The 144,179-nt window shown below is 42.3% G+C and overlaps 1 long non-coding RNA gene and 1 pseudogene across 1 annotated transcript; one reads left to right on the top strand and one right to left on the bottom strand.

Annotated features, from left to right (window-relative positions):
* The first annotated feature begins 71,834 nt into the window (after nt 1-71,834).
* On the top strand, nt 71,835-124,117 carry LOC147366380 (uncharacterized). The gene is made up of 3 exons (XR_015133347.1): nt 71,835-71,974; nt 110,419-110,527; nt 124,000-124,117. It is a non-coding gene; the product is annotated as an uncharacterized LOC147366380 (long non-coding RNA).
* An 8,382-nt stretch (nt 124,118-132,499) lies between these two features.
* On the bottom strand, nt 132,500-133,443 carry LOC147366379 (hydroxyacyl-coenzyme A dehydrogenase, mitochondrial pseudogene; annotated as a pseudogene).
* Between the last annotated feature and the right edge of the window lie 10,736 nt (nt 133,444-144,179).

Genomic DNA, 144,179 nt, shown 5'->3' with positions numbered 1-144,179 from the left:
AATATTATGTATATTTTAAAAAATGTGTTGCATAAATGTTAAATTCATTATATTCCTGTTAAGGTAAAATGATTAAACAGATAAGTTAAAATGATGGTAAGTTTTCTTGAGTATGGAAAACAGAAAAAAGCAATATCATTATCATATCAATATTTATTATAGCTATTCTCTCAATTTTAACATATTTTATATTCTATAAATAAATCTATTTCATATATAGAAAACCAATTATTTTTAAAATTATAATTTATATGAATAGAGTAATTATAAGTACTTTATTATATATTTGTGCCTTATTATTCTAAAACATTTTATTTTTCAGTGTTGGAATTCATTAATAATTATGTCTTGTCACTGAGAGAAGATAGTTTTTTGATTATTCATTATAGTTTACTACATATATCTAGCTAGCTTATTTAAAGGTAGTTACTTCATGAAAGTAGGTTAAGCTCTTGAGAAGTAAATATCTTTTCCTTCAGGATATTTATTAAATCACTATTATGCAGTGTATTATTAAGGTCATAAGCATTAATTATTAGCTTCCAAATGATCACGTTAGGCAATCGTTATGTAATATAAAATAATCCTGCTTTCCTTTTGCTGTGTTCGTAACTCTGTTAGTCCTGGGCAGTAGCATAGATAGAAGAGACACTTGAGGAGGCAGAGTTTCTAGATAAACAGCAAACTACATTTAAAAGATGACCTACTTAAAAATGTAAAAGCCACAAGACAGGTAACTGTTAAAGGAACCACCCAACAGCCTTTTAAGAAAAGCACAAAATCTTTTCTCTCGAGTTGAGCCCTGTTACAACCTGGGTCCTGGGGCAGCTTGAGGGATGCCAAAGGCCAGCTTGTGTTCCCCACATATCACCTTACATAGGGCGTAAGGCGGTCACCCTCTGGATCTCGGGTTTCCAGAGTGGCTCAGACAGTAAAGAATCTACCTGCAATGCCGGAGACCTGGGTTTGACCCTTGGGTCAAGAAGATCCCCTGGAGGAGGGAATGGCCACCCACTCCAGTATTCTTGCCTGGAGTATTCCACGGACAGAGGCTACAGTCCATGGAGTCGCAAAGAGTCAGATACGACTGAGTGACTAACACTTTCACTTTTTCCTCTGGGTCTCACCTCTCCTGTAGGTCCTGCTCTGGGTACAGTGTTTTGTGCTGCGTGTACTCGTAAGTGCTGCAGCCACTGCCCAGATCCTCGGTGCATTTCTCTTACGGTCTGGCATACACATTCATTTCCTGGTGTGGAAGCAGCACTCCATCTTCAGCCTGGGCTGTGTGATTTGCAGTGTGTTCAGTATTAATTGCTCACTATTCTGGGAACTTCACATATCAATATGACTGTGCCATACAGTGTGATCATTCACTACAAATGTGTTTGAAATATTTCCTTGCAGCGGCAAGTGCTAAAATGAACAGATATTCCTGTTTATCATAAAGTGAATTATACCCTAGACCTTCAAGCTTGAAAGGCGCCGTGTGGAGTCAGTCCCCCATGCAAATAACAAGGGAAAGAGGGATCTTCATTTATAAGAAGTTCAGGTGTAACATCCAGCAAGTGTCCATGTGAATGCAGGAAACAGATTCTTGGCTTCTTCTGGGATGGAGATGAGCAAGTCCTTCAGAAACACTGTTTTGTCACCGTTGTTCACAAGTGTAGTCAAGGCAGTGTGGTCTCATCCACCCCCCCATCCCCCGACCCCAAGAGGCCCTAGGATAGTGAGGAGAGATTCCTGAGACTTCAATCACAGTCACATTATAATAAACGGCAAAGAGAAACAGTTTCCATCATTTTTTTCTTCCCCTTTACACTCCATTTTGCAACAACTTTCCAGAACTTCGGTCAGTACACAGATCCCCTGAATCAGTTTTGGGGCTTCTCTTCTGCTGACCTCTGAACCCAGGGACCTCCTCATTCTAGGGCCTGCACAGAAGGACACACTATCTCCTACTCTTAACTATTCAGACTTCCCAGTCTGGGATATGTAAAAGTTGTTTTGCTAATAACTACCTGGAGAGAAAGAAAGTGTTAATCACTTAGTAGTGTCTGACTCTTTGCAACCTCATTGACTGTAGCCTGCCAGGCTCTTCTCTCCATGGAATCTCCACACAAGAGTACTGGAGTGGGTTGCCATTCCCTTCTCCAGGGGATCTTCCCGACCCAGGGATCGAACCCGGGTCGCCTACATTGCACGCAGATTCTTTTACCATCTGAGCCACTAGGAAAGCCCCCACCCGGAGAGAGGTAGGTGTAATGCAAAATGACAAAGAGGGACCTCATAAGAAATCTAAGAAAGGTAGAGCTATGGTCACCCTTGTCTCCTGTCTGCACAGAAATGACTTGAAAGAGTGAGGCAGGATATTTCTTAGCTTGTGTCTTTTGCTTTATGATGTGTTTCTCTTTCGAGTTATTTCTGTCCATACCCTTCTCTTTTTCTTTTAGGACTACTGAATCCTGAATTTGAGTTTACCAAACCACCCAATTATAGGAATCACCTGAAGTTCTTTGAAAAAATGGATCAAACGACCCTATCTATGATATAAAAAGTAAAAGTCTCCAGAGGAGAGACCCTGACTGTCTGTGTTTTAAATCATTGCTCAGGTAATTTACATTATCAGACAAACCTGGGAAACACCATACAGACTTGTCTATGGTGGCGATGGTTTAATTGCTAAGTCATGTCCTACTCTTGTGACCCCCATGAACTGTAGCCTGCCAGGCTTCTCTGTCCCTGGGATTTCCCAGACAAGTGACTTGACTATAGTGCCAAGTAAAAGTCCATCTCCAATTTTCCGTGTCCTGCTGGGATCTTTGGAGAGTGGGATAAAGGTGAGTTTGCCCAGGAATTCAAACAAGTTTTTTTTTCTTCCTAGTTCAGAAGAAACATTAGAAAATAATTTTTTACTGAAAAGTATAATGATATAATAGAGATAAAATCATAAAATGTAATGTAATAGAGAATTACTATTGCTCACTTATTTGCTCACAGACTTTACCCTTACTCGAAAGTTCTGGAAGCCATTGAGAAAAGGGCAGAATACTACGCCTGGCATATTCTTCTCTCGCATGTGTGAAAATTCTAGAAAGCTCTGTGGGAAACAACCAGCTCTTAGCGGAAGAGGATGGATGTGGTTTTCAGTCTAGATATTTCTATCTTGACTGATTTGTATTGCTGTTTTGCAAAAAATATTATCTTTACTTTTTAAAACTAATAAGAATGAAAAAAATTGCCTTTCTCAGTATGATGGGTTAAAGTTTCTCCACCTGAACATAGACATGTGTGACTGATAATGGAGGCTGCCCCTCCATGAGTCTGATGGATGTTTTCATTCGTGCATCTGTTTCCTTCTGGCCATACAGGTGTGATTAGGTTTCTTGGGTTTCTTCTTTCCTGTGGCCTTTTTACGGAGCTCTGCAGAGCCCTGGCTTCTCAGGAGAGCCATCCAGGAAGACTGGATGTGGGCTGGAGCAGGGCTGCATTACCGGCCTGCTCTGGGATTTGTTGTTGTTGTTTAGTCGCTAAGTTGTGTCCAACTCTTTGTGACTCCTTGGGACTGTAGCCCACCAGGCTCCTCTGTTCATGGGACTTCTAGGCGAGAATACTGGAGTGGGTTGCCATTTCCTTCTCTAGGAAGGCAACCTAGCTTTAAAACAAAACAAAACAAAACACCCAGAAGGTTCATAGCAATATAGGCATACCTCAATAAACAAGAAAAAAGTCAGATAAATAACCTAACTCTACATCTAAAGCAACTAGAAAAGGAAGAAATGAAGAACCCCAGGGTTAGTAGAAGGAAAGAAATCTTAAAAATTAAGGCAGAAATAAATGCAAAAGAAACAAAAGAGACCATAGCAAAAATCAACAAAGCCAAAAGCTTGTTCTTTGAAAGCATAAATAAAATTGACAAACCATTAGCCAGACTCATCAAGAAACAAAGGGAGAAAAATCAAATCAATAAAACTAGAAATGAAAATGGAGAGATCACAACAGACAACGCAGAAATACAAAGGGTCATAAGAGACTACTACCAGCAATTATATGCTAATAAAATGGACAACGTGGAAGAAATGGACAAATTCTTAGAAAAGTACAACTTTCCAAAACTGAACCAGGAAGAAACAGAAAATCTTAACAGACCCATCACAAGCACAGAAATTGAAACTGTAATCAGAAATCTTCCAGCAAACAAAAGCCCAGGTCCAGATGGCTTCACAGCTGAGTTCTACCAAAAATTTAGAGAAGAGCTAACACCTATCCTACTCAAACTCTTCCAGAAAATTGCAGAGGAAGGTAAACTTCCAAACTCATTCTATGAGGCCACCATCACCCTAATACCAAAACCTGACAAAGATGCCACAAAAAAAGAAAACTACAGGCCAATATCACTGATGAACATAGATGCAAAAATCCTTAACAAAATTCTAGCAATCAGAATCCAACAACACATTAAAAAGATCATACACCATGACCAAGTGGGCTTTATCCCAGGGATGCAAGGATTCTTCAATATCCACAAATCAATCAATGTAATACACCACATTAACAAATTGAAAAATAAATATGAAAAATAAAATACGATTACCTCAATAGATGCAGAGAAAGCCTTTGACAAAATCCAACATCCATTTATGATAAAAACTCTCCAGAAAGCAGGAATAGAAGGAACATACCTCAACATAATAAAAGCTTTATATGACAAACCCACAGCAAACATTATCCTCAATGGTGAAAAATGGAAAGCATTTCCCCTAAAGTCAGGAACAAGACAAGGGTGCCCACTTTCACCACTACTATTCAATATAGTTTTGGAAGTTTTGGCCACACCAATCAGAGCAGAAAAAGAAATATAAGGAATCCAAATTGGAAAACAAGAAGTAAAACTCTCACTGTTTGCAGATGACATGATCCTCTACATCGAAAACCCTAAAGATTCCACCAGAAAATTACTAGAACTAATCAATGAATATAGTAAAGTTGCAGGATATAAAATCAACACACAGAAATCCCTTGCATTCCTATACACTAATAATGAGAAAATAGAGAAATTAAGGAAACAATTCCATTCACCATTGTGATGAAAAGAATAAAATACTTAGGAATATATCTACCTAAAGAAACTGAGACTTATATATAGAAAACTATAAAACGCTGGTGAAAGAAATCAAAGAGGACACTAATAGATGGAGAAATATACCATGTTCATGGATCAGAAGAATCATATAGTGAAAATGAGTATACTACCCAAAGCAATCTATAGATTCAATGCAATCCCTATCAAGCTACCAATGGTATTTTTCACAGAGCTAGAACAAATCATTTCACAATTTGTATGGAAATACAAAAAACCTTGAATACCCAAAGCAATCTTGAGAAAGAAGAATGGAACTGGAGGAATCACCCTGCCTGACTTCAGGCTCTACTACAAAGCCACAGTCATCAAGACAGTATGATACTGGCACAAAGACAGAAATATAGATCAATGGAACAAAACAGAAAGCCGAGAGATAAACCCACACACCTATGGACACCTTATCTTTGACAAAGGAGGCAAGAATATACTATGGAGAAAAGACAATCTCTTTAACAAGTGGTGCTGGGAAAACTGGTCAACCACTTGTAAAAGAATGAAACTAGAACACTTTCTAACACCATACACAAAAATAAACTCAAAATGGATTAAAGATCTAAACATAAGACCAGAAACGATAAAACTCCTAGAGGAGAACATAGGCAAAACACTCTCCAACATACATCACAGCAGGATCCTCTATGACCCACCTCCCAGAATATTGGAAATAAAAGGAAAAAAAAGACAAATGGGACCTAATTAAAATTAAAAGCCTCTGCACAACAAAGGAAACTATAAGCAAGGTGAAAAGACAGCCTTCAGAATGGGAGAAAATAATAGCAAATGAAGCAACTGACGAAGAACTAATCTCAAAAATATACAAGCAACTCCTGCAGCACAATTCCAGAAAAATAAATGACCGAATCAAAAAATGGGCCAAAGACCTAAACTGACATGTCTCCAAAGAAGACATACAGATGGCTAACAAACACATGAAAAGATGCTCAACATCAGTCATTATCAGAGAAATGCAAATCAAAACCACAATGTGGTACCATTTCACACCAGTCAGAATGGCTGCGATCCAAAAGTCTACAAGCAATAAATGCTGGAGAGGGTGTGGAGAAAAGGGAACCCTCTTACACTGTTGGTGGGAATGCAAACTAGTACAGCCACTATGGAGAACAGTGTGGAGATTCCTTAAAAAACTGGAAATAGAACTGCCTTATGACCTAGCAATCCCACTGCTGGGCATACACATTGAGGAAACCAGAATTGAAAGAGGCACTGTACCCCAATGTTCATCACAGCACTGTTTATAATAGCCAGGACATGGAAGCAACCTAGATGTCCATCAGCAGATGAATGGATAAGAAAGCTGTGGTACATATACACAATGGAGTATTACTCAGCCATTAAAAAGAATACATTTGAATCAGTTCTAATGAGGTGGATGAAACCGGAGCCTATTATACAGGTGAAGTAAGCCAGAAAGAAAAACACCAATACAGTATACTAATGCATATATATCGGAGAAGGTGATGGCACCCCACTCCAGTACTCTTGCCTGGAAAATCCCATGGATGGAGGAGCCTGGAAGGCTGCAGTCCATGGGGTCACGAAGAGTCGGACATGACTGAGCAACTTCACTTTCACTTTTCACTTTCATGCATTGGAGAAGGAAATGGTAACCCACTCCAGTGTTCTTGCCTTGAGAATCCCAGGGATGGGGGAGCCTGGTGGGCTGCCGTCTATGGGGTCGCACAGAGTCGGATACGACTGAAGCAACTTAGCAGCAGCAGCAGCAATGCATATATATGGAATTTAGAAAGATGGTAACGATAACCCTGTATGCGAAACAACAAAAGAGACACAGATGTACAGAACAGTCTTTTGGACTCTGTGAGAGAGGGAGAGGGTGGGGTGATTTGGGAGAATGGCATTGAAACATGTATAATATCATATGTGAAACAAATCACCAGTCCAGGTTCGATGCATGATACAGGATGCTTGGGGCTGGTGCACTGGGATGACCCAGAGGGATGGTATGGGGAGAGAGGTGGGAGGGGGGTCCAGGATGGGGAACACGGGTACATCCGTGGCAGATTCATGTCGGTGTATGGCAAAACCAATACGATATTGTAAAGTAATTAGCCTCCAATTAAAATAAATAAATTTATATTAAAAAATAAAATAAAAGTTATTCTAAAAAAAAAAAACCCAAACCCAAACCACCAAACAGCATGCAAAAACAAACTTCCTGTTATCCAGCAAGTAGCAAAGTGCTCTTTTAATTGTAGCTGTTACTATAATTTAAATGGAAAGTGTTTTACATCCATTTTTCTCAAACTGCTCTAATCACAGTAGTTTTCATTTTGCCTTAATGTAGCAAATACATCTGATGACTTAATTTTGCTCCTTTTTATAATATAGCATTTTACATTTAAGTATCCCAGGCTGCTGTTGTGTATTTCCAAAGTAGAAATGATAAAAACTCCCTTAGTTATGCTATGACTTGAAAAAATTAAACTGTACTTTCAAATGACTTACTTCATTCAACTCCAAATGAAATAATGGCTTTAGATGTCTCTTGTATTTTAAATTTAGATGGAAATTAAATCCAACACAAACCACATTGGGTATATAATAGTCAAATATCATTTTAAGAGATTATTATTTGAATGGATCATTTTCTCGGGGGCTACTATCTGTAGCTAAGTGAGTTAACAGTGGGTTCTCCCTATCCTTATTAATGCATGGATAAGAATTTCTTGTTTTCAATCCCACAGAAAAAACCTTTTTCCAAAGATAGAGAGAGAAAAAAATTCCCACTGGGATATTGTAATTGTCTCCTGTGACAAAAATTTCTCCATACATTTGTCTTGACATGTTGGCTTAGCCATTGTCCATGTGGTGATTCTTGACTGAATATATGCTAAAGGTATTTTAAGTGTATCTGTACCTTTTTTTTTCTGGAAACTTTTTGTTTCAGTTTTATGAGTGTTGTTGGTGGGTTCTTAAATGATGACAGAGTTCATCCTCAGTGAGGAGTAGGTAGGGAAAAGATGATCTAAGAAATCATATTTGCCTGAACTTTATAACATTATCAATCTCTGAAACTTTATGCAGGCCTGTTCAGATTGGTTTTTTGTACACCCTTCCTGCAAAGTCCAGACTAAGATATTTAATAAGTTTGGGGGGTAAAGTTGTTGAAAATCAGAGTACTTACCTTTAAAATGCCAGTCGTTTCATTTTGTGCCTTTTGTGATACTCTTAAGCTGCTTAACATATAATAGCTTAATAGTCTATTGTCATTGTTTTCATTTAATTAAAGTATATGAAATGCATAGAGAATATAATAAGAGAACTTTTTTGATGCAAATGTCGGCCAAATGCCAAAGAAAGACGTCTATAGGAAGGCAGAAAGTCTGGACTGCATTTTTTCTGTGCTCATCATGAACTTGGAAGTCACTTAACATTTTCAGGACTGTGTCGTCCTTGTTCGAAAAGTGGAGATGATAATACTTGCCTGTTATGAACTTTGTTTCTTTACCTATGAATTGAGCTAGACTATTTGCCCAACTTTTCTTCCCCTTGTGTTCTACAATAAAGGATTATTTTAAAGATATGAAACAACTATAAAAGTATCATCAAAATATCTAGAGACTGCGCATATCTATTGGAGAAGGAAATGGCAACCCACTCCAGTGTTCTTGCCTGTAGAATCCCAGGGACGGGGGAGCCTGGTGGGCTGCTGTCTATGTGGTCATATAGAGTTGGACAGGACTGAAGTGACTTAGCAGCTTAGAAGCAGCACATATCTATGAAATACAAATACATTTGACATAGATTGTTACCACCTTTTATTATGGTAGGTTTCGGACATGAAGAGTGGAGAAGCCGCTATTTTTGGAAGTCCTGAAAAGTAAGCCCCATCTTTCCTGAGGAGGGGGAAATAACTTCTTAAAATTTTTTAGGACATGGATATTAAAAAAAAAAATTCCTCATTTTTTGGTTAAGTGGGCCTCAGATGTGCTAGGGCTGTTTAGAAGTTTGTGACAGAGGTTATAGTCTGTAGTTTGCCTTAACTTTTTCTGAATTACATAAAAAATATTGCTAAAGCAGGTAACAAATTTCCTTAGCTGTTTGAAAGCAGATTTTGCCTGTATTTAGGGTGTGAGGTGCCTATTTTTAAAAAGCAGGGCATAAATAAAAGATATAAATAAAATATCATTCCACTAGGGTTTGTTTTTCTTTTTTATCCTCTCTAGCTCTTTCAAGGGTGTTGAAATCTGCTGAGATTTATTTTGATGAAGGTAAGTGTCTTCTTGTTATCAGGCAGTAAAGATGTTCTGTTACTGTTTACTGTCTCAGCAGCTCTGAAAGGTGCCATCTGAACACTTGTGGTTATAATAGGCAGAAATAATGAAAAGCCATTTTTTTTGCTAGTGATGTCCAAAGGTTTGATTTACCCTCTTCAGAAAGTGAAAGATTTATTACTGACACATAAGGTGGTTTTGAAAGATAACAGGCCACAGAGCCCTACCTGTGAGAGACTTTTGAGGTTTGATTCCTGGAAGCAGTGGGTTAGTAGGTGGAGAAGGATTTTCAGAGATGTGGATCTTGGTGGCAGCGGCTGCAAGGCACATACAGAGAAGGGAATCACCAGGTGTGGAGGTCCTGGTCAATCACAGGATGTGAGGTTTTAAATCATCACCTTGAGTTGCTCTTCTAAAAACGCTATGTGTTAGATGTAGCACATGCATTGCGGGGGCAGTAATGTGGCCTGATTTTGTCTTTATATAGCAGAGTCCTGGACGAGGAACAAAGGGACCTGCCTGGGTTGGATGCTGGCCACATAGGGAATCCTGAGAAAGTAGTCTGTACTTTCTAAAACCCAAACAGTGCTGAATCAATGGGTGTTGAGGTATGTGTGTGCGTGTGCGTGTGTGCGTGTTAGTCGCTCAGTTGTGTCTGACTCTTCACCACTCCATGGACTGTAGCCTGCCAGGCTTCTCTGTCTGTGGAATTCTCTAGGCAATAATACTGGAGTGGGTTGCCATTTCCTTCTCCAGGGGATCTTCCCAACCCAGAGATTGAACCTGGATCTCCTGCATTACAAGCAGATTCTTTACCATCTGAGCCACCTGGGAAGCTGACCATTGAGATGAACTTCCCCAAATGAATTCATCTTATTTGTGCATTTGTTGAAATGTCTGGACATTAGGTATCTAAACGTGAATAAAGCTGAGTTCTTGTGGTGGTGGTGGGTTAAATATGAAAGTGAATGTTTATAAAGCAGTGTGGTAAGAGACATATTGAAGAATGGGTATGGCATGATGGACACACAAGTTAGGAAGCTATCTCTTTTGAGGGTAGAAGGGCTAATGAGAGGGAGTTAAAGGAGATTGCTTTTGAACTTATTCTTGCATGATGGTCCAGGAAAAAAAGGCCAATGGGAAAAGGTGTACTACATAAAGGGCCAGATAGTAAATATTTGCAGACCATATGGTTTCTGTGGTAACTACTTTGACACTGCAGCACACAACCACCAACAGGGAATGAAGGGGCATGGCTGTGTTCCAATAAAACTTTATTTGCTAAACAGGCCACATTTGGCTGGTAGTGTTGTTTGTTGACTCCTGCTATACAAAGGCCATATGCAAAGATGGATGCTTTTTCCATCTTGGAGTTTTAATAAACATGACTTCACAGATTAATATATGTGTGTGTAGGTATAAACCTGGGGATGTTTATCAGAAAGGTGCTCACATCCCAGTAGCACTACAATCTCCAAGCAAACTGGCCCAGCTTCTAGCTCCTACACTGATGACTAGATGTCTAAAGGTTTTCTCTGGCTACCAGAGCTGGTAGGCCAGGCATGTGGAGCAGGGCAGGTTGCTGGGGAATTAATATGGCTCTCCCCTTCTCAAAGTCCTCAGTCAACTATTGACTGAAGTTGGTGGACAAGTATCCCAATCACTGCCCCCTGGAGAGGGTTCTCAGAATGGGATCAATGGACAGTCTCGGAGTTGCCCACGGGACTGAGTCCAATGGCCCGAAGTTTCAATTTTCATCCCAACACACTCTTATTGACATCTTACCTGGCCTTCACCTGCAAGTCCATGGTCACCTCCCAGATCCCCTATGTGTACTCAAATCTGTGTATTAACATTTGTTTCTGGAAGCATGCCAACTAAAACAGTGTCAGGGGCCTGGAGGACATAAATTGAACTCACTATGTGATTACTTGGAAACCCCTGGTTAAGAAATGCTCCTGAGAAACGTTCTCAAAGTAGGGCAGCCCTCCTCTGCAGACCTGATTTGGGTGCAGAGACCTAATAACAAAAACCAGTTTTCTTTAACTATGGGCTTTGCTGTAGCTCAAATGGTAAAGAATCCTTCTGCAATGCAAGAGACCTGGATTTGATCCCTGGGTTGGGACAATCCCCTGGAGAAGGGAATGGCAATCCACTCCAGTATTCTTGCTTGAAGAATCCCATGGACAGAGGAGCCTGGTGGGCTGCAGTCCATGGGATCGCAAAGGGTTGGCCATGACTGAGAGACTAACGTTAACTATGGACAGATCTGCCTACTGTTGGATCAGGGCCTGTGGATTCCATCTTTGATCCCCCTTGACATCCTCTGTGGCTGCTGACATTGTCCCTGCCTCTACCTCAAGCTCCCGCATCCATCTCTTTTCCTCCCATTTCTGGAGCTGTTGACCCGGGCACAGGTGCATCTGAGACATGTGTGATCAAAGCTGGAGGAGGTTTGGAGAGGTGGATTCACTGGAATAAGTTTGAAGGGGAAGGTTGAACAGATGGGAGAGGGGGTGGGGCCCGAGCTTGATGGGCCAGGAATGACTGGATAAAGCACTTGGATGCAGAGTTGAATCACTGACAGTCTTGGAGGAGGCAGTGGCAAGAGTGTTCACTGATCATTCCTAAGTACTTGCTGATAGTCTACACTATGCCTTAGGGCTTCCCTGATAGCTCGGCTGGTAAAGAATCCGCCTGCAATGCAGGAGACCCTGGTTCGATTCCTGGGTCGGGAAGATCTGCTGGAGAAGGAACAGGCTACCCACTCCAGTATTCTTGGGCTTCCCTGGTGGCTCAGTTGGTAAAGAATCCCCCCACAATGTAGGAGACCTGGGTTCGATCCCTGGGTTGGTAAGATCCCCCGGAGAAGGGAAAGGCTCCCCACTTCAGTATTCTGGCCTGGAGAATTCCATGGACTGTATAGTTCATGGAGTCGCAAAGAGTCTAACACGACTGAGTGACTTTCACTTCACTTCACTTCACTTCTGTACTATGCCAGGGATTGAGGACAGGTGCAGCCACATGGACAGGGAGGTGCTGAAAAGTTACTTCCTTTATGAAACACTTTCTGGTTCTCCAGGTACCAGGGCCCCTCTGCATGCCACTATTCCTTCTAATAAGTCATCTCAGCACTTCAGGGACTTATTAAGCACACAGGGATCAAACCTGTGTATCATGTCCCCTGTACTGGCAGGTGGGTTCTTTACCACTAGAGCCACCTGGGAAGTTCCCAGGTAGCTCAGTGGTAAAGAATCTGCCTACAATGCAGGGGCCACAGGAGATGCAGGTTTGATCCCTGGGTCAGGAACATCCTCTGGAGGAGGGCAGGGCAACCCACTCTTGTAGTCTTGCCTGGAGAATTCCATGGACTGAGGAGCCTGGTGAGCTATAGTCCATAGGGTCGCACAGAGTCAGACACGACTGAAGCAACTTAGCATGCATACTCCAAAGTCCTCAAACATCCTCTCCTTCACTCCGAGTCAATAGTTAATTAGAATTTCCCCATTCTTGTTTCCTCTATTCATGTCTTTACTTTTTCTCTTAAGTGTTGTAAAGTAAACCCCAGCCATCATCTCCCTTCACACCTGTCCATGTGTGAGTATACATCTCTTAAAAATATGGCCATTTTCTTACATAATCAAAATGCACAACTGATCGTAATTTCTTAGTATCATCAGTCTATATTTAAAACTTGGGGGCTGCTTCAGATAACCTCTTGTTACTGTTTGTTGGGACAAGAAATCGAACAAGAACCACATGTGTCCTTGGTTTGGTCTGTCTCCTGTTTCCCTGCTGGAAACTCAGTGTTGCTTGGGTTCTGACCACACTGTGACTGGGGCCTTGTGAGAACCCGTCTGCTTTGACAGTTCCCATCTCTCCTTTTACTCTCACCCTCTTCCTCTTCCTCCTTCTTTCCTTTTTTTTTTTTTTGTTTTAATGGCAGAAAAGTATGTTACATGCAGATAGTTTTGGTGGGGACACTGAATTTGAACCTGTATTCTTATCTTAGAGGACTGGTTCTAATCTTTGAAGATTTAGCCTGAAGGTTAAAGCATCATGAAAAATAAAACTACAGGTATAAACCTGCAGTCTTTTTACCCCTTACAGCTTTGGCCTTATTACCCCAAGCAATAAGTCTAACCCCTTTTCCTCAGTGTATTGAAACTAAAGAGTAAGTAGTTGATTCCCACTGTTCTTCCCACAAATTTTCAGCAGGGTAGGGCCAATTCACTGCTTGTTTTAGGCTTGAAACTCCTCCTGAAGTGCCGGATGAAAGCTGGTGTGTAATTGAAGTCGCTGGATATTGTGCGCTTGAGATGAGAGAGTGAGTTGAATTTCATGGGCTTTTCTGCAGCTTTCTCTCTTAACTAAAAATGTTGGCATTTTCTAGGAAGTTTGCTATATGTTTATTGAGAAAGATACTTCTCTTCAGTACAGTGTGACATTTCTACAAAAATCAGTGATTTAGAAACAGGTATCTGAAATGAAATGTGCAACTTCAGTTTCCATCTGTTGAAAAGCCTGCTGGGCTGGTTTTGAAATCTTCATACATGTTTGGTACACCTTCAGGGAGTAAAAATTATATTGACTCTGCACTCTGGAACACGTAAAAATATCTTTTGGAATGTGGCAAAAAATATAACCACCACCTAGTCCTGTGTTTTCCAAATTGACTGTGGGATATTTACTTAATTTTTTTTTTGACTTTTAGTACTAGTGTTTACTATTTTCCTTTTATCTTGGGAGATTTTCATTTTTATTACACATGATTACCTAATCCAGTGAAAGGAGTGGCAGTGAATGCGGCTCAGGAGTGCCATATCCCTGTGTCAAGTTGAAACTTGTTCTTTGATTATTAGAGGTAGTGAAGCTTATAGGAGCATGATGATGTTTTAATTTGGATTTCGAAAATTAAAAAAAGCCAGGCACTAACTATGGACACAGTGAAGAGGGAGAGGCTGAATCCATTTTGAAATCCAGCTCCTCCCCCCTAGATACTCAAGAATTTTTACATCTGCTTTCAAGCCCTTAAATATAAAAGGATTAACTTCTAAAGTTACTGATAAAGGGGGGAAGAGAAAAAGAGCAAAGAGTATAGAACGACTCTAATGAAAACTCGGCACAGGGCTAACACTTAATTCCGTCTCACAATAACAAGAAGAGAGCATAATGGAGAGTGAGGAGCAGAGCCATTTACTTAATAACTTCCTAGCAACCGCTGTAATGAACACATACGGGCAGATGAGTCAATTCTCTAAGATACTACCTCACATCAGGGCTTAGAAAAAAGGGGAAGAGGAAGCAACAGCTAAACACCTGAGATTCCTGAATTTGGGTTATGTTCTATGCAGTTTCACACTAGACCACTTGATCTTTGTGACTGTGGTTTAAAACTGATTTGGCAAAAGAAAAATAACGTGGTGAGATGAATATCATCTCCATCTAAGCATAAGTGGGAGTGAAGCGTGGAAGGTCTACCTTGTCTGGGAACAGATGGTTAGGACTGATGCCTGTGAATTTTCTGGCTTAACTTGAACGTCATTAACACCGAAATCCTCCTCACCCTCATCACTGCTATCCCTTTTTGAGTGGCTCCTTTATCTCAGATACTGTGTTAGGCACTTTACATATGTTTCTTACAAACCTCACAGCACTCATGGATAAGTCGATATGATGATCTGCATCTTTTTTTAAAAATTTATTTATTTTAATTGGAGGCTAATTACTTTACAATATTGTATTGGTTTTGCCACACATCAACATGAATCTGCCACGGGTGTACACGTGTTCCCCATCCTGAACCCCCCTCCCACCTCCCTCCCTGTACAATCCCTCTGGGTCATCCCGGTGCACCAGCCCCAAGCATCCTGTATCCTGCATCGAACTTGGACTGGCAATTCATTTCTTATATGATATTATACATGTTTCAATGCCATTCTCCCAAACCATCCCACCCTCTCCCTCTCCCACAGAGTCCAAAAGACTGTTCTATACATCTGATTATCTGCATCTTACAGATAAGGAATCTGAGGCTTAAAGAAGGAAAATCACTTGGCTAAAATCTCGATCAATAATAAGAAAAAGTAAATATAGTTCATCTTGACTGAGGATGTACTGTTCCAGGTGCCTGGCGCTGTGTTGAGGGCTTTGTGTGGACTTTTTAATGGGATTGTACTCAGATTACAGATGAGGAAGAAGAGCCACAGGGGTGGCATATGGTTTGCCTGAGGTCATATAGCTGCTCAGAGGGAAAGCTGAAACTCAAATTCAGCCCGTTGTGGCAGAAGGATGGGAGAATTAGAATTCAAACCAACCATGCAGGCTTAGTTGCTCAGTCATGTCTGACTCTTTGTGACCCCATGCACTATGGGGTCCTCAGGCTCCTCTGTCTGTGGGATTCTCCAGGCAAGAATTCTGGAGTGGGTTGCCATTTCCTCTTCCCAGGGATCTTCCTGACCCAGGGATTGAACCCGCATCTCCTGCACTGACAGGCAGATTCTTTTACCACTTAGCCACCTGGGGAGCCACAAACCAAATGTGCTCGATGCTAAAGCTCAGGCCGTACAGCTGCAGCTCACCATGTCCATGGACACTTGGAGGGTGGAGGCAACCATACTGTTCAACAATCATGTGAGTTTGGGTCTTTATAATCACTCCAGTGGATGTAACAAAATTACCAGCAGCTACATTGGGCTTCTGGAAAGTGACTAAAGCCAGTTTAAAATCACAGAGAACTTGTGTGTCCAAAAGCATGTGAATGTTCACACCTGGATGGTGCTTCTTCCTCTGTGGACTCCTCCTGGGCAGTGTGTCTTGCTCCAGAACTTTCTCTCAATATTCACTCAATTTAGGTTCTTTTGTTGGTGTTGGAGAAGACTCTTGAGAGTCCCTTGGATTGCAAGGAGATAAAACCAGTCCATCCTAAAAGAAATCAGTCCTGAATATTCTTTGGAAGGACTGATGCTGAAGCTGAAACTCCAATACTCTGGCCACCTGATTTGAAGAACTGACTCATTGGAAAAGTCCCTGATGCCAGGAAAGATTGAAGGCAGGAGGAGAAGGGGATGACAAAGGATGAGATGGTTGGATGGCATCACTGACATGATGGACATGAGTTTGAGTAAGCTCTGGGAGTTGGTGATGGACAGGGAAGCATGGCGTGCTGCAGTCCATGGGGTCGCAAAGAGTCGGACACGACTGAGGGACTGAACTGAACTACTTTCTTCTACCTCAGTCTGGTTGTTGACTGGATACTCGTTAAGAAAACACTTTGTCTACTAAGAATGGATTAAAGGATTCTCTTTCTAGAATAGCACACTTACCTTTTTTAAGGTGCAGATGTTTTCAGTGCTTCACACAAGATAAATGATTAGCTGTAGAATTTCAGGTCCTTGACAGGGAGCTGGAGGAGCATACTTGAGGTACCTGTCTATGGAAGTGGGAGTGAGGGCTGGCTCTGAGGGGATTTTCTGGGCAAAGAGAGGACTTTTGCCCCTCTAAAGATGTCAAACAGGCCCATGTTGCTTATTCCACCCACATTATAATCCAGGGGGGTTCTTTTCCCCCCCTGTTGGCTTCCTATAGGAAGATGCAAGGGGGCGGGCGGGGATCTGGGGGAGATGTAGCCCAAGGAAAGTGGGTCAGTAGGCTGAGAGACGGGACAAATCTCTATTCAGTTGCCTAGACTGTGCCCTTTGTCAAGTTGCCTACAGATACAGCACCTGTATGCTCCCATTTTGCAGAATTACCTTCCCGGATTAGTACCCAGAGCCCAACCCCAGTGAAAGTGAAAGTCATTCAGTCATGTCTGACTCTTTGCGACCCCATCGACTATACAGTCCATGGAATTCTCCAGGCCAGTCTGGAGTGGGTAGCCTTTCCCTTCTCCAGGGCATCTTCCCAACCCAGGAATCGAACCCAGGTCTCCCACATTGCAGGCGGATTCTTTACCAGCTGAGCCACAAGGGAAGCCGGATCTGTATAAATACTTGCTGACCAACATCCTGTTCCCTTCCTCTCTTTCTCAGCTGTTCGGCTTCCTCCCACTCTGCTGGGATTCGGGGCCATCTGATGAGTGAACCGTTTTTTCCAGCAGGTCTTATCTTTGCTTAAACACAGGCGAATGTCTGGACCCCGTTTTGAGCTGGCTCCTCTCCCTGGACATCTTTGAGTCAGCCTGCGTCTTTTAAGAGCTTCCCTTGTAGCTCAGTTGGTAAAAAATCTGCCTGCAATGCAGGAGACCCAGCCCGATTCATGAATCGGGAAGAACCCCTGGAGAAGGAAATGGCAACCCACTCCAGTATTCTTGCCTGGAGAATCCCATGGACAGAGGAGCCTGGCAGGCTACAGTCCATGGGGCCGCAAGAGTCGGACACGACTTAGCGAGCATCTTTTAAAGGGAAAAACTCCTCGGAGGGGCCCTCTTTCCCGTCTCCCTGTAGGAGTTGGGGTAGGGGTAGCAGTGGGGATGGGGAGCAATCCTGGCCTCCCGGGATCTCTCTAGGCTGGTGTTACTCCATGGGTCTCTTCGCTGTTCACACTTTGAGGGCATTTTAAAAAATGCCTAAGGCTTAACTAGCTGCCGTGGTGAAGGAGACAGTACCTAGGGGTGGGGGGTGGCAGCGCCATCTTGGAGCAACTCACCTGGTGCGCGAGGACCACCTCCTGCCCGACCTCCCTGGCATCCCAGGCAGGGAGGTGGGGGTGGGGGTAGTGAGCTTGGAGGCACCTCACCTGCAGCTCTAGAGTGCATGGCTGGCGGCCACCTCCTTTCTCCAGAGCTGGTGTCTGAAGGTCACTAAGACGGGAATCTTTGTAAAATTTTATTTCTTAGTTTCCTTCCCCACATTTTCTTTCTCTGTCCCTCACTAATGACAGGATTTGAGAAATTCATTGATTCCCAAGCTTGAAATGGCCAGCGAGAATCACTGACATCATGCTTGTCTTGCCAGCTTTTGTTTGGGGTCCACTTGAAAGTCTTTGCATCTGAGATAGTTTAAGATTGTTGTTGTGGTTTGGTGGCTAGGTTGTGGTGTCTGACTCTGTGCGACCCTATGGACCGCAGCCCCGCAAGGCTCCTCTGTCCATGGGGTTCTCCAGGCAAGAGTACTGGAGTGGGTTGCCATTTCCTTCTCCAGCAGATCTTCAGTTTCTTAATTTTGTTCTTTCCTAGTGGGGAAAAAAATACAACTTACCTTTGCAGTAAGAATTTCCCCCACCTTCCTTTTAGAGAAAGCACTGGACAGCACCACCATCCTAGGTTAATAGACTAATAATTGCTACATTTCATACCATGTAGGGTTCCCTCTGAAACCTCAATCACATTCAGATACTGTGGTGGGGGTTTAAATGCAGCAGTTAATGTGCATTCCCCACCTCTAATCTTCTTTTTTTTATTGAACCTTTAAATGGAATTTGTGCTCCTGTGGGTCGAAGCAGGGCTTTGAGATAGAGTTCCATGGTTTGGTTTGGTTCTTCAGTGAAAATCCTAAGAGTGTGAATTGCACCAGGAGATGCATTTATTGTTGTGGGTTTCAGAGGAAAGCATGAAATCTCACTGACTTGCTGAACATTGTGGTTTTGAATCAGAGCTTTGGAGACGAAGCTGCTAAACCTCTCTGACCAAACTCTGAAGGGAAATCACCAGCTTAATTTGCATATTGGTTTTGCCACAGTTTTAGCTCCACCCCTTTTCAATGGCTCTCCTTTTCAGTGGCTACAAAGTCTTACAGGTAGGAGTATTTTCTGATGTTTAACCTAAAGCCCTCTTGCTCTTTCCAAAAATCCGTTGCCTCAGACAACCGAGGCACCTGTGCTATGGTTTGGACAGTATTACTTCGTGTATTTAAGGGCTGACTTTCCCTCCAGACTAAATAAATCTGGTGTCACCGTCTATTAAGATGAAAAAACACAACCCTTTGCTGACTGACATACAAAATGGAAATGCAAGAGGCTCGGGCTTTCCTTTTATTTTTCATTCTCTCTTTTTAACCCTTGTAAAGGTGTTGCCACAGATTTCAGTATGCTGCCAGTGAGGTTATATTTTTGATTAATGATGGCTCTGCTTGGCATCACAGACTTGAATTGACCATTTACTGTGGGGCTGCCTGACCTGGTCATGGCCAGACCAAAGGAAGCCACGCAGACCACTGACCACAGCTGTTGCCATCTTTCTCCTCCCTTATAACTGCTTCCAGCATGGAAGTCAAAGCATTTTGTTTAACAGCAAGTAGAGAAAAACTTGTTTCTTGCTTGTTTTCAAATGGTGAAAATTAAGTCAGTTGGCAACAGGTGCTTATTTCCCTGTGGGTGGAGGAGGTGCCAGATGATGTGGCTCTGTGCCTGTGGATCTGGGCAAGCCCGAATTGTAACCATACCACCCCAGAGCAGAGTCCATTTAGTTCCAGCAGTTGGATAATTTGGCAAATCTTTGAATCACTACCCAGGGTTTCACAGATGGCATCTCCACTGCAGAGACCCTTCTCTTACTCACAAGAAGAAAGGGAAAGGGGAGACAGTCGAGCAGATGCACTGATTATTGCCCAGGGGTGAACACCTGGAGGACTGGCCATGCGGGTATTTGTGGAATGATGGCTTTTCCTTCATAACTAGAACAGGTAAAGAACTGTCAGGTAATGCTGAAGCTAAAAAATAGGCTGGTATCTTTGGAATTGTAAGTAAGAGTTTGGTGCTCACAGTGATAAATGTGACCCAGATAGTCTCCAACCCCTTTAGAAATTGAAATTTAAATGTGGGATAAGAGAGCCTTAATTACTTATAGTGAAGACATCTCTTCCACTGCTGGTTGGAATGTATGTAAACAGATCAGACATTCCACAAGTTTTTGATCTTGAACACCGCTGTAATTGAGTATCCCACACAGAATGTTACGGTGAGGGGTCATTCTTATTGAAACATGTTTTAAAATCTCTGATGCAGAAGCCTTTATCTGCTTATCATTAAAGATGTTGGTCATGAAGAAAGTTGTTATCTTGGAGACTTTGATACCTGTGATAGATCTTGTAAACACTATTTTCTTACACTGTTTTTGTCAAATCAGATTTCATCTGGAGTAATAATGCTCCATCCTGATCCCGTGCTTCTCAAGGTACCTCTGATTCTTTCATTTGGTACTGAAAAAGTTTTCATTTTTAAAACCTTTTACAGATCTTTCTAATATAACACTGTATTTAAAAAAAAAAAATCTCATCACCTTTGATGGCTCATCAACTTTTGATGGCTCTCCATTGCCCTTTGAGTCTTGAAGTGGAAAGGGATCATACAAATCCAGTCTCTTGCTGGATAAAGAAATTATCTCCCCAATAATCTTCTTTGGTTTCCTGCTTATCGCTCTAGCCATAGGGACTTCACTGCCTCACGAAGTGATGGGTTTCATTATTCGCCAGTCTGAGGTATTAACAGGATTGTTTTTGTATCGATTGAGGTGAAATCAGTTCCTTGAAGCAAGCACCTATTGGACCCAATTTTGCCCATGAGAACAATCACAACCAAATAACCTGCTCTCTTTGTGCTCAGTCGTGTCCAACTCCTTGTGACCCCATGGACTGTAGCCCACCAGGCTTCTTTGTCCATGGGATTTTCCAGGCAAGAATACTGAGTGGGTTTCCATTTTCTCTCCTCTCTTTGGGCATGGTGTTTGAAGACATTACTTTGTCATGGTTTCCTTCACCAGTTCAAGCTTTAGATGTGACCTCTGAGTGCGTTTTAGTTGGTCATTGCTCCTATCAAGTTGTAAAGGTCAAGCCCAGACTTATCATCTGGGTTTTCAAGAGCTACCCTGCCAACCTGTCTACTGTATCTACCATATTTGCTTCCAGGACTTCACCATACAAATATCCAGTTTCAGCTATCTCTTCAATGCCATTTAAATAAAGCAATGATAATTCTTCTTTCTTTGGTTTGTCTGAAAGATACAACAGCAGTGTAAGTTATGATAATACCTTTAATGATGTGATTTCAGGAACCTGCTGTGTGCACAGTGCTGGAGTTAGGTGAATGACTCTACTCTGCCATCTTGGAGCTAACAGTAGGCTTCTAGAGGGACAGTAAAAAAGTTAACAAAGAAATCGGTGATTGCAAATTTCAATAACTGCCGTCAAACGCTGAGCCAGAGAATTAGGACCACATAGGTTTGCATGTAGAAAGCCTGTTTTTTAGGTTTGTCACAAAGGCCTCTCTGGGGAGGCAATACTGAAGTGACACCTGAAGGATTGGGACTTCCCAGGTGGCACAGTTTGCCTGCCAATGCAGGAGACACAGGAGACCTGGGTTTGATCCCTGGGTTAGGAAGATCCCCTGGAGAAAGAAATGGCAACCCACTCTGATAGTCTTGCCTGGGAAATCCCACGGACAGAGGAGCCTGGAGGGCTATAGTTCATGGGGTCGCAAACAGTCGGACATGACTTAGCGACTGAGCACGCACCTGAGGGATGGTAAGAAGTGGACTCTGCTCGGAGTGGAGGAAGAGGAGGGGGAGAGACCCAGTCTGCTGGCATCTGAGGAGAAAAGAGCTTCGTTGCTCAAGGGACCCAAAGAAGCGCCAAGGGGCTGGGGTGTGGAGAGTGTTAAGGGCAGAGGTCAAATCCAAAGGGCTTTGCAAGCCATTTAAAGCTTTGAACTTTTCCCTGAAAGCAAAGAGGAGTTCTACTCTGAAGACATTTAAAGCAAAGTGTGTGTGTGTGCGTGTGTGTCTGAGAGAGGTTTAATTTTAGAGAGACTCCCAGACAACTGTGTGAAGAAGGAAGAGTTGTGGTCCAGCTCTGTGATGGGCGTGTGGTGTGGTTGGTGGGGGAGCCTGCCTGGTCCGAGTCCGTCCTGTGCTCCCATCAGGGACCTCCGGTGTCAAGGAAGAGCCCTGCGGTGGAGCTCAGGGCGTGGCCATCCTCTGGGTAGGGCTTGTCCAGAAGAAGCTCAGGCAAGAATGAAGAACCACCTCGGTCAGGAGCCAGCACCTCAGATCTGGGGCTGTTGGCCAGGTCCTTTCAGCGTCTTCCTCTCTCCCCTGGGGACCTGGAAAGCCACCTGATCCTAGAGTCCCAGTGACTCCCGGAGCCTGAAAAGAAAACCCGAGTCTTCCTGAGTTATAGGCTGGAGACACAAGGGGAGAGATGAACGAAATGATCTGTGCCCATAAACCTGGCCTACTGGCTGTCTTAAAAGTTAGATGAGGGTCAAACGTAGTGAAGAAGTAGATGGGTCTGCTCCCCAGTGGCCCCTCTCTCCCCTCCCGCTCCATCTCCCCCACTCTTCAAACCATGGTCCAGATCGCAACCCAGGGAGACAAAGGACTCAGCCTTTCCTCTAAACTTGACCTCTGCAGGTAGGGCCTCACAAGCAGTTACTGGAGGGAGGAACTCTTGCTTTGTCACCTAACTTCTGCGGTTGAGAAAAGCCCACTGCTCTGGGCCAAAGAGGAGGGGGAGTGGGGAGAGGCGAACTTAATGGTTGGAAAGGGGAGACATTTAAGTGGAGAACAGAAAGTCCACTGAAGACTTTTATCCGTTTCCGCTGTGTGAATTCTATAATGAAACTCTTCCTTATCTCTCCAAGAAACTAGCAGTAGAATGTGAATTTCTCCTCCAAAGAATTGCAATTTTGTAGGGAGCTGTCATTTAATTGACAGCTTCCCAGGTGGCCCTAGTGGTAAAGAACCCGCTTGCCCATGCAGGAGAAGTAAGAGACATGGATTTGATCCCTGGGTTGGGAAGATTACCTGGAGGAGGCAACCCACTCCAGTATTCTTGCCTAGAGAATCACATGGGCAGAGGAAACTGGAGGGCTTCAGCCCATAAGGGTTGCAAATAGCAACTTAGCATGTCAATTGAAGTAATCTTTCTGTCTTGATGGGCAATGTAGGCTGTGTCCAGTTATGAACTGTTGTGAAATTGGTTTACACAAACATAAAAGAAAGGGTGTGAGACACACACACACACACACGTTTCAATTGGTTTGGTCTTGACTTTTCCTTTGTTTGGCCACTCATGACTCCTGTGAGTGCCAAAATTCTAGGTTATCCCTGACTTTTTTTTTTCCGTTTTACAAACCCTTGTATTGAAGGCTGACTTTCAATAGATCACGGCAAGGGAGCTGCTCTGCTACATACGAAACCCCGACCCAGAAGCAGGTCTATCACTGACTCTTAAAAGGGGAGAGTCTGGGTACTGCCAGGATCCTGGCACAGGGTTCTGTAATTGCATTATGGTTCATAATTGTTTGGAGCTGGATTATTTGTCCAATTCCATCACACATGATTATTTCCTTCTCTTGCCTTATAAATTGGATAAAGCTCTTATCAGCGTTCGCTCAGCCATAGGAAACGGCCTGAGTTTTTCAGGCCCTCACACTGTGCTTAAACAGAATTTTAATGTATCTAAGAGTACCAGGCCTAGTGTTGTTTGTTTAACACTGGTATTGCAGAGCCCTCTTTTTGACCAAACCGGTCCCAGCTGCAGCAAGCAAGGAATGCAATGAATAAATATCCACAAAACAGGAGCACTGCTCACTGGCCATCTCACGTGGAGAAAGCTGGGTGTTCGCTGCCTGGGTTCAGCAGACTGGGTCTTCAACAGCCACTCACGCAGGTTTGCAGCCAGGAAAGCTGCCTCCTCGGAGTTCCGTGTAGATGGTCTCGGGCCCCTTGGGCAGGGACAGAGGCTCTTGTGTGGCAGGCAAGCCTCTGGACCAGTGCCGACCTGGTGTCTTGTCTCCCTTTATCTCTCCCTCATTTGACTGGTGGGCACGGTCCCTGGGACTTTAAGGTGGATTTGTTTTCCACCAGCTCGATGGATAACCTGGAGCTAACGTGGACAGGGGAGAGATTATGGCTCAGAGAGGCTTCTCATCACAAATGCAAGTCAGAGACTTCATTGTGTCTTGAACCTTTGCCTTTTGACTCTACACCCGGTGCTCTTTTTGTGACACTGCTGGCATAATAGAATCCAAATGCTTCTTAGTTGTGAAAGAAAAGCTTTGAGTCAGAGAAAGGCTGAGATGGTTGGGTTTGAACTTTCTTGGATGTTAGTGGAGATTTAAGCAGAAGGGGAAGAGAAGGAGGTCTTAGGCCTCCATCCAAGGGATTGACTCAATGTTTCGTGGAGATTATGCAGACCAGGGGACATTCAGTAACTCAGCCTCGAATCCTTGTAGGTAGCTGAGACCCACAGCTGGGCTTGAGCTGACATCTTTTGCCCAAGATTCCGTGGGATTTGGGTATTCCTGGCCATTGCAGCAGCAGCCCTGGGTATGGTGAAGTAACAAAGGATTTAAAAATACCCGACTTGTGTATGTTAATGAGCAAGGGCAGCAGTCTTTTAACTGAAAGAACCATTAGCACTTCCCCTGTTAGAGGGATTTTATATAATTTAGAAGAAAACACTCATTATTTTAATTTTCGTTGTTAGCTGTAATATTCTTTACAATCATAATGTATCCCTAAGCAGTTTTTTTTTTTTCAGAGTTCAGTAGTCTAGTTAAAAAGAGGAATGTCAAAAAAAATCAAAATTTCTAAAAATGGTTCCTGGGTAGGATTTATTTAAAATCTACTTACATATTAATATATACAAATAACAAATATAAACAATGTCAAAAAGCAAGAAACACAACCAAGTATTTAAAATTCTCCCTATTATTATTCAACTAAGACAAAGCTGTTCTATTTTTCTTTTTAAAGAAAGCCTTTCTTTAGTGAGCAGTCACTAAAATTACTGGTAATATGGCATAATGCATTTTGCAGTTTTACAAGTGCATCTTAATTTCTCTTATGTTTCTTTCCTTCTGTTTCTCACCTTTGTTTGCATCTCATCGCATTGGAGACGTTTTCTGTTCTGTCCTGGATGGGGCCATCTCTCTCTGCCTTTGTCCTAGCTCCTTGTCTACCTTGGGCCTGGCTACTTCAGTGCAAAGGTCTTGGTTTGTGTGTGACACCTCAGTCCTTGTTTCAGCGCAGTGGCTGGTCCTCCTGTAGCCTTGTCCTCCTTTGATGACAGTGCCTTGGTCCCCAGCACCTTACAGGCTGCTCTTGAGCCCTGTGTCCCCCCATCCAGAGTTTGGCCAGATCTATCTGAGCAACATGGTGGATGATGCCACCATTTCCTTTGCTCTCCATAACCTTCTTCTCTGTAGAATTAAAAAGGACACCTAAAGAGAACTCAGATCTGTTACAAGGCATCTGGAGGAGGCCACTGGAAGGGGTTGCCTCTGTTCTTGCTAACAGCAGACAGGAAGAGCTTTATATTAAGGTACAACCGGTGGTTCCAGCCAATGGTCCAGACCAACCAAAGGTCTAGTTCCTGGTTAAGACATGCACCTGAAGATTTATATGAGACCAAGGTTCCTTAACTGGGGGCCTAGTGTTCGACATGAATATCACATGGGAAAGTGTTTTGAAATAGTCTGACCTAGGCCCTGGTCTGTATCCATTGAGTCAGTCTCCATGGGGGCCTCATCTTTGGAAAAAGTCATCAGGGGATGCTGACACACATCTTAGTTAAAAGCCAATGGTTCAGAAAAAATGCCTGGTTCTTTGGAGGCCATCTGACAGCCAAGCTGTGATGTGTTTCCTTCAGGCCTTTCATCTGCAGTGAGCACTGTTTTATAGGGCACTGAGGTATCACTCAGAATGCACGTCTGGGGGAGGCTGAGATTTTGGGGGCTCAGGAGAACGATTGCATAGCATGTTCTGTCATCTTCACTGTGCAAAAGAGTGTAGTGAGCTGCCTTCATGAGGGAGGGCAATGCCAGGGCCCACAGGCAGCAGTGAGCCAACTCCACTCCTCGCTCTGTTTGTTAAATTAAAAAGAATTAAAAAAAAAAAAAAAAGAGAAACTGCTAAGTCATGACTGACTCTTTGTGACTCCTTGTGAGGACTGTAGCCTTCCAGTCTCCACTGTCCATGGGATTCTCCAGGCAGGATTACTGGAGCGGGTTGCCATTTCCTTCTCCAAGGGATCTTCCCGATCCAGGGATCGAACCTGCATCTCCTACACTGTCAGGTGGATTCTTTTCCACTGAACCACTTGGGAAACCTGTTTGTTAAATTAGCTCACTTGATTTCTCTGGGCTTCGGTCTTCTTGCTGTTAAGATTAGATTAGGTGATGTGTAAGTTCCTCTGAAGTTCTAAGGCTACTTTGACTTCAACTTAAAATAACACAAAACTTACAGTATAATTAATACAAGTGATTTATTGTACAAAACCATGAAACTTGGGAGTAAGTAAAAAGAAAAGGAAAAGTTCATTATCCTATGACCCCACCACCCTGAGATGACCTTTAGGTATAAATTCTTTTCATCTTTGTGCAAAGATGAACACAGGTGTGCATGTGTGCACATAAATATGCAAATACATATATTTTAGTATAGTTTGCATTTTATTAATACAGAAAGGTGATCATATTGGGTACTGTTCTGTAATCTGTCTTTTTAGTTAATATAGCAAGAACAGAGGAATGCCTTTCCATGCCACTAAATGTACACCTGGTGCTTATAACTTGGGGGTGGAGAGCTTAGTGATCAAGAGCCGGGCCTTGGAGCCTGACTCTGGCTGTGGTCCGTACTCTCTGTGTCACCTTGAGCAGATTACCTCACCTCTCTAAATCTCAATTTCCTCCCACGGAAAATGGCCATGGCAGTAATGTCCACTTCATAAAGCATTCTGAGGATGAAAATCAGACAGTGCGTGTTAAGTGCTCAGGGCAGTGCCTGGTAAGTGCCCACAGTAAGGGCCCAGGAAATGGTAACTGAGAATGCTGCATATCGTTTCATTTTACTAATGTGCGTAATTTCACCAGTCCTCTATTACTGCTTATTTAGATTTTTGTTCGCTACTATACACAGCGCTACACTGATTGTTTTATAGGTAAATATTTGTACATATCTGTATATAGTTTTTGGACATACTCCCAAAAGCAGAATTGCTGAGCTAAATAAAGGGCACGTATATTTTAAAGATGTCAATACATAGAGCTCAAGTTTCCTGCAGAAAAATTGCAGTGACCTTCCCCGCATCCAAAGGATGTAGGTTTTTTTTTTTGAATTTAAAGGAGAGGGGAAATGAATGTAAATGGTGTCATCATTTTATTTTGCATTTATTTTTATAAACCTACTCATTTTGCCTGCTTCTCTGCTGCACTGTTTGCCTCTTTATCAATGATTTGTAGAAATATTCATACATTCAGAGCAGCAGCCTCTGTTTTCCTTTATTAATTCATGAGAGCCAGCTCCATAGCCCAGAGCTGGGGTAAGTGCTAGTGGTGAACAGATAGTCCCAGTCCTTGCCCTCATGTTTGCAAGATTCAGGGAGGAAAATGGAGATTCATAAAAAATGATTTTAACCTGCAATAAAGAAGGATCACAGGGTTATCCTGGAAGACTTTCCAGAGGCAGCGATGAGTGAAGAGAAATTGGGGAAAGAGGGCTCAGCCAGGTTCAGATGGAGTTCCAGGTGTGTAGGAACATTTTTCTTAGTTGGTTCTTTGCCTTTAAAAAACAAAACAAAACAGAACAAAACAAACCTTGTCTCGTGGTTTATGCTGACATCTCAAGATTTTTCAATTAGTAAAATCTATAAATATTTATATTCATGTATATTTTCTGCCTTTGATGATTTACTTGGAAAATCTGCCCTATGAGGTTTTTACTTAAAAAGTTTTGTTGCTGTTAGAATACTTCATCCTAAGTGAGCAATTGTGGGTTTCTAAAACTACCTTGTGGGTCTGAGCTCATGGACAATAAGACTAACTTTTACAATGGTCTTTTGAAACCTATGCTCGGTGATAAAAGGAGGGAAAATGTCTTAATTCACAGAAGAATAGTGAAAGGGTAGAGTTTGTATTCAGCACTCTCTTCTGAGCTGTTTGATTTGTAGCACGTCATGCTTTGAACAAATCTGTATGGGCCCAGATTGATCTACTGGTATAAGAAAGTTTTCTTTCAAATTAATTCATGCTAAGATGTGAATGACTGAATAAACTGTCCCTCATCTATTTACATCTGAACAGAACACCATAAAAAAGAATAATGCTTGTAAAAAATTGCAGAATTTCAGACATCCAAGTCAGGCTGAATGTAGGAGATGTTAAAGTTTTGGTTAAATGAGTTTCTATAAGCATTCTTCTATGTACTCACATTCCTCAGCCTAATCCCATTCTTAGTTGTCATCTTTTCTCCCACTCCTCTCTCCCTGGTCCACTTATGACCTCTTTGAGTGGTTTCTCAAATTCATATCACCACCCTATCAGTGTGTACATGCTCTTGGATATTTTGTCAGTTGACAACTGTGCATGTGTGTACATGTGCATATTTGCTGTAATGATAGAAAACACAATTTAAACAGGCTTAAACGATAGGGAAGTTCATTGTTTGAAAAATCCAGAATATGTGGGTTCAGGTATGGTTTGATCCAGGGACTCCTATGGTAGACTGAGGCCCTGGATTTTCTCATTTTTTGTTTTCCTTGGGATTGGACCCATCCTCTGAGAGTCAGGACCTTAGTGAGAATCTACAAAGTACTCATGTTTCTTGTTTTCCCATCATGCCACTGATAGGGAAGAGAGAGCCTCTCTCTACAGCTTTAGAGGAGCATCAGTTCTACCACACTTGGTAGCTTACAATCAGGGCACTGCTTCATGAAAATAAGTATGAATGAATGCTGATAGGCAAAACCCAGCAGCTCTTCTCTACAAATGCACTGCTTTCCCTCAGATTCATCAACACACAACCAAGATGGTACTTGATGCTTTGGTTCTGACTTTACTAATTCTGCTGGAACAGTTACCACTCTCCCATTTTCTGAGTTCATAATCTCAGCATTCAAATTTGTTGTTTTGCATTCCAGCTACTAGGTCCTACAGTACACTCCATCCATGTTGATGCTTCACTCACTGGTCCAGCTCAGGGCAAGCCCCACCTGCTCTGTGTAGCCTTCTGTAGACACTGGGGTCTATACTGAATTCTGCTCAATTCCTATAACAAGGATGCCCAGCTTATTATATGCTGCTTTATACTGCTACTTATCTCTGCCTTACTTCCTCCCACTTTTACTGCCTAACTGGATTTAGCATGTGGGCCTCTGGGCACTCTGGTGTTTCCCTGAATCTTCCCACACCACCCACCACAAGCTGTCTGAGCTGCAGGGACACAGTTGAATCTTCCATTGACTGAGGGAGCCCCCAGGCCCCATGGAGGTGTGCTGGGGTGGGATTTTCTGCAGTCAGCATGGAACTTTGGGCAAGCCTTGGGCTTGACAGCTGCCCGGTGGTATGCCCTGTGGAAATGAGGGAAATTATCTCCCACAATTGCAGGAATGCTACCTCAGACAAGGTTATTTTCTCTACTGCATGAAGTTTCAGCACCTTGAAGTTTCTGGGTCTGCACAAAAGGGGCTACAAGCTGAATTGTGTTGGATGGAATCTACATGCTCCCTCCCTCCCAAAATGTGACTGCATTTGGAGAAAGCATCTTTAAAGCGGCAGTTAAGTTCAAACAGGGTCATATCCTGGCTCCAATTCAAAAGGACTAATGTCCTTATAAGAAGGGGGAGTAGGACACAGACACAGAGAAGAAAGAACCACGTGAGGACAGCCATCTGCAAACCAAGGAGGGAGGCCTCAGGAGAACCAGCCCCACCTGCGCCTTGATCTCCAATTGCTAGTCTCCGAACTGTGAGAAAATCAGTTTCCAGTGTTGAGGCTCCCCAGTCTGTGATACCTTGTCGGAAACGAATATGGGGGAGGGGGTGTAGTTTTGTAAATGAATTTGAGGCACAATCTCTCTTTTACCAACAGAATTTCATTCCTTGGGCTACCGTGCTGTCAACTCTGTTGGGCACAGCAGATGCCTCCTGGGGACACTCTGGTAGTGCTGGATGCTCAGCCATTTACACACATTTGTGCACGTGTGAGCTCCACCACTCTCTGCCCTGTCTCCTAGCCACGTTCATATACTAATGAGCTGGAGCGTATGATGAGTCCTGCTCATAAGTTGTCAAAGACTCTGATTTCTATTTCATACAGCAGCACAATCTTAGCTGGGATTGTCTGGAAGTCAGAGATGGTATTTGATTTGTAGGATAGAAGGTGGACACAATACTTGGTACCTGGCTGAAATTAAGAGGAAGACTTAGATATGCATGCAGTAGGCATCTCTCTCAGAAAAGATCTGGTTTGTCTTCATTGCTTTGAGTAGAAGTGTCTGAAGTCTCTTTTCCTTGAAGAATGTGTTGTCCTTCAGAAGGATTCTATCTCCTTTTTAACCAAAGGACCTGTGTCACATGATGTAAGACCAGGATTTGGTAATAAGGATGCATTTAGCTCTCTTCATTCCTTGTACACATTTTCTTTTCTCAAAGGTTTCTCCTTTTTTTTTTTTTTTTGGTTATAGAGCTTGCTGTTTGGCCACAAGAACTGTAGCTTTGTAGCATGAGAAGATGCTACTTATTTATCAGAACGTATAAGCGGACGCTTGAGAGTGGGGGCTAATGTCAAGTATAGACCATAAGTAGTTTTTATAAGGCTTTCACAGAGGGGTGGAGAGACTCTTTTAAAGATGAAATGATTTTTGCAGTGGCAAGGGGGGAAAAGAAGAGACAAGGCTCTGGTGTTTCCCTGGTAAATGCAGCACTCATTCAGAGAGTCAGACTAGCATCTCTGGAAAAGTCACAGCACAGGTTCATCCTGAGAAGAGAGTCAGGTGAGCACTTCTATTATATGTTATAAGTGTGTGTGTGCATATGTGTATATGGAAAATAGCACCTCAAGTAAGCGTGGCTGTGGTGGAGAGTGGGAACTAGGAGGGGCTGTGGATGTCTGGGTCTTAGAGGCATCAGCCCCTCCTAAACTGAACCTGGCATCAACCTTGGTCACCATGACTGACCAAACACAGCCAGAGAGCTGTGATACCAGGGACACAAGGAAACTAAGATGGAAGTCAAGTTATCACTCTTTTGAGGGTCAAACTCCAGTGTGCTCGTGAATTATCTTTGAATGCTTGTTAAAATACAGATTCCAGGAATTCTTCTCCCCCAGCTTTGGATTCAGGACTTCTGGGGTGGGGACCTGGCATCTGTGTTTTTAGCAGGTGCCCAGGCAATTCTGGGCTTCCTGGGTGGCTCAGTGGCAGAGAATCCACCTGCTAAGGCAAGGAGACAGGAGAGATGCAGGTTGACTCCTTGGGTTGAGAAGATCCCCGGGAGGAGGAAATGGTAAACCTTTCCAGTATTCTTGCCTGGAAAATTCCATGGGCAGAGGAGCCTGGTGGGCGGCAGTGCATGGGGTTGCAAAGAGTCGGACACGACTGAACAACTGAGCATGCACGTAGGCGATTCTAATGTAGCGAATCTGGCTTGGGAACTGCTGACCTAGAAGGCTGTTTTTTCTGGGCAGTGGATGGACCTGCCTGTCTCCTTGCTGATAAAACCTGCCAGTAAGCCACGCAGCCTGGCTGTGTTACGGAGATAATACCATGAACGGAACCCAGATGACTCATATGTAAACTTATTAAGTTCCAATGTTTTCATAAGCAACTTATCCTTTCCAAAAATCAGGTTATAATAGATTTTGGAAGGAATCTTTGGGCTTGCTTGTCAGAAACAATGGCACAGGTAGATGGTAGATTTAGGGACGTTGCCACACCTCAACAGTGGATGCTGTCATCTCGGGGGGCACAGATCTTGGCTGACGATCAGATGACTAATTGCACCGGATTTCTCTGCAAGGGTCCTGTGAGGGTCACGCACATGCCTGGCCTCTTATTTGGACCACAGTAAACCAACTGCCTGTTAATAGCCCTTTGCTCCCTTTAAAAATGTCCCAGGAGGCTTTTTCTTTCTGTCCTGCAGAGTTTAGAGCCTCTGCTGAGAAATGGGCCTCAGTCTTGGCTAAATTAACTCTTCAGGTGTTATTTCCATCAGGATAGACTCAAAAAGGGGGGGCTCTAGATCCCTTACAAACCACAGAGGCAGCACTCTGTGGGACATTTATGTAATCTGTGGCCCTGTGTTTAACCTAATCCTAAAACAATTTAGATTTTTTTGTAAAATTAGTTTAGTATTGGTCGTTGCTCTTTCTGGACACCGATGAAATGATGTAAGAAAAACACGAAAGATTTCCCAAAGTTCATGTCTGTTTCATTGGCCTTTAACATGTAGACAGGAATATTTTATGGGCCAATCTATAAAACCTCATTGTGTATCTTCAGGCCATTAGTGTTTCTCAAAGTCTAGTTTCTCAAAGATAGTTTCACAATACTATCGTCAAACTCTAAGAGGCAAAGAAATGTTCTTTTTTTGTCAAGTCAAAATCCAATTTACATGGTGGGAAACACTGCTGTTTTTCTATTAAATGTGTTTTTAAGTCATACTACAGCAGTTAGATAATTTGGGTGCTTCTCTGCCTGTCATCAGAGAAGGCAGTGGCACCCCACTCTAGTACTCCTGCCTGGAAAATCCCATGGATGGAGGAGCCTGTTGGGCTGCAGTCCATGGGGTCGCAAAGAGTCAGACGCGACTGAGAGGCTTCACTTTCACTTTTCACTTTCATGCATTGGAGAAGGAAATGGTAACCCACTCCAGTGTTCTTGCCTGGAGAATCCCAGGGACAGGGGAACCTGGTGGGCTGCCATCTGTGGGGTCACACAGAGTCAGACACGACTGAAGCGACTTAGCAGCAGCAGCAGCAGCAGCAGCAGCAGCATCTGCCTGTCATGGGAACTCGGAAGACACACATCCACTTCTGTGTTTCTGACAAAATCCTTTTTTTCTTTTCCATTGTGGTTTATTACAAGATACTGAGTATAGTTCTCTATGCTGTACAGTAGGACCTTTTTTATCCATTCTACATATAATAGTTTGCATTTGCTCATTCAGGCTCCCACTCTGTCTCCTGCCCACCCGTTTCCCCCATGGCATAATCTTAATATTACATATTGGAATGACCATAAGACACTGATGAATCCCCTGCCTGATTATTATCAGAAAGGATCATATCAACTAAAATTACTCCAGTTGGCTAAGATTTCTCAGAGTTGAGTTGGATTTTGTCCTAGCTGGACGGTTCTAAAGGAAAAACTCATTCACAGTTAAAGAAAATAATGAACGTTTTGGGTAAAATGTGAAGCTTTAGTCATGTTAAAAAGACCGTTTTTGTGTGCTTGGGGCTACCTATGGCAGCTAACATCTTGGTGAGCTCATCAGAATTTAGAGCTATTGAAAATCAGAAATTCACTTGGGGCCATATTGGGATTTAAAAATTGTTGAGCTAGCCAACCAGTAAGACTTAACTTTAAAAAATTTTGAAATTCTTTCTTTCCTTTTTGGACCTAGAAATCTGGGAGTTGCAACCCCAAATCTGTCTGAGCACTTGGCAGATTTAAAGTCCAATTTTTGTGAAAGCCTTTGGCCCTACGTCTGGGCCACCGGTGCTCAGCTGGGTCTGTTCTCCCCCTGCCTCCTGTGCTGCATGACATTATGCTTGCCATACCTGGGCCGAGGTACTGCTGACGTGTAGGGGCCATTTAGCAGGATGCTGAATACCCTATTGTGTGTTCTATAGCCTCTCCCCTCCCCCACAGGAAAGCATTTAGCCCTCTTTTTTTCTCTTTGTAAGTTATGAAAGCATGATAATACATTTACTGGAGACTTGGAAAATACATAACAAAGTTACATACAGTTCCACGATATGTTACAATTATTTTTCTACTATATATTACAATTATTTTTAAGTAGATAAATTAAGATTTTTAGTTGGAGTTTCAATATCAAACTCTCAAAAATTAATAGAATGAATATATAGAAAAGTAGAAAGATATAGTAGACCTGAAAAACACCATGAACCAATCAAACATAATTAAGATTTATGCAATTTTCATGTAGCAGTAGGATACAAATTCTATTCAAGTTCCCAATATAGACTATAAGCTAGGTGACACTGGAACATACCCAGGGACCATTTATCCCTCTTATGTGTCAATAGTGCTGAGGTTGAGAATCCCTGTTCTAGGCCTTGCTGGGACCATCCCGGTGTGGTACTGGGCTGACATCCCATGAAGGTGAGAACCAGGCTTCTCTGTCTTCTCAGAGGACTTCAGTTCTGCATTTGACATCAGTTCAGTTCAGTCACTCAGTCGTGTCCGACTCTGTGACCCCGTGAACTGCAGCATGCCAGGCCTCCCCATCCATCATCAACTCCTGGAGTTTACCCAAACTCATGTTCATTGAGACAGTGATGCCATCCAACCGTCTCATCCTCTGTGGTCCCCTTCTCCTCCTGCCCTCAATCTTTCCCAGCTTCAGGGTCTTTTCCAATGAGTCAGCTCTTCACATCAGGTGGCCAAAGTATTGGTATTTCAGCTTCAACATCAGTCCGTCCAGTGAGTACTCAGGATTGATTTTCTTTAGGATTGACTGGTTGGATGTCCTTGCAGTCCAAGGGACTCTCAAGAGTCTTCTCCAACACCACAGTTCAAAAGCATCAATTCTTCAGCGCTCAGCTTTCTTTATAATCCAACTCTCACATCCATACATGACTACTGGAAAAACCATAGCATTTTACATCAAAGACTCAGAAATTCCTCTTTAGTAGACTCTAAGACTTACTAATTACTGAGGCCCTTTTGGGGATGTCCACTCTAAAAACAACCCGTAAGTCATTGAAAGGTCAACTGAGTTTTGATTTGAGGGAGACAATTCAAGGGAAATTTTGCCCTTTCATTCATCTATAGTCTCTAAAATCATTCCCTGCATTGAGTAGACTAGACGCTGAGAAAAATAAAAACAAGCAAACAAACTCAATGCGTATGCATTTTGTTATCTTAGTTTCTCAGGTATTTCCTAATGGAAGTGATGCGATGATAAGCTCCTGGGATGGGTTGAGTTCACGAAAGAACACTGTGGTGTGTCATGTAAGTGTGCTGCTGCTGCTGATTTGACATTTTTCTTGTAGCTTTTTTGGGTGGTGTTATTTAGAAATCATTCACATGACGAGTATTTCTGTGACTTTATCCATCCCACGTATACATCCTACAACCTAACAGTGTTAAGTTCCTGAGACATACGGCACAAGGAGACCAGGCCTGAGTTCCAGCATGCTTTCCTCTTATTGAATCTCCCCAGGTGACACAGGAGCCTCAGTTGGGTTCATAAACTGGACCAGAGCCGGCCTGAAGCTCAGTTCCTCTTTTCCCCCACTCCCTCACTTCCAGGAGCTGGCCTGGCTTAGCGTCCAGACCCAGAGCTCCTCTTATGAGTCTGGTTCCCCAATCTCAACTTTCACCTTCCAGAGCGATGGCAAAGGAAGATGAAAGTTTCTTTAACCTGGAACTCCTGTCTGAAGAAATTCTGCAGGATGGAATAGGTGCACATCAGGCCATGCTCCCCCTGAGAGGCCTTCACGTTGAAGTTTGGGCCGAAGGGGTGATGAAGGTATGGGGGAATACTATATCAGAGATGAAGACTTTCCTAACCTGTCACTTCTTATATAAACAGGCTAGCAACATAGTCTTCTTGGAATGTAGAACCTGGAAGCTAAAGTAATCTCTTTTTGATGACTTGATTCTTCCCTTCATTAGGAAGCCAGGGTGGGCTAACAGAAAGCCTGTTGGAGTGCACAGTCGCAGTGACTAATTAAACCCAGATGCCTGCCTCTGAATTGGTTTTGATCTATCTTTTACTTCGAATTTTTCTATATGATTTAATAATGTAATACAACTCACCCTCCTTAGGATGTAAGCAGGGTAGAAATGATAAATAACAGGTAAAAAAAATAGATAAGAAATTTTCATGTTAATGCCTTTTTAATATCACTGTACTCACAAAGTACCTTTGCTGACTGTGGGATGAGTCGTTTGGGTGTTTTGTTTAGGGTGTGGTGGTTGCCTTGGATGTGGATGGTTTCCCCAGTATTACTTGCTTTCTTTGTTTGTTCATCCTTCGTGGACTTGGCATCCTCCACTGTCCTTCCTGTTGGTGCCTCTTTTCCCTTCTCCAATTCTGCATTTACACTTGTCTGAGTCTCTTGACAATCTTAAAAAACAAACCAAAAAACTTCAAAAAAGTTTATTTCTTTGCAAAGAAAAGTTAAAGTTGCTCAGTCATGTCCCACATTTTGTGACCCCATGGACTGTATGTAGCCCACCGGGCTCCTCTGTCCATGGAATTCTCCAGGCAAGAATATTGGAGTGGGTAGCCATTCCGTTCTCCAGGGGATCTTCCTGACCCAGGGATGGAAACCAGGTCTTCTGCCCTGCAGGCGAATTCTTTACCATCTGAGTCAGCAGGGAAGCCCTTTGCAAAGAAGTCTGCCTGTTGGCTGTCCCTATGCTGACTTCCCAGGTAGCGCCAGTGGTAAAGAATCTGCCTGCCAGTGCAGGAGATGCAAGAGATATGGGTTTGGTCCCTGGGTGGGGAAGGTTCCCTGGAGTAGGAAATGGCAACCCACTTCAGTATTCTTGCCTGGAAAATTCCACAGACAGAGGAACCTGGTGGGCTATAGTCCATGGAGTTGCAAAGAGTTGGACACAACTGAGCATATGTGCATGTGACATGCTGTTACAAGCTGGCCCAGCATTATACGAGGGCAGAAATCTGGTGTTCAGTTCCTTGACTTCTGAGATGATTGGTTTGAAAGATGCAACACTGACTGGCCCTTCCCTTTCTGTCCTTAGCATCTACCGCTGCTGAATCTTCTCTTTCTATTGATTCTGGTTCTCCCTGCCACAAGGAACCTTAGGGATTACCCCTCCTACTCAGTTGGATAACAAAACATGCATGAGGACTAGAGTAAATTCTCTCTTTAGTCTAGTGCTTTTCCTATAATATTTCATGGGCCTGGCCTCAAAACACTTTGAAGCTGTGTTCTTGCTGTTATTACTTAACAGGACGAAGTCATACTAACGTAGATGTCCTAGAGCTGAAATTTATGGTTTTTCTCCTTTGGCTCTTGTGCCAGATCTACATAAAGAGTCTCCTAATTCAGCTTTTCCTAGAGTGTGCTTTTCTGGACACTGATCCTAGTAAATGCTAGAAAAGACAGTTTTATCATCAAATAAACAATGTTTGGAAAATACTACGTATTGTGCCTGACTCTAAAGAATTCAGAATGTACATTATTGGTGCATTATAGTCTCAGAGAACTCTTGCAGAGCTCAAATTTATTTCACTCTGTTTAACTCAGTGTTTCCTAAATATGCTTAACCATAACTTCCCCTATCCCTTCCTCTTTTTTCTTCCCCAGCCCCTGCCTATAAGCATCAACTAATAATATCTCCATGAATTAAAATTGCTTGGAATGCACTTTGGGAAATGATGTTCTAAGCAAAGATACAGGAGGGCTCTCAGAGCTCCTCTCACCATGAGGTTACCTGGGAAACCGTGCTTTTGGCACACTGCACAGTACCAGCCCCCTTTTCATGTCCCTCTACACGTGACACCACATCTATCCGCCTCCATCTCATCCATGCATTTCGAAGGCTCAGTATTTTTCTGGTCCATATTGTCTCCGATTGCACCAAATTGTAAACATATGACAGAACAAAATATTTCAACTACAAAGTGGAACTGAATTCTTGCAAAGGAGCCAGGATTTCGTGAACTTCATGAAAATGATGTTGGAGAACAGTTCAAAGCTTATCTGATGCCACTTACAAATGAGGTTCTGGGAGAGTTAACCTACTTAAGAGCAGAAGAGAACCTCAGTGGGGATAAAGGCTATATGGATTCTCCCGACAAGGAAGTTCTGAATCTCCAAAGAATAAGCGCTGACACTGGGAAAATTAATGATGTGTGTGTGTATGTGTGTGTGTGTGTGTGTGTATATATATATACACACACACACATGTATATACCTATATATACGTGTGTGTGTGTTTATTTATATTATCATGTATGTGTGTGCTCAGTTGTTCAGTTGTGTCCAACTCTTTGTGACCCCATGGACTGCAGCATGCCAGGCTGGTCTGTCTTCCACTCTTGGTGTTGAACATGCTGTGGGTTTCAGTTCAGTTCAGTCTCTCAGTCGTGTCTGACTCTTTGCGACCCCATGAATCACAGCACTCCAGGCCTCCCTGTCCATCACCAACTCCCGGAGTTCACTCAGACTCATGTCCATCGAGTCAGTGATGCCATCCAGCCATCTCATCCTCTGTCGTCCCCTTCTCCTCCTGCCCCCAATCCCTCCCAGTATCAGATTCTTTTCCAATGAGGCAACTCTTCACATGAGGTGGCCAAAGTACTGGAGTTTCAGCTTTAGCATCATTCCTTCCAAAGAAATCCCAGGGCTGATCTCCTTCAGAATGGACTGGTTGGATCTCCTTGCAGTCCAAGGGACTCTCAAGAGTCTTCTCCAACACCACACAGTTCAAAAGCATCAATTCTTCGGCACTCAGCCTTCTTCACAGTCCAACTCTCACATCCATACATGACCACTGGAAAAACCATAGCCTTGACTAGATGGACCTTTGTTGACAAAGTAATGTCCCTGCTTTTTAATATGCTATCTAGATTGGTCATAACTTTTCTTCCAAGGAGTAAGTGGCTTTTAATTTCATGGTTGCAGTCACCATCTGCAGTGATTTTGGAGCCCAAAAAATAAAGTCTGACACTGTTTCCACTGTTTCCCCATCTATTTCCCATGAAGTGATGGGACCAGATGCCATGATCTTTGTTTTCTGAATGTTGAGCTTTAAGCCAACTTTTTCACTCTCCTCTTTCACCTTCATCAAGAGGCTTTTTAGTTCCTCTTCACTTTCTGCCATAAGGGTGGTGTCATCTGCATATCTGAGGTTATTGATATTTATCCTGGCACTCTTGATTCCAGCTTGTGCTTCTTCCAGCCCAGCGTTTCTCATGATGTACTCTGCATATAAGTTAAATAAGCAGGGTGACAATATACAACCTTGACGTACTCCTTTTCCTATTTGGAACCAGTCTGTTGTTCCATGTCCAGTTCTAACTGTTGCTTCCTGACGTACATATAGGTTTCTCAAGAGGCAGGTCAGGTGGTCTGGTATTCCCATCTCTTTCAGAATTTTCCACAGTTTATTGTGATCCACACAGTCAAAGGCTTTGGCATAGTCAAGAAAGCAGAAATAGATGTTTTTCTGGAACTCTCTTGCTTTTTCCTTGATCCAGCGGATGTTGGCAATTTGATGTCTGGTTCCTCTGCCTTTTCTAAAACCAGCTTGAACATCTGGAAGTTCACAGTTCATGTATTGCTGAAGCCTGGCTTGGAGAATTTTGAGCATTACTTTACTAGTGTGTGAGATGAGTGCAATTGTGCGGTAGTTTGAGCATTCTTTGGCATTGCCTTTCTTTGGGATTGGAATGAAAACTGACCTTTTCCAGTCGTGTGGCCACTGCTGAGTTTTCCAAATTTGCTGGCATATTGAGTGCAGCACTTTCACAGCATCATCTTTCAGGATTTGAAATAGCTCAACTGGAATTCCATCACCTCCACTAGCTTTGTTCGTAGTGATGCTTTCTAAGGCCCACTTGACTTCACATTCCAGGATGTCTGGCTCTAGGTCAGTGATCACACCATCGTGATTATCTGGTTCATGAGGATAGTTTTTTTGTACAGTTCTGTGTATTCCTGCCACCTCTTCTTAATATCTTCTGCTTCTGTTAGGTCCATACCATTTCTGTCCTTTATTGAGCCCATCTTTGCATGAAATGTTTCTTTGGTATCTCTAATTTTTTGGAGATCTCTAGTCTTTCCCATTCTGTTGTTTTCCTCTATTTCTTTGCATTGATCGCTGAGGAAGGCTTTCTTATCTCTCCTTGCTATTCTTTGGAACTCTGCATTCAGATGCTTATATTTTCCTTTTCTCCTTTGCTTTTCACTTCTCTTCTTTTCACAGCTATTTGTAAGGCCTCCCCAGACAGCCATTTTGCTTTTTTGCATTTCTTTTCCATGGGGATGGTCTTGATCCCTGTCTCCTGTACAATGCCATGAACCTCCAACCATAGTTCATCTGTGGGTTTAGACAAATGTATAATGATGTGTATCCACCATTGCAGTTTCATACAAAATAACTTCACTGCTGTAAAAGTCCTCTGTGGTCCACTTTTCCCCTCCCTTCTTCCATCCCTGACAATCACTGATTTTTTAAATTGTCTTCATAGTTTTGCCTTTTCCAGAATATCATGTAGCTGGAATCATAGACTATTTAGCTTTTTCAAATTGGCTTCTTTCACTTAGTAATATGCATTTAAGATTCCTCCCTGTCTTTTATGGCTTGAGAGCTCATTTAATTTTTTTATGCTGAACCATATTTCATTGTTTGGATGTATCATAGTTTGTTTATCCAGTCACCTACTGAGAGACCTACTGAGAGCATCTTGGTTGCTTTCATGTTTTGGCAATTATAGAGAAAGCTGCTGTCAAGCCCTGGACAATTTTGAGATAACTCAGGAAAGGCGAGACAGGAGTACATTTACCTTGGGTCTAGTGGGATGCATGTCTGTGATTCGTAGTCACTTCCGTGTCTTGTCCGGCATCACTAGTTATCCCAGTGCAGAAATAGTTCCAGGAATGCTTCTCACTGCACCGCCCCCCAGCGTCGTGGCTCAGAGGTGCTGAGTCAGACGCCAGCCTGCAGTTGGCGCGCTTCATCAGCTGATCCCCGAAATGCGTTGGCGGTGGAGGAGAAGCAAGGGTTGAAATGTATGGAGCCAGAGGCCAATGTGTGAAAATGTCATCAGTTACATGACATTGTAAGTTAAAGATTTGGTTCTCATCAACACCTAGCTGAGTGGAAGTTCTCTCTTTGTCAGGAATATAATTGTTAATGCAGCATCTTTCTGTCAACTGTGCAAGAGGACAGGCTGAGCTATCTTTTGGTTCTCTGTGTAGAACATACACAACACTTTTTTTTTCCTGATGAAGAGATGCTCAAATAACATCCAGCCAAAAATGAAGAAAAAAGTATTATAGAGCTTTGTTAATTATTCAGTTAGTAAAAATATTATGGCATTGTTGCATTTTATGCTCTATGTGTGTTTTTTTTGGTCAGTTTTAACTATAATTTTTTGAGATTCCCTTTCTCAAGTATATATGAAATATGCTTCTGTACTTCAATAGCAACTCCATACTTATAATTTCACATTCTTTTTTATTAAAGAGGAAGCATAAGAGTGTAGAGTCTTTTGGCACTAACCCTAGATCCTTCTGTAACCCTTGGCTTCTTTATGTTAAGATCTGGTTGCTTTTTGTGGCATCTGACCAATTCTCTTTGTCACATCTAGGTCATTTTAATACCCAACAATAAAGCAAATGTTGTTTTAATAGGTTCTTGACTCAGAGAAATTAAGGAGGGCAGAGTGTTTAAAGGAAGAAGTAGTGTGAATGCTGCCTACCTCCTAGCCTCACCCATCTGAGCACATCTGTGCAGTGTCTTTCCTGTGCTTGCAAACCTCGTAGTATTAAAGGAGGGATTCCTAAATTTGTCTTTTAGAGAGTCTTTCATCATGTAATTAAAAATAGCACTATTATGGAACAGTTAAACAGTGTTTTAAAATTCTGCAAAACTCCTATGTGTTCTTAATGTTAAGATCACTTATTAATCTTTTATTGCAACATAAGTGAGTTCTACTTCTATTTTAACTAGGGGACATTTGATTATTGTTAACTGTATTTTTTATTTAACAAAAATTTTCTATATGTGTTTTTTAACTTATTCATAGAACATTGAAAAAGTCAAATAATGATACTGTTTATCGATAGAATATGCTATGAGGACTGGACTGAAATTTAACAGTGAGTAGAGAACTGATATAAATTTCTAAGCAGCTTTGTTCCCCAAACTCCACTTTCATTGTCCTTTATTTGTTATTTCAGATTAAATTCAGTTATGTTACTTGAGCTGAACACATTTCAACCTCATTTAGGTGGGCAGTTTTAGCTTCAGAAAGATGAGAATTTGCATATTTTGGTTTTTAAAAGAGCTATAATAAAGGATTCTAAATCTTTAGTTGGCCAGTTTAGATAAGATATAGCTAGAGGAAGGCTGGGCTCCCTTTAATTTTGTGTTTCCTGATTATTGCTGAGGGCAGGAAAAGGAACAGCCGGTGCTTTGTTCTGCATCTGGACATGAAACACTGGCCCCAGTCCCTCTTCCTAGAGTGGACTGCATGTTGTGTGGGCATCCTGTCTCACACCTTCACCACAAGGCACATCACCATTACGTGGAACTGGCGAGCTCTGCAAATCCTGAGACTATAGAGATACATTTTCTGGCATTGCCGTCAATTGTACAAATCTTATGGAGTTGTCCTTAAATTATGCAAACTGTGCTATAAAAAGGAAACAGCTTCGGAAGAACTGTGTCAGGGTCACATCAAGATGACTATAATGCTACACAAAAGAAGAACGACTTGTAAATTTGATTTCATTCATTCGTTATTGGCAACAAGCTTTTAGATACAGAAAACTCTTCAAATCGTACATGCCTCACTGGAGTTCTTAAAACACCAGACTTGGTATATCACAAACACTGAAACTGAATCGATCCTATTTTCAGTCCTTAGCTCCTTCCTGAGTCACTGCTCTGAGGTTGGCATGGTGTTCAGCACTACAGGTGTGTGGTACTGGGACCCTTGCTCTCAGAAGGCTCCAGTTCAGAGTGATGTAAAAGAAACCAGTGAACCAGTGCAGAGGCAACCTGAGTGCCACACCAAGGAAAGCAGAGGAGGGAAAGGGGGCAGAGACTGAGAGAGGGCACTTGGGAGTGAGTTTCCTGAGAAGGCTTTCTGGAGGTGGTGACGTTTGAGTAGAGAACCTCCTTGCAGTGAGAGAGGGAATCAGATGTGGTTCTAAGAAAAGAGCTTTCTAGATGGAGGGAACTGCAAATGCAGGCGTCTTGAGGTGAGAATATGCAGGGCTTGTTCAGGGAACAGCAAAAGGCCAGTGTGACTGGAACGTGAGTGGTGGGCTGATGATGGAGGGGAAGCCGGTGGGGGCAAAGGGGTGCTTGGTCTTCAGTTTCAAAAGATCACCGGTTGCCCTGTGGAGAGCATGCTGCAGGCTGACCTGAGAGGGAGCCACGTCTATCCGTTAGCATTTGCAGAGAAACCATCCTAAGATGTAGCAGCTTAAAGCAACAGCCTTGTGTGAAGCTTATAAGTCTGTGGGTCAGCAACTTGGGCTGGACTTGGCAGGCAGTCTCCACCATGCTTAAATATTTCAGTTCAGGGGAACAAGGCATTAACGAAACATCATGTGGTTGGAGAAGGCTTCCTGGCAGAGCTGAGACCTCAGGTGTCCCTGAAAGAGGCAGTGGGTTTGGACAGATAGGTAAGGACATTCTAGGGAGGGGGAAGCATGAAGGGAGGAACTGGGGTGAGTGCACACATGGTGTGCGGGTATGTGCTGTTGACTGCACTCTGTGTGGTCTGACTGGGGGTATGCTGACTTGGGCAGGGCTGCAGAGGTGGTTGTTTTCAGTCGCTCATTCATGTCAGACTCTTTGCGACCCCATGACTGCAGCATGCCAGGCTTCTCTGTCCTTCACCACCTCCTGGAGTTTGCTCAAACTCATGTCCATTGAGTCAGCAATGCCATCCAACCATCTCATCCTCTGTTGCTCCCTTTCTGTCTTCAATCTTTCCTATCATCAGGGTCTTTTCCCATGAGTAGGCTCTTTGCATCAGGTAACCAAAGTATTGGAGCTTCAGCATCAGTGCTTCTAGTGAATATTCAAGGTTGATTTCTTTTAAGATTGACTGGTTTGAAGTGAAGTGAAAGTCGCTCAGTCATGTCTGAACTCTTTACGACCCCATGGACTATACAGTCCATGGAATTCTCCAGACCAGAATACTAGAGTGGGTAGCCTTTCCCTTCTCCAGGGGATCTTCCCAACCCAGGGATCAAACCCAGGTCTCCCACATTGCAGGCAGATTCTTTACCAGCTGGGCCACAAGGGAAGCCCAAGAATACTGGAGTGGGAGCCCATCCCTTCTCCAGGGGATCTTCCTGACCTAGGAATTGAACCAGGGTCTCTTGCATTGCAGGTGGATTCTTTACCAACTGAGCTCTCAGGGAAGGTTTGATCTCCTTGGTGTCCAAGGGACTTTCAAGAGTCTTCTCCAGCACCAAGTTTTGAAGGCATCCATTCTTTGGCACTCAGCAAAGGTGGCAGGTGTGTGGCTAAGCTTCAGAAAGACTGGACCATGAGAGGATCAGCTCGGAGGTGGAAGGAAGTATCCCTGGGAGACATTTGAGGACGGGAGCAATGTAGGAGGTAACAGAGAACCTTGGCCTTGTGCTGGAGATAGGGAGTAGGTGGGTGCTGGGAGCTGCCCACTCATGGGGGAGTATGGCACAGAGAGGACCACCCTGGACTGATTACCATGGGGTCAGGAGGTGGATGTGAGCTGACCTGTTAGATGAGGCAGGCCTTGCTAATGGCTCCATGAGGGAGGGGAGGGGCAGGTGTGTAAAAGGTGATCCTGCAGCAGGATATCCTCAAAGTGTGTTCTCTCTCCCATAGAATAATAATGTACTGGTGTTTGACTTCTCATATCATCACGATGATGGACCATAAAGAATGGATGCTTTCTAACTGTGGTGCTGGAGAAGACTCCTAAGAGTCCCTTGGACTGTGAAGAAATCAAACCAGTCAATCCTAAAGGAAATCAGCTCTGAATATTAATTTGAAGGGCTAAAGCTGACACTGAAGCTCCAATATTTTGGCCACCTGATGTGAAGAACTGACTCATTGGAAAAGACCCTGATGCTGGGAAAGATTGAGGGGAAGAGGAGATGGGGCTGACAGAGGATGAGATAGTTGGATGCCATCACCGACTCAATGGACATGAATTTAAGTAAACTCTGGGAGATGGTGAAGGACAGGGAAGCCTGAAGTGCTGCAGTCCATGGGGTCACAAAGAATCGGACACAACTGAGTGACTGAACAACAGCATCATCACGATGGTCAGAGATATAAAAGAACTCCAGGTAGTCAAGAAGAACGGGACTTAGTACAGGGGAATACTTAGCCTTTAGAGAGACAGGAAGTAGTGAGGTCTCCAGGAAGCCACTAGATGGAAGTACCCCCCAGCACAGATGGTGGTTGACTGAAACACCCCTGGGCTGCCAAAGCCCTCACTTGGCCACCCCCTCCCCAGAGGAGCGCTCCCCCTGATGGCTTCTCTTCTGCCTTTGATCATGTGTGAGCATGTGTGACCCCTTCTGTGTGGGGTCTGACAAGGAGTCCTGCAGGCAGAGGTTCTGGAGTGGTGGATATGAGACCACCAGCTCCGCAACACGGGGTGGGTTATAGCAGGGGTAAATGATGCTGAGGAATCCACAGACAGCCTGACTCCTGCAGGTTCGTCCTTCCTCCCTTCCCTTTAATACCCATTCCTGCAGAGATCCGTGCCCTATTTTATAAGATTCCTTTTGGCAGAGTTTGGTCAAAATCCACCTTGGCATTCCCATAAGCAGTTGCAAAGAATAATTTAATGTTAAAGACCACTTAGCAGTGTTCCTTATTGTTTCCTATTATGGAGCGAGACTGGACAGAAAGTCTGATGAAATAATTCATTGGGTTACAGAAACTCACTTGTAGTTGCCTTGTATATTTTATCTATATATCTATGCATTCATCAAAATGCAAGTACAAATGCACAACTTGCTCTTGCTAGTTAATTGAATTCCAAACTCCTCTGGCGTGACTGTGTGTGTATTTTATTTTTACTTCTTGGCTGCTTACACTCTGCTAGTCCTCTGCTCCCCTCAGTAGCCCTTCACCTGTACTGCAACATCAGTGCACACAGAGAGATGGGAAAGTGTTGCTCATAAATTCTTTTTAAGGCCAGCTCTCTTATTTTCCTTTCTCCTTAATGCTTGGTGAAGCAAGAAAGGAAGAATAAACAGAGGAGAAGAGAGAATAAGAAAACTTACCTAAAGTTCATCAAAACCCAGCAGAGAGGGGTAGATTCCTGGGGTGCATACTTGAAGCTGTCTTGCTGTCATGCATGACAGGAATGCTCATGCTCGTTCTCTCACTGCCGTACCAGCTCTGATTCTCCTATTCCTTCATCCTGAAAATATTTATTAGGAGCCTAGGGTGTGCCAGAGATTGTGTTAGAATTGGAAGATGAAAATATAGAGTCTCAACTCTTGAAACTTCAGTTTAATGTGGGAAATAGATATATCCATATGTAATTAGGATGTAGTGTGAGTCTTGCATAGGAGGTCACAGATTTACAAGGATTTCAAGCTGGGAGAATTTATCTTTTCTACATTCTATAGTGGCCTTTTCTGGCAGTCCCTACAGTGGTTGATTTATGTCTCACTGCACTGGGCTGAGGGCTGCCTGGATCGCTGGTGAAACACTGTGACTGTATGTCTGTCAGGTGTTTCTGGATGAGATGATCATTTGAACCTGTGAAGGGAGAGAGCAGATGGCCCTTCCCAGCGTGGCAGGCATCATCCAGTCCTGTGAGGGCCCGGACAGGACAGACAAGCAGAGCAAGGGCGAATTTGCTCTCTTGTCTGCTTGAGCTGGGAAATAATTGTCTCCTGCTCTTGGACATCAGGACTACTGGTTCTTGGTCTTTTCGACTTAGACTGGGACTTATCCAAAGGCCCCAGGTTCTCTGGTCTTTGGACTAGGACTGGATTATACACCAGCTTTCCTGGTTCTCCTGAATGCAGACAGCAGATCATGAACCTTCCATGCCTCCATAATTGTGTGAGGCAGTTCCTATAGGAGGTGTCCATACTTATGTATTTATCTCTGGAGGACCCCAACTAATGCAGTCCCCATCCAGTTCGATGTGTTTTGAGTGTGTGCTGGGCTTTACTTGGTAGCTCAGCTGGTAAAGAATCCACCTGCAATGCAGGAGACTCTGGTTCGATTCCTGGGTTGGGAAGATCCGCTGGAGAAGGGATAGGCTATGCAATCCAGTATTCTTGGGCTTCCCTTGTGACTCAAATGGTAAAGAATCCGCCTGCCATGTGGGAGACCCTGGTTCAATTCCTGGGTTGGGAAGATCCCCTGGAGAAAAGATAGGGTACCCACTTCAGTATGGTTGGCCTTCCCTTCTGGTTCAGCTGGTATTATGGCCTGGAGAAGTCCACGGACTGTATAGTCTATGGGGTCACAAAGAGTCGGACACAACTGAGTGACTTTCCCTTTAGTTATCTTGATCTAGCTAGTAAATTTAGTTACTAAACTCAATGCCAAATGCTTGGTGAATTATCTCATTCTCTTCTTGCACATAAAATCTCTTACAGGTCATTTCATTCCTTCCTGGTATCTGTCCAGCAAGGACTCAGCCAGTGAAAGGCCACATATCCTTTGTTTATTCCAGCCCTCCCGACTTCCTTTTCCTCTCTATAAAGCCTTCTCCTGCCTTGCAGGACTCACCATGGTTGTAGATCCTGAACTGCAATTCTCTACTGATCTCAAATAAAACCATCTTTGCTGGAAAAAAAAAATCTATCTTTGCTGGAAAAAGTATCCAGTAGTCTGTTTCAGGCCAACAGGACATATATAGGGAATATTTATAAAACCCTGTTCCTGTGGCACTTGCTATTTGGGGGAATCAAGGGGAACATCATAGAACTAGTAATTCTTAAGCGGGGACTTGAGGGGTTAGTTAAGAGTTTTCTGAGTATTCAGGAGTAGGAAGAGCATTCCAAGCTGAAGCACAAGTAAGCCATAGAAGCACACAAGGCTTTTTGGCAAGTGCAAGAAAAGAGTGTTTTGGTCTCTGTTATTTCAGAAAGTCCTGGACAAGAGTTATTTTTGTTGGTGGGAGTCACCTGGCCAGCACCAATGAGCTGACTCTACAGTAAAAATAAAAACGTGTGGTTCCAGTTTAAGATGGGCTTAGAGCCCATGAATTTCTCTCTCTTCATTCCAGAGATGACCTCTAAAATGACAGTGAAGGGATGATAGCAATAATAATAATAGTAATAATAAGGAAAATGACAAATATTGGGATTCCCTTTTATGCCTCTACCATTTACTTTTGCATTTTGATTCCTGGATTGACACTGGAGAAAAACAAATGAAAAAATAGGAAAAGCGTTAGTGGGTATGTCTCCTTGGAGGAGGCAGGGCAGGCCTGAGAACTCTTCGGCATCCACTGCCCTCTCACTCATCTGCCTGATGAGCAGGCATCACCAAAGGGTAGTTCAGGTCCTAGGATCTCTGGCTCTGTGGTCCTGTCCCCCTGCACCTCTCTTCCCAGCCAGAGCCATCCTCCCAATCGTTCATCCTCCAAATCTTGCTTTTGCGTATTGCAATCTTAATATAACGTGCAATCCTATGCTGCCTCTGCCCTTCCGGCTCCTGCAGCCCTCCTGGCTCACAGTTGTCCTGTGCGTCCTGGTTCGGTGTCTCAGCCTCGTGCCCTCTCATGTCCCGGTGCACCCATTCTCCGGACCTCAGTCATGCCTTCCTCACCAGCTTGCCACGCTGCTTCCTGCTTCTGTGCAACCAAGAGTTGCCAACACACAAAAATGTGTTGATGGATCTCCTGTGTATTTATTAAATACATCACACAGAAAAGAGGAGTGGAGTTTTGCTCCAGTTAAATTCTATTTGAGTCAAACTCTCAATCCAATATTCTTCACGCAGTCATGGAAGATGGTCTCGATTCAACTTTCACATGAAGAGTGTTTCCGCTTAAATTTGGTTCCCTGGTGTCCCTCCTCTCCACACGCGTCTGTATTTCTGCTCTGCTTTCCTACTCCTTTCCTGTGTCAAGGAAAGAAACTGCCCTTCACCCCTCTATGTTCCTCCATCTGTGCCGTGGGCTGAATTCTCTTCTACCTCCTCACACGTCTAGCATCAACAGTTTTCTACACTTCCAAATTTTTCTGCATTCTCTCTCTTTCCATGACTCTCTTTCCTGTCTTTTGATATATTAATATTTTCCAATCTTAAAACACATATCCCCTATACTCTGCTATCCCCATTAACAACTCCCCTTCTTTTCACCTTTGAAATTCTTGAGCTAGTAGTCGGCACTTCCTGCTTCTTATCCTACACTCCGCTCTTTGTCCCTTCAACATTGGCACTGTTTCCAATATTCTATTGCAACTTCTTTCTGGAAGGTTATCAGTGACCTTCAACCCCCAAAATCTAAGAACTTTTCTCAGATATAATTTCCCTTGACCTTGCTCTAGCATTTAACATTGTTCATGAACTTCTCCAGCTTGAAATCCTCTCAGCTCTTTGTTTCCATGACAACTCACTTCACAGATTCTCCCCCTTTTGATTTCTCTTTCTTCTTCTTCTTTTACTCTTTTCTCTTTCCTCTTCTTCCTCAAATGTAAACATCTATTTATATGTTATATTTAGGACTTCCCTGGTGGCTCAGATGGTAAAACGTCTGTCTACAGTGCGGAAGACCCAGGTTCGATCCCTGGGTTGGGAAGATCCCCTGGAGAAGGAAATGGCAATCCACTCCAGGACTATTGCCTGGAAAATCCCTTGGACAGAGGAGCCTGGTAGGCTACAGCCCATGGGGTCTTCTTCTTCTTTTACTCTTTTCTCTTTCCTCTTCTTCCTCAAATGTAAACATCTATTTATATGTTATATTTATATATAATAGTATAAGTTTTGCCATCATTATTAACACTAATATTATTTTCTTGAGCACTAAGTATCCACTGTCCTTCCGAGTGCTTTCTCTATGTTAAAGTGACTAATGCTTATCACTAGTGGCAGCAACTACTATTATTCTAATTTTCCAGATGAAGCTGTTGAGGGACGAAGAGGCTAAATGACTGATCAAGATAAGATTACAGGGCTAGTGAATGGTGGAGCTGGGATTCAAACTCAGGCATTCTGACACAGAAAGTCCAAGTTTCTAAGCATCTTGGTCATCTGTTCTTCTCATATCCAGGTTTTCTAATTCTCTCTCTCTTCCCAGGCTTTGAAGCTCATCCCCAGTGTGTGGCTACTCCTGGACGCGTTTCCCATTTTACACTACTGACTCCATAGTACAATGTGAAGCAAAGTGAAAGTTGCTCAGTCGTGTCTGACTCTTTGCGACCCCATGGACTATATAGTCCATGGAATTCTCCAGGCCAGAAAACTGGAGTGGGTAGCCTAGTCCTTCTCCAAGGGATCTTCCCAATCCAGGGATCGAACCCAGGTCTCCCTCATTGCAGGCAGATTCTTTACCAGCTGAGCCACAAGGGAAGCCCAAGTGGATGCCAATTAACAACCCCAATGAGTCCCATCAAGACAATGCACACACAACAGTTCAGTTCAGTTCAGTTCAGTCACTCAGTCGTGTCGGACTCTTTGCGACCCCATGAGTCGCAGCACGCCAGGCCTCCCTGTCCATCACCAACTCCCGGAGTTCACTCAGACTCACGTCCATCGAGTCAGTGATGCCATCCAGCCATCTCATCCTCTGTCGTCCCCTTCTCCTCCTGCCCCCAATCCCTCCCAGCATCAGAGTCTTTTCCAGTGAGTCAACTCTTCACATGAGGTGGCCAAAGTTCTGGAGTTTCAGCTTTAGCATCATTCCTTCCAAAGAAATCCCAGGGCTGATCTCCTTAAAAATGAACTGGTTGGATCTCCTTGCAGTCCAAGGGACTCTCAAGAGTCTTCTCCAACACCACAGTTCAAAAGCATCAATTCTTCAGCGCTCAGCCTTCTTCACAGTCCAACTCTCACATCCATACATGACCACAGGAAAAACCATAGCCTTGACTAGACGAACCTTTGTTGGCAAAGTAATGTCTCTGCTTTTGAATTGTCTCTGCTATCTAGGTTGGTCATAACTTTCCTTCCAAGGAGTAAGGGTCTTTTAATTTCATGGCTGCAGTCACCATCTGCAGTGATTTTGGAGCCCAGAAAAATAAAGTCTGACATTGTGTCCACTGTTTCCCCATCTATTTCCCATGAAGTGATGGGACCAGATGCCATGATCTTCGTTTTCTGAATGTTGAGCTTTAAGCCAACTTTTGCACTCTCCACTTTCACTTTCATCAAGAGGCTTTTGAGTTCCTCTTCACTTTCTGCCATAAGGGTGGTGTCATCTGCATATCTGAGGTTAGTGAACATACACAAAAGCACAACCACTTGCAGAGGGTACACACACGTGACAGTGTAAGCCAGGCACGTGAATAACTTGTGTGATGGGACATGTGAATTCACATTCTCATCTTTGAAAGTTTGCAACTTGAAGGTTCGCATGTGAGGGACTTACAGTATCACCAGCCCGATAGCACTGCTTTTGTTAATGGCGCCACTTGGTTCTGCCCTCTGCATTGTCAGGGATGTTTCCACATCGATTTGCCCCTGTGAATTCTGTCTCATCCACGTATTTCTTCTGCTGCCGTCACCCTACTTCACTCTCTCTGTGTCTTCTCTTGACAACCTCTCTGCTAGCTTCTTATCCACCAAAAAGATGATTTAGGGTGTATGAATAAAATACATTGTTGTCATAGAGGGGGCTCTCTGGAAAATTCTTCTGTGTTTGATGTCACCAAATGGCTGCTCCATTTTTAAGAGCCTTTTAGCTCAACTCTATGGGTCTGTCAGCAGGAGCCTTAGCCAGGCCAGGTCTTAAGTACAAATGTTTACAACTTTGAAAAACAATCTCCCGTCTACCTCTACAGAAAGATATCAGCAGCCTCATGAGCGATTTCTAACCCCACTTAAGGGAAACCAGTTCTGTTTGATGGACAGGCGATTGAGCAAAGCATTTTCATGTGAGATGGAGCTGAGGCATCCACAATATGCCAGGCCGGAAGAATAGCCCCCCGTTGAGAGGACATCATGGAAGTGGGTCCTGATGCTAAGTCCTCTTGATAGACATTGGCCGTGTCCCCTGATTTTGGTGCATTGTTTAGGCTCCTGTTCTCACAGCTGACCTCTTCTCAGGATGTATATTTTGGATTTTACCTCCCCAGCCTTATAATTTCAACACGTGGATTTTCTTCTCTATATTCTTAACGCAAAGGTTGATTTTCATAGCAACTTGGTTTAGTGACTAGGCTTTTAATAAGCTTAAAAAAGTAACTTTTTTTTTTTTAATGAAAAGATTTTGTTTTCGAGTGAATGATACATAAAAGAGATATACTCAGAGCCTGGGGACCTAGGGAGTCCAGTCCAGTCACTGCCTTCTCCGATGGGCAGCTCTCAAAGAGGCCCTGAGGGTTGTTTTGAAAATATACAGAGTGTGAGGAGAAGGTATACATGGAGCCCTTGGGTGTGAGGTTCTTGTTCCTTGGTTTTCCTTGGTAAAGCAATCAGTCCCTGGGAACCTTACTTTCCTTCTGTTTACAGTATGTCTATTAAATAATACTTGCCTTACCTAATCCTACCTTGAAGGATCTTGCAAGTAAGGTACTTTTTTTTTTAAGGGCAATATGAAAAAAGTGAAAAGTCTCTGCAAAATGGAAAAAGTTTTGCAAACGTTAATTGCTACATTCAGATTAAAAGAACTTCCCTGAATTTAGTCAGTATCTGTTGACTTTTAAAATGGTTTTAACAAATGAATGGGTGCCTGTAATTATTTTTAGCTACTGTGCATCTTTCTCATTGTGTCTCCTCCAGTAAACAATTCCCAAGGCTGCTGTACTAAGCAAAACCAATAAAAATGTGAATAGAAAATCTCATTCTTGTTAAACGAGAGATGGGTACACGCTGTGGTGTATTTTGTGCTCTAACTGTGGGAGGCTCTGAAAGCATATTGTTGACTGAAAAATAAAGGCATTATATTTGCTCTTATTTTCATTTTCCATGTTCTGTATCTGAAAGCCACGAGGAAAAATGCCCAACGGACCAAAGTAATGGGGGTTCATTTATGTATTTGGCCCTTTATGCCCTGGAATAGAATTCAATTGGTGAATGTACTTTGCATGATTTTCCCATAGAGCGTGCTGTATTTAATAGCATCTGGCACATCTCAGAGAGCCCCATTGCATATCATGAGATGTTTAAATTGTATTGAATACTTTATAGAAGCAATTTCCATTCTGTTGTGTTCTTTCCACAGATGGTGATCCAAAACAGTTAACAGTGATAATAATACTGTTCACTTTACTTATTTGTGACTTATCACTGTTGCAGATGAAAAACCAGCATTTAGGGATCACTGTTGCTATTCCCTGATTTGGAGACTGACTTCTCCTCAGGTGATACCTCAGACTTCACATTTAGGTCCCTGGAGCCAGATGGAAGCTAGCGTGTGTGTGCTTGGACTTGATTTGTACCTGTAATAGTCAAGTAGAGTGCTCAATTTAATAATGACTGGTACCTACAGAGACCAATGAACTCGGTTCTTAAGGTAATGGAACCAACACAAATACCGTTTGAAGAATGTGTCTGTCTTGCCCAATTTCAAATGCCCATGAGCACACACTTATTCAACCAAGATTGAGCAGAGTGCTTGGCTCAATGGGGCTGTGCTGTTAATAAGATACTCTTCCTGCTCTCAGGGATTATATAATCAAGCAGGGAGGAGTTGTTTGACAATAACAAGTATTTGTCAAGTGTCTCCTTTGTTCCAGGCATTGCACTATTTAAGACAGTAGCAATTGTGTTTTATTTAGAGTATTTCCAGGTAAACTTAACAAAATGTCCAATTTGAAGATTTAAGCAGGAAAAATAAAGACATTGAAAGTTACTATGATAGGCTTAATTAGCCTTGATTGCCCAAATAACCCCGCCAAATACAGTCTACCTTGGTAAACTGGGTATTTGGTTGGTTGGTAAGTCAAAGGCTATATGTTAACCCATTCGCCAAAGAAGTCTCTAACTTCTGCTTTTAAGATCTTAAAGTTTTGATCTAGGGAAGAGAAATAAAATCAATATCAGTGAAGTTTTTTTCTGATTCACTTAAGGAATGTGGAGATTTACATTTTAATGATAGGCTCTAAACCTCACTACATATATAATCACATCCAGAGTTAAGTGCTAAGATGCTTTTTATGTGTGAAGTGTAACCATACATAATGAAATTGATTGTAAAATACTAGAATACACACACACCCTCCTTAATCTTTGTGTTTCTATAGGGCTCCCCAAGTGGTTCAGTGGTAAAGAATCCTTCTGTCAATGCAGGAGCCACAGGAGACATGGGTTCAATCCCTGTGTTGGGAAGATCCCCTGGAGGAGAAAATGGCAACTCACTCCAGTATTCTTTCCTGGGAAATTCCATAGACAGAGGAGCCTGGTAGGCTACAGTCCATGGGGTCACCAAGAGTCAGACGTGAGCACGTGCGTGTGTGCACACACACACCCACACTTGTTCCAATATCTCTCAAACATCTACTGTCAGACTCTATAGGTAGGTGTTACTGAATTCATGCTGTTGATGATAGAGAAGAAAAAAAATCTGTCAACATTTATCCATTTGTTCATTTAATCATTTAGTTAAAAAATCTGTATGCATTAATACACATATAAATGTTTAAAGGGTACCTATTAAGTACTAAGTATTGAATGTTGGAAAGATAAATGAATTAGGCAGCAAACCTGCCCTCAGGTATCATGAAAATAAATGCATTTAATACCCTGTGATAAGACCTCATGCGGAGGTAAGCAGTGGGTAGCGAGCGTGTTTTCATGGAAGGAGGGAGATGACTTCCTGCCTTGAGGGCCTGGTGAGTGGTAGTGACTCTTTGAGTTAAGCTTTCTCAGAAGTTGCTGTTGTTGTTCAGTCACTAAGTCGTGTCCAACTGACTGTTTGTGACCCATGCACGGCAGCACGCGAGGCTTCCCTGTCCTTCATTATCTTCTGGAATTTGGTTAGATTCATGTCTGTTGAGTTGGTGATGCTATCTAACCATCTCCCCTCTGCTACCCTCATCTCCTTTGGCCTTCAATCTTTCCCAGCACCAGGGTCTTTTCCAAAGGAAAACGAGAGCCACGGTAGTGTCACATTTAGCAGGAGAGAGAAGTAGGAAGAGAAGCCGTATTTGGTTGCAGAGTAATGCACTTCGTTCTGTCCCTGTTGGTATTGGACCCTGGAGGAGGGGAACTCCTGCAGGCAGTTCCGGCAGAGTCTCACTCACAGTACCATGCTGCCTGGGAGCGTGAGGGTACATAAAGCATGAGCTGCTGCAGAGAAGTCACAGTCTGGCAGAGGAGTTAGTGTCCACATCCTAGAGGAATGCACGCCAAGGCCAGCCCTGAGCCATCACAGAAGTTCCTGGGGGCTGTTCCCACCTGTGGCCCTGCCTGCAGACCCTGCAGCACTCCCCCCTGAAATCCAGGCTGAGACTTGGAACACATTTTTAATTACATCACTCCCTCGTTAAAAACCCTTTTGACAGTTCTCAATTACCTGTGGAATAAATCCCGTTCTCCTTCGTGTGTCTTATAGGGTTCCTCAGAGCTCATATTCCACACCTCCTCCGATAGTGATAGTTGGGGCCAGTGCACCTGACTGGCTGCCACTGCGCCTGTGCGCTCCTGCTCCTGAACTTGGTCCAAAGTGTTACTTGGCTTGGATCGGTGTCCCCAGCTGCTCAGTGGTGACGGTTGTACTAATTCTCTCAGCCTTGCCCCCTGCTGCACCTAGAATAATGACTCCATAAAAGAATAGTATACGATGAAGAGTGGATACTGGTTGGAAGACCTGGGTTCTAGTCTTGATTCCGTACTTTCCAAATCCCAGTGGTCACGTACGGTTGTGAGAGCTGGACAGTAAAGAAGGCAGGGTGCTGAAAAACTGATGCCTTTGAACTGTGGTGGTGGAGAAGATTCCTGAGAGTCCCTTGGACAGCAGGGAGACCAAACCAGTCTTAAGAGAAATCAACCCTGAATACTCACTCATTGGAAGGACTGATGCTGAAACTGAAACTCCAGTATTCTTGGTCATCTGATGCGAACAGCTGACTGATGAGAGAAGTCATGTCTTTCCTTGATGCTGGGAAAGATTGAAGGCAGAAGGAGAAGAGGGCATCAGACGGTGAGATGGCTGGATGGCATCACCAATGCAATGGATATGAACTTGGGCAAACTTTGGGAGATGGTGAGGGACAGAGAGGCCTGGTGTGCTGCAGTCCATGGGGTTGCAAAGAGTCGGACATTGCCCATAAATTTCTTATGTTTGATTGCATCTGTAAAATTGAGTTAACAATGCTCTTGTAGTTTTCCCTGGGTGATGGAGAAATTCAGAGTGATATGTAGATATACAGTAACTTGTGAATGAAGTGCTTTAAATGTATTTTATAAGGACATTTCATTTTAGGCATTGATATGCCTATTTCTAAATAACAAGATGAAATGTACAATTAATGACATCTTCCAGTGGCACACCTTTTTTTTTTTTCCTGAGAAATTTTTGATGAATATATGTTAAAAATAGGGAGTACCATCTATCACCAACCTAAATCGATCACTTACTTTGTACTTGGTACCCTGCTAGATATTGAAAATTCATCACTTACTTTCTCCTTTTGGAGATCACATGTATTTACATGTCACAAGTAACTAGGAAGAAAATTATATGCTTTGATATTTCAGGGAAATTCAGATCAGATCAGATCAGTCGCTCAGTCATGTCTGACTCTGCGACTCCATGAATCGCAACGTTATCTCAAATTCCATAACTAACTTGTACTTAGGTTTGGCTACACAATGGGTAGTAGATAATTTCTTGCACTTTTGCTCGGTGGTCCTCAAATATTTATGGTCCATTATTCTTCTCTTCCTGCTTCCCAGGTGGCTCAGTGGTAAAGAATCCACCTGCCAAGCAGGAGATGTGGGTGTGATCTCTGAGTGGGGAAGATCCCCTGGGAAAGGAGATGGCAACCCACTCCAGTAATCTTGCCTGGAGAATCCCATGGACAGAGGAGCCTGGCGGGGTACAGCCCATGCGGTCACAAAGGGTCAGACACAACTGAGTGACTAGACACCAGCAGCAGCGTTCTTCCCCTCACGTTAATCTGACGGTGCTTGGAAGATCCCTTGGTGAAGACCGCGCAGCTGGGAAGACACTGATGGGGAGCCCCTTTAGCAGTTGCATTAAAATTTTTATCTGCTTGTCCGCGCAGCTACACAAGTGAACCCACAAACACAGTGGAAGAATTGAAAATGGGCTACTTCGGAGATAAAGGTGTGAATGTGTCTTCTGAGCTGGAGTCCTAACTGGCCCTAGATAGCTGCTAAAAACATTCTTTGATCTTCTCCTTTAACCAGGGCTTCTGTATTCAAAATGATTAGTTTTTCTATTTTTTTCTGTATCAGCAAGCATACAAAATGTTTGCTTATCCGCATTTTCTGAAAATTCACATTTTCATTCCTCATTTCTAACCTCGAAGCACTGACCTTTAGCTCCAGATATTATTTAGCAACATCAGTAGCAGTACTTGTATTACTAATATAGCTAGTTTTATTGAACATTCCATGCACAGGCTCTGTGCAGCGTGTTTTATTCACAGTATCTAATTTATTCTTCACAACATAGGTGGATGAGAACAATTATATTAATAGATAGGGATTATTTGATCCCTGTTGTCCTGATTAGAAAAATGAAGTCTGGAGAAGTTAATTTGCCCAAGGGCACATATCTAGGTTGTGGAAAGGCAGAATCTAAACCCAGAACTTTCTGATTCTAAAGCCTGTCTAACTAACCACTGAACTACACTGTCTTCTGAGGCTTTGTCACTGGGTCACATTTCTCTTTTGCAAAAGTATACTTCTTCAAAGAACTGCACATTAGTTTGCGTGTGTGTGTGCCTGCGTGCTAAGTCGCTTCATTCAGGCATGCTAAGTCATTTCAGTTGTGTCCGACTTTTTGCAACCCCATGGACTGTAGCCTGGCAGCCTCCTCTGTCCATGGGATTCTCCAGGCAAGAATACTGGAATGGGTTGCCATGCCCGCCTCTAGGGGATCTTCCTGACCCAGGGGTTGAACTCACATCTCTTACTTCTCCTGCAGTGGTAGGAGGGTTCTTTATCACTGGTGACACCTGGGAAACCCTCACTTTAGTTTGCATCACCTGTTTCTTCTCTCTTCTTACAACCTTCCCTCCACATAATTAGATCCCAATCTATGCCTGCTTGAAAGCAAAGTATGTGACCTGGAGGGTTTCGAATGAGTGACCAGCAGTGATAAGGGCGCCATCTCCCCTGTCCCTGGTAGCTGGTGGCTCTGGCTGTCACTGGCCCTGAGTAGCATCCACTTACCCTTTGGTGTGCACGCAGACACCAGTCTCTGTTTTGATGTGGGAAAAGGGTCTGTTAGGGTCTGTGTCAAGCCTGGCTCCTCCAGAAAGCTTCCATAAAATTCTGGCTCCTCAGCAATCATAGCATTATTTTCATATTCCCTCTTTCCAAATCCAGCTCTTGAGAAGTCCCTGTTCACATTTCACTGATCTTTCTAGAGTCCACGTGTTGACTGCAATTAGAATAAAACTTCCTGAGGCCAGTGCGAGGCACATAGGAGCTGCTTATCAATAGATGAGCATTATAAATAAATAAGTAAATAAGCTTCTGCCCTGTACAATGACCTGTTATTATTCTGTGACTAGGTTTCTAAGTCAAAGTGAAATGGAAAATTGAAGTAATTATTTGGACAATTTAGCAGGAAAAATAGTGGCAGGCTAAATTTTCCAGATAATGTGTGACTGCGGCTCATCTCACTGAGATTAGAGAGTCTGAATTGTGTTTGCACACCTGGGTCTATATGTTAGGAGTCAGCTCTCAGCCCTTTAGGAGACAACTCTGGATGTTTATCCGGAGAATGCATCTAAATGCACCTCCCCAGCCTGGCCTCTGGTAGTCTAGCAATGTACACAGTGTGATCACGAATCACGTTGTCTGCAGTTCCCGTTGACCACCCTGTTGGAGAAGCTGGTAACCGTTCCTAAGTATACATGTCCCACGTGTCTCAAAAATGTCCGTATATGGGAAGTGTTGCAAAATGCCATGAGCTACAACACACACGGCCTGGATAAAATGCTTTCTTTATAGAACCATCTCTGGTGCAAGAATCGTTGTCTAATGAAGGCACCAGAGCCCACCCCGCCAATAGCAGCAAAGGACACAGCACTGAAGCATCTCTTTCTCCCCAAAGGCATGTTATTTTGTGCTGGAGACTCTCCATAGGTGGAAAAGCACAGAGACAGCACAGCGTTTGGGCTCTCCCACTAGAGCGGGACGGGGGGGGGTATAAGAGTCGGGCAAGGACGGGGGCGGCGGGGTGGTGGGGTGGTGCTGAGACGACTTATTTCCATTTCTAAATAACACAGAAAATTGGCCCCTTTCCTTGCAGTAGCTACGATACCTGTGAACATCTCTTTCTCTGCCCAGATCTGCATTGAGTGTTTCCTCCTTGATTTCTCAGCTCAGTCTGTGGTCATTGGTATAAACCAAACAGATCCTTAGAGCCCTTAATAAATCCAGAAGAGGCTTATAGGGGAGCCCTTATAAATACATAATAGCTACGTCTGGATAACACGTAGATGTTTTAACTCCCTGAAAGGGATGTTATTTTGAGGGTCTCCAACGGTAACATCAGAAAAAGAGCCACATGGATGATGAGGAAAAGGAAGGAGGAGGCTGCATTTAAGATGGCTTTTTCGGACCACTCTTTCATCAACTATTGATTTGATTGCAAAAGCCTTTAGTTAGTGCAGGAATTCCACTGGTAATAATTAAATTTTCAAGAGAAACGCTCGCAGGAGAAATGAGGGGAGTTGGGTAGGGAGGGGCTGTATGTGGAGTGGGTTCCACGAATGTTAATGACTCCGTTAGAGTTACATAAAATTAACAGAAATTAGATCTACGGTTATTGAAGAGCCTCCTTTATATTGAGAGGAGCCATTTAAGTATAACGATTGGGGATTATGGTTCAGTGGAGCCTTTTAACTGTTCATTTGCCTGCCTAACTGACCGCTGGGCGGAATGCGATAAATTCAGGATATTGTACGACGACTCCTGTTTCCCTTTAATTTGGATTCTGTTACCCAGTTTTCTTCCCGACATCAGAGTGAGGGTTAGTGTTGGGGTTTATCTGTTCCTGAGTGAGGTTGACTGACTCTAACAGTTCTTGCAAAGTGTACAGTCATTAATGGTTTCCCAGCGCCCCATTTATCGCGATTTCTGTCTAAAAGACACCTCCCTCCATTTCTGCAGCATCTACTTGGGATGTAGTTTGGGCATGTCCTTCTTCCACAGGGCCCTTGATTGCTTTCAAACGTTACCATGATCTGAACCTTCATTATCTCCAAGGTGGGGTGAGTGAGCATTCTAATGGAGGATGGCAATGTTTAAGACAATGGAGTACAGCTCCTGCAATTGATGGATTTTTTTTCCCCTCCTATAGACATATTTTGTATGCTAATGTGCCTCTGAAGGCGAAACCTGACTTTTTACTGCAAATTCCTGCATTGGCTGCCGAGAATGTTAGCTCAGGTTTCATGGGAAAAGATATTCTTTGTGAGTAATGGGGTGAGAAGCGAGAAGAGTGCAATCTGCCTGCCTATGATGAAGACTTGACAAGAAAGAGTTAAATCCCCATCTATTGTCTGAGGCGGGCTTACTGTTAGGAAACTGGGGCGTATAGATTAATTCACTGGGGGCCAACTGTTTGATTTCTCTCCCTGCTGCTTGGCACAGGAATGAAATTGTAGCTGCGTTTATAGCAGAAGGTTGGATTATATTCTCTTTTGTAGGAATTAAACCCCATAGAATAATTTATGCAGAGCCAAGCAAAGTCGAAACACATAAAGAGAAGTTGGTGGAGTTATCTCGAGGCAAACACCCTTGGTGTCAGTGTCAAAGTGGTGTGTGTGGTGTGCGCCATTCTTTGGGCGGTGTGTGTTCCTTGGAAGAGAAATGTGTACAGAATATTCTTGGAGCTTTTGCTCTGGGTTCTCGTTACGATAGAACCTAGGAAAGCTTAGCTCCTACAGAGAACGGACAGACTCGTTCACCCTCAGGACTCACCACTGCCAGACATTATGATACTTTATTGGGATAGGAGTCCGTATGAAAAAGTGTGTCACCCATTAGCTTGGGACCTAATGTGCACTTACTCAGGTTAAATAATTCAGCCAGTTCAGGGAAAGCTAGGTTTTTACATAAATATTAAAGGGCCTGCTTTAACTGCTTGTTGTGCCAGAATGCCCATGGCATATGAGACAGGGGTGGCCAGTGTTAAACTGATAAATCAAATGATGACTTTTGTTCTAAGGGGCTGTGCAAGGGATGATGAAAGAAGGATAAATTGCAGGATGCTGTGTTCGCCCCCTTCCCCCAATATGCGATGCTATAGTGGTCCCCCTTATCTAGGGGGGGTATACATTTCAAGACCCCTAGTGGATGCCTGATGGAGAAGGCAATGGCACCCCACTCCAGTACTCTTGGCTGGAAAATCCCATGGATGGAGGAGCCTGGTAGGCTGCAGTCCATGGGGTCACGAAGAGTCGGACACGACTGAGCAACTTCCCTTTCACTTTTCACTTTCATGCATTGGAGAAGGAAATGGCAACCCACTCCAGTGTTCTTTCCTGGAGAATCCCAGGGACGGGGGAGCCTGGTGGGCTGCCGTCTATGGGGTCTCGAAGAGTCGGACATGACTGAAGTGACTTAGCAGCAGCAGCGGCAGTAGATGCCTGAACCATGAATAGTACCAAATGTTACATATGCTATATCTTTTTTTTCCCCTGTGCATACATATGATAAAGTTGAATTTATAAATTAGGAATGATAATATCCAAATTGCCAGCATCACCACCCTTGTGCTTTGGGGCCATTATTAAGTAAAATAAGAGTTCATTGAACATTAGCACCTCCGTCCTGTGACAGTGGCTCTGGTAAGGGAGGTGACTGCTAAGTGACAGATGGGTGTGGGGGCACCAGGCAGAGGCAGGGCTCAGTCCTGGGTGGGAGGGCATGAGATTTCATTATGCTGCTCAGAACCATGCAGAATTGAAAATGTATGAATTGTTTATTTCTGGAATTTTCATTTAATATTTTCACACCATGGTTGACTGTGGGTAACTAAAACCTCAGAAAACAAACCAAGGATAAAAACCTTGGATAAGGGGGGAGCCACTGTATTTTGAGAAGAAGTGCTTTTCCAGGTAGTTAGGTGTGTGGCACTCATTGTCAGGGAGAAAGGAAACCTCTCCTGGGTCGGGGCCCAGGGCCTGGGTCTCTATCCACAGGCTGTAAACCAGGTTGCTCTGGAGCCTGAAGATGCTGCTGGAACGCAGACCCTGCTGCTGGGGGCGGGGCAGGCTTTCAGCTTTAGCCACTGGTATTATTGTCCTTGTTTTAAAATCACCAATGAATTTTTTGAATATCATTTTTTTTGAGTTGCTTAGACAAGAACAATAATTCGATAAACTTGGAGGAAGAACATTGTTTTGCAAAAGACTAGAATATAAATATTTGTAGGTCAGTTCTGCTCTAAGGTTTATGTTGAAACCATGAGTTTGTTCCAGTGCTAGCGATCTCTTAGGGAATGATTTGAACACAAAGTGAATTTCGTTCATGTCGGCGTATGTGTGATTTCATCAGTAAGAAACACTACATGAATGCAGAAAACTGCACCCAACTGAACCAAGCCTTAGACACAAAAGGAACATGCCTCAAAAAGCGGCCAGCCAACCTTGTCCACCACGTGTGTGGCGGGCCACAGCCATGCACAGGGTGATCCGTGTCACCACTTTCCATCCTGTTCCGATGACCTCCCTGACACCACTTCACAACAACTCACAAAGAGCAGCCTCATGAGGCACACAACCTTAGGCTGGTAGTGTGCCATGTTTATTGTATACATAACTTCTTAACCTTTTAACACAAATACTAATGTTTTATATAGGTTCTTATCTTCAAATTTGGAAAAACATGGCACTCAGTTTTTGAGTCTTGTGCCCTAATCTCATTTTCTCCATAACCCTTACTGCTTTTATCGTGTGATTTTGCGTAGTACGATGAGATGGTGATATTTAGGAGCACGTGTCACCTGATGGGCTTCCCTGGTGGTTCAGGTGGTAAAGGATCTGCCTGCCATGTAAGGGACACACGTTGGATCCCTGGGTTGGGAAGATCTCCTGGAGAAGGGATGGCTACCGCCTTGAGTATTCTTGCCTGGAGAATCTCATGGACAGAGGAGCCTGGCAGGCTACAGTACATGGGATTGCAAAGAGCTGGACTTGACTGAGCGACTAAGCATGCACACATGTCACCCTATAGTAGAACTGACTGTATTTGTTACAGTCATTCAGCAAAAACTCATTTTTTTCCGTATCTCTTCTTCAAAAAATGTATTTTCTGGGTTTATTAGAGCTCCTTCTAGTTTCAATATAGAATAATATTCAGTATCATATGGATATTTAGCTTTGTAAAATCATAGATCTCTTCATATTGAGTTATCTGAATAAATGTTTGTTGAAATGATCTGAATTGGCTTATTCACTCTTTAAATAATAGAACCTATAATTATGGATGCTAAGATTCCTGTCTCAGATACCTATTCAACCTCACTACTCTTATACTCATGAATTTTCCAGAGCTTATTTGCAGAATTAAAATTCTATGGAGATAGCAATATTTCCAGATTGAGTTTAATAATGATATATTGAAAGCAAGATTTTAATAAAAACAGTTAAAGGATCAATTCACTTTCTCTTTGCTCTGTAAATGTTGTTGTTGCTAAGTTGTCTCCAACTCTTTTTCGACCTCATGCTCCTCTGTTCATGGGATTTTCCAGGCAAGACTACTGGAGTGGGTTACCATTTCCTTCTCTAGGATATCTTCCTGACCCAGAGATCGAACCCAAGTCTCCTGCATTGGTGGGCAGATGCTTTACCACTAAGCCACCAGGGAAGCCTGTAAGTGTTACTAGTTTCAGCTTAATCTAGGAGTGGGTTGATCAGAAACTCTTAGCATGGTCCTTCCTATGCTAATTTCATTCTTACGTTGGAGGTTGTTGCATTGGAGGCCTGGTCACAATGCCAGCATTACAGATCATATTGACAAGGCCAATTTACTTGCTGAATTACTTGCTGAACTACTGAATACATGGCTTATGAACAGATCTCATTCTCTACTCATTTTCAATTCTCTCATAATTCCCTTCTTTCAGAGGAAGAAAAACAAATTACAGTATGAAAATTCCCAGTACAGCAAATACAAGTTTCCAATCCCTGTACAGGAAGAGAGTAGTATTTTTAAGTAGATACTGGAGGTATTCTGAATTTTAAATTTCATGACCACCTTCTTCCACTGAGGTTGTATCAAGTAGCATTTAGTGCACTCCTGGAGCAGATCAAAATGCTCTATTTAGTAGAAGAATTTTGCAGGACTGATGCCTTTAAAACATTGTATCCCCTCTCACTGAAGTTTGAAATATTCAAAAATATTTCTGTGAGAATTTATACTTAAAATTTTTTAAATGTGTTTTTGAAATTAAAAATTACCTGCATCTCTTGCATCTCACTGCACTGGTAGACAGATTTTTTGACACTGCTTAAGTGACTTAGCAGCAGCAGCAGCGCCACCTGGGAAGCCCTTAAAAAAATTGCTCTTGGGTCATTTTAATTCCTGGCATTGCTTTTTCTTGATTCTTTTATTTTTCTTTGCTACTTCATTATTTTTTGTATAGCTCCTATGTTGATTCTTTTTTTTTTTTTTTTTTTTACTATTGTGCCTAACTCTTTGTAAGAAATTATGTTGGCTCAGAAATTAAGAATCTGCCTGCGATGCAGGAGACCCAGGTTTGATCCCTGGGTTGGGAAGATACCCTGCAGAGGAGAATAGCTACCCACTCCAGTATTCTTGCCTGGAGAATCCCATGGACAGAGGAGCCTGACTGGCTACAGTCCATGGGATCACAGAGTAAAAGACACGACTGAGCGACTTTTGTGAAGAGGTCAGAATGATGTTTATTAGGAATTCTTCTCATTTCATAAGGTCGTGTGTGAGAGAAGATTCTTTTACTCCTTACTTCTCTTCAGCTAGCAGAATTTGGTAATCATAAGCCTGTTTACAATCTGACTTTCTCCATCACCATATCATTTTGACAGATTGCTTCCTGCAAATATGGCTTGTTTGTGTAATTCTTTGTTCAGACTCAGCTATTCTGCACCTGATGGAATGATACTGGAGAGGAAAATTCCAACAACAGGAAGCCAACATGCAGTTGGTGGGGAAGAGGGATGGATTGGAGGGAGGCATTCAAAAATACAGCACTCACATAACTTGGACCTAATTATACTTAGACTCTAAAGATAATTCTCCAAATTAGTTTAAGCAGTATTTCTTAGTTCCCCAATATTGAGACTTCATCAGACTAGTCACTACATAAAAAAGGGACTGACAGTTCCAGAAATTCCTTTTGTCCTTTCGTCACTCACCCTGTGAAAACAGAGGTGACGTCAGGCAATAAGAAGACTGCAGGTAAAGGGAAGTCAAATGTAAGTCGCTCAGTCGTGTCTGACTCTTTGTGACCCCATGGACTGTGGCCCACCAGGCTGCTCTGTCCATGGGATTTCCCAGGCAAGAATACTGGAGTGGGTTACCATTCCCTTCTCCCGGGGATCTTCCTGACCCAGGGATCTTCCTGACCCAGGGATCGAACTGGGTCTCCTACATTGCAGGCAGATTCTTTACCATCTGAGCCACCAGGGAACCCCAGGTTAGGGGAAATTGCAAAGTCAATAACTAAACCCTAGTTATTTTAAAAAATGGACAGGTGTTGTAGTCAGGAAATTTGAACCAAAAAATATGAGGGCAATTGAGATAATCAGTGAATCTTGGAATTAAAGAGTTGCAGATCATTCTTGTTATTCTGGTCTTAGTCTTGCTGTAAAAACCTCTCCTGATCCTTCTTAACATATATACCTTGGTTTTTAGAGCCAGATGTTTCCCCCTCTAAAAACAATATATTGCTCTTGGTTCATGTGATAAACATGTAATAAAGTAGTTCTAGAGATTTCAAAAATCGAAAGTCCTAAATATCCACCATAAAATATATATATTGAAAAAGCATGTTAGGTAATGATCTCAAATGTTCAGAAAAGAAGAACAGTAGGCAGTGGATGTTCAGAAATCGCAAATAAATTTTCTCAGCCAGGCTTGTTAACTTCCTCTTAGTTTGCTGAGCTCTCTTCTCTCCCACAGACTGAGAGAGAGAAAGACCAGCAGATAAAATCATTTTGCAATACAGAAGCAATCACACCAACATTGTGCTAGATAATAGCCCTGTTTAAGTCTGCAGGGGTCACTTTATTGGCTGTAAACTCCTAGAACCTACACACAAATATTGGCAGGCAGGTAACCAGCTAACAGCTGGAAAAGGTAGGCAAATAGATGAAGTAGAATCAGTCTGAAAAAAAGATCTTCATTGTTACAGCCACATAAGTGGAGGATATTTTTGCTTACTCCTCTGCTTCTACCTTATTCCTTGGTCATCTTTCTCAAGTGATTACTTCTGGCCACACCTTTGGTCTACACCAGTGGTTTTCAATCCTGGCTGCATGTAAGCCTCACTTCGGAGGTTTTGAAAAATACTGACATTGGGTTGGCACCTTGGTAGATTCTGACTTCTTTGGTCTGGAGTGGGGCCCAGGACTGGGTGGGTTTTAAAGTTACCCAGGTGATTCTAATGTGTGGTCCATTTTGAGTGGCACTGGTCCCATCCGTTTCCTGGCAGTGTAGCAGTTCTTGGGTCTAGAGAAGTGACTCTTAACCTTGGCTGCAGATTAGGATCACCTGCACCAGCGTTTTAACATGCCAGTGTCTAGGGCACGCCTCTGACCAATTAATTCAGACCCTCTGGAGTTGGAATCCAGGAATCATTATTTTTTAAAACTCCTTCATGATTCAGTTGTGTAGCCAAGGTTAAGAACCGCTGATGCAGAATGCTGTGGGGCCACGCAGGAGAACAGTCCAGGTGTGAGCAATACCTGTCTGTGGAGAGTCGTGCTCTGAGGGGATGACTGGCTCTGTCCGGAGCCAAGGAAAAACCCCCGACACCTCACAGAAAATGGAGAACTGAATTGGCTTCCATAGTCTGTCGTTCAGGAAGCTGGGATTTTGACTTTAAGAGGGCACCTGAGCTCCATGGGGAGGATGATGGAGGAGGACAATGGGGGATGAGGAGAGAGAATCTGGAAGGTGTGGTTTCCCTGGGGGCTGCACCAGAGAGGTTGGGGGAGGCTGGGGGTCTCTGAACCTGAGGGCTGCGAGCATTCATCGCTCCTGCACCCTCACTGCTTCTCATTCTATGCAGCACCCTTCTCCCCATTCCAGAAGATCTGTGGCTGCCCCAAATTCCCAAATGACCCTTGTCACAAACCTGTCTCCAGAACACCCAGGTACCCGATCAAAGCTATGGCAAGTCCTGTAGTCGCATCTTCATTAAAGAGTAAATAACCATGACCTCTCAACAAAAGAGCTTCCAAAGTCTGTGTGTCGACATAGGACTTCCTCGAAAGCTGGTCTGACTTGTGGCTTCCTGGCTGCCCTTCTTGTGGATCCACCGAGCCCATCTGCAAGGGCCCAGGATCTGTGTCTTGCAGCGGGCATCCAGGCTGTTCCAATGGCCTCGGTTCTCCAACCTCGAGCAGAGAAAGTGTAGCAGCACCTGTGGGTCTTTGACTTTTAGGGGAAATGGCTGATCACCCAAACGAAGATCTGCAAGTTGTTCTGTTATACCACATTCAACTTTATTTTTTAACATCTAGCTGTTTCTGCAGGACAGGGTTTGAGCCCATATCTGTTGTGTATTTCTATGACATTTGTGGTTGTCTTGAGTCATAAGCTGTGTATCGTGTGAGTGTAAAACAAGTACTTGTCCCCAACGCCCGCCCCCCCCATTCCTTAATGATGAGCCTCTCTTCCAAAGCATGGTCGGACAAACTGTACAGAAGCTGTACACTAAAATTCGTATGAAACACAAAAGTGGAGCAATAATGTAATTTTCTTGATAGTATGGTTCTCCCATACTATAGATGTATGGTTACATAGCATCACTGACTCAGTGGACATGAACTTGAGCAAACTCTGGGATATAGTGGAGGACAGGAAAGCCTGGTGTGCTGCAGCCCATGGGGTTGCAAACAGTTGGACACAACTCAACAAGATCAACAAATGGTTCTCCCAGGCATGGTGGGGAGATGCCTAACAGAACTGACTCCCATGCTGGCCCTTGGACTGACTCCCATGAGTGACATCACTGGTCCTTTATGTGTAGATCGCAAAGCTGTTTAGGGTTGAGAACATGGGCTGGGCTTTTCTTTGATGCATGATCTTAGCCTCCTTCAGTCCGTGCTAAACTTCTCTATATCTGAGGTTGGGTTTTCTTTAGCATGACTGGGGTCCAAAAAAATTGAGTGAAACTTGAGATTTTTTTTTTTTACAGTCAAGTGTATTAATATGAGGACTCTAAATCAGTATCACCAATTTTGGAGTGCCTGCTGTTGCCCAGTCTTTGTAACAGAGGGATTTCAAGTTAACGTCTTGTCTACTCAACAACTCAGGATTAGTCTAGTTTATTCATGAGAAAATGGAAGTGCAAACAGGAAAGTAACCTGTTCAGTGTAAGGTAGATGATAAGTGGTCAAGTCATGATTCAGATCCAGACCTACCTGCACACAAGCCTGTGTTCTCTTTCTACTACCCTGTCTCTCTGCAAACTGCCCTGAATGAATTGAGAGTGGAAATTTTGTCGTTGTTCAGTCACTAAGTCTTGTCTGACTCTTTGTGGCCCCATGGGCTGCAGCACACCAGGCTTCCCTGTCCTTCACTATCTCCTGGAGTTTGCTCAAATTCATGTCCATTGAGTCAGTAACCATGTGGAATCTGAAGTCTACCCTAGACCGATGGAATTAAAATCTTCATGTTAAAAAGATTCCCATGAAATTTGCACACACGTCAAAGTTTGAGATTTCTTGTTCTTGAGAAACAGTTACTGGAAAAGACTGGAATGTAGAATCAGAAACCTCTGATAGAACAAGAGAGTGGTAGATTTGTCTTAGATATCAGACTGTCCCACAAAACCAAATTAATTTTACGGTGTAAAGTTTAACAATACCGAGGATAGAGTTTACCTTCCAGTGCAGTCCCCCTCCTTTCTTCCTCTGTTTCCATCATCCTAATCCACAGGCAGAGACTTTCTGGAATGCCCAGATTGGTTGTTGTGATGTGGAACTCAATGTTGGGATATAAGGATGGCTCAGTGAGGAAGCTGAGATGTTTGGGACTGGCTAGGGCAAGGGGCGGAGAAGGCAATGGTACCCCACTCCAGTACTCTTGCCTGGAAAATCCCACGGACGGAGGACCTGGTAGGCTGCAGTCCATGGGGTTGAGAAGAGTCAGACACGACTGAGCGACTTCACTTTCACTTTTCACTTTCATGCATTGGAGAAGGAAATGGCAACCCACTCCAGTGTTCTTGCCTGGAGAATCCCAGGGACGGGGGAGCCTGGTGGGCTGCCGTCTATGGGGTCGCACAGAGTCGGACACGACTGAAGTGACTTAGCAGCAGCAGGACAAGGGGACAGGATATCACCCTGGCTGTCAGTCACTTTTCAGTGTCTGAACAGCAAACCAAGATGGAATCTGGTCTGAACCTGCAGAAAGTCCGGCTGCTTAGTTAGCAATAAATCATCCCAAAGAAGGCAGGCCCTTAGTACCTGCAGCTGAGTGGAACTGAGGCCGGCCAGGCTGACTCTAGTCATTGGTGAGCATTAGTCAAGGGCTCACATGGCTGGTGTGGGAAGAATGAGTCATACTAGTCGCTGTAACAGACACTCCCTCTTGTCAAGGTTTAACCTGATGGCAGTTTACTTCTTGCTTGGGTCCCAGCCTACTGTGGGTCAGGTGGCTAGCCCAAACTTCACATCCGGGACCAGGACTGTTTCCTCTCTGTGGCTGTGCCAGTTCCTGGCTTCAGGCCTCCTTGACCTCATTCAGAACTCAAGACAGGATTGTGTGGGATGCTTTCATGAATCAGACCTGAATTGGCATCTGTGGCCGCAACCTACACTTCATCCAGAATTTGGTCATCTGGTTCTACAAAATTACAGGAGAGCCTGGGGAAATGGCAGAGAGCATTGGCTTGGTGGCCATCCAGCAGAACACTGCCTTTGTCTGAATTCATAGAGGAACCAGGACTGCCTCACTCATCGGGAAAGTGATGAAAAAAATCCGCTGCTCTTCCTGTGTTTGTTTAGGTGATACCCATTTGTCTGAGATAAAATGTATTTTTCTGCCTGTGTTCTACATAAATGAGTATGGGGAATAACAATTTGACAATGTCCTACAACTGATGGATAAAGATTACACACTGGGAAATTTATCCGAAGACCTGAAGGAAGAGATAGGGACCCAGTTAGAGTCCTTCGTGCCCTTTGACATGCCCTTTAAAATCAGGAGGCCGCACACTGGGTGGGCATTCTTTAAGAAGATCATCTATGTGTTTCCGTGGTCAGAGGAGGGCAGGAGGCACGGGAGGAAAGGAGGAAGGTGGGGAGGAAAGACTTCCAACAAGCTGGTTGGTCCAGCACGCTGCCCAGGAGAATCCCCATGGCTGAATCAGGCTGCTTCAGTCTTTGGCTCCTGGTTCTTCCTGGTTGTCGAGCGTGGCCTTGGTCCTGTGCTTGCTGTCTGCCTGTCTGCTGTGTCCGTCTTTCCAACCTTGCCCCGTCAGGTCTCCTTGCTCTCACACAAAGCACCAGACATAATTTCTGCCCCAGCGCTGACCTGCTCTTAGCTCCTTTTCTTCTCCTGGATCTCACCCTGAATGTCTCATTTTCACATGTTGACCAGTTTAATGGCAGAAAGAAGGAAACCAGTCCTCACTGAGCACCTGTCATGTTCTGACTCTGTGAAACTGGCATCGTCATACCATCAGTCTTTGACATGGGTGTTAATACTTCCATTCAGAGGAAAATAGAAAAAAAAAAAAAAAAAAAAAAAACACCACCAAAATCCTGACCCAGATGAAGGTTAAATTGTTTTTCTATTCCACCCTTCTAGTGAGGGCTGGAGTTAAACTTTGAGCCAGATGTTTGACCCCAGACACTGCCCTTTTCTATCCCAGTTCGGATCAGCCTGCCATGAACCCTCATTACCCCATCACCCCCACCCTGGAATTTGTCTTTATCAGTATCACCTTTGAAGCTCGGTTTTGATAGCCAGCTTTCCCAGCTGACAACAATACAGGCAGAGTCTGGCCTAGACCAGGGCAAAAACTCTGATGCTGCTGGAGACTCACAAAAGAAGAGATGAAAAACCAGTCATGGGAGCTAGAAGGAAGAGGCCAGAGCCTTTATCTTTTGCTTCTTCTCATCTTCACTTGATTTTCTGTGGGAAGCACTCAATAAATTGTTGTTCAGTGAATGGACCCAAATCCCTGTGATGTTAGCCATGGGGCTGACCAGAGGTGAATACAGGGATTTCCTGTCTGGAGCTTTGTTAGTGACCGACAACCAACACTGAAGCGGTGGCGATCAGGGACCCAGAAAATCCTGACAAGGTCATTGCTTTCGGGAAGCCCTTCTGTTTGCTGCCCGGGGCAGCGGAGCCTAGCAGAGGAGCAGCGTGGTGAGAGGAAGCGCACGGGTCTGAAGAGAGACAGATGGGTTTGAGTCCCGGCCTGACTCCTTGCTGACAGTGTGGCTTTGGGTAAGTCACAGAACAGGTGTGAGCCTCTGTTCCCTATGTTAAAATTTTAATTAAGGAACAACTGTATTGAAAAGGCTATTGTATGGAGTGTGTGTGTGTGTGTGTGTGTGCGCGCACTGGCAAATAGCAAGCTCTCAATAAATTGTAGCTATTATCTTTATTCCAAGCAGATGCAGTCTCTGCCCTGTGGAAATGTGTTCTCTGAACCAGCTAATATTTACTCTGATTCCTTACTGAAATGATAAATGGCAGTGATCGGGAAAGGTCCACTTTATGTGCAATAGGAGCTGGTGTCATCTAAGGCTTTGCTACTCAAAATTTGGTCCATGGATCAGGAGCAGAAACATCACGCTAGAGCTTGTAAAGGCTTCAGACTCCCAGGCTCCACCCCCGACCTCTGACCCGGAAGCTGCCTTGTAACAAGAACGGCATGTCATTTATAAACATATTAAAGACCCTGGTAGCATCTGCAGGCTTAGATCCCTATCTTTAAACTGCAGAGAGGACAATGCTTAATTCATAGCACAAGGAAGAAATGTTGGCATTTTTCCAATTTTCTCTTTTGGGCACAGATTCGCTGTGTAGCCGAGCAACATCTGATGGGTTCTCTCCCACCACATGGAAGAGGTATCCACCCTATGTGCAGTTCTCATTCTTGATGTGGTAGAGTTACAGGGAAAGAAGCTTCTCGCCTACATTGACTCTGGGCCTCAATCTGACTGATTGCTTTTGGCGGCGCGTGGCCGGGACGCGTGGCCTCCGATGCTGAGTCAGGGCGTGCAGAGGAGGGGAGAAAGGCGTGGGTCTGCTGGCGGTGGCATCTGCAGTGGTGACCCGTGGCCTCCACGGAGCACAGTGCAATGGTTGCCATGGTAACGGCTGTGCATGGTCAGGGGTGACTAACTGAGCCGCAGGAGCTGGACCAATGGCCCCGTTGTCGCTGACACAGCAGTGTGAGTGCGGCTTGGGCTCCGCCCACAGGGGAATTTGACAGAGAGGCACATTGGAGCCTTCTTGTTCCTTGTTTGCTGTATGTCCTTCATTCTGGGGAAAACCTAGAGATCTGAAAAAACTGAAATGAAAACAATATGAAATTGAAAGTATTCTGTGCTAAGCACGATGAACACAGAGCACATAACGGGGGTAGGAACTGAAGGCACAGAGGGAGGGGCCAAGCCTGCACCCCTGCTTCAGAGCTAATCAGGGTGAAAGCTTCCTGGGAGCTACTGGGACCATCTCCTCCCACCCCTCATTTTACAGATGACAAGTCTGAAGCCCAGAAAGGGTCAGCGATTTGCTCAACATCACACAGCAGTGGGTAAAATAAATAAAGGCACTTTATGGTCTTTAGAGGGCTCCCCTCGTGGTAAAAAAAATCCACCTGCAATGCTGGAGACCTGGGCTTGATCCCTGGGTTGGGAAGCTCTCCTGGAGAAGGGAAAGGCTACCCACTCCAGTATTCTGGCCTAGAGAATTCCATGGACTGTATAGGCCATGGGGTTGCAGAGTCAGACATGACTGAGTGACTTTCACTTTCATGGTCTTTAGAAGCTTATGGTTTTGAGAAGCTTAAGAGAAGGGCTGATTCTAGAGCTCAGGGGTCCTTACTCCTAGTGCAGTGTGCTTTCCAAGGTAACACCCTGCCTTTTTTTCTTATGATTTATGTTTTTTGGATCTCAGTGTTTCCCAGGCAGAAAAGAATAATGTCACCGGTATCTGCTTTTTGTTGGTGTGGGCCAGAGGAGGACTGTAGGCCTGTAGTTGTGCTAACTTGGAGTCCAGCCACGGGTGTGTTACCTACCCACAGTGACTTTGAGTCAAGTTATCTTTCTCCTTTCAAGTCTTTATGTATACAGTGGAAATAACCAAAACGATAACATCTTGCTCCTAGGGGTGTGAAGATCTTATATGTAAAGTGGCTGACGTAGTCAGTGTTTGAGTTAGTTTTCATTCCTGACCTAACCTTGAGATGGAAGGGGCTTCCCCTTTGTGTACCTGACCTAACAACTAGGGAAAATTTGCAATATTGAGTGGAGTGCATATTAAATGTGTGTCATTAGTGTGTGATTTCAGAAATGGTGAAGTGAAAGGCGAACAGTAAATGGGTTATAACCTCTAAACCTCCAACAGTCTGTGGTTCCTATGTGACAATAGCTAGTACTTGAAACCACAATGATAAAGCCACACAGAAATGTACCAACAGCTTTCAGAGGTGTGAATAGAGTGTATTGAATTTGAGTCAAAGGGAATTCTTCTACCATTATGTAAAAGGACTAGCAGAGTCTCATTTAGAATATCATTTTCAATTCTTATCACTTTGGTGTAAAAAGGATGTTGTACTGAAGGAGAAGGTGAAGAAAAAGCAATGAAAATGATTCAGGGACAAGAGGAACCTCGTCAGATGGAAAAGTCAGAGGATCTAGGCTTGTGTTGAAACTAAGGTGATGTCAGAGAGGCGTAGGCGACCCTTTTGAGGACATGATGAATCACCACTGCACAGATACTGCATTTGTGCTCATGAGAGAAGGGATCATGCAGGGGCAGAAATTAAGTTTTGTGCTACATCCAAGCAAATTCCCAAAGATTCTAGGGTTTATATGCATGGTATTAAATGCATTAGTTCCCTAAGGCTGTTTTAACAAAATACCACAAATGGGTGACTGAAAACAACAGAAATTTATTATCTCGTAGTTCTGGAGGCTAGAAGTCCAAAGTCAAGGTGTTGGCAGGACCAAGGTCTCTCTGGAGGATCTAAGAGAAACTCCCTTGTCTCTGCCAGCTTCTGGTGGTTGCCAGGAATTCTTGGCGTTCCTGAGCTTGCATCTGCACCCCCGAGGCTTTGCTTCCATCTTCACATGGGCTTCTTCCCTGTGTGTGTCTGTATTTCTCCTCTTCTTATAAGCATGCCACTCATATAGGATTAGGGGCCCACACTATTCCATTATGACTTCTTTTAACTAATTGTATCTCCGATGTCCCTATTTCCAAGTCAGATCACATTCAGAGGTCCCAGGACTTGAACATATATTTTTGGGGGACACAATTCAACCTGTAATACATAGAGATCATTCATTGAATAGTCCACTGAAAATTACTTTCTGCTCCCATGAGGGTGACCATGGAGATTTCTGAACACAAGATTTTTTTAATTTTTATTTTTACTTGAAAAACTTTTTATATTTTAAAAATTGTGGCAGAAAACACAGAACAGAAATTTTACCGTCTTAACTGTTTTGAAGTGTACAGTACAGCAGCGTTACTACACGTAAGACCACAGGGTATCTGGGGGCCAAGTGGGGGGCCACTGGGAGAAGACTCTGAGACGTGCCAGAGTCCAGCACAGGAGAATGGGCAAAACCCCACTAACTCTACAGCACTGGGCAGCGCAACTTCACTTTCGAGTAAAAGTTGCAGAGTGGGCAAGAAAACACACTCATCTGGAGATTAAAAGGAAAGAGCTGGCAAAAACAACAGCTGAAATTCATTGAATGGGGAGTAGAGGTGGGTTGTTTGGCTGTGATCCCAAAGTAGAATGGATGCTGAGAGCAGCAGAGGCTGGAGTCACTGGTTTCTTGGCTCCAGAAACTTTCCCTCCCTGGATTGGGGCATTCCCATATCCAGAAGACATGTGGTGCGCCACCAAGGAAGACAAGGGGCTTCCCTGGTGGCTCCGATGGTAAAGAATCTGCCTACAATGTGGGAGACCCAGGTTCAATCCCTGGGTAGGGAAGATCCCCTGGAGGAGGGAATGGCCACCTGCTCCAGTATTCTTTCCTGGAGAATTCACGGACAGAGGAGAGCCCTCCATGGGGTCACAATGAGTCGAACACAACTGAGCAACACACACACACACACACCCAAGGAAGGCAGGGGGAGGGAATGGAATCCTCCAAGATCCATACCAGCTTCTGAACTTCCTGCTGTGGTTTGGGGGGGACGGCAGGGAGGAACAGCAGGCAAGGATCCCCTGGCAGAGAAACCCCTCCTCCCCTTGACTGGAAGTGTGGGGCAAGAGTGAGGACCACAGAGGATGACCAAGACTAGGACTGCATTCTCCATCTGCTTGTCCCCACTCTGCTCTCCTTCCCTCTAAATCAGAAACCTGCCATCCTTTTCCAGGGAGAGGGGGGGAGAACCAGGACTTTGTGTCCCACCACCTCTTTCCCTTCATTTATTATAACTGGGTTGCAGGAGGCAACCCTCATTATCTCATGAGCTGGCTTTGAAGGCTGTCTGAAGAGGAGGCAGGCACTCTGCTGTGTGTTGGGAGGCGAGGATGCCTAGCGCCCCTTTAGAGGGGTGTTAGGGACAGAGAGTGCAGGTCTGAATGGGAGAGGGCCCGGTGCTGGGAGCCCCGAGGGTGTATGTCTATCTGGTGGATGAGGCTGTGTCCTGAGTTGTGAGCAGGAGTACCCAGGTGAGGGAGGAGGCAGGGGTCGTCCTGTGTGAAGGGACAGTGCGTGTGTCCCGTGCATGGAGCATGGGGTGTGGGGTCAGTGGGCAGTGGGCAGCCCCTGAGGCCGGAGGAGGAGGAGGAGGCCTGGACTGCATCCGGTGATGAAGGTCCACTTCTGTCTATCAAGAGGGAGATGGTGAGAGGTGTCAGAGGATGACTTAGATTACAGGCAAAAAGCAAGACTGTTCCAGTATATTGTCTAATGGCAGGCAAACTCTTAACGGTATTACGGACTGAATGTAATATCCCCTTACAATTCACATTTTGAAGCCTTAACCTCTGATGTGATTATATTCGGAGATGGATCCTTTGGGGATAGTTAGGTTTGGATGAGGTGAGGCTGGGGGTCAGTGTTCTAGAAGAAGCACCCTCTCTCTCTCTCTCATATGAGGATGGGGGAGGGCAGCTGTCTGCAAGCCAGGAGGAGGGCTGTCACCAGGAACCGTGTCTGCCTGCTCCTTGACCTTGGACCCCTCAGCCTCCAGACCGGTGAGAAGTAAATGTCTGTTAACACATTTTGTTACTGAACCCGAGAGCGGTTTGTGAATTGGGTCTAATACAGAGCTCAGATTGTAATGGAGAATGCCCAGATCTGTCTGAATGGGCAGAGAGAAGAAGCCCCTTGATGTCTCCAGTGCTGAAACCCCGTGGCTTTGAACCTCATCTCAACAGTTCCCAGTCGAACTGCCCCCACCCTGTACTGCGAGCGTCTGCATCTCTGCTCCCCCTGCTCTGTGCGTCCGGAGTCAGACCTGCCTTTCCCGGTCAGCGGTCGGTAGCATCCCCTCCTCGCCCACTGCCGCCACAGTGCGTGGGAGGCCAGGTTGAACCTTTAATGCGCATGGCTTGGAGCCCTTCCACAGACTCAGATGAGATGGCTCCCTCCCTCTCCTCTCTCTGCATCTCTCCCTTTTCTTCAGTTCTGTGGTCTCGTTGGTCTGAACTCCTCACTGACCTACCAATGACACCTCCCTCCCTGCGCTCCTCATCTCCAAGCTTCATGCCCAAGGTGCTGGCGCTGCCTTTTTCAAACCCTAAGCGGAGAACGGGTGCCGGCCTGGTAAACAAGCCTTTCCTGCAGCGTGGAGGAGAGCTCGCCTCGCTTCCAGAGGCAGCCGAAAGCCGGCATCGCTGGGCTGCCCGGAGCCCTGATTTCCTGGTGTGTTGTTGACACTGAACACATGAGTGCCCAGCACTTGCTGACATCGGGAGCTGTAAATGTGCCAGGAGAGGGGAGAGGCAGGCCGGCTGGGGAGCTGGGAGCCGGGCGGATACTGCAGCGTCGTGAATTATTTTTACGTGGATAATTAATACTGGAGAAACAATACAGCCACACAGAGCCTCCCACGAGAGAACACTGTCAGTCTCCGTATTCATTTATTCTTTTCTAACCAAATTGATGGGCCAGTCGACGGCCTTTCTAGATCCACACGGATGATGAAACTGCAAACAAATTTCATTTAAATAATGGGCAAATCTTCCAATTAGTCAAAGCCTAATCCTCATGCCTTAAAAATGACAAACTGCTCTTACCACGGCTTCTGTTTGTTGAAAAGGTAGAAAAAAAAGTTGGGGGTGGGGGGTGGGGTGGACCCAAATGAAAACATTGATTGAAAAAAAATTTAGATGCACAGATTCTATTGCACATTAATCTAGGGGGAGCTTTACAAAGTCAATAATTGTCATAAAGATTCATTGGTCAACATTTAGGGCCTAATTAAAAAATATATATTTTGATGGTTTTATTCCTTGAGCATCTGCCTTTTTTAAACTATTGGAATATTTTAATTTCCTTGTAAAACCATAGAGTTTTCAATAAAGGAGCATGTGTAACTGATATAAATAAGTAACTTTAAAAAATAAGTACCTTAAAGTGAATTAATTTATTATCTATATGTTTAAAGTTTTCTGCTGTTGATGAAGATAAAATGAATCCTTTACCAGATAACTGCTTCAGTTCTGGTTTAGAAATCATTCGTAAATATGTAAGAACAAATACCCTTCAACATGTTCATCACTCCTTCATCTACTCAGCAGGCATCTCTGAAACACCTAAGTCACAGGCCCTCCTAAGAAACTTAGCAACAACAACTGCCTGTCTTCTAGGAGACTGATAGGTAAATAAGCAACTGTCATACCATTAAGTTGGCCAGTCCCCTGACTCGTAGTGCTTGGCAAACCTTAATGAGAACAGGGATCACTTGAGGTCTTGTTGAAATGCCGGTTCCAAGGTAGTTGGTCTGGAGTAAGACCCAAGATTCCACACTCCTAATAGAACCCCTGGAGAGGCTGGGGACCACTCTTGGAGAACAAGGTCCCCAAAGAGGCACAGAGGGTTGTAGGATAATGGAGAGGAGGGCACTTCAGCATGTGGATTGCAGCTTGGCCATGGCAGGGCTCAGGAAATGGCCTCTTGGAAGAGTATACAAGTGAGCTGAGAGGTGAAGGAAGGAGGGGGGAGGCCTAGTTGGGGAACTCTTGGGAAGAGGGTATGTCCTCACATTCTAGCCTCAGTCTCAGAGGTCGAAGAAGCCCTGTGTTTGGAAAATCCCAATTAGTTTGATGTGGCTGGAATACAACTGAGTTAACCAGTTGCATCTGCCAAGGAGTTCATATCTCTAAATATATAGGCTTCATCAATATAAATTTGCCCTGGATAGGTTGATTTTCAAAGTGTGACCCTTGGGACTCCCCAAGACTGTTTTGGGAAGTCTGTGGAGTCAAAACTGTTTTCATAATAACGTTAGATATCATTTGCTTTTTTCCACTTTTGCAATGTTTGCAATAATGGTACCAAAGCAATGATGAGACAGACTGTTGGTGCCTAATGGTTGAATCAAGGCAGTGGCCCCAAAGTGTGCTGGTATTCGTCCCGTTCCTCACCACCAAACATTCAATGCAAAAAATTAAAAACAAAACTAGAAAACCAAGGAAATCCCAGTTTCAAGTAAGAACGTCTTGTGGATTCTTTGCCATCTGAGCCACCAGGGAAGCCACTAATACAGCATTAAAAAGTTATTAATTTTATTAAAGTTTGGCCCTTGGTACTGATGTTCAAGCTGGTTTTAGAAAAGCAGAGGAACCAGAGATCAAATTGCCAACATCCACTGGATCATCGAAAAAGCAAGAGAGTTCCAGAAAAACATCTATTTCCGCTTTATTGACTATGCCAAAGCCTTTGACTGTGTGGATCACAATAACTGTGTGGAAAATTCTGAAAGAGATGGGAATACCAGATCACCTGACCTGCCTCTTGAGAAATCTGTATGCAGGTCAGGAAGCAAAAGTTAGAACTGGACATGGAACAACAGACTGGTTCCAAACAGGAAAAGGAGTACGTCAAGGCTGTATATTGTCACTCTGCTTATTTAACTTATATGCAGAGTACAGCATGAGAAATGCTGGGCTGGAAGAAGCACAAGCTGGAATCAAGATTGCCGGGAGAAATATCAATAACCTCAGATATGCAGATGACACCACCCTCATGGCAGAAAGTGAAGAGGAACTAAAAAGCCTCTCGATGAAGGTGAAAGTGGAGAGTGAAAAAGTTGGCTTAAAGCTCAACATTCAGAAAACGAAGATCATGGCATCCGGTCCCATCACTTCATGGGAAATAGATGGGGAAACAGTGGAAACAGTGTCAGACTTTATATTTTTTAGGCTCCAAAATCACTGCAGATGGTGATTGCAGCCATGAAATTAAAAGACGCTTACTCCTTGGAAGGAAAGTTATGACCAACCTAGATAGCATATTCAAAAGCAGAGACATTACTTTGCCAACAAAGGTCCGTCTAGTCAAGGCTATGGTTTTTCCTGTGGTCATGTATGGATGTGAGAGTTGGACTGTGAAGAAGGCTGAGTGCCAAAGAATTGATGTTTTTGAACTGTGGTGTTGGAGAAGACTCTTGAGAGTCCCTTGGACTGCAAGGAGATCCAGCCAGTCCATTCTGAAGGAGATCAGCCCTGGGATTTCTTTGGAAGGAATGATGCTAAAGCTGAAACTCCAGTACTTTGGCCACCTCATGCGAAGAGTTGCCTCATTGGAAAAGACTCTGATGCTGGGAGGGATTGGGGGCAGGAGGAGAAGGGGACGGCAGAGGATGAGATGGCTGGATGGCATCACTGACTCGATGGACGTGAGTCTGAGTGAACTCCAGGAGTTGGTGATGGACAGGGAGGCCTGGCGTGCTGCAATTCATGGGGTCACAAAGAGTCGGACACGACTGAGTGACTGAACTGAACTGAACTGAACACATCTCTTTAGTGTTACGTGTGACAAAGCAGGAAGCACATGTGAAACACTTCCATTACATAGTGGAGCCCCAGGATTGTCTGTAGGAAGAGCAGTTGTGTGATTGACTCGTGGGCTGAACTAGCTGCTTTGTTCCTGAAACACTATTGCTTGAAAATGTCTGACAGACAAACTGGTTATTCAGACTTGGGTATTTGGCAGACGTTTTCTTTTAAAAATGAATGAAGGGAGCCTGTCACTTCTAGGAAAACAACTGACAGTATTTGTTGCCAGTGATAAAATCTGAGCTTTCAAGTGAAAATTAGAATTTTGGGAAACTTGAATCTGCCTCTATGAGTTCGACAGCTTCCCAATGCTTATAGACATTTTTGGTGAGGTTCATGGTGATATAAATGAATTTTTAAAAAATATTTATTTATTGAAGTATAGTGGCTATACAATATTATATAAATCTGACTCTTTGCAACCCCATGGAGTATAGTCCGCCAGGCTCCTCTGTCCCTGGGGATTCTCCAAGCAAGAATACTGGAGTGGGTTACCATGCCCTCCTTGAGGTGATCCTCCCAACTCAGGGATCAAACCCAGGTCTCCCACATCGCAGGCAGATTCTTTACTGTCTGAGCCACCAGTGAAGCCCATTATGTAAGTTACAGGTATACAATCTAGTGGTTCACAGTTTTTTAAAGGTTATACTCCATTTTATTTTGTTGTTGTTGTTCAGTTGCTAAAGTCATGTCTGATTCTTTGCAACCCCATGGACTGTAACCCACCAGGCTCCTCTGTCCTTCACTATCTCCCAGGGTTTGCTCAAATTCATGTCCATTGAGTGGGTGATGCTATCTAACCATCTCATCCTCTGCCACCCCCTTCTCCTTTTGCCTTCAATCTTTCCTAGCATCAAGGTCTTTTCCAATGAGTTGGCTCTTTGAATCAGAAGGCCAAAGTATTGGAGCTTCAGCTTCAGCATAGTCCTTCCAATGAATATTCAGGTTTGATTTCCTTTAGGATCGATAGATTTGATCTCCTTGCTGTACAAGGGACTATCAAGAGTCTTCTCCAACACCACAGTTTGAAAGCATCAATTCTTTGATATTCAGCCTTCCTGATGGTCCAACTTTCACATTGGTACATGACTACTGGAAAAGCCATAGCTTTGACTAGATGGATCTTTGTCAGCAAAGTGATGTCTCTGCTTTTTAATACACTATCTAGGTTTGTGATAGCTTTTCCAAGGAGCAAGCATCTTTTAATTTCACTCCATTTATAGTTATTATAAAGTATTGGCTATATTCCCCGTGGTGTACAGTATATCCTGGTAGCTTATTTTATGTTTAATAGTTCGTACTTTAGTCCCCTACCCTTATACTACTTCTCCCTCCTTTCATCTCTCCACTGGTAACCGCTAGCTTGTTATCTATATCTGTGGATCTGCTTCTTTTATGTTATATTCACTAGTTTGTGATATTTTTATGTTCCACATATAGGTGATATCAAACAGTATTTATCTTTCTCTGTCTAACTTGTTTTACTTAACGCAATGCCTCCAAGTCCATCCATGTTTCTGCAAATGACAAAATATCATTGTTATTATGGCTGAGTAATATTCCATTGTGTGTATATACACCACGTCTTCTTTATCCATGCATCTGTTGATAGACGCTTAGGTTGCTTCCATATCCTGGCAGTTGTAAATAATGCTGCTGCTGTCTGGCAGTTGTAAATAATGCTGCCGATATATGGTCCATGTATCTTTTCGAATTAGTGTTTTTGTTTTCAGATATATACCCAGGAGTGGAAATGCTGAGTCACAGGGTAGTTCCATTTTCAGTTTTTTGGGAAACCTCCATACTGCTTTCCATGGTGGTGGCACCAATTTACATTCCCACCAACAGTTTGTGAAAATTTCCCCTTTCTCCACACCCTTTCCACACATTTGTTATTTGTGTTCTTTTTGAGAATAGTCATCCTAACAGGTATGAGGTGATATCTCATTGTGGCTTTGATTTGCATTTCCCTGCTGATTAGCGGTGTTGAGCACCTTTTCACGTGTTTATGCACTTTTGATATTATGTAATAACAGAGCCAACAACTGGAAGGCATGCATGAGTCAGTAAACCAATCTTTTCCAAATGATCAGTGCATGAGTGAAAGATCCATTTGAAGTGTGATGAATGGATTTAATACAAACACACACAGGGAAAAGTTCATCAATATACTTTTGGATTCCATATTCCAACTAACCTTTAAGAAATGACCACTGTTGGGTTTTGGCACAGTATTGAAGAATATCCACAATTATCTTAAATGGCTATAAAATACTCTGCCCTTTTCCAACTGCACATCTTTGTCAGATTGTATTTTCTTCATATGCATCAACCAAAATAAATATCTCAACAGACTAAATGCAGGGAAGAAATGAGAATTCAGCTATGCTCTGTTAAGCCAGATATTAATGAGGTTTGTGAAACTACAAAGCAATGTCATCCTTGTCACTATTTTCTGTTTAGAAAATAGTTGTTTTCTCACAAAATCAAATAATTTTGGCAGTATGTGATAGACTTATTATTTTTTGAAAAAGTAAAGTAATAAATATTTTAAAATTATCAGTTTCAATTTCTATTATGTATTAATCAATATATAAAATCCCCATGAACCAAAATTCTTTGGGGTCCTCAATAAATTTTAAGAATTTTAAAAAGTCCTAAAACTAAAAATTTTGAGAATGAATATTTTGAATTACACATTTATAGAGACAGAGATGGGAAAAAGATAGATATTTTTGCTTTCCCTGTGTTCCACTTGTGAACAAGTATCATCAGCATCTATAGAGTTGCTCAAGCCTTATATCTAGAAATTATTCAGTGGTTAATCCCCACCCTAGTGAACTACCTGGTCCTGTTGGATCCCCTTCTCAGCCCTTGTGCTCACCAGCCTCACCCACAGCCCAGACAAAGCTGAGCAGGTTGCAGGTTTCTTCTGCTCATCAGCAGTCAAAGGGGAGAACAGAAAATGGGGAAAAGGAAGGTCCCCTTTCCTTCCATGCCCAGGTGATAAAAATTTCAGCAGATCAACAGGTCCTGATGTGTATTATCTATTTAGATTTCTAGCATCATTCCTAGGAATTTGGGTGTCATTAAAATGTTCCCACAATAGCTGTGGACCCTGAGGTAATAGGTAATGGGACACCCTCACCCCTTAGGTTTATTGAGGATGGAAAGTATTTTCAGTTTCTAAGTTACTCCATAAGCACTAGAGCTGAAGCCATGTGATGCCACGTTGGGCCACAGATTTGATCAATGTAGTTCAAGAACTGCTTCACAAGGGCAGGGGCTTTGTTGTTGCTGTTTAGTTGCTAAGTCATGTCCAGTTCTTCATGACTCTGTGGACAGTAGCCCTCCAGGCTCCTCTGTCCATGGGCTTTCCCAGGCAAGAATACTGGAGTAGGTTGCCATTTCCTACTCCAGGAGATCTTCCCAACCCAGGGATCGAACCTGCATCGCCTGCAGTGGCAGGCGGATTCTTTACCATGGAGACACCAGTGAAGCCCTAGGACAGGGGCATCGGGTGTTTAATGGAATTACCTAGTAGTTGAGATGGCAGTTTGGGGATTATTTAGCAGGTTGGCTGAGAAATGGTAGCTTAGTGAGGACAGATACTGAATTATGTGCTTTATTTATGTAATATGTGTTTTGTTTTGTTTTTTGTTTTTTTTGGACTGTTTATCTGATACAGCATCAGGTAAAAGGTGGAAAGGATTTTAATAAAATGCTACAGTAATATAAGAATCTTAACTTCATTAGATAGATATGTCAGAAGCAATAAGAGTGCAGCAAGTCTAGAGCATCATGAATATTCTGGGCACCAGATCACCAGAGTGGACACCGTTAATCCTTACGATACTGTGGCTTTGAACCAGTTTCAAAGTTGTGAAAAAGACTGTTTTTGTGTCAACTCAAAAAGAAAAATATACATGCATATTTAGATTTCAGTTCAGTTCAGTTCACTCACTCAGTCGTGTCCGACTCTTTGCGACCCCATGAACCACAGCATGCTAGGCCTCCCTGTCCATCAACAAATCCTGGAGTTTACCCAAACTCATGTCCATTGAGTCAGTAATGCCATACAACCATCTCATCCTACATCATCCCCTTCTCCTCCTGCCCTCAATCTTTCCCAGCATCATGGTCATTTCAAATGAGTCAGCTCTTCGCATCATGTGGCCAAAGTATTGGAGTTTCAGCTTCAACATCAGTCCTTCCAGTGAACACCCAGGACTGATCTCCTTTAGGACGGACTGGTTGGATCTCCTTGCAGTCCAAGGGACTCTCAAGAGTCTTCTCCAGCACCACAATTCAAAAGCATCAATTCTTTGCTCAGCTTTCTTTATAGTCCAACTCTCACATCCATACATGACCACTGGAAAAACCATAGCCTTGACTAGACGGACATTTGTTGACAAAGTAATGTCTCTGCTTTTAAATATTCTGTCTAGGTTGGTCATAACTTTTCTTTCAAGGAGTAAGTGTCTTTTAATTTCATGGCTGCAATCACTATCTGCAGTGATTTTGGAGCCAAAAAAAATAAGGTCAGCTACTATTTCTACTGTTTCCCCATCTATTTGCCATGAAGTGATGGGACCAGATGCCATGATCTTCGTTTTCTGAATGTTGACTCTTAAGCCAACTTTTTCACTCTCCTCTTTCACTTTAATCAAGAGGCTTTTTAGTTCTTCTTCACTTTCTGCCATAAGTGTGGTGTCATCTGCATATCTGAGGTTATTGATATTTCTCCCGGCAATCTTGATTCCAGCTTGTGTTTCTTCCAGTCCAGCGTGTCTCCTGATGTACTCTGCATATAAGTTAAATAAGCAGGGTGACAATATACAACCTTGACGTACTCCTTTTCCTATTTGGAACCAGTCTGTTGTTCCATGTCCAGTTCTAACTGTTGCTTCCTGACCTGCATACAGGTTTCTCAAAAGGCACATCAGGTGGTCTGGTATTCCCATCTCTTTCAGAATTTTCCAGAGTTTATTGTGATCCACACAGTCAAAGGTTTTGGCATAGTCAATAAAGCAGAAATAGATGTTTTTCTGGAACTCTCTTGCTTTTTCGATGATCCAGTGGATTTTGGCAATTTGATCTCTGGTTCCTCTGCCTTTTCTAAAACTAGCTTGAATATCTGGAAGTTCACGGTTCACTTATTGCTGAAGACTGGCTTGGAGAATTTTTAGCATTACTTTACTGGCCTATGAGAAGAGTGCAATTGTGCAGTAGTTTGAGCATTCTTTGGCATTGCCTGTCTTTGGGATTGGAATGAAAACTGACATTTTCCAGTCCTGTGGCCACTGCTGAGTTTTCTAAATTTGTTGACATATTGAGTGTAGCACTTTCACAGCATCATCTTTCAGGATTTGAAATAGCTCAACTGGAATTACATCACCTCCACTAACTTTGTTTGTAGTGATGCTTCCTAAGGCCCACTTGACTTGACATTCTAGGATGTCTTTCTCTAGGTGAGTGATCACACCATCGTGATTATCCGGGTCGTGAAGATCTTTTTTTATACAGTTCTTCTGTGTATTCTTTTTTTTTTTTTTCTTTCTTCTGTGTATTCTTGCCACCTCTTCTGAAAATCTTCTGCTTCTGTCAGGTCCATACCATTTCTGTCCTTTATTGAACCCATCTTTTCATGAAATATTCCCTTGGTATCTCTAATGTTCTTGAAGAGATCTCTAGTCTTTCCCATTCTATTGTTTTCCTCTATTTCTTTGCATTGATGTTTAGAATTACTAAATTGATATTTGACCTTGGTCAAAATTAACATTACATTTTGTATAGCACTCATCATGATGATACATAACAATCACATTTAAGCATTATGAAGTATCTTATTACAATTGCTTTGATATTTGATAATTTTTCCAAGTAATTAAATATGTTTCCCTTCCTTTGAATTTTCCTTTTTATTTATATCTAGATGGGCTTCCCAGGTGGCCCAGTGATAAGGAATCCACCTGCCAGTGCAGGAGACACTGGAAATGTGGGTTTGAACCCTGATTCAGGAAGATCCCCTGGAGTTGGAAATGGCCACCTGCTCCAGAATTCTTGCCTATGCAATTCCATGGACAGAGGAGCCTTGCGGGCTACAGTCTCGGGGGTTGCAAAGAGTCAGATATGACTGAGTGACTGAGCATGCATATTCTATAGATATACAAAGGGTATGAGTTGGTTAAGTTCCAGATTACTTTTTACTACCTAATTGCTCATGGAATGCTACTTTCAATAGAAGGCACCCTCCCCATATAAGTCTCACCAGACTTTATGATCAGGGGAAGCTATTGCCTTATTTGGAAAGGAATGGGCATTTTGTAGAATTCAGCGATGAGTGAAAATCAGAATGAGTGAATACATCATGTTAAAAAAAATAAAGCTCCTTAACTTTCCTAGAAAAAAATGAGTGGTTTAACTTCCAGATCCTCCACACACATAATCAAGCATAATAGTAGGAAAAGAAGCATTTAACCAGTGGAACCACAGAGCTTGACACAAGGCAGAATTGCATCATTGTCTCCTCACTTCCTGCTGTTCCTGTTATGACCTCAGACTTGAGAGCATCTGCCTTAACCACGGCAACACTTCAGAGAGTTTTAGGTATAACTCTGCCTCTCATTGCTGTGTATGAGTTGAGGCAAGTCAATTCAGAGCTCTAAAATCTCATTATTATTATTATTTTTTCACAAAATGAGGAGCTTGGACTAGTTTAGTAGGCTTCAGACTTACAGTAACTCTGTAAGTTTGGAGCAGATAATGGTGGGATGCTTTAGCTGAAGGAAGGAGGTGAATGGCCCAGAAGCTTCTCTGACGAATGTTTAGAGTTCCAGGGAACACAGTTTGAAGGTATGTGGACAAGTCAGGCTCTAGGATCCTAATAACATGCCATCGAAAATAGGCATTGATAATAGGCATCGGTAATACACCTCTATACTACTAGCCAGGTGGTTGGCATATGTAACTAATATTTTTATGGTAACTAACCCTGCCAGCCTAGCTATGTTCTATAATATGCAAGTATTGACCAACATCTCAATTTTTGTACAGCAGAATATATAGATTTGAAACAACTAACAAAAATATTGTCATAATACTTTTGGTGATTTTCTTACAGTAACTAAGAGAGGATATATTTCTTGCACCCCTGTGTCTAGGAAAGGTGAACACGTGAAAGGTAGACTAAGAGAGTCTGTGTTTCAAGAAAATGAAGATATTCCTCTGGGTTTAATGTGCAAGTGCACACACACACACCACCACCACCACCACTAAAAACAACGAGAGAGTAGCATGGAAACATACACATTACCATATGTAAAAGAGAGAGCCAGCAGGAATTTGCTGTATGACTCAGGGAGCTCAAATTGGTACTCTGTGACAACCTAGAGGGGTGGGCTGGGGTGGGAGGTGGGAGGGAGGTTCAAGAGGTAGTGGACATATGTATGCCTATGGCTGATTCATGTTGAAGTGTGGCAGAAACCAACATAATATTGTAAAGCAATTATCCTTCAATTTAAAATAAATAAATTAAAAAAACCACCAAAAACAAACAGAAAGAACCACAAGAAACCCCACGACCCTTCCCTACATATTTTTCTCCCTTGGCGGCCAGGGAGCCACTGGTGTCCACCTGCTTTCCCTCAGCTCGCCCTTTTCCAGCAGCAGCTGTGCTTCCCGAAGCTGCGCCTTCTTCCCGTTTCTCTCCTGGCCGGAAAGGCAGCTTCACGTGCTTTGTTGCGACAAGTCCAGACTCCTTCTCTGGCCTCACCCCAGAACCCCACCCTCCAAATCCAGTCCGTGCTGCTCTTCCAGGGCTAATTTTGAGGATTCCCCCATGTGCTCCTCTTGATCCAAGCAGGCTTATTTCTTCCCTCAAAGACACAGATGCTCCCAAAGCCACCTTGCTTCCTGCCTAAAGGCCAGACTTCTGTTCTTTCCACTTGACTTGCGGCAGCCCTAAGCTTGTGTTAGGAAGAAGGACTATTGCTACTGGAAACCTCTCATAACTTAAAAAAAAAGGATGTCAAATTTTACAAATACTGTAATTTTTACATATGAAAAAACACTAGAAAAATATTTTAAAAAATCACATTGGCGATATTAGAAGGTAGAAATCAATAGGAGATTCTCTCTTTTGTTATTTTTTCTGTAAGATTCTTATATTGCATTGAAATTACACTGAATCCAAAGAAAAGTGATGAGTTTTAACTTTACATTAAATTCTGGACCAAAAACAGATCTCTAATAGTCCAAATTTAAAATTCTGTGGCTTCATGAGATGAAGTAAAAATGTCTCAAGAAAATGAAAGGATGAATAAGCCAATAGATTGTTTATAGCCATCTACAAACACAATCTTCATATATACAACTGTAGGTAATATATATTAATAAAAGATAAAGGTTAAAAATGTTCATCTATTGAATCAAGAACCTAGATGATAAACTATATTTGTTTAAGAAAGATTATTATTTTTTCAGAAAAAAGTTCTCTGCTTTTTCTTCCCAAGCTTGCTATTAGAGATGAGCTATTAAGGCTTATCCTTTTCTTTTTTTTTTTAAACATACAAAGCCAACTTTACAAAAAGAGGAAAAAGAAAAACCAGCCTCTGATAGATTGCCCAGTAGAGAATTATTTATATGAAAAATCCTGCCTAAGCATAATTTTTTGAGATGACATGTGCTTTGAAAATACAATGTGATTTCATCTTGAATGTAACTGTTTTTTTTTTTTTTTTGCTGACACCAAAAGATACAGAACCTGCTGATATAACATGGATAGTAGTTGGCTCAGTCAATCCTGAAGCCTATAAATCCATGTGATATAGAGTTTACAAAATGGTATTGAGGAAAATATCATTGATTTATGTAATTGGAAATTTGAGCAATACGATTTTACTTAATTATGTTTGGTCTTCCTCCTTGAGAGCCTGCGTCTCTGATGACGGGGGTTGGCTGTGGCTCTAACAGAGCCTGTTTCTTCCATCCTGGTTCCTCTTTGGAGAGCAGTTTTGGATCCATCACGACTGTTTTGTGGTCCACTGAGTGTGGGAGCATGCAGTGTGCCCGAGAGTAAAGACGGAAGTGAGTTTTAAGGGTTACTCATGAATAAAACTGCAGCATATGACACTCAGGAAAGGGAGAAAAAAAACAAAAACCACACACAGATAAAAGCAGACTAGCCAGCGAGTCTCCTGAAAGTGTTCATATCTCGGGCTTCCCAGGTGGCTCAGGGGTGAAAGAATCCACCTGCCAAGCAGGAGACACAGGTTTGATCCCTGGGTCCGGAAGATCCCCTGGAGAAGGAAATGGCAACCCACTCCACTATTCTTGCCTGGGAAATCCCACAGACAGAGGCAAATCTCAGTCTTACCTGTCTCCCTTAATGGGTATTTTGAGTGTACCTGATCTTTCACTCTAGAAAGGATGTTTGTTGTATATTAGCTCTTCTCACGCCAAGAGAGAGCAGACGCAACAGATGTATGTTGAATGAATGAATCCTCTCCAGTGAAGTCTACATCCCTCTGCCAGAAAAACCATTCTTAAATGTTGCTTTCATTACTTCATTTCCTGTTTTCAAAACTTCAGAGGTCTCACTTCACCCAGAGCCCACATTTATCTTTCATGGTTCTGTGCAATTTGGCTTCAACTCTGGTTTTCTAGCTTTATCACCTGCTCAACTGCTTCCCTAGGTCTGCCCCCTACTGTGCTAGATGCCCAGCTACTCACAGACTCCTGGAAGGAAGTGCAGGCCAAGAGCTGTTGCTTTCTCACTTGTTTCCGCTTACTGATCCCAGCTGTGCCGCTGCTTGATCCCTCCTGCTTCTAGGGAGCTTGTCCATAAACTTCCAACCCGTGAGTGGTGCAACCCAACTGGTAAGTGGTCGCAAACCCCTCCTTTGAAGCTGTGCCAGAGGTGCGAGTACTTCTCAGTTGGTCCTTATTCTCTTACTTTGCCGTAATATCAGTTGTGCGCTTGGCTATGGTTGTGCATAAGTTTGTCATGTTCTCAAATATGACAAATGTTATGAGACGACCTCAAAATATTTTGAATTCCCACCAGAGTCTGGCACAGTGTTATATACATAGAGTGTTATGAACTGAACAGTGTTTCAGCAAAATTCCTATGTTGAAGTCCTAACATTAAGGACCTCAAACATGACCATGTTTGCAAATAGGGGTATTGCAGGTAAGTAGTATATGAGTCTCAATCAGGGTGACTGATGCTCTTAGAGAAAGGGGAAATTTGGAGACAGACACATACGCAGGGAAAATGCCATGTGAACATGAGATCAGAGAGTGGGAATGTCAAAGATTGCCATTAAACCACTAGAAGCTAGGAAGAAGACATGGAACAGTGCCCTCAGAAGGAACCAGCTCTAATAACACTTTGATCTTGAATATCTAGCCTCCAAAACTGAGAGACAATACATTTCTGTTGTTTAAGACTTAGAAAACCAACTTATGGTTGCTGGGGTCAGAGTGGGGGAGGGATAGTTAGGAACTTTGAGAAGGTCATGTACACACTGCTATATTTAAAATGGATAACCAACAAGACCTATTATATAGCACACGGAACTCTGCTCAATGTTATGTGCCAGCCAGGATAGGAGAGGGGTTTGGGGGAGAATGGATACATGTATATGTATGGCTGAGGCTCTTCGCTGTTCACCTGAAACTACCACAATATTGTTAATTGGCTATATCCCAATACAAAATAAAAAGTTGAAAGTCCAAAAAAGAAAAAAAAAAAAAAAAAAAACTCTCCTGTTTAAGCCATGCAATGTGTGGAACTTTGTTAAGACAGCTCTAAGAAATTAATACCACATGCTTAATAAGCATTTTATTAGATCAAAGTGAAAGAAAGGTCAAGGGCTCACTGTGGGCCCCCCCTTTGAAAAATAAAACACATTTATTAACATTTGGAAAAGTAGACTATCTTCAGAGCAGTGTTATGGGCTTCCCAGGTGACTCAGTGGTAAAGGAACCACCTGCCAATGCAAGAGACACAGGTTTGATCCCTGGGTTGAGAAGATCCCCTGGAGAAGGAAGTACAACCCCCTCTGTATTCTTGCCTGGGAAACCGCATGGAGAGAGGAGCCTGGCAGGCTACAGTCGTGGGCTTGCAAAAGAGTCGGGTGCAACTTAGCGACTGAAAAACAACAACAAAGAGCAGTTTCAGGTTCACGGCAAAATCGAGTGGAAAGTTCAGGGATTTGCCATTTTTTCTGGTCATGCGTGCACACAGCCCTCCCCACTGCTGTCATCCTATGCCAAGTGTTCCATTTGTTCCAGCCGATGAAACTGCACTGAGGCATCATTCTCACCCGAAGGCCGTAGTTTACCTTAGGGTTCTCTTGGTGTTGTACAAATGGGTGTTGGCAAGTGTAGTCACTGTTATATATCATACAGAGTCTTTTCACTAAAATAAAAATGAAAGCTTTTAGGATTTCACTTAAAAATCCTCTGTGCTTTGTCTGTTCATTCCTCTCCCAACCCCAGTTCTTACAGCTGCTGATCTTTGCGTTATCGCCATCGTTTTACAGTATGTAGCCTTTTCACACTGGCTTCTTTCCTTACCGATAATGTATTCAAGATTTGTCCATGTCTTTTCATGGCTCAATAGTTCATTTCTTTTTAGTGCTGAATAATTTTCCATTGTATAAATGTACCAGTTTATTTATCCATTCACCTACCAAAGAACCTCTTGGTTACTTCCAAGTTTTGGTAATTATGAATAAAGCTATGAACATTCATGTGCATGTTTTTGTGTGAACCTAATTTTTCAACTTATTTGGTTATATACCAGGAATTGTGATTGCTGGATTGTGTGGTAAGAGTATATTTAGTTTTGTAAGAAACTGCAAAAGTGTTTTTCCAAAATAGCTGTTCAGTTCAGTTCAGTCACTCAGTTGTGTCCAACTCTTTGTGAACCCATGGACTGCAGCATGTCAGGCTTCCCTGTCCATAACCAACTCCTGGAGCTTGCTCAAACTCATGTCCATTGTGTTGGTGATGTCATCCAACCATCTAATCCTCTGTTGTCCCCTTCTCCTGCCTTCAATCTTTCCCAGCATCAGGGCCTTTTCCAATGAGTCAGTTCTTTGCATCAGGTGGCCAAAGTGTTGGAGCTTCAGTTTCAGCATCAGTATTTCCAATGAATATTCAGGACTGATTTCCTTTAGGATTCACAGGTTTGATCTCCTTGCTGTCCAAGGGTCTCTCAGGAGTCTTCTCTAACACCACAGTTCAAAAGTATTAATTCTTTGTTGCTCAACTTTCTTTATGGTCCAACTCTCACATCCATACATGACTACTGGAAAAACCATAGCTTTGACTAGATGGGCTGCTGCTGCTGCTGCTGCTGCTGCTGCTAAGTCACTTCAGTCGTGTCTGACTTTGTGCAACCCCATAGACAGCAGCCCACCAGGCTCCCCCATCCCTGAATACTGGAGTGGGTTGCCAATTCCTTCTCCAATGCATGAAAGTGAAAAGTGAAAGTGAAGTCCCTCAGTAGTGTCTGACTCTTCTTGACCCCTTGGACTGTAGCCTACCAGGCTCCTCCATCCATGGGATTTTCCAGGCAAGAGTATTGGAGTGGGGTACCATTGCCTTCTCTGTGACGAGATGGACCTTTGCTGGTAAAGATGCTGTCTAGGTTTGTCATAGCTTTTCTTCCAAGGAGCAAGCATCTTTTAATTTCATGGCTGTAGTCACCATCTGCACTGACTTTGGAGCCCAAGAAAATAAAGTCTGTCACTGTTTCCATTGTTTCCCCATCTATTTGCCATGAAGTGATGGGATTGGATGCCATGATCTTCGTTTTTTGAATGTTGAGTGTTAAGCCAGCTTTCTCACTCTCCTCTTTCACTTTCATCAAGAGCCTCTTTAGTACTTCTTCACTTTCTGCCATAAAGGTGGTGTCATCTGCGTATCTGAGGTTATTTATATTTCTCCCTGCAATCTTGATTCCAGCTTGTACCATTTTGCATTGCCACCAGCAATGAGTAAGAATTTTTACTGCTCCCATCCTTACCAACATTTGGTGGTGTTAGGATATTTGTCATTCTAGTAGATAGGTGGTGGTATCTCTGTTGTTTTTAGTTGCATTTCCACAACGATATATGATATTGAGCATTTTTTTCATATGTTTACTTGCCATCGGTGTATCTTCTTTTGTGAAACATACGTTCAGGTGCTTTGTTCATTTTTAAATCAGTTTGTTCATTTTCTGATTCCTGAATTAAAAGTTCTTTGTATATTTTGGATAGCAGTCCTTTATCACATATATCTATTGCAAATAGTTTCTCCCAGTCTGTGGCTTGTATTCTCATTCTTTTAGCACAGTCCTTTGCAGAGCAGATGTTTTTACTTTGTGAGGTCCAGCTTATCAGTTATTTCTTCTGTAGATCATGCCTTTGGGGTTATATCTAAAAAATCACTGGCAAATCCAAAGTTACCTACCTGGATTTTGTCCTCTGTTATATTTTAGCAGTTTCCTAGTTTTGCGTTTTACATTTAGATCTATGAACCATTTTGAGTTAATTTTTGTGAAGAATGTAAGGTCTGTCTAGAGTTGTTTTTTTTTTTTGGCACTTGAATGTCCAGCTCCTCCAGCACTATTTTCCATTGTGATAACTTTTCTTTCTTTATTTCTATAAATATATTTAGTTGAATAAAATTTTGAGTGGGTCTATTACTGGGTTCTCTGTTCTGTTTCATTATTTGTCTGTTCTCTTGCCAATACTGTATTGATTACTGTGGCTTTAATGAAGTGAGTCTTGAAGTTGAGTAGTGTCAGTCCTACAATTTTATTCTTCTCCTTCAATATTGTGTTGGCTATTCTGGATCTCTTGCCTTTTTACATACATTTTAGCATCAGTTTGTCAATATTTGAAAATAACTTGCTGTGATTTTGATTGGGATTCAGTTCAGTTGTTCAGTCGCTCAGTCATGTCCGACTCTTTGCGACCCCATGAATCGCAGCACGCCAGGCCTCCCTGTCCATCACCAATTTCCGGAGTCCACCCAAACTCATGTCCACTGAGTCAGTGATGCCATCCAGCCATCTCATCCTCTGTCGTCCCCTTCTCCTTCTGCCCCCAATCCCTCCAGCATCAGAGGCTTTTCCAATGAGTCAACTCTTTGCATGAGGTGGCCAAAGGACTGGAGTTTCAGCTTTAGCATCATTCCTTCCAAAGAAATCCCAGGGCTGATCTCCTTCTGAATGGACTGGTTGGATCTCCTTGCAGTCCAAGGGACTCTCAAGAGTCTTCTCCAACACCACAATTCAAAAGCATCAGTTCTTCGTTGCTCAGTCACAGTCCAACTCTCACATCCACATGACCACTGGAAAAACCATATCCTAAGTATTTCAATTCTGGAGTGCTAATGTAAAATGTATTATGTTTTCAATGTCAAATTCTACTGGTTCATTGTCAGTATATAGGAAAGCAAGTTGACTTTTGTATATTAACCTTGTATCTTGCAACTTTACTATAATCACTTATTAGTTCCAGGAGTATTTTTTGTCTATTATTAATTTTAAAATTTTCTACATAGACAATCATGTCATCTGTGAACAAAGTTTTATTTCATCCTTCCTAATCTGTATATTTTTATCTTACTCTTTTCTCTTATTACATTAAGCTAGTACTTCCAGGATGGTACTGAAAAGGAGCTGTAGAGGGGACATCCTTGCCTTGTTCCTGAACTTAGTAGGATAATTTTGAGTTTCTCATAATTAAGTCTGATGTTAATTATAGGGTTTTTTTGTTTTTAGAAATACTCTTTATCAAGTTGAGAAAGTTCCCCTCTGTTTCTAGTTTATTGAGAATCTTTATCATGAATGAGTGTTGCATATTGTTCATTGCTTGTTATGAATTTTTTGATCCATTCATGTGATTTTTCCTTTTTTAGCCTGTTGATGTGATAGATTACATTAGTTGATAATTGAATGTTGAACAAGCCTTGTATACCTGGAACAAATCCTACTTGAGAATGGTGTATAATTCTTTTTACACATTATTGGATTCAGTTTTCTAGTATTTTTTGATGATTGTACATGACAGTGTATTGGGGAGGAGGAGCTGTGGCAAATGGACCTTTAGTGACTTGGAGGGGAGGTATAGGGAAGGGAAGTGTTCTGTTGTCCTCTAGTTAGGTTTTAGTCTCTCAGTGGGCCTGTTCTTCTGGGCTAGGAACTTCACAAGTGCTTCTTAGTCTCCTACTCCCTTTGATGGGATGTGATAACCTGAAAAGCAGAGACATTACTTTGCCAACAAAGGTCCATTTAGTTAAGGCTATGGTTTTTCCTGTGGTCATGTATGGATGTGAGAGTTGGACTGTGAAGAAGGCTGAGCGCCGAAGAATTGATGCTTTTGAACTGTGGTGTTGGAGAAGACTCTTGAGAGTCCCTTGGACTGCAAGGAGATCCAACCAGTCCATTCAGAAGGAGATCAGCCCTGGGATTTCTTTGGAAGGAATGATGCTAAAGCTGAAACTCCAGTCCTTTGGCCACCTCATGCAAAGAGTTGACTCATTGGAAAAGACTCTGATGCTGGGAGGGATTGGGGGCAGGAGGAGAAGGGGACGGCAGAGGATGAGATGGCTGGATGGCATCACCGACTCAATGGACGTGAGTTTGAGTGAACTCTGGGAGTTGGTGATAGACAGGGAGGCTTGGTGTGCTGCGATTCATGGGGTCACAAAGAGTTAGACACGATTGAATAACTGAACTGAACTAAACTGATAGCCTGAATGAGCTAGTATTTCCCTTCCCCCAGATCACTTAAGCTCTGATCAAACCCCAACATTTTAGGATCTTTACATAGCTTTCTTTTGAGGAAAGGATTTGTTAAGAAAGCCAGAATGTTCTAGCATGTTCCTAAATGGTTTCTTTTTCCCTCCACCTTCCAGATATGAGGAATTTTTCCTCTGATAGTCAGAACCTGGTCTATCTTTTGGAGGTAAAACTCACAAAAATGTGGAGCCCCCCCATGACTGATCCCCCTTGGAGTTTCTGTCTCTCGGAGTTGTTTACAATGAACCTCCAGCAATTTCTCAATGATTGGTCAGGTTTTTCTAATCCGGTAGTAGTTGCTGTGGAGTTTTCTGCTCTGTAAGTTGCGATTTTCAGCATCTTTCCCATTTTTGAGACAGCAATTTGCACTGTGACCTCAGGTCTCTGGCCTCTTATTGGAAGTGACACCTTCCAAGCTCCTTACAAATTAGACTGGAAACCAATAGTCCTGTGGACTTTTTAATTACTTGCTGGAGTCACACACAGCTACTTTGGCTATGTGTTCAAGGCAAAGATGACTCACTATTGTGAATATGATGCAGTTTTAAAATTATAATCTACTGCGGGAGCTTTAGTAGGAGTTCATTAGATACAATATGAGTTTGGATTAAAATACCAATAAAAGCTTTCTCATATAAATTAATTGCTGTAAGAAATCAAATTTAATTCATCAAAACAGAAAAAAAACCCCAAAATTTAGGTAAATTTAATCCTTTATATTTTATCAAGAGCCAACTATATATAGAAATATAAAACATCATTCATTTTGCCTTTTGCTGCTCTAATATGTGGCATTCAAAAAAACTCCATTCAAAAAAGTGAGAACAATTTGCCATTTCTAGGCTCACATAGTCATCTGATATCAAGAGTCACGTTGGATCATATGCATGCTCAGATCTTTCTCCACCTCTCTTTTTACATTCATAGCTCAATAATCTAATTCTCATTTCACAAGAGTTTCTCTTTAATAAATGGAAGAGAAACATCACTGCACATTTTACAGCAGTTGCATTTTTTTGAACTAGGCTGCTCCAAAAATTAATTGCTTCATTGTGTAGAGCTCCTCTCCCAATTTTTTAAGAAATGGGAGCTATAGCTTGCCTTCTTTGAAGTGTTTCATCATTTTGCTTATTTTGTTCAGATGTTTTGAAAATGCCTGAAAGATTAAAGAAACTTAAACATAAAATATATTTTGTTCAGTCATGGAAATATTTAATAGTAATATTAAATATGAAATAAACTGGATTCTTTACTGGCTGAGCCACCAGGGAAGCCCCAAAATAAGCTGAAGTGTCCCAAATCTATATTGAGTTAACTGGGTGTCTCTAGTGGCTCAGCAGCAAAGGATCTGTCTACAATGCAGGAGCCACAGGAGATGCAAGTTCTATCCCTGGGTTGGAAAGATCCCCTGGAGAAGAGAATGGCAACCCACTCCAGTGTTCTCGCCTGGAGAATCCTATGGACAGAGGAGTCTGGTAGGCTACAGTCCATATGGTTGCAAATAGTTGGACATGACTGAAGTGACTTAGCACAAGTATGCAACAACATAACTAGAGGTAAGTGGGTGACATTCATATGTCATGTGATTTCCCACACTGTTCTGGGCATGGTCTGCCTTTAAAGACATATTGTGTATATAATATATATTATACAACTACCATTATACTATATACAATTATATATAATATACAATATATTAATTATAATATTAATATATAAATAATAAAAAGAATAATATGTAATTGTATAATATAATAATATGTAGAATACAATTTAATATATAATTATGCATATATAAGAAGCTAGTCAGGACTTTTATTTATCTTTAATTAATCTTTTGCCCATAGAATAGCTATTGCTGACTCATGGAATGCTCTTTCATCAGTGATTAGGAATCTCCTCCTGGTTTGAGCACCTAGAGGGGTTTATTTTTAATGACATAATTTATTTGCATATTTGAAAAGCTCTACTCAGTTGAAGTACATTTTATATATGTGTGTACAAAATCCATTACTGGGTTAAGCTATGATTTTTGGGGAACAAAGAAATAAATCTCTCTGCATTGAATTGTAGTTAAGCTCTGAATTTTCTCAATTTCCTCTCCAGCGTGTATCCTAATTTCCCTTCCTCCAGTTTGATAAGTAATATTGGCCTCATGGTTACCCATTTATCTGTTATGCCTTTATTTGAAGCTCTTCAGGAGATGCTATGTGTAGAAATACCTGGGTCTCTCAGAACTGGTGACATCTTTCTGTTTGACTTATTCTACCTCAGATGTGTTAGTGTTCATCACGTTTGTTTTTCAGGGGGTAGTTTGGAAGGTTACCTTATCTCCTCCGTGGAGGCCAGGGTCAAAAGAGACTAGCATGCTGAGTTTCCATTCAGCACGTGCTCTGCTCCAGCCTCTTCCTCCTCTCTGAGCTGACACGTGTGGGGAGACACAGAGACAAGCTTACAAAGGACTGTAGTCCTGATCTGAGGCCATCAGTTAAACCTTTTCCTCCAGCCCTCAGCACAGCATGGCTTCCAACTTGTCTAGGGCACACATCAGAAGAGAGGCAGGGAGGATGAAAAGGTGATGCACATATGGAGTAGAAAGCCATCATGTCCTTGCATGCATCTCTTCCCTTATCCAACTTAACTCCAACAAAAGAATGGGAAGCTCTTGCTGAAGATATATATCCTAGACTCCTATGAAATAATAATCGATAGAGTAGTGGAATTTATTTTTCCCTCAGGATGAATGAGTATTAGAGTTGTCAGATGAGATAAATCTTTTTTTCTATTTTGTTGTTGTTGTTTAGTCGTTAAGTCATGTCTGACTCTTTGGGACCCTGTGCACTGTAGTCCACCAGGCTCCTCTGTCCATGGGATTTCCCAGGCAAGAATACTGGAGTGGGTTGCCATTTCATTCTCCAGGGGGTCTTCCCAACCCAGGGATCCAACCCACGACTCCTAGATTGGCTGGCAGATTCTTTACTGCTGAGCCACCACGGAAGCCGATACCTCTCTCCAACTCTACCACTAGCCTCATAATTTTTAATCTGTGCTGCTGCCTTTAGGATCCTGAATATGCATATGTTCATATATGACTCTCTGATGTATGGCGATGACTTGAATAACAGTATCAAGTCACAGTTGTCACTCAACTTTGTAGTATTTAGTTGTGTGTGTGTGTTAGTTGCTCAGTCGTGTCCAACGCTTTGCGACCCCTTGAACTGTAGCCCGCCAGACTCCTTTGTCCATGGGATTCTCCAGGCAAGAATACTGCAGTGGATTGCCATTCTCTTCTCTAGAGGATATTCCTGACCCAGGCATCCAACCCAGGTCTCCCGTGTTGGAGGAAATTTCTTCACCATCTGAGCCTCTGGGAAAGCCGGTGGTATTTAATTACATATGATCAATGAAATTACCCAATCTGACAAAAAGTCTATAGGATAGTATCTCTAAATGGTAAATGCTGCTGCTAAGTCACTTCAGTTGTGTCTGACTCTGTGTGACCCCATTGACGGCAGCCACCAGGCTCCCCTGTCCCTGGGATTCTCCAGGCAAGAACACTGGAGTGGGTTGCCATTTCCTTCTCCAATGCATGAAAGTGAAAAGTGAAAGTGAAGTCACTCAGTCGTGTCTGACTCTTAGCGACCCCATGGACTGACTGCAGCCCACCAGGCTCCTCCATCCATGGGATTTTCCAGGCAAAGTACTGGAGTGGGGTGCCATTGCCTTCTCTGAAATGGTAAATATATTGGTATAATGTAGAGATTATACATTATAGAAATAGAAAGGTACACATTTCTATTGTTGTGATAGATGTAGTATTCCCAATTCAAATGTTTCTTCAGAGAAAAATATCAGAATAACATTCTCTTCTGCTCACCACCTCTCAATTTCTTTTATTTTTCTGCACCGAAATATATATATACTTTGAGTATGGAAAGACCCGCGGTTGCTGACATATGAGAAGGAGCTTGTTTTGACAGAGTCTCCAGATTAGTTCAGTAGAAGAATTTCTTGAGCTTTGGTGAGCAAGATAATTTATAAAAATTCTAGGATTTCAGCAAACTAGTCAGGAAACATTAGAAAAATTTGAGTGTACATCTCCAATGTTAAGTAATATTTTCTGTCATTCTCCTTTTTCCAAGACATACAAAATCAGGAATAAATAAGTCCCTGAGTAAAAATGCCAGTGGTTTTTGACCTCAAAGTACCAAACGAGTGGAAGTACTGGAATTCAAACACCGCCTTGTCCTCCTTTTCTCTGGGTAACTTGGCACTTTCCTGATGGTCTTGGCATCCCCACAGTCTTAGGCAGCTTTACTCTGGCTCCTTGCTCTCTGCTTACAATGGGGCAGGCATCTCAGCCTTCCTGTTTCTCTCCTGATCAACTTCCAGGGGCCGGATAGAGGCTCCTTGAGTACATGCCCCAGTGCCACATACATCTCTCCCCATCAGATAAGACCTCAAGGTCTTCAGCTTACTCTTTCCGTTCAGTTCAGTCACTCAGTTGTGTGTGACTCTTTGCAAACCCATGGATGGCAGCATGCCAGGCCTCCCTGTCCATCACCAACTCCAGAGTTTACTCAGACTCGTCACTGAGTCGGTGATGCCATCCAACCATCTCATCCTCTGTTGTCCCCTTCTCCTCTGCCTTCAATCTTTCCCAGCATCAGGGTCTTTTCCAATGAGTTGGCTCTTTGTATCAGGTGGCCAAAGTATTGGAGTTTCAGCATCAGCGTCAGTCCTTCCAATGAATACTCGGCCTGATTTCCTTTAGGATTGACTGATTTAGCCTCCTTGCAGTCCAAGGGACTTCCAGGAGTCTTCTCCAACACCACAGTTCAAAAGCATCAGTTCTTTGGTGCTCAGCTTCTTTATAGTCCACCTCTCACACCTGTAAATGACTATTGGAAAAAATGATAGCTTTGACTAGATGGACATTTGTTGGTGAAGTAATGTCTCTGCTTTTTAATATGTTGTCTGATTTTGTCATAGCTTTTCTTCCAAGGAGCAAGTATCTTTTAATTTCATGGCTGCAGTCACCATCTGCAGTGATTTTGTAGCCCAAGAAAATATAGTCTGTCACTGTTTCCATTGTTTCCCCATCTATTTGCCATGAAGTGATGGGACCAGATGCCATGATCTTAGTTTTTTGAATGTTGAGTTTTAAGCCAACTTTTTCACTTTCTTTTTTCACGTTCCTGATGTCATCTGTGTATCTGAGGTTATTGATATTTCTTCCAGCAATCTTGATTCCAGCTTGTGCTTCATCCAGCTTGGCATTTTGCATGATATTATTTAACTCTGCATAGAAGTTAAATAAGCAGGGTGACAATATAGAGCCTTTCCCAGTTTGGAACCAGTCATTGTTCCTCGTCCAGTTCTAGCTGTTGCTTCTTGACCTGCATACAGATTTCTCAGGAAGCAGGTATGGTGGTCTGGTATATTCCCATCTCTTGAAGAATTTTCCACAGTTTGTTGTGATCCACACAGTCAAAGGCTTTAGTGTAGTCAATGAAGCAGAGGTAGATGCTTTTCTGGAATTCTCTTGCTTTTTCTATGATCTAGTGGATGTTGGCAATTTGATCTCTGGTTCCTCTGCTTTTTCTAAAGCCAGCTTGAACATCTGGAAGTTCTTGGTTCACGTACTATTGAAACCTGGCTTGGAGAATTTTGAGCATTACTTTACTAGCATGTAAAATGAGTACAATTGTGTGATAGTTTGAACATTCTTTGGCATTGCCTTTCTTTGGGATTGGAATGAAAACTGACCTTTTCCAGTCCTGTGGCCACTGATGAGTTTTCCAAATTTGCTGACATATTGAATGCAGCACTTTCACAGCATCATCTTTTAAGATTTGAAATAGCTCAGCTGGAATTCCATCACTTCCACTAACTTTCTTCATAGTGATGCTTCCTAAGGCCCACTTGACTTCATACTCCAGGATGTCTGGCTCTAGGTGAGTGATCACACCATCATGGTTATCTGGGTCATTAAGATCTTTTTTGTATAGATCTTCTGTGTATTCTTGCCACTTCTTCTTAATATCTTCTGCTTCTGTTAGGTCCATACCATTTCTGTCCTTTATTGTGCCCATCTTTGCATGAAATGTTCCCTTAATATCTCTAATTTTCTTGAAGAGACTTTATTCCTTAGCAAAAGTAAATTCTCTGTCTCCAAAGGACACCTCCCACCAGACTTTGGGGAGCTGCTTACATTATTTTACTGGGAGAGTTAATTCTGGCGTTCAGAGGTTCAGTTCTCCATCTGACATTTTTCCAGTATTTCTCCCAAGGTGCTAGTGAGTCTTCAACAATTAAAAAAAATTCAAATATTCAGTTTAGGAGTTTCCTTTTGCTACAGTTGAGGCTGTCCAGTTTATAATTAGTGATTGAGAAGATGCCTGTATGTGTATAGGATAAATAGTCCTACAAAGTTCAATATCAATCACCTGTTTCCCTAGGATCAATAACGATGTGTGTTTTGTTACCATGTTTCTGAACTATGTCCCAAGGGAACAAAACTCAGAAGGAAGATTAGTCTCCTGTTCTTGTTTGTAGTAGTTTACACTATTAATACACATGTAATAGGCATTTAAAAATTCATTTTGCCATCATTTTCTGTTTCAATGCCACTGGATCATTCTTTTTTTTTTTTCCCCCCCACTTAGTAGCTAGGTGTTGAGCATTTACTCTTTGGAGAAGGAAATGGCAACCCACTCCAGTATTCTTGGCAGAAAAAATCCCATGGACAGAGGAGCATGACGGGCTACAGTCCATGGGGTTGCAGAATCAGACACATCTAAGCAACTGAGCATGCACACACATTGGATGCTTACTACATGATTGCGCCGCGTCTGTGCTGGGCACACCAAGCAAAGGAGATGGACAGGAACTTGACTTCACAATCTTATGGGCTGTTAATCATATAAATGGTTAACATCATCACAGCTGCCCATCTCAACTTGGAATGATTCTTTTGTTAAGACCTGGCACTCCAGTTACTTTCAAGGTGAGAACAAATACCGTTTTAAAACACAGAAGTCAAATAATTCAGAGAGGCACTAGTATATGTTACATGACCTTCTGAAAAATATTAATTTGCAGAGTGTTTCCATATTTGGCAGTATGCTCTGAGAGTTGTAACGAATGGTATTTGCTTATTAATGCAAAATGGTTGTGAGTATAATATACTTGTTTGTATAAAATGCAAATTAAATATCAAGAATACATTTGATTGTTCTGAGAAGTCAACGTAAAATGTAGAATGTTAATGCTTTAGGGACCTGGAGAATGTCTCATCTCGTCCCCTTGTTTTATAGAAAGGAAATGAAGAGGCGAGAGATAGCGCCAGGTCACCCCTAGCCTCTGCTTCACACAGAGGGTTTAATTGAGATCAGCTGAGGCCGAATGGCCTTACCACTGACTCCAACTATAAAAAGAGATTTGTAGAGGAAAACAAAAACTTAGAAGGGGAAGCTGGGTTTTCTTCAGGGAATTGGTCTAGTGCAAAGCTTTGTTGTCCAGGATAGCTTAGAGACAGAAGCCTGTTACAGAGATGTTGCTTCAGGAGGTCACTGGCTTGAGGTTTCCAGGAAGAGGAGATGGATGATTTTGAAATCCTGAAGAATAAGGGAACCAAGGGCTATTCTCAAAATTTCACTCTAATGGTAATTAGTTGAAATTCCTTGGGAATTTTAGCCATTTAAGAATGAATTGCAAAATGTTTTAGAGTGAAAGGATTGGCTAAAATACACTTCTTAAAAACCAGTTATCCATTTCATTAATTCTAAGTCACAATTGACTTAAAATGCTCCATTATTTTATATGCCACTGAGAAGGAAAGATTGCTGCCCATGAAACATTGATACGATGCTTTCTTACCACTTAGAATTCATTTGATACTCATTTGAAGTCTTTGGACTTAGATATAGGATTTTTTTTTTAATTAATTATTTATCACTCTTTTGCCTACAGAAGAAAGGAAAACATAAGGGAACTGAGTAATTGTGGTATTCTAACGTTTCTTCCCATCCAAAGGCCAGTTCTTTTGCATCCCTTTTCATTCACCGTCATTAATGTCCTTGTTTGTGTGTATATCAGCCTCTTCCTTTGAAGACATTGACGGTTGTTGTTTCTTAAAGAATCTGTAAGAAAACCCAAAGCCATGGTGCAGGGCTCTTCACCTGGCTTGGACTTCTAGGTCGGGAATGGGGCTCATCATTTAGTTACCACCCCAGACCCAACTCCCCACCAACATTTGATTGTAGGCTCTTTACAAGAGTGCCTTTCTCATTTTCCAGGAGTTTTTTTCCAAGTTGTTGATGTTGGGTCACACCTGGGCAGTGAGAACCCTGTCATGATTGCCACAGGTCAGACAGAGATTGTTAGATACCACCTAGAGACATCCTGATTTTGGATTTCAGAGAGTAAAGTGTAAAGAAGTGTGACTCTCGGAACTAATGAAAATCTGGCACTAAAGGACCCCTCGCCTTTATTGCTTTTCTCCCTTTGGAATTTGACCTGTTTTGCAGACAAAGTAAATTAGCTGCTTTGTTGTGTTACTGTGAGTAATTGAGCTTGGGGCTGTGCATAGTGCCTGCTGCCTTTCTCTTGGTCAGCATTTCCTGTATGCCTTTGCAGAAGGCAGGGGATCTCCCAGTTGTTAGCAGGTTTCCCGCGTGGAAAGAATTCTGTGGTTGCAGAAGTCTGGGAGATGCCATCCACCACCTTTATCTCTTGAAGAAGCACCATTCTAATGAGCAGCAAAGCCTCTGAGTTGTCCTACGGTGAAGAACCCCACTTAAAACCTCACCTCTGTGTTTTCAAACTTGTGTGACTATAGAAGTCTTTTCCCCCATTTTATGAGTGCACTCTAGCAGAGTTTGAGATATTCTTCTCTAGGTCCCCCTTAGCTTGTACCATTCCTCTCGTATGACCCATTCTCACCTATGGGTCAGTATCCTAACACACCATTCCTGGATGGTCTTCTTCACACCCAAGGCTTCACTGTGTACATCCCGTGAAGATTTTCAAAGCCACTTCACCCTAGACATGATCTGGAGACACTGCCTTGGCAACAGATCATCCCCAGGTCAGAGTCTCCCATGCCCTTCCACCTCAATGTGTTCTAAAAGAAATTAATAATATTCATGTGTCCCCAAACCTAGGGTTCTTGGGTTCTCTCTCGATAACACCCCATCAAGGCACAACCATCTTCTGACTCAGTGCCCCATGGTCAGCCCTGTAAGTCCTGTAAATTCAAATCCATGAGTCTCCAGCTGGGTCCTTCCCCGTCTGGCCACTGCTGCCTTAATTCAGCCCCTCTGACTCCAGCTGGAATGCTGATGCCCTTGGAGTTCTTTCTGCTGGGATCTATCCTCTCTGTTGAGCTTCCCAGGTGGTTCAGGGATAAAGAATCCACCTGCCAAGCAGGAGAGGTGGGCTCAAACCCTGGGTTGGGAAGATCCCCTAGAGAAGGAAATGGCAACCCACTCCAGTATTCTTGCCTGGGAAATCCCATGGACAGAGGAACCTGGTGGGCTACAGGCCATGTTGTCACCAAAGAGTTGGACATGATTTAGCAACTAAACAACAAAAGCAATAATCCCATGGACGGAGGAGCCTGGTGGTGTACAGTCCATGGCATCGCAGAGTTGGACACAACTGAGTGACTTCACTTTCACTTTCACTGGTGGTTTTCAACTGAGTTATGCTGGACATTCTCATTTAATGGGAACTAGAAGGTTTTTTGTTTTTTTTTTTTAAAGAAGGAGAGAGGCATGATATGACTGTTCGGAAACAATCAGGCAACAAGAAAGATAGTTTTGGTTGTTTAGTCACTAAGTAATGTCTGACTCTTTGCGACCCCATGGCCTTCAACCTGCCAGACTCCTCTCACCATGGGATTCTCCAGGTGAGAATACTGGAGTGGGTAACCATTTCCTTCTCCAGGGGATCTTCCTGACCCAGGAATCGAACCTGTACCTCTTACACTGGCAGGCAGGTTCTTTACTGTTGAGCCACCAGGGAAGCCACACCCTCCCCCCCCAATTACATATGCATTTATGGTAAAATACTATGCAGTCACTTTGCAAGTTGTACTTATTTTCATATTTCTTAATATGGAAGACAGTTCAGGCTATATTTTTAAGTGAAAAAAATCAGATTACAAAATAGTTTGTATCATATATTCCTCACTGCTGCTGCTAAGTTGCTTCAGTTGTGTCCAACTCTGTGCAACCCTATAGATGGCAGCCCACCAGGCTCCCCTGTCCCTGGGATTCTCCAGGCAAGAACACTGGAGTGGGTTGCCATTTCCTTCTCCAATGCATGAAAGTGAAAAGTGAAAGTGAAGTCGCTCAGTTGTGTCCAACTCCTAGCGACCCCATGGACTGCCGCCTACCAGGCTCCTCCGTCCACGGGATTTTCCAGACAAGAGCACTGGAGTGGGGTGCCATTGCCTTCTCTGATATTCCTCACTAGGGACACATAAATATTTTCCATATATATATATGGCTTCCCAGGTGGTACTAGTGTAAAGAGCCTGCTTGCCAAGGCAGGAGGCATAAGGGACCCAGGTTCAATCCCTGGATCAGAAAGATCCCCTGGAGGAGGGAATGGCAACCCACTCCAGTATTCTTTCCTGGGGAATCTCACAGAGGAGCCTGGCAGGCTGCAGTTCGTAGGGTCACAAAGAGTCCAATATGACTGAAGCAACTTGCCATGCATACCATATACATATAAAGATTATGCAAGTATATAAAAATGCTAAAAATCATTTATCTGTTGGCACTGGGTACCACACACGGTTTTAATTTATTTTTCTCTGTTTTGCTTATGTGTTTTGAATTTTTTAATACTGAAGTGGTATACTTCTAAAATTAAAAAGTTAAAAATTATTTGACAGATTTGATCCTAAAACACTACTCCCTGTGTAAGTTTCCCTAATGTGACTCTTCCCAGCACTCACTACTCACGTGCTTTGTTGCTCAGAGAACAGTCCAGGCTGTGCTCACATCTGTTCCGTGTGCTGGGCTGTGAACTCCTTGAGGACAGAAGCCATGTCTTAATTATCTTGTATCCTGTTATTTAGCCCAGTTTGACCCTCAGTGAGTGCTCAGTAAATATTTAATGAATGATTGAGACTGATTTTGTAAAGAAGGCTAGATTTGAGGTTCTTTCTTGCTGATACGTGTGTGTGTATATCTGCCTCTGCTCACTAATGCTGGGCCCTGCTCTAGGCACGTTATATGCATTCCCTACAGTGTAGATAATCCCATTATTACTGCTGTTGCTGCTGCTGCTGCTGCTAAGTTGCTTCAGTCATGTCTGACTCCTAGCGACCCCAGGGTATAAATGAAGGCTTGAAGGTAAGATCGGTCTGTGGATTTGCTCTGAGTTGCATATGCCTTACTCGAAAACTTCTGCTTTTAAATACTATTACACTGTCTCCTAAGGGATTCTCTGGTGGCTCAGTGATTAAAGAATCTACCTGCAGTGCAGGAGCTGCAGGAGATTCGGGGTCCGATTCCTGGGTTGCCAAGATCCCTTGGCGAGGGCATGGCTACTCACTCCAGTATTCTTTCCTGGAGAATCCCATGGACAGAGGAGCCAGGTGGGCTACAATCCATGGGATCACAAACAGTCAGACACAGCTGAAGCAACTTAGCTACACTGTCTCCTGGGGCTCCACCATAACCACACAACACTTGGAAATAAATGCACTTCATGCAGCAAAGGCCTGGGATGGTGGCAGGCTCCTGATGAAGGGAAGGGTGATTCTGATCTGAGTGGAGACATGTTCAGAGCCAACGCTATTTTCCTGCCCCACACTTCTGCCCAGAGTGGCCCTGTGTGTGGAACCTAATGTGGTACCAGGTCACCATGTTGACCTGAAGCCACATCTGTGTCTTAAGTTGGATCTTGAATGTGTGGGCCTGGCATTCATAGTTCCAGAGCCCTGAGGAGAAGAGAAAGCAAAAGCAAAGCAAACACATAAGCCTAGAATCTTCTATCCTGTGTGTGTATTAGTTGTTCTGTTGAGTCTGACTCTTTGAGATCCCATGGACTGTAGCCTGCCAGATTCCTCTGTCCATAGATTTCTCCAGGCAAGAATACTGGAGTGGGTTACCAGTTCCTTCTCCAGGGTATCTTCCCGACCCAGGGATCAAACCCAGGTCTCCTGCTTTGCAGGCAGATGCTTTACTGTCTGAGCTCTACTATTCTGATCCAATCTAAAATCCTTTATTGTTGTTGTCATTCTGTCACTCAGTTGTAGCCAACTCTTTGCAACTCCATGGACTGCAGCATGCCAGGCTTCCCTGTCCTTCACTGTCTGCTCAGACTCATGTCCTTTGAGTCAGTGATGCTTTTCCCAGCATCACGGTCTTTTCTAATGAGTTGGCTCTTTGCATCAAGTGGCATAAGTGTTGGAGCTTCAGCTTCGGCATCAGTCCTTCCAAAGAATATTCAGTACTGATTTCCTTTAGGATTGATTGATTTTATCTCCTTGCTGTCCGAGGGACTCTCAAGAATCTTCTCCAGCCCCACAGTTCAAAGGCATCAATTCTTTGGCATTCAGGCTTCTTTATGGTCTAACTCTCACATCCATATGTGACTACTGGAAAAACCATAGCCTTGACCAGACAGGCCTTTGTTGACAAATAATGTCTCTACTTTTTAATATGCTGTCTAGCTTTGTCATAGCTTTTCTTCCAAGGAGCAAGAGTCTTTTAATTTTATGTCTGCAGTCACTGTCCACAGTGATGTTGGAGCCCAAGAAAAAGTCTGCCACTGTTTCTATTCCCATCCCGCTCCCCCGCCCGCCATCTATTTGCCATGAAGTGATGGGACTGGATGTCATGATCTTTGTTTTTTGAATATTGAATTTTAAGTGAAATTTTTCATTCTCCTCTTTCACCTCAAGATTCTCTTTAGTTCCTCTTTGCTTTCTGCCAATAGGGTGGTGTCATCTGCATATCTGAGGTTATTGATATTTCTCCTGGCAATCTTGATTTCAGTTTGAGCTTCATCCAGCCCGGCATTTTGTATGATGTACTCTGCATAAAAGTTAAATAAGCAGGATGACAACATACAGCCTTAACATACCCCTTTTCCAATTTTGAACCATTGTTGTTCCATGTCCAGTTCTAACTGTTGCTTCTTGACTTGCATACAAGTTTATCAGGAGGCAGGTAAGGTGGTCTGGTATTCCCATCTCTTTAAGAATAAAATCCTTTTATTACCTTGCCCTGAATCAGCAACATGCCTCTGCATATGAAAAAGAGAACATGGTGAGAACATGGAGTTGCTCTTACCTTTCCATGCGTCTAGGGTGTTGCCTGGGTTCCACAAATCTAAGTGTCCTGAGCAGCTCATCAGGAAGGGTCAAGTGGCTTCCAGTTGGTGAGAGCTATAAAGGCATCGGTGTGACTCCCCCTCCCAGCAGCATCTGTGCCGTCCCCTCTCCTGGTTGGGTGACCAGCCATCCAGATGTGGTTGGGACCGAGGGCTTTTCTGCAACCAGCTTTTGGTATGAAAACTGGCATGGTGGGCTACTCACCACCTCTTCCCTATGTAACCCCATTAGGCAACTTCTTCTTACCCTTTCTACCACACACACACACATTGCAAATACCATTTACTCTTTTTTCTCAAAAAAATTAATGCATTACAAGAGGTTTGGAAAATTAGAAAGGTGTAAGGAAAGACAAAATACATACCCACAGAATCCTACCATCATCCAGGAATAACTACTGTTAGCATTGTGATATATTTCCTTTCACTTTTTTTTTCTATATGGACAACTTTTCTGTGACTTATTTTCACATTTCATAGCTTCCTTCAATACTCATTCCAACCAAATTATCTTCATAAAATTATTTGTAGGTGTGAGGACAGCCTTGGATGATTTATTTCATCCCATAGTCCTGAGATATGGTCCTGGACAGATGCCCGAGCTGGAACATGCAAGAACTACCAAGGACTTCAGAACCAGGTAATTAAATCCTTAACAGAGGGTAGCAACCATTTTTGAGGTTGATAGGTAAAGGAAAGCAAGGGAAGTTGCAGAGCGTTTAGCAGAGAACCACAACAACCTTGGGATATTGCATTATGAGATTGTAGAATTAATTCCATAATTATGATCAGTATGTGAGTGTTTCTTATATGAAAGAGAGTGATAAATTATTCCCTGTACCTCTAGTGAACAGTCAGACAAGAAGAAATGAGTCTTGAGCATAGTGTGAAGGATTTAGGCTAGATAATAAGAAAAGTTATTAACTACCTTAGTGGGTTAGAGAGAGTCTAAGAAATCTTCTCTGAAAGTCTTTAAAAATGATAAGAGATTTTCCTATCAAGGAAGGATTAAGTGTGGGCCTGCCTAATGGAGAAGAATAAACAAAATAGCTTTGTTAGAGTCTTAGCCAGCCCTTAGGTTCTATGATTCTATATAGAACAGAGAGCACATAAATTACATGTAAAATTGATTTTTATTTCACATTTTCCTTTGAGAAACAAAGAAAAATACAGTGATATTTTCAAAGTCTGAGTCGAATTTTCAGATGGTGACAGAGCAACGTGTTGCTTAGGGTTGGATAGTAACAGCAGAGGAGGGGCACTGGGCTGTGACGAAGTTGACTTTCATTATTTTCCCAAATTGCATTCTTGTTGCTTTTCCCTGAAACTTTAAAATAGGTTCACTTAGTTTAGTAAATGTCTTAGCTGAGATTTTAAGCCCTATTTGTGTTTCAAGGGATTAAACAAATCTGCCTGGCTTGCAACACCGCGGGTGACTTCCGGCCTCTGCTTCTTCACGCCTGTTATGTAGATCCTTCTTAATTGTTCACAATGTTCAGCGCAACACACTTTATATTTTCTGCTGGTCTTCCCCTCTCCTGCACAGTCATGCGAAGAGTGTATTCATGGTAAATATGGTCCATGGAGAGAGCATCCCTTTCTATGCAAATTGGCTGCTCAGGGACTAGTTGGGAGCTTACAATGTCATTGAAAGTCGCACAAATCAATTGGCAAACATTACTTTCTGTGATTATCTTGTTTTTGCACTTACATTTTTAATTTTGACAGTTTAAGTGTGCTTGGGGTTCATGGTAGTGAAAGGCCAAGTAGAATGTGGGGCAGGTCACTGCTGAGATTCCCGTCGCTTGGCTAATGAGGTTTTCTTTGGACCGTTGGTGTCATTTAATCTCATTAAGATTAAAGAGAGGTGCTTTAGAACAAAACAAATGAACAAATATTTATTGGGTGCCTGTGATGTACAAGGGATGTATTAGGTAGAATGGGGCATGCAAATTAGAAGCACTTGCTTTTAAGAGCTTTACTATCTAATTAACAAGAAAATAAATAGGAAAAATAAAAGAATACAGACCACACAGAAAAAGGTGTCACAGAGCAGGACATGATTGAATGTCAATTGAATTATTCAGGTGAAGATGATTTTGGAAAGAAAACTGTGTCAGGCTCCTTTCTTCAGGTTATAAGCTATAAGTTGGTCTCAAAAGCCTTGGTTAAACAGCAAAGGGACCTTTCAAGATAGCAAGTTAATGTGTGTGAAGGCTGCCTAGCAGAAAGCAAAAGGTATGTTCAGGAAGCAAAGAAGATATTTTGGTTGGAAAGGAAACTTGGAGCAGGAGAGTAGTGGGAATGTTTGGAGAAAGATTCTCAGTTAATACCACGTGAATTCATTTTCTATTGCTTTGTGATAAACTCCTGCAAATTTAAAAGCTTAAAACAGTACCCATTTATTAGCTCATAATCTTATAGGTCAATAATCTGTGTAGGTGCAACTAGCTTCTCTGCTTAGAGTCTCACAAAATCAGAGTCAAGGGGCCAAGTGGGCTAAATCAGGGATTCTGGAGAGAATGCTTCTGTTGCAGAAGAACGGAGAGAAAGCAGTCATACCCCAGGTCTTGGGTGAGTCCCTGGAACAGGCCACCAAGATAGCGCCCTTGGCTTTGCAAAGGAAGAATTCAAGAGAGAGCCAGAGTAGAGTGAAAGCAAGTTTATTTAGAGAGATACACATTCTATAGGCAGAATGAGGTCTGTCTCAGAAGGGATGTGGGATGGTTAGTTTTGTCCATTCTGAAGGAGATCAGCCCCGGGACTTCTTTGGAAGGAATGATGCTAAAGCTGAAACTCCAGTACTTTGGCCACCTCATGCAAAGAGTTGACTCATTGGAAAAGACTCTGATGCTGGGAGGGATTGCAGGCAGGAGGAGAAAGGGACGACAGAGGATGAGATGGCTGGATGGCATCACTGACTCAATGGACGTGAGTTTGAGTGAACTCCGGGAGTTGGTGATGGACAGGGAGGCCTGGCATGCTGCGATTCATGGGGTCGAAAAGAATCCGACACGACTGAGAGACTGAACTGAACTGAATTTCATATGCTAACAAGTGGGAGGATTATTTCAACTATTTGGGGGAAGGGGGAGAGATTGCCAGGAATTGGGCCACTGCCCACTTTTTGGCCTTTTATGGTCAGCCTTGGAATTTGTCTTGGCACCTATGGGTGTGTCATTCAGCATGCTAATATGTTACAATAAGCATACAATGAGGCTCAAGGTCTGTTGGAACTTGAATCTTCTGCCATCTTGGCCCTTAGTTGGTTTTAACCAGTTTTTGTCTTTTCCTCAATGGTCATGTCATTGTTTTACTGGTTGTGCCCTGACTCTTTCTCTCCCATCTCACGTCCAAGCTCATTCAGATTGTTTGCAGGTCAAGTGCTTGCAGGAGTGAAATCCTTGTTTTCTTACTAATTACTGGAGAGGTACCACCCTCAGCTCTTAGATGGCACACTCATGTCCTTACCTCATGGTTCCTTCCATCACAGGGATAGCCAACCTCCCTCACGTTGAATCCCTCTCCCTCTTCGCATCTCCCTTATTTCCTTTTCTGTTACCAGCTGGAGAAAACATTTTTTTTTTTGTAAAGGTCTCCTGTGATTAGTTGAGGCTCTTGCACATAATCTCCTTTTTGATTAGTTCAAGGTCATCTGCTTAGTGACTTTAATTATGTGTGCAAAATCTCTTTTCTCCATGAAATGTAGCAATCACGTTCACAACACAAGGAGATGAAGATTGTGAGGGGTCAACTTAGACCTCTGCTTCCCACACTCAGCCCTAACATTCTGCTGCATGTCCCCTTCTGTTACCTAAGAACTCAGAAGTGTGAGGAAAAAGAGCCTAGTTTAAACAGAGACAGAAATATGGTGGAATTTGGCACTTTTGTCAACTCTGTTTTATTTTCAATCAAATATCTTTTTCAAGGAGGAAAAAATGAACATGTAAGGAAAGTTCTTAGATAGCCTCCCATTCATCTTTCAAGGTTATAAGCATGTGAAAGGCTTCCTTATGCCCATAAAGACTTTGGCAGCATTACTGACTTGACCTAGATGGGAAGACATACTTCAAAGAGTAAGAAAAATTCCACTGAGGGTGTGTATACTATTCATAAATCCTCCTTTTTCTTTCCCTGGCCCAAGTATTCTTATATTTGTTACATTTTTAAAGCATCGTGTCATTCCACAAAAAGTGCAAAATCCTATTTCAAGGGATAGGCAGGAGAACTGGTGTCAGAATTTAGTTAAGAAAAAATAACTCTAGATGTTTATAACTCAAGTTTACCATGCTGATGGCATTCTCTGTTCCAACATGGCTGTAACATGTTGAATCATTCAGGGAAGAAACTATTTATATCTCTCTCACTGAGTCATTGCAGTCAGTCTGAAGTTGGACAGTCATCAGAGTGGGCAGAGGAAAGGGGAAGGCTGAGTATAGAGTGCAAAAGAACAAGGAAATTGTTTCTTGTATGATATTGTTGGACTCAGTTGCAATGCAGTGTCACCAGTTTCATGCAAGTCGGATAAATATTCCCAGTTAACACATTCCTGGTGCCCCTACTAGTTTTGCAGAGAGCACAGCACAAAGTGTTGCTGCTGCTGCTACTGCTAAGTCACTTCAGTCGTGTCCGACTCTGTGCGACCCCATAGACAGCAGCCCACCAGGCTCCCCTGTCCCTGCGATTTCCCAGGCAAGAACATTGGAGTGGGCTAGACTTTTTCAAAATCGTTTAAGTCCATTTAGACTATAAAAGTATCTCTTTCCCTTCACCGGTTGCTTAACTTCATTTCGGAAGAGTGTTAAGACCTTTTTCATAATTTATGAATCCCATGCTAATGGATGAATGCAAATATTGTTATCACCTTCCATTGACAGAGGACTCCATTATTACAGTGGAGAAAAGTGTTAATCCTTTTGTAATTAATGCCTTATTGGGGTCTGTACAGGTCAAGGATGTAGTTGGATTTTGGTAAATTAACTTTGAAGTCCTATCCTTAAATCCTCATTTTTTCTTTATCTTTAAAAATAACACTGCTATAACTTTGTTCTTTTTCTTTTACTGATGATATAAGATGTAGTGTATATGCTGAAATGAAACTAAACTGGACAAAAAGTGAGTATGAAGGACACATGGCTCTTAATATAACACCTCCTAACAAAACAGGCAGGAAGATTTAATGTACAGAAAGGACTATGGTGGTGTTATACTCGTGGTAGAGATGAACCACGAGTATAACAACTTGGTCTTATTATACTGGTCTTTCCAAAAATGATAAGGAAAACTATTTCTCCTAAATATTGTCACTGACAATGTCTTAAACCCAAATGGAAGCTAAAACTCAATATATTAAGTAATGAGCTCATCAGTCCATGAATATTTATTAAGGATTGTGTGACATAAAAATATAAAATGTATTGATATTTTTCCCTCTTGGTTGCAACATGGATTTGGAGAGACATGAAACCAGTAAAGAGCTTGATGGGGTGTTTGAGTCCAGGGATCCTAATTGTGGCTCAGACATGAGAGGCAGGTGTCCAGGAAGGTGCTCAGGAGGAGTCTCACTCACTGAGGAGTAGATTCTGGGTTGTTGGGGACAATATAAGGTGAGCTTAGCAGCCCAGAGAAAGGCATGACCAAAGGCACCATCACAATAGCTTTGTTATGACTGATGACCTTGTGTGTATATGTGTATGTTGGCATACAAAATGGTGAGGAGCAGTGTGGGCTTTGCACCCAGGCAGAGCTTGGTTTCAGTCCAGCACCATCACTTATGAAATGGCCTTGGGCAAGTTATTTAATCACTGGCCTTCAGTTCCCATCTGTAGAATGAGAACGAAAATAATGATTACCTCGAGGTTGTGAAGAGGACTGAATGAGAGGATATCTATTGATAGCAAGCACTTAGAATGTATCTGACATGTAGAAATATTCAATATTATTTAGCTTATTAATGTTGTTTTTTTTTAATAGTTATGGGATTGATCAACCAAGAGCTCCTCTCTCGTGAATAGAGTAAAAATATCCAACCACCGTTGTTTCCTGCATGCCAAACATTCTTTGGGAGTACCTGGCATGTATTACCTTATTTACTACTCACACCAGTGCTCTGCCTGTGTTACCTGTGGGGAAAGCCAAGCAAGAAGTGTAGTAACTTGTGCAAAGTCACAGTATCTAAGAGCTAGTATTTCCACCCAGGCAGTCTGGTGCTGGTATCTGGCTTTTGGTCACCATTCTGTGCCACCCAGGACTCCAACTCCATAACTGAGGCATTTAACCCAGTTATGATTCTACTCCTTATCAGAGAGGAAGGAGGCTAGCAGTCATCATCTGCCAGTCTATACTGAGTGTCCTGAGCATGCCCCATTATGGTGTACCAGCCTATGGCAGGATGCTCAAAGTTGTTTTTTTTTTCTTTTAAAGATGTCTATGCCTTACTGGGCTTCCCTGGTGGCTCAGAGGTTAAAATGTCTGCCTGGAATGCGGGAGACCTGGGTTCGATCCCTGGGTCGGGAACATCCCCTGGAGAAGGAAATGGCAACTCACTCCAGTACTCTTGCCTGGAGAATCCCATGGAGGGAGGAGCCAGGTAGGCTACAGTCCATGGGGTCACAAAGAGTCGGACACGACTGAGTGACTTCACTTTACTTTCATCCCTTACTAAGAATGCTAGTAAGTTGTAATGGCTTCAAACATGTTGAAGAATTAGGTAGTTCATTCTAGAATAAGAATTTATCTTAGGAGATACAGGATTTTCTTCAATAAAGATTTAAAAGATTTTTTCAAAAGAGCAGTGGAGGAAATAGTGGAATATACATTGAATCTACAAAGCTCATAAATCTGTATAGTCTGTTGTTTTATTGCTGATCTTATTAATGGACATGTATGCTGATAAGTTACCACATGCCTGATACTCAGAAAAGCAAGGCAGTCTCTGATTCTTAAGGATGAGCCATCCAGTTGAATGCATAGAATGCTAGAAGAGAGCTTGGTGTATGGATTCACAAAGACCCAGAACTGGCTTGCTAGCTGTGTGACCCAGACTTTGAAGTTTCTGAGCTTTGGTCTCCTTATTGGTAAAATGCGGATAATGGCACCTACCTCCAGGGTTGTTAGAACTGAATAAACTGAGGTTGTATCTACAAAGCACCTGGTATGGCAGCTGGAAAGTAACGGGTTCTTCTTAAATGGTATCTATTATGGTTACGATTAATATTATTTTGACATCTGTACATAATCAGCCATTACAAATATATGAACCTAGGTGTGCAAACAATAATTTTACTAGGTTCAGAGTGGTGAGGGCAATGGGATGGAGTATTCAGAAGTTATTTTCTGAAAGAAATGGAGTTTGAGTTCATGTTTTCCTGAGTGGTTTCTAAAATAATCCCTCTTTTGTTAGGAGTAAAATGATCCTGGGGCTTCCCTGGTGGCTCAGATGGTAAAGCATCTGCTTGCAATGCAGGAGACCCAGGTTCCATCTCTGGGTGGGGAAGATCCCCTGGAGGAGGGAATGGCTGCCCACTCCAGTGTTCTTGCCTGGAAAATTCCATGGACAGAGGAGCCTGGCAGGATATAGTCCATGGGATCGCTAAGAGTTGGACATGACTGAGCAGCTAACACACACAAAACGGTCCTACAGGCAAAGACATTTAGGTATCACTGGCTAGAAAGGTTAAATGAGTTTCTTCACAGTGCTGTTTCTCAGGGTCTTTTTATGATGAACACACAGTAACTCTCCAAAAGGAACTCAACATGCTGTGTTTCTCAAGCATTTTTATCTCTTTGTTCTGACATGGAGTTCTCACGGGCTGGGTGGTGGAGCAGACTCTGGGAAAGGTGTGATGGGACCCTGTCTGGAGGATGGACTGGCAGCTTTCTGGAGGGAGATGGGGCAAGGGTACAGGAGTAGTGGCTGGGGCAGGGTGCCCATGGGAGATCAGACTGAAAGGGTAGACGCGGGACTTGTGGGCCAAAATGCTGGATGAGGGAAGGGTTTGTTGTTTTGTTTTCAGAAGTTTTGTTTTTTTTGAGTGTTCCCTGGTGGCACTGCAGATGGTGACTGCAGCCATGAAATTAAAAGACGCTTACTCCTTGGAAGGAAATTTATGACTAACTTAGATAGCATATTGAAAAGCAGAGACATTACTTTGCCAACAAAGGTCCATCTAGTCAAGGCTATGGTTTTTCCAGTGGTCATGTATGGATGCGAGAGTTGGACTGTGAAGAAAGCTGAGCGCCGAAAAATTGATGCTTTTGAACTGTGGTGTTGGAGAAGACTCTTGAGAGTCCCTTGGACTGCAAGGAGATCCAACCAGTCCATTCTGAAGGAGATCAGCCTTGGGTGTTCTTTGGAAGGAATGATGCTAAAGCTGAAACTCCACTACTTTGGCCACCTCATGCGAAGAGTTGCCTCATTGGAAAAGACTCTGATGCTGGGAAGGATTAGGGGCAGGAGGAAAAGGGGACAACAGAGGATGAGATGGCTGGATGGCATTACTGACTTGATGCACTCCGGGAGTTGGTGGTGGACAGGGAGGCCTGGCGTGCTGCGATTCATGGGGTCACAAAGAGTCAGACATGACTGAGTGACTGAACTGAACTGAACTGGTGGCTCAGATGGTAAAGCATCTGTTTGCAATGCGGGAGACCCGGGTTTGATCCCTGGGTTGGGAAGATCTCCTGGAGAAGGAAATGGCAACCCACTCCAGTATTCTTGCCTGGAGAATCCCATGGACGGAGGAGCCTGGTGGGCTATAGTCCAGGGGGTGGCAAAGAGTCGGACACAACTGAGTGACTTCACTTTCACTTTTCAATCTGACAGCATGGTCCAGAATGGTCTGGATGGGCCTAGTCTGCAGCAGGAAAGCCCATCAGAAGATTTGGGGTTAGTCCAAGCATCAGATGACCAGGTTTCCCAACCTTGTCTTTCTATTATTAAGTCTCAGCTGATGATGGTGTGACGACTGCTGTGCTTGGATGCATCACTGCCAAGTGTCTGGCTTCATCAAGGGCACCCAGCATTTGTACTAGGTCTCCAATTCAGTGCCTTCGTTAGCTCAGGAATGTGCCTTCTAAGATTTCTGTTGCTCTAAGTCTTTTAAAAAGTCTTTTGCTTCGAAATCATTTAAAAAGGGCATTTAAACATGTGGAGATATTCACTGTTAGGTACAGTTTCTTTCACAGCTGGCTGATCTAAAACTTGCAGAAACCACAGCCCTTTATGGTACATTTCATGTTTGCATGTCTGTCATTTGAAATGCCTCCCAGAATATATTGGCAGCTCACCAGGCTGAGCGCATAAATGGAATGGCCTGCCAGCCTTCGTGGCCTTTTCCTTTGAATTATCAAAAAAACAAAATTAAGAGGTGGGTTTGTGTGTGTGTGTGTATGAAAATTAAAAAGATAACTGGAGAAACAGCTGGTAGATCACAGTTTACAATTACTGGAAGTCCCAGCTAAGAAGGATGCAAGTACTGTGTGATGATCTGCATGGAAAGAAGAAATATTCTTGTTCTTTTTTTTTTTTGAATTCTCTTTCTCTCTCTGTCTAGATGTTTCTCTATTCTCTGCATCCTCATATTACTGGGATTGGCAGGTCAATCCTAGTGAGTTCTAGATGCAGAATGAGTTCCCTGTCTTCTCCCTTACTTTCTAGTTCACCTTGACCTTGACCTGAAAGATACCCTTCCACAAGGCAGGAATCTTCAGCAAAAGTGTTGTGCTTGGCAATAGCAGCAGTTTGATCACATGGCTATTTGGTATGAATTGCTTTTTAAAAAATATACAGAGAATAATTTATTTATATTTCCTTATTTAACAAGTGAGGGGTGAAATAAAGGAGTTCTTCATATATAGACACTGAAAAACAAACCAACATATTCTAACCACCTTACAGCCAACAGCCAACAGCTGCCCGTTGAATGTTATATGCGTGGATAGCAGAAGTGGTCAGTGACAACGCAGGAGAAGGCAGTTCAGGTCACAAATCCAGAACAGGAAATATATTTTCATCTTGTTATTTATGACCCAGCCTTAAAGGAAAACAGATGGTAGTACTTTCAGAGCTGTTTTGCTCTTGTTTCAAATGGCTAATTCAAATCAAACATGGGATTCTATTCTTAGTCAAGGCAGCTGCTGCATTGTCTGAACAGGGCTGTTTTTCCCAACCACATCCCCTCCCCTGAACAGAGTAGCCAGACAAGACCATAGACAAGTTCCCGTCACCCAGCAACCCTGAGAGAACTGCCTCTGCCCGCAGAAGAGCTGCATCTCCTGGGGTGTCACCACGTCCAATAAACTGGCTGCATTTTGAGTATAATCCACCACTTCCACACCCTGCCCTCGTGCAGTTCACCCTGTCAGAAGCATAACTTGCCCTTTGAAGGCAGTGATTTATTCCAATTTTAGAGCCGAGTGGCCTCTCAGGGACTCCTTTAGGGTGGGGAAGATTGCAGAGATGGGAATAGAAGTCAAAGAGGGCCTGAAGAGGAAATGGAATATGAGATGTTCCCACAAGATGAAGGAAGAGCCGAACACTGTGGAAGTGGCTTCACCCTGGGTGGCCATATTGCCCTGCTGATTTCCTTTAGTCAAAGGCTCTTTTATAAGACTCAATGGCAAGCAGTTGAATAGTAAATGCTTGAATTAACCACTCTTTTAAAAAATGAATTTTTGAAAACAAAGTAATGTATGTACATCATTGAAAAAATAAAGCACTTTCCAGTCTTTGGTTTTCTTTCTTCACTGTCTGAGAGAGTTCCTTAGCTCCAGCCTTCCACAGAAACCTCCTCCCTGCCATCCCACAGCCCGGAAGCAATCAGTTCAAATACTTCCGGCTGTTAACTTTGGGCATTTACCTCTGTATTTCTAAGAAGTACACTTATATTGTTGTTTTTTTACATTTTAGACACTATTTCTTAATGTTCTCTGGTGATATTTGAAGATTTATCCCCCTAGAATTCCTTTCCCAACTTACCCATTCTCCAAACTGAGTTATAGTACATTTTTTGGTTAATTACCTGACAGTTTTTATATTATTACAAGTAAGTAAATATTTTTTATTGTCAAAATATCTGTCACAGTATTATTAGACTTCCTTTCTTGTACAAATTTTTTCTTTTTATGCAATTAATTATTGCTCAGTTTTTAAATTTTCTTTTTTTATGTTCTTTATAAACTTTTTTCCTTTGATATAAAAACTTATCCAATGTATAACTATGATATTTTTCAAATAATGGAGTATGTCCAATAATCTTTTAGCATCCTTATACTCCCTTATTCCCCCTTTCTTCTGGAAACCTTCCTTCTCCCTCTTTCTTCTTGCTCTGATCTAGGCTAGGTCTTTTGAACAAAGCTTAATCTAGGACTTTTTGTTATTTTTACCCTGGGTTGGCTCCTTTCCCCAGGATTCCATGTCCTATGATAGCATCTTAAACACAGATGCATGGAAAGTAAAACTTCTGATTCCTTGCATTCTTGAATCTATTGTTATTTTACCCTGACATTATACATATAGTAATTTGACATGGCAGTGATAATAAGAAACTAAGATTAATGAACTTGAAGTCATACCAATAGAAACCTAAAACTATAAAACTTCTATAAGAAAACACAGGAGGAAATCTTTATGATCTTGGGGTTAGTCGAGGATTGCTGAGACATATCACTAAAAGTATTCATTAAAACACTCAATTTTACCAAAATAAAAAACTTAGACTCCTTCATAAGAGTAGGAAAATAAAAGTCACAGACTGGAAGAAAATGTTTGCAAAACACATATCTGATAAAGAACTTGTAAGTAGAATATATTGTTAACTTAATTAAATAAGAAAGCCATTAAGCTGAGTTGGTCCTGATGCCTTAGCAGCCTACATAAGCAAACCAAAACCTAAGCCTATAAGTGCCTCAAGGTTAAGAAATCAACACCTAAGAACTGCCAGTTACAAACAACCAACTAACCTTTTTCCAAACGAGGCAAATGCTTAACCATTGTCTCATCAAGTAATTTCATGGCTTTGCTTCTGCTCTTTCTCTATAAGTTTATACCCTTGCTCTTAGTGATGGAATATTCCTAAGCACTTGGCATTTGGCATCACCTGATTTAAATAGGTTTTTGCTTAAGCAAACCCTTAAAATGTTTAATATACTTTAGTTCATCTTTTCACTGTTCTGGCGCTGTAAGTGGAGAGCCCTCATGGCCTCCAGGAGCAACAAGCATAGAGCAGGCATAAGAAAGTCCCTGCTCCCTTTGTGCTCACTGTTCTCTTCCTGCTCTTGAAGATCACAGTAAGTCCTTTTCAGATATTCGTGCTACTGAACACAAGTTTGTGCCTGATGCGCAGTGAGACCAAAGAAACCAAAATGTTATTAGAGTTTGGAGCAGGGAAAGGTTTATTGCAGAGCCATGAAAGGAAAATGGGTAGCTTGTGCTCAAAACCTCTGAACTCCCCAGTGAGTTTGGAGAAGTTTTTACAAAAAATTATTTATTTATTTATTTTTGAAGGATAATTGCTTTACAATATTGTGTTGGTTTCTGCTGTATATCAACATGAATCGGCCATGAATCAATAGGTATACATATGTCTCTTTCTTCTTCAACCTCCCTCCCACCTCCTACTCCATCCCACCCCACCTCTAGACTGTTACAAAGCCCCAGTTTTAGTTCCCAGAGTCATACAGCAAATTCCCACTGGTTCTCTATTTTTACATATGGTAGTGTATATATTTCCACTCTACCCTCTCCATTTGTCTCACTCTTTCTTCCCCGCACCCCACCCCATGTCCATAAGTCTGTTCTCTGTGTCTGCGTCTCTCTTATTGCACTGCAAATGGACTCATCAGTACCATCTTTCTAGAGTCCATGCATATGCCTTAATATACGATATTTGTTTTTCTCTTTCTGACTTACTTCACTTTGTATAATAGGATCTAGATTCATCCACCTCATTAGCACTGACTCAAATGCTTTGTTTTTTTATGGCTGGGTAATAGTCCATTGTATATGTGTACTGCAGTTTCTTTATCCATACTTCTATTAGTGGACATCTAGGTTGCTTCCATGTCCTAGAGTTGCAATAAACACTGGGGTACATGTGTCTTTTTCAATTATGGTTTTCTCAGGGTATATGCTCAGTAGTGGGATTGTTGGGTCATATGTTAGTTTTATTCCTAGTTTTTTTAAGGAATCTCCATATTGTCTTCCATAGTGGCTGTATTGGTTTACATTCCCACCGACAGTGCAAGAGGGTTCCCTTTTCTCGGGGGGGAGGGGGAGTTTTTACAGGCAAAATTTGGGGTGAGGGCTATAAGGTGTGTGACTTTCTTCTCATTGGTTGGAGGTGAGCTAACAGGGTTGTGCTCCAAGAATCTTGCATTCAGCCTGAAGTCACCATCCTCGACCTGGATGGGGGCCTTTGTTCCAACAGAAGAACTCAAAGATATTGTATACATTCCTTGAAGAGAAACCAGGACCCTGTCTCAAGGCTGCACTTTTATTTCTTGACTGCTCTTCCCTTGTTTCTGCATTCACTCCATTCCTTGATTAGCAGCCTTTTGAATCTGCCCTTTGGAGCTCAGGGAAGCAGGCTGAAATCTTCTGCCTGAAAATAAGAAATGGAGGACACAGAAAGGATTTGTGCCTAGGAGGGTCCCACAGAGTCATTTGGTTTCACTTGAGCCCCACAGATTTTGTGCTATGAGCTCTCAGACTTTATATACACATTTCTTTTTCTGAACAGCATCCAAGATTGAGCTGCAGCTAACTTAAAATGTACTCGGTCCAGTGTTAGGCCTCAGGTAATCAAAGCTTTGTTTCAAGGGGGGGCAAAAAAAAAAAAAAAAGAGAGAGAATATGGGTTCCTATGATTACAAAGACTCTGAGACTCCTCCACCTGGGACTCTGGCTAACTATCTGTATAAAAATTATGGCTCCACTTGTGTTTGAACAAGTAGATTAAACTTACTGAAGATAATCTTAATTACAGTAGCCACAGTAGGAAACTTTTAACCTAGATAAGCTTATCAATTTACTTGATGCCCTAGAGAAACAGGGATCTTAGCCAAGAATTCAATGTAAAAGATAAAGAGAAAAATGTTTTTTCTCTTCTACAGTTTCTGGTGACCAAGATGGGACCTGCTGAGACATCTCACTTGCTCTGGAGCTTGCAGATGGAATCCGAGGAAAACTGGCAGAAGCTGGTGAAGGGTAAGAACTTTTATGAAAGTCGGCTGTTTCAAATATCTGTCTATAGGGCCTGGTTGAGAGAGGAAGGTAAAATTTCATGTTGTCCTTTTCTTTTCAAACTCAGACTCCTGACACTTGTTTTTGGAGTATCCTTTGGTTATAGGTTCTTTCCCTCCCAAGGAGGGCTATTTTTTCTTCTTTGTATTGTTTGGTGTCCTCAGAACTTGACTTTCTGCCATTTGTGGTTAGTATCCTGTGAACTGTTGCCCATCTCATGGGAACTGGCTAAATCATGCCTCCTTTTGGTTGTCTTTAGTAGCGGTTCTGGATCTTGGGAAGGCTGCATCTTTTGCACCCTCTTAGGGAATGCCTCTTGTATCCATGGGTAAGCCTTACTTGGTTTGGTTTTGAGTCACTTAGTAGGTATACCTTTTTTTTTTTTTAAGAAAAAATGTTCAATACTGCCAGAATATTTACTGTTTGTCCCAAGTAAAACCTGGTAAAAAGATATTTGAAAGATTTTTTAAACATGAATTCTATGGGCAGAAGTTGGGCAAACTGGAAACTGATATTCAAAGTTTGATAGAAAAATTTTAAAGACCTTTCCCCCTAACTTAGAATGAAATTACATGCCCACAAGGGGAAAAAACAAAACAAAACCATTGAAGAAGAATTTACTTTTGAAGCCATTGTGGAAGAATTTACTGAAGCATTCCAAAGACACATAACTCTAAATCTAGAACACAGAAATCTTTTGATTTCCATCTTAGATGGAATTCTTTTACGTTATATATAAGAAAATTGAAGATAATATTTTGGTGGGTGGGGCAATTCCTTGATATCATCCAGGTTGCAACTCAATTCTTTGAGGAATTAAAAACAACTGTACTTGCCTGACAAATGAACTCTATAGAACAGAATTATAGCTCTAGAAGCAATTCAAAGCTCACCTATCCTTTTTACCAATCCCCAAACATCCCCTATTCATCTCAAAGGTCTGCAGATACTGTAAAAAGGTCTTGACTTAGGAAACAAAAGTCCTTTTGGAGGAACTTACATCCTTTCTCTGTGCCTTTGAGGTGTAAATGTTCTACCAGGTCTTCTCTAAGAACCAAGAGCCATCTCTTTGAAATGCAAACTTCTGTGGGGTAATTCTTATCAGAAAGAAAAAGGAAGCTATCTGGAAACTAGGTGAATAAAATTGTTAAAAGTCTTCTCCACAAATATTAGTAAAAAGCTTAAGCCTTTTGAGCAGGAAACTTCAAATTATTTTCATCTTCCTGAAACACAATTCAGATCCAACTGTTCTTTTATAAACTAGTGAGTTTTGCATTATTGTACTTGTCTCATGACTAAGATTTTAAAATGAAATCTGTAGGATCTCTGTTTCAGTCTGTCTATATGTTTATATATGTCTATATACATATGTTATAGATGTGTGGTTTTTCTACCCATGGATAGTGTTTCCAAAATTTGTAAAAGAGCTCTATTTAATTGGCTTAAGGAAAAATAAACATGTATATAAATTAAGTATTCCCCTGAATTATAGAAAATAACTCGAATGATTTTCAAGTTCTCATGATTTGGAATAATCTTTAGCAAATAAAAACTGGTTTAAGTGTTGCTTTAATTAAAATAGGCATGTCTTTGGAGTTATCAAGATTAAACATAATGCAGACATGAAACTTTTATTCTACTTGGATTTGCCAAAAATCAGATAAGCTCATGTTATGTGTTATAAAGTTTGTCAGCAAGAAAAATTCCTTATGATGATGGTTGTTTACTGTCTCATGAAATTTTTATGAGTAACCCAAATGTAATTGTTAAGAATAAGAAATTTAAATAAGAGTAAATAATATAATACTGGAGTGGGTTGCCATTTCCTTCTCCAGGGGATCTTCCTGACCCAGGGATTGAACCCAGGTCTCCAGCATTGCAGGCAGACGCTTTAACCTCTAAGCCACCAGGGAAGCCCAAATAAAATAAACGTTTATTTAAAAACTTTACAATAATAATTATGTTTCAATCCACTCCAGTACTACTGCCTGGAAAATCCCATGGACAGAGGAGCCTGGTAGGCTACAGTCCCTGGGGTCGCAAAGAGTCAGACACGACTGAGTGACTTCACGTTCACATTCACGTACATAAAAATAGTTTCCAAAATCTTTTTGGTAACTTGAAACATTAAAGTTATATTAAGTTAAATAAAGCATATTCATTGGATATCTAGATTGTTTCCAAATAAGATAAAATACTGAAGCATTAATTACTGAACATAAGCTAATCTACTTTTGGTATTTTGTTAGAGGAATTTAAGGTATTTTGGTTTCTGACAGCCAAGACTTATAATCAATACATGTAATTAAAACTTCTAGAAATAAGAAGGATGAAGGGAAGTAGCTATGTATGAAGAGTACATAAGAAAAGTAGAGTGCATTTTTGGGATAAGCCAAGATATAAACGGCATGTTGTTGTTGTTAAGGGAAAAAATCATTTTGCCCTAAGTAGGATGACTGGTTGTTCCAGACTAAGAAGGAGGAAAAAATATAGGACAGTTATAGAAGAGAAGGCAATGGCACCCCACTCCAGTACTCTTGCCTGGGAAATCCCATGGATGGAGGAGCCTTTGGGCAGCAGTCCATAGGGTCGCTAAGAGTCAGGCATGACTGAGCGACTTCATTATAGAAAATTTATGGAAAAAGAGTCTTGGAAAAGAAATTTTATGAATGGTCAAGATGGCTAAGAGTGGGTTAGATTTACTTAAATGTTTTAAGAATGAGTCTTAATATAAAAATATCCTGGTACAAAATTAGAATTTGGTTGTCTCTATGTTAAAAGATGATGCTGTGAAAGTACTGCACTCAGTATGCCAGCAAATTTGGAAAACTCAGCAGTGGCCACAGGACTGGAAAAGGGCAGTTTTCATTCCAATCCCAAAGAAAGGCAATGCCAAAGAATGCTCAAACTACCGCACAATTGCACTCATCTCACATGCTAGTAAAGTAATGCTCAAAATTCTCCAAGCCAGGCTTCAGCAATATGTGAACCGTGAAATTCCTGATGTACAAGCTGGTTTTAGAAAAGGCAGAGGAACCAGAGATCAAATTGCCAACATCCCCTGGATCATCAAAAAAGAAAGAGGGTTCCAGAAAAACATCTATTTCTGCTTTCTTGACTATGCCAAAGCCTTTGACTGTGTGGATCACAATAAACTGTGGAAAATTCTGAAGGAGATGGGAATACCAGACCACCTGATCTGCCTCTTGATAAATTTGTATGCAGGTCAGGAAGCAACAGTTAGAACTGGACATGGAACAACAGACTGGTTCCAAACAGGAAAAGGAGTACGTCAAGGCTGTATATTGTTACCCTGCTTATTTAACTTATATGCAGAGTACATCATGAGAAACACTGGACTGGAAGAAGCACAAGCTGGAATCAAGATTGCTGGGAGAAATATCAGTAACCTCAGATATGCAGATGACACCACCCTTATGGCAGAAAGTGAAGAGGAACTCAAAAGCCTCTTGATCAAAGTGAAAGTGGAGAGTGAAAAAGTTGGCTTAAAGCTCAACATTCAGAAAACGAAGATCATGGCATCTGGTCCGATCACTTCATGGGAAATAGATGGGGAAACAGTGGAAACAGTGTCAGACTTAATTTTGGGGGGCTCCAAAATCACTGCAGATGGTGACTGCAGCCATGAAATTAAAAGACACTTACTCCTTGGAAGGAAAGTTATGACCAACCTAGATAACATATTCCAAAGCAGAGACATTACTTTGCCAACAGAGGTCCGTCTAGCCAAGGCTATGGTTTTTCCTGTGGTCATGTATGGATGTGAGAGTTGGACTGTGAAGAAGGCTGAGTGCCGAAGAATTGATGCTTTTGAATTGTGGTGTTCGAGAAGACTCTTGAGAGTCCCTTGGACTACAAGGAGATCCAACCAGTCCATTCTGAAGGAGATCAGCCCTGGGATTTCTTTGGAAGGAATGATGCTAAAGCTGAAACTCCAGTCCTTTGGCCACCTCATGCGAAGAGTTGCCTCATTGGAAAAGACTCTGATGCTGGGAGGGATTGGGGGCAGGAGGAGAAGGGGACGACAGAGGATGAGATGGCTGGATGGCATCACTGACTCGATGGACGTGAGTCTGAGTGAACTCTGGGAGTTGGTGATGGACAGGGAGGCCTGGCGTGCTGCAATTCATGGGGTCGCAAAGAGTTGGACACGACTGAGCGACTGATCTGATCTGATCTGATCTGATGTTAAAAGAACTGTTTCTTTGGACTATTGGTCTGCTCTTGACAGTGATTCTGAAAGAGTTTTCTTTACCCTTTGAGTAGTCTGCTTAAAAAGCATAGATTTTGAGTGTCTTATCAAAATAAATTTTCTAGGCTTCATACTGTCTTTATCAAGTTTTTGATTACATGGGAGAACTGAGTTTTCTCAATATTAAGAGAAAAAGTTTTTTTTTTTTTTAAACCATATAACCTTCTGTATTTGCCTTTACGATCTTCTACTGTCACTTTGGTTGAATAGATAATTGAGTATTATTTCATAATTACCTGTGGTTTTACATAATCAAATATAAAAGCCTTTTGCCATTTTGACAACTTCCCCAAATCATATTCTAACTGGAATCTTTTTGAGGATAAACTAACTTTGAGAATTCCTGGGGGGTCCCTGAGAAATCTCAAAGGACTTGTGTCTTACCTTGTGCAAGAGAGATATTGAACTGATTAGGTTTATTTGGTATGTTAAATTATTAACATACCAAAGAGGCATTATCAAATAAGAAGTGATGATAAACCTCAAGTTATATGTGTACAGATATATGTTACTAATATAGATACTCCAGAAATTGCAGTTCATAGAAATTGGTCAATACTTTCATTGTTCAATTGTTATTTTAAACTGTTGTATGCTATAGAAATAACTATACTTTTATATCAAACTCTCATCATATGTTTAACCATTGCTGTTTTTTTCAAAGTTTTTTGTAGACAGTTATTGTTTTATTTTCATCCTTTTATAGAAGACTTTATTTTCAGAGAGATTTATTGAAAGGACTCTGTTAAATATCCTAGAGTACAGATTTCTGATAACTTTATGATCATATCGCTGAACTGGGTAATAATTTCTAGAACCTTATAGGAAAAACCGGATTCAAGCACAAGAATTAATAACCATGGATTGACTGAATAGATAAGGATGATTGTAAGTTTTCATGAGTTTTTGTTAGAAAGATTGCTGTCTCTTTAATGTTTCGGCTTTCTAAGTTTAAGGAAATCTTTTCCTCTTTGCTCTTAATCTCTCTACGATTTATAGTAGTTTGGCATATATACTTTTGTTAACAGAATTGAAACATTTATTTTTTTTCCCCTGCCTGATCCCTCCTTTCTTTTTTTTTTTAAAATTAATTAATTAATTTTAATTGGAGGCTAATTGCTTTACAATATTGTAGTGGTTTTTGCCATACACTGACATGAATCAGCCATGGGTGTACATGTGTCTCCCATTCTGAACCCCCCTTCCCTCCTCCCTCCCCATCCCATCCCTCAGGGTTGTGCCAGTGCACTGGCTTTGAGTGCTCTGTTTCATGCATCAAACTTGGACTGGTGATCTATTTCACATATGGTAATATACATGTTTCAATGCTATTCTCTCAAATCATCCCACCCTTGCCTTCTCCACAGAGTCCAAAAGTCTTCTTTATATCTGTGTCTCTTTTGCCATCTTGCATATAGGGTCATCGTTACCATCTTTCTAAACTCCATATATATGTATTAATATACTGTATTGGTGTTTTTCCTTCTGGCTTACTTCACTCTGTATAATAGGCTCCAGTTTCATGCACCTCATTAGTACTGATTCAAATGTGTTCTTTTTAATAGCTGAGTAATATTCCATTGTGTATATGTACCACTGCTTTCTTATCCATTCATCTGCCAATGGACATCTAGGTTGCTTACATGTCCTGCTATTGTAAACAGTGCTGCGATAAACATTGGGGTACATATGTCTCTTTCAATTGTGGTTTCCTCAGTGTGTATGCCCAGCAGTAGGATTGCTGGGTTGTATGGCAGTTCGAGTTCCAATTTTTTAAGGAATCTCCACACTGTTCTCCATAGTGGCTGTACTAGTTTGCATTCCCACCAACACTGTAAGAGGGTTCCTTTTCTCCGCACCCTTTCCAGTATTTATTGTTTGTAGAATTTGCCATTCTCACCAGCATGAGATGGTACCTTATTGTGGTTTTGATTTGCATTTCTCTGATAATGAGTGATGTTGAGCATCTTTTCATGTGTTTGTTAGCCATCTGCATGTCCTCTTTGGAGAAATGTCTGTTTAGTTCTTTGGCCCATTTTTTGATTGGGTCATTTCTTTTTCTGGTATTGAGCTGCATGAGCTGCTTGTATATTTTTGAGATTAGTTGTTTGTCAGTTGCTTTATTTGCTATTATCTTCTCCCATTCTGAAGGCTGTCTTTTCACCTTGCTTATAGTTTCCTTTGTTGTGCAAAAGCTTTTAGGTTTAATTAGGTCCCATTTGTTTATTTTTGCTTTTATTTCCATTACTTTGGGAGGTGGGTCATAGAGGATACTGCTGTGATTTATGTCTCTGACACTCTCTAGTGCCTTGCCTATGTTTTCCTCTAGAAGTTTTATAGTTTCTGATCTTATGTTTAATCTTTAATCCATTTTGAGTTTATTTTTGTGTATGGTGTTAGAAAGTGTTCTAGTTTCATTCTTTTACAGTTGGTTGACCAGTTTCCCCAGCACCACTTGTTAAAGAGATTGTCTTTTCTCCATTGTATATTCTTGCCTTCTTTTTCAAAGATAAGGTGTCCATAGGTGCATGGATATATCTCTGGGCTTTCTATTTTGTTCCATTGATCTATATTTTTGTCTTTGTGCCAGTACCATACTGTCTTGATGACTGTAGCTTTGTAATATAGTCTGAAGTCAGTCAGGTTGATTCCTCCAGTTCCGTTCTTCTTCCTCAAGATTGCTTTGGCTTTTAGAGGTTTTCTGTATTTCCATACATGTTGTGAAATTATTTGTTCTAGTTCTCTGAAAAATACCATTGGTAGCTTGGTAGGGATTGCATTGAATCTATAGATTGTTTTGGGTAGTATACTCATTTTCACTATATTGATTCTTCCAATCCATGAACATGGTATATTTCTCCATGTATTTGTGTCATCTTTGATTCTTTCATCAGTGTTTTATAGTTTTCTATATATAGGTCTTTTGTTTCTTTAGGTAGATTTATTCCTAAGTATTTTATTCTTTTCATCACAATGGTGAGTGGAATTGTTTCCTTAATTTCTCTTTCTGTTTTCTCATTGTTAGTATATAGGAATGCAAGGGATTTATGTGTATTAATTTTATAACCTACAACTTTACTATATTCATTAATTAGCTCTAGTAATTTTCTGGTGGTGGCTTTAGAGTTTTCTATGTAGAGGATCATGTCATCTGCAAAGAGTGAAAGTTTTATTTCTACTTTTCCAATCTGGATTCCTCTTATTTCTTTTTGTTCACTGATTACTGTGGCTAAAACTTCCAAAACTGTGTTGAATGGCAGTGGTGAGAGTGGGCACCCTTGTCTTGTTCCTGACTTTATGGGAAATGCTTTCAATTTTTCACCATTGAAGATAATGTTTGCTGTGGGTTTATCATATATGGCTTTTATTAAGTTGAAGTATGTTCCTTCTATGCCTGCTTTCTGGAGGGTTTTTTTATCATAAATTGATGTTGAATTTTGTCAAAGGCTTTATATGCATCTATTGAGATATTCATATGGTTTTTATCTTCCAATTTGTTAATGTGGTGTATCACATTGATTGATTTGCCAATATTGAAGAATCCTTGCATCCTTGGGATAAAGCCCACTTGGTCATGATGTATAATCTTTTTAATATGTTGTTGGATTCTGTTTGCTAGAATTTTGTTGAGGATTTTTGCATCTATGTTCATCAGTGATATTGGCCTGTAGTTTTCTTTTCTTGTGGCATCTTTATTTGGTTTTGGTATTAGGGTGATGGTGGGTGGCCTCATAGAATGAGTTTGGCAGTTTACCTTCCTCTGTAATTTTCTGGAAGAGTTTGAGTAGGATAGGTGTTAATTCTTCTCTAAATTTTTGATAGAATTCACCTGTGATGCCATCTGGTCCTGGGCTTTTGTTTGTTGGAAGATTTTTGATTACAGTTTTGATTTCTGTGCTTGTGATGGGTCTGTTAAGATTTTCTATTTCTTCCTGGCTCAGTTTTGGAAGGTTATACTTTTCTAAGAATTTGTCCATTTCTTCCAAGTTGTCTATTTTTTTGTCATATGGTTGCTGATAGTAGTCTCTTATGATCGGGCACTTGGGGAGTTGCTCATATGTGCTTACCGGGTTTCATCCTGGAGCCAGAAAAGCTGCTCACTTGTATTTGTAATATCCATCTCCAGTCTTCTTGCCAAACTTATTCTCTGCTACCAACTTATTCAGGGATGGGCTGGCTGAAACAGGGGGTTCTTTGAGTCCATTTCATGCCAACCATCCAGGATGAACTTTGTAGTATACAGCCCAACATAATCGAGGCACTCAAATGGACCCTTGGGATACCTGGCACCTGGCGTCTTAGCAGTATCGATGTCTTCCTTGGACATGTCACCTCATTCATACAGCCTGACTGCTTCTATGAGGTATGGCACCAGAAGACGGTTCATAATAAATCCAGGTGTGTCCTTGCAAGCAACAGGATGCTTTCCCAGGGCTTTGCTGAGGTCTAGCAGAGATTCAAAGGTCTTCTGGCTGGTCATTGGTGTTTTAATGACCTCCACAAACTTCATCAAAGGCACTGGGTTGAAGAAATGGAGCCCAGTGAACTGGTCCTGTCTCTTGGTGTAATTGGCTAGGCTTGTGATCTGCAATGAAGAAGTGTTGCTGGCAAAGATAGTGTGTTCCACAGCAAACTTGTCTAGCCTTTTGAAGAGCTCGTTTGTCACCTGCAGATTCTCTACAATGGCCTCCACTACCAGGTCTGTGCTGTGGACCACGGATGCTGCACCCATGCTGGGTGATATGCTGCTCAGAGTCTTTGCCACAAATTTATCAGCACTCTTTGGGTTTTCTGCAGACTTCTTCTTGGCCACTTTCTGAAGACTTTCCTCGATACCCTTTCTAGATTTTGCCAGGATGTCCTCTGTTTGGTCCACCAGCACTACTGTGTGGTCAGTTGCTGCAGCAACCTGGGCAATTCTGGAGCCCATCAGCCCACCGCTGATGACCGTCACGTGCTTGATGAGGATTTTCTTTGTCGAGGCCATGGCGGTGGAGGAGGAGGACATGGAACGCATGAATTGCCAGGTTATGAAAGCCATAGTGCAGGTGGTGAAGGCAGCAACAGGGACAAGACCTGGCAGAGAATGATTCCTCTTCTCTTAATCAATCTATGAATTATAGTAGTTTGGCACATATACTTTTGTTAACAGAATTGAAACATTTATTTTTTCCCCTTTCCTGATCCCTCCAGAATTCAGGAAATTATTGAATATTCTTATTTTCAGGGTAGTATAGTTATTTGCATAAGTTTAATAGGAACCTGTTTTATTATAACAGGACACAATTAGAAACACTGATTACATTATCAAGACTTTGGACTTTGACTGGAATGTCATCTCTGTAAATGATGTGCATAAAATCACATATGTACAGATAGGTTAAAGGAACTAAGGTTGAATTTCTGGAAACAATAAAGCCCCTTGGAAAACTAGTTTACAGAATTCCAAGCCTTACAAAGTAAGGAAGAAAGGTCACTTCCTGGAAGCCCTAAAACTCTCAGGATATTTTGGGGACCTTGAGAAAAGTGGAATCAACCCAAATCTCTCTATCTCTCTATAGAGATCACAGGTAAAGCCTGATGGTGTTCTGGGCTTGGCTTCTTAGCCTCAAGAGATTTTAAAAGTCCAATTTGAGATTCCTCATGAAAAGTTCCAGCAAAGATGATTTAAACAAAGTCTATAGGGTCAATCACTATTTTTTGCTTCACTTATGCAAATAGTCAGGTCAAGTTTAAAACAAATCAGTCTTACCATGAGTATCTGATAGAAATGATGGTGACTGTACAGAAGAGAAAATTAAGTTTCAATAGGAAACTATAGCACAGTCTTGTGGATATTAAATTCTGGTCCTATGAATTGTTTTGTCATGTACCTGTAAACCAAACTAGATCCTGAATTATTCTAATTTCCTCAAATACTTGGCTATGACTCTCCAAACTAATGTGTCTGACTTTTCTCCCACCTTCTGATTTGGAATCACTAAGAACAATATTTGCCCTTGAATTTTGTTGGAAAGTACTGTACCTGGTCCTCCTCACTATTGAGACTGCAGTCAGACTTGAACCTTGTGTCTGCACTGCCCAATTACAAATGGCTTCTCCAGATTCTTGGACTTATATACCAGCTAAAATCTAATATTAAAATTGATTAGAGATATTCTTCCTCAGAGGCAGATGGCATCTTGAGGCAGACAGCTTTCTGAAGATCTCAGAGCAAGATTTTCATCTTCAATATGAAACCTTTATTTCTTTTTGCCTTTTCCCAATGTGTGCTTTCTCTTTGTCAATGCTTGGGAAGAAAATACACCTTAACTCTGAATTATCCTTGAATCTATTGCTAAGGCCACATCTGTACAACAGAAGTCACTAGACTTTCTTGCTAAGGTGGTTTTAGATAATCAGATTGCTTTAGATTACTTACTGGCTGAACAAGGAGGAGTCTCTGCTGTGGCAGATATTACCTGCTGTGCCTGCATCAATACCTCTGATACTGTAGCAAAATACAAGAAATTAACAAACACACCATTTGGCTAAATCAAGTTCACACTCCTTCGGGTATATTTCCTGATTTATTTGATAATGAACTGATTTGGTTCATAAGGCCTTCTGGCTAAGAGTAGTAATTCAGTCTGTTGGTTTTATCCTCCTGATAGTCATTATTGCAGTCTCTCTTGTGCGTGGTATTCTCTCAAGGGTCTTAAATACCCATTTGCAGCCACCAGCAGTGAATCAGGTGGTCTCTCTGAGCCTGGACAAACAGAAACAAGATGAACAGCAAAGACAATTTTTCCATGAATCTGACATTATAACCTATAAGTTTCACAATGAGACAAAAACAACCCTGATGGTGAGTGAGAATGTTGCTAATAACAAATTTTTGGTCAATTTCTCATGTATGCAAAGATGTCCAAAATGGGGGAATTATAAAATAAAGTGAACAAGGAGGCCATTAGATTGAGGTGCTTGAACCTTAGCAACCTATGTAAGCAAACCAAAACCTAAGCCTACAAACGCCTCAAGGTTAAGAAATAAAAACCTAAGGACTGCCAATCAACAAGCCTTTTCAGAATAAAGCAAACACTTAAGCTGTGTGTGCATGCATGCTTAGTCATTTAGTCATGTCCAATTCTTTGCGATGCTATGGACTGCAGCCTCACCAAGTTCCTCTGCCCATGGGATTCTCCAGGCAAGAATACTGGAGTGGGTTGCCATGGCCTCCTCCAGAGGATCTTCTCGACCCAGGGACTCAACCCATGTCTCCCGAATTGCAGGTGGATTCTTTGCTGCTGAGCCACAGGGAAACCCAACACTTAAGCGATAGCCAATCAAATAATTTCCTACCTTTGATTCTGCATCTTCTCTATGAAAGTCTTTCCTCTTATTTCTGCAGAGGGAGTGCTCCTACTTTCAAGTTAAAGTGCTACCTGATTTGAATTGATTTTTTTCTCAAATAAACTCTTAAAAATTTTAATATGCCTGACTTATCTTTTAACTGAACAGTAAGAAAACGACCCAATTAAAAAATTGTACAAAGATTTGAACAATTTACCAGAGAAGATATATGGATGATCAATAAGCACATGAAAAGATACTCAACAGTAGTCATTAGGGACATGTAAATTAAAGCCACAGAAAGATAGTACTTCATACCTATTAGAATGAAAAATTAAATAGACTGACCATATCCAGTATTAGCAAGGAAGTAGAAGAGCTGGAACTCTCATACACTGCTGGTGGAAATGTAAAATGTCCCAACAACTTTGGAAAGCAGTCTGGCAGTTTGTTAAAAAGTTAAAACTTACACCTATTGTGTAATGGTCAGCCATTCCAATAATAGGTATGCACTTGAGAGAAAATAAGGTATATGTCCAATGTTCTTAGCAGATATTTTGTAATAGCCCAATCCTTGATGAAAGTGAAAGTGGAGAGTGAAAAAGTTGGCTTAAAGCTCAACATTCAGAAAATGAAGATCATGGCATCCGGTCCCACCACTTCATGGGAAATAGATGGGGAAACAGTGGAAACAGTGTCAGACTTTATTTTTCTGGGCTCCAAAATCACTGCAGATGGTGACTGCAGCCATGAAATTAAAAGATGCTTACTCTTTGGAAGGAAAGTTATGACCAACCTAGATAGCATATTCAAAAGCAGAGACATTACTTTGCCAACAAAGGTTTGTCCAGTCAAGGCTATGGTTTTTCCTGTGGTCATGTATGGATGTGAGAGTTGGACTATGAAGAAGGCTGAGCACCGAAGAGGTAATGCTTTTGAACTGTGGTGTTGGAGAAGACTCTTGAGAGTCCCTTGGACTGCAAGGAGATCCAACCAGTCCATTCTGAAGGAGATCAGCCCTGGGATTTCTTTGGAAGGAATGATGCTAAAGCTGAAACTCCAGTCCTTTGGCCACCTCATCTGAAGAGTTGACTCATTGGAAAAGACTCTGATGCTGGGAGGGATTGGGGGCAGGAGGAGAAGGGGAGGCCAGAGGATGAGATGGCTGGATGGCATCACTGACTCGATGGACGTGAGTCTGAGTGAACTCCGGGAGTTGGTGATGGACAGGGAGGCCTGGCGTGCTGTGTTTCATGGGGTCACAAAGAGTCGGACACGACTGAGCAACTGAACTGAACTGAACTGAACACTTAGAAAGCCCTTTCAGTTTCCTGAACATTTAAAAAAAAAACGTATTTACATAACCAGTTATTTTACTGATGAGAAAACTGAGGCAGAGAGAAGGAAGTGCCCAGTGTCACTTGCCCAGTGTCACTCAGTAAGGGGCAGAACTGAGATGCAAACCCAGGCGTTGTGGCTGTGGTGTCATGGTCCTCCCTGTTCTGCCTTCAGGATTTCAAGGTGAGGGGTGTGAAGTGTGCCCAATGCAGAGATGGCGGGCCACGAGACAGCGCCACCTAGTGTGTGTGGGAGGGGTGTGGAGTGGCCGGCTGGGGGACCTGGGTTGCAGTGGAGAAGGGACCCGTAGGGGCCATGCAGGTGAAGGCAGTGCATTTTGGGCAGTAGGCATGCGAGACTCGATTCGTTTCCCATATTTACCTATCTGGTTACTGTCTCCATTTTTCTTGCTCTGTGTCTCTTTACTTCTCTTTCTCTAAAATGCATGGGGATGGGGAACTGTATATGTGTAACTCTTGATAACCACAGGGTGTAGAACTAGATCAAGGGAGCGGGTGCCGGAAGCAACCATGTCATCTTTCCTGGCGGAGCCCTGGAAGGCTTGGCGAGAGCGATTGGAGAGCTATAAACATTGGCTGAAGACTCCACTCTACTTTCAACAGGCGGGGGCTTTCATATGTATTTAGAGACTCTTATTAAGTCTTCTGAGAGATTCCTGCAGCTGCTGAAAGCTATGTCCAAATCCAATTTTTTGGAGAAAATATGTAAATGATTATGATATTGTAATAGTGTCATTCAACATACCAGTCTGAACTCGTGCTTATTCACATCAAGAGGGAAGATGAACTCAGATTTGCAACTGCAAAAGGCCAAAGCTGATTCTCCCCAACCCCCCAAATCTCTAAACTAAACACATTACAGAATTAAAATGTTGAATAATTGGTAATTAGCAGTGGTCCTAAAGAGTGCCGGGCACTATTGCAAAGCTGCTATAACCCACGGATATTACTATAATTGTTTTTCAAGGAAAAACTGGATTAGAGATGAGACACGATGACATGAAGGACGTTCAGTGTTCGGCAAGTTGAGACAGGCAGCTCAGGGGCCCCACTAATCTTTAAGTCCCTGAAAGGTATATTGTTAATACTACATGACAGATAAATTATATTGCGAACCCCAAGAAATGCCTAGGGGGAAATCAAAAAATGCCGTTAGCAGACAGACCTTTTATGATTTTCCCAGGATACTGCTGTGTTTCCAGAAACACGGCTCACAGTCTCACTGAATCACGTACGTCACATTACCAGAAACAGTTGCTGACGAATACTTCATTTAAATGGTATTGAGATAAAAGCAGGAAGGCTGTGAACAGTTAAAGGCAGAAAAGTAACATATGTGTCCATTGGTGTATTGTCCCAAATGGGGAGCACCTTTATCATTTTTTTTTTTTTTCATTCTGCCTTGTTCTGCCAGGGGACTGGAAAACATATGTCACTTTTCCACCTTCACGGGGTATTTTCTAGTTTGTTTGGATTTATGTCACAGGCTTAATGAGATTTAAATGGAACTTTTGTATGTGAATAATATGGAGCATTAATGCAAAAATTGTAGTTTGCTGGGCTGCTGGCAGAATTTGCATAAGGGTTTACATATGAAACAAGAATGTTGAAGCCCTTGTAAATCACAAGGCACAACACTACTGGAGAAATTTTGTTGTTGTTGTTGTTGTTTAGTCGCTAAGTCATGATTGACTCTTTGCAACCCCATGGACTGTAGCTCACCAGGCTCCTCTGTCTATGGGATTTCCCAGGCAAGAATACTGGAGTGGGTAGCCAGGCCCTTCTCCAGGGGATCTTCCTGTCGCAGGGATCGAACCTGCCTCTTCTGCATTGGCAAGCGGATTCTTTACCATTGAGCCACCAGGGAAGCCCTACGGGAGAAACAGAGGGAGCAGAGCAAATTATCTAAGTAACTATGGTTTTAGGAACAAAGAGACATCTTTAGTTTCATGAAAGTCGCCTCTGTTGAAAGAACAGCAAACCGGCGCTAGCCTGGAAGAGGCACAGTGGTACCTTGGACTCCTTGAGTGAAGTGAAAGGCGCTCAGTTGTGTTTGACTCTTTGTGGCATATCTGACTCTTCGTGACCCCAGGGAGTGTATCCCACCAGGTTCCTCTGTCCATGGGATTCTCCAGGCAGGAATACTGGAGTGGGTTGCCATTTCCTCCTTCAGGGGATTTTCCTGACCCAGGGATCAAACCCGTGTCTCCTGCATTGCAGGCAGATTTTACCATCTGAGCCACCAGGGAAGCATCCTTGAGAGTACTTCCTGGTTCCTGCCTTCATCCACACTAACCTTCTATACAAAAGTGGGTCATCATGGACTCCTATTCCACATTGTGCTGTGTAAACAGGATTTGATGGAGAGCTGGGGAAGAAAGAGAGAGTAAGCTGTTAAAATTCCTGAGAAAGAGTGCAGCTTGCTTTATCTGGACAAATTACTTAGCATTTCCAATTCAGAGACCCCCTTGCCCTTAGAGGAGCATGGAGATCATCTTACTGCTCCCTTGCTAGCCTCAAAGGCATTCTAAGGCCTCCTTCCACTTTCTGGAACCCCCTGGAGCTTGGGGAATCTCTATGAAGTTGCCTTACTTGTTTTGAGTCATGTTATGGGGGTCCCCACCCACCCTGGCATATTACTCCCATCCCCACTCCTGCCCTCTCAGGAACAAAAGAAGATGGTTCGATTTACTCTGGAGGACTGGAAGCTGTCCCCTGACGGATGTCACCCTTCCCTGAGGCTGGGTGGGCAGGGAAACAGGTGAGGAGTGGGGGACAGCCTTCCAGAATTTCTGCAAGTTTCTCCACGGGTTTTTCAGTCTGAAGCTGCATCTTAATCCAGTCAGAGTAGGTTGGGCTGTGGGGTGGCGCCCAAGGCGGCTTGCTAGAAGTCCAGGCCCTCCTAGGGCTCTTAGGGAAATGAGATTGTGATTTCCATCTTGATCATGAGCAGACGTCCTGACGTGGAGCCACATGAAGTCACCATGTCTCTGGGACAGCCAGAGGAGAATTAAAAGGAAGGCGCCAGCCACTGTCATAAGTCACCCTGGAGATGCTCCTCCTGGGCTGCAATGGCTTGAATCTCCCAGGTTTGGGGGTGGTGGTGGTGATGCATGTCCAGGCTACCACTGGGGACAAGAAGCCTGGTACTAGAATGTGAGAGAGGAGTTTAGAGATGATCGAAATCATGACGAGGAACAGAGCTGTGCCGAGACCGAAGGAAAATCAGCGATCCTCAGCCTGTCTTTATTTAAGCATTTTCCATTTTGTTCATCATGGATCTTTTGCATACAGGGGCTTCCCTGGTGGCTCAGGTGGTAAAGAATCTGCCTGCAATGCAGGAGACTCTAGTTCGATCCCTGGGTGGGGATAATCCCCTGGAGAAGACAAGGGCAACCCACTCCAGTATTCTTGCCTGGAGAATCCCATGGACAGGGGGGCCTGACAGGCTATACAATTCATGGAGTGTGAAGAGTCAGACATGACTGAGTGACCAACACTTTCACACTGAAGTTTTGGTGGCCCTGTGCATTTTGCACAGGGCATGACTAATCTCACTTGAGTCCCCCTAGTCCCGGCCCTGGGTCTGATCTAGTCCCGTAGATTTCAGGTGAGCAAACTGATGCACAGAGCACAATGTGGCTTATGCTCTGTGACAGAGATAATTAAGGGGAAAATGAATTCAAGTTTATATTCAGCCTAGTGGATTTTTTTTCTTTCCTACCTTACCATACTGCTCCTTTGCTTGCTAATTTTTTTTTTTCCTTAATGAAAAAAAAAAAAAAAATTCCAGAAATCTTGAGAAAGTTTCCTTCTCATGAAGTTTAAGGCCTGTGCTGAGAGGTGAGGAGGGAGCAAGGTAATGACAGATGTGCTGCAAGAGGGAAAAAGCCAGGGACCTCAACGCTGGTTTCACAGAGTGGGTCTCAGTGGAGCCCACTTTTTCTGTAGCTACAGGTTATTTCTTCTAAGGTAGGTCAAGTAGACTCTTTAAATGGCTGCTTCTTCAGATTTACAGCTATTTTAATTTAACTCCAAGTGCTCAGAGGAACGCTTTTATTTAACTTCAATAGAATATAGCTTTATTAAAGTCAAATAAGGAACAGGGGGGAAAAAATGAACCCAGAAAGAAAATATGCCAATGGAAATTCTTATTTGAGAAATGTCCAGATATTACATGTCTTTCATTTGAATTCATTTCTTAAGCACCAAATGAAATTTTAGGCCCACCCGAGAAGCAAAATAAGATTAGTCCACTGAACAATAGGTAACCAAGTTTTGAAAAAAAGACAGCAAAATTTGCAGAGATAAAAGTTTAATTATGTCCTAGTTGCTTGCTGAGATCTGGAAATCAATGTAGTTATTTCAATATAATTCTTGGTGGGCTATCAAATGACATGAGGGATCTTTGTCCCCCTTCTGTTAAAATATAGCCACCATAAAATAATTAACAGTAATGGAGTTGACATTAGATTAATGTAGCTAACCTCAGGTTGGTAGTGGAATTGCTTTTTGAATGAAACAGAAAAAAAAAAAAATGAAGAGCAGACCTCTGTGTGAGTGAAATAGTAAGAAACGTGCTTGGAACTCTGAAGACATTTTCTTCTTTGTCTCAGTGTGGAATAAAATTCTAAACCCTGCCTACAGAATCTCTTTTAGGAAAAATATGAAAAGTACCTTAAATGGAAAAACCTGGGTGGTATGAAATTGATCAGTTTTATACCTTTTCAATTAGGTCTAAATACTTAATATACCACATTGCAAAATCATCACCCCCCCCCCTTTTTTTTAAGGGAATGGTGTTGATCATGGGAGACTAAGATAGATTTGATTCCCACTTGAGCTACTTAGCAGATGGACAACTAAGCCTTAGATTTTTCATGTATATAATTATAATAATAATAACACCAACTTATTTATTTTGCAAAGTTGTTGCACAGAATAAATCCCCAAATTCTCTCTCTCTCTATATATATATATGTAAACTTTTATTTAATATTTATTAAAGATAAGTATTTTAGTATTTTTTTAGAAGTTAGAAAAATCTTCAGAGCTACTTATTAACTAATACAAATATTCTTGTGAATATTATATGTTTGGCTTCATAAACTAAGAAAGAACATTTAATTAAAAAAGAGAAAAAGTTTCTTTGGAAACTTTCTATCTCTGTGTATATACTGCTGGTCAGCTGGATCTCAGCAGAACAGACTTTTTAACCTCATAAAAATACCAGTTGTTTCTGTTGATATTATCCTGCTGTCTGACATGTAATTCTACACTTCGTTTTTTGAAATTTGTGTAATCAGATTCCATGGTAGCCATTTTGGGAACCAGTGGCTTTAGCCTAAATACCCAAGAAGCTTCTTCTTGAAGTTATAAAAATGTTGTGGAGGTGTTACTGGAAGTTCCTTAATCTGACCCCTTCGCTCTGGGCTTCTGGTTCCAATAGCTGTCTGGATCTGACTGCACATCATGGCAAAGAGATGAAATTTTGGTGAAATCATTTAGATATGCAGTGGTTTAACTAACGAGAGGGAACCTTTTATGGCTTAAAAACAACAGCCACAACCAACCTAGGGCTCAGAATATGGAACCAACAGCACCCTTGAATCATCAGTCTCCTAACTGATTCTTGACTTTAACAAATATTTATTGCGAACTGACTATAATGCTAAACACTTTGCCAGGTTATGGGGATATATTGTTGAGTAAAGCTCAAAGACAGAGTCCCTGCCTTCATATAGTATTCAGTGTAGTAAAATAAGATTTTAAGCGAAGACTCACATAAATGAACATAAAATAATGACTCTCCTAGTGCTACAAGGGAGAGGTCCATGGTGATTTCAGACTTTGCAATAGAGGATGTGACAAAGCCTCCCCTTGAAGAAGATGTACGTGAGCTGAGATCTGAAGGAAGACTGGCAATTACAGAAAGGCAGGCAGGCAAAGGAATAGGGAAGAAGAAGCACTGCAGGTAGAAGGCGCACCAAGTGCCAGAGCCCTGGGGCAGCGGGGGCGTGCACATCAGAGGAACTGAGAGCAGCCGGGTGGCTGAAGCACGCTACAAGGTTCCCATGTGGATGTGGATAGAACAAGACCGTGGACATGTTGGTAGTCACATTAACAATTTTGGTCTGGATCCTCAGACCCCTGAGAATCATGGTTTAATCTGCTGTGGGCCCCATCTGTGTATGTGTGTATGTGAAGATCAGATTTTTCAGTGTGAAAAACATGACTGTGGTTAAAATATGAACAAAAGATTGAAGACGGGCTCAAGTTGATGCAGAGAGATCCTTTAAAAGGTTCTTGTTGTCTTGGAAGGAGCTAGTGGTGGTTGGGATTAAGGTGAGCAGGGCAAAGGTGGGGGAAGGTGGGAGGTTTTGAAGGATACTTAGGAAGTAACTTGATAAAATTCGGTGCAAAGATAGGTTTTACCTTGGAATTTCTTCTGATAGTTTTAGGAAAGTCCATTTTGTTCTGATTTTTCATATTCTGTCTTCTCAAAAAAAATTTATTTATGCACAACAAGAGTCAAGAGTGTGCAAGGCACTGGGATTTCATGAAGAGCCAAAGAAAATGTGCCTGCTCTCTTATGTTTACAGCTGGATGCTATGGTTGCTTGCTGTATAGTGGTACCATAGGACTTCCCTGGTAGCTCAGATGGTAAAGGATCTGCCTGTAATGCAGGAGACCCAGGTTCGATCTCTGGGTCGGGAAGATCCCCTGGAGAAGAAAATGACAACCCTCTCCAGTATTCTTGCCTGGAAAGTCCCATGGACAGAGGAGCCTGGTGGGCTACAGTCCACGGGGTCACAAAGAGTCGGACACAACTGAGCAACTAACACACACACAGGGGTACCGTATGCCCATTTCTATACTAATATTTTTATGTTTCTCTCACCGGCACCTTGAAATGCCATAGATATGTTAGCATTGCAATGGTTGTCATCATGAATTGTAATGAGCAGCTGAAATCTGTTCCATGTACAGATAACCAAGTTTCTTATAGTATTTTCACTTGTGGGTTTCTGACTTGATCTTATATTGACATTCTTGTTTAAATATACTGAAACTTCCTGTGGTCTAA

Source organism: Bos grunniens, chromosome 9, assembly GCF_055505025.1.
Source record: "Bos grunniens cultivar Pamir isolate PY7600 chromosome 9, Bosgru_T2T1.0, whole genome shotgun sequence".
In the NCBI taxonomy this organism is placed as follows: Eukaryota; Metazoa; Chordata; class Mammalia; order Artiodactyla; family Bovidae; genus Bos; species Bos grunniens.
The sequence above is the reverse complement of the archived record's forward strand: the minus strand, read 5'-3'. Positions and strand labels throughout refer to the sequence as shown.